Below are 112,342 nucleotides of genomic sequence, written 5' to 3'. Positions count from 1 at the left end.
CTGGCCCCATCCTCTAGACATCTGCCCTTTAGATATTTACAAGTATTTATCCCCTAATCACCTCTTAAACACACACTAGTTATTTCTATTAATGTCAGTCCCTTTGAATCATTGCTCAACCACATGGGAAAAAAACAAACATTCCCCTAAATCATCACTGATTCTGGTCCATCTGACTGGAAATCCATTTTCCTCTTCAAGCAGAGTCTCACATTTTGAAAATAACAGTCCTAGGAGGCTGGGTTCATTCCCTTGCTCCCTGAAACAGTACTTCGTTCATGCCCTCTATTAAGTTCTTTCCTGCGGTAGCTTTCCTGTGGGACATCTGTTCTAGAATTTCATACTTAGGAGGGACAACATAATCACACCTGCAAGTTCCTGTTTTGTAATAAATAGTTTTCATGACTTTCCATAATTTTCATGGCTTCCATTCATAACTGAAGAACTAAGCTATTTAGATTTGTTGCTTTTCCTTTTAACCTTTCCATTCTTTCCATATCTCTCTGCAAAATTAGGCATAGCAGGTAAAGCTGAATAGTTGGCATTTCTTTCTTCCCATATGTCTGCTCAGTTGTTTTCTGTGGAAATATCCTATTTCTTCTGTAGTTGCCATCAGGCGTAGCATGATGTTATCAGCAGTTTAGATTCCACTGAAGGTTCCTACGACTCATTTGATGGTGAAGTGTGTAACAAAGGAGTTCATGGGTATGTCTCCACAATGACATGGAGCATGGGACAGAGCCGTCACATTTAACTCCAATCACAAATGCAGATACTGACCTGACCAACCTCTGCACAAGCCAACTCATTCATTTGTGGACCCAGCTTCAGGTAAAAGGACTGAGACAATTAAATGGAGATAGTGGCATGTTCTAAGCCTTGTTCAAGATCAGTGGGATTTGGTCTCCTTTAATGATGTAGGCACTCTTGAAAGTGGTATGCTCTGTCAGTCCATTGTTGTTCCTCTGCATAGTATATCGACGGTGTCCACTGCCCTTTGCCACATACTGATGGACTGTGCAATCATCTAGAAACACTCACTGGTGTAGCATTATGTTACCTGATCTGATATATTTGTCCCAAGGCATCCACTTCCACTTCACAGTTCTTTCCTCTTTAATTAGGTGCGCTCTTTGTGGGGATCACATGGTTTATGCCAGCCATCGGTGTTCCATCTCTCTCTTAAACTGACCTTACATCGATCTTCAGAAACTTTATTATCACTACACATCTGAAGTTGAAGTTTGCGCAGAAGTTCCTGATAGTTGACTTTACTATGAAAAGATGTAAAATATATAACTATAATACACATAAATAAACTTTTTATTCTGTAAAAATGCATTGCTTGTGGTGTTTGCTACATTGGCTCAGCATATTGAAAAATCTGTCAGGAGGCATAGTTAGGGATAGTATTAAATTGATGGGCGGAAAGTAGGAGAAGCCCAGCCAATGTGACCCTCTTAAGTGACATGGCACCTCACCAGCAGAAGCAGGAGCAGGGCACCTCTCTCCTGAATCCCGGTTCAGCCTTTGATTCTGTGGAACATGCTGGCTTCTTGTTTAACTGGGATTAATGATCACACCTTTTGATGATACCAGGAAAAAAAAGCTCAGGCACAGATCCGGGGCTTAACAGTTCCTCTTTGAACTCAGAGGACAGTAGTAGAAGCAGCAGAGTCTCTGACATTCCCTTTTGTAAAATGAGAAATGGCATTTTGAAACATATTTGGTATAATAGTTAATCCTGGTGAGAGTGCAAACAACTATTCTTGTATTTCCTAGATCTACATATGCTTATTATTATTTGTTATACAGTTACCTATTTTTTCAAAAGAAAATACACCTTCCCTAAACACCTAAATATGTATATACTGGGAAAACCAGGCCTCAACCAAAATTCTACATCCAAACACTGTGAAATTTTTATGTGTAAATTGTCATTAATGACTATCAACATTTTTTTAACAGGTTCATTTTTTGATAACTGTACTTACTGATTTCACCACCCTGAAGGGGAGAGTCCAATGCAGAGAACTATATAGGTTACAAAGAAATCAGTAGGAAAAAGAAAATCAGAATTACATACAAGTAATTTTAAACTATACAGTCCTGCCTGCAGGACTCTGTGCAGGCCACAGAACTGATAGTCATTTCTCTGATTCGAGGGATGAGAAATTCAGACTGTGAGAGGATCATACTTCCTTTATTATTCACTTTTTACTTTATTACCTTGCTGCCAACAGAGAGCAGTTGAGGGCATGCAGGACTTAATATTATGATAAGGAAAAACTGTTCTGTGGGATATCAGAGTATTCCATCTGGGGCAATTCAGAGTACATTTATGCTTCTCTAATTCAGACCTCAGTTCTTGCCAAGGTGTCCTGAAAGAAAAGGCAATGTCCATACAGCAACATAGACAGCGTAAGGGATTAGGAGCATCTAGCTTTTTCAGTGAATAGGGCTTCCTATCTTGCGTCCTGTGTCGGACTGTGAGGTTGGCCAGCAATCATCTCTCATGTGGTCTTGTTTCTATCTTTATTTCTTGCCAGGTTAGTCTCCCAAATAAGTTTGATTCTTTTACAAACTTAGAAGCGTAAGCAGAAAGTTTCTGCATTTGACCATTAAAGTACAAGCTTATATATAATAGAATTGAAAATCTCTCTGCATATTCTAAAAGGATCTCATTCATTACAAGAAATAATATTCTGGTATTCCTGGAATAATATTATTTGCCTGTCCTTTTCTTTCTGCAGCTGAAGTAATGTGTTACAAAAAGGAAAAGGATGGTCAAGTAGTATAAATACTCCAAGATGAGAAGGTAAAGAGAGACCATTTTCAATAAAGGAACCATTTATAGCCAAAAGAAACCACTTCCAGTGAACAACTCTGTATGTTTGCCAGTCAGGTTTACATTGGCAAATGCTCTCCTGCAAACATTGCAAAATATGTCGGCTGGATCCCAATTTCCCCTTATATCCACACCAAAGGGTGGTTTCAGTGGCCTTGTGCGTTTTGTGGTCTGTCAGTGTAAATCTGTGCTTCTTGGCTTTGCCATCTAATAGGATAACAGGCTGGTCCTGCACACACTTCACACATTTCACTTTACAATATTCATAGTTTTGGGGGGAATTAAAAGATCAATATATTGATCTGAAAGTGTGTCCACAAGTTTTTCTACAGCACAGGTATAAAACTCTTACATGCAAAACTGCGTCTGCAAGAGTGCACAAGAGATGAAGGGAAAATGGGAACGGGACAATATTTCTAAACTAATAAGCATAATTGGCATGTATTCTCCCAGTGTTCAAATGTGTAAAACAGGACTTATGGCTGCCCATGACAATTCATCCATACAGCTAGAGGACACTAAAATTACGACAGGGTAGTTTTGAGTTCTTTAAAGAAAAGCCAAGGAATAGGAAGCCATTTCTGAGGACTAAAAATACCACAGTCAAAAGGGAAGCAAAGAAATAATAAAAAAATACAGTGTAATTAAGGACATACTAAAAAAAATCAGAGAATAATCTAGAGTAGTCTCCTGGAGCTTTTCTTTTCCCTACCAGGGTCAAGCCCTGGAAAAAATCTGTAATGAATTTTAAAAAGTGGCGAAGACAACAGGAACTGCTAATGAAGTAAAATAAGTACGAAAGTAAAGTGAAATCCTGCAGACAATAGAAGAGTAGAACGGAAGTTAGATTTTTTTTCCCCCTAGTAGGCTAAAAGGAAAAGAGAGATAAAGGATGAAATAAGATCTCTCTGAAACACAGAATGCAAATGATAATCAAGAGCCCTGACATGGCAAAACTCCTATGTAAATAGTTTTTTTATTTCTTTAGGAAGGAAGCAGAACTAAAGATACACTCAGACCCAAATTGAAGGAAGATGGGAAGCTCAGAGGAAAAATCTGCAATGAGGAGATGATAAATATTTATTTACCTAACTGTAATAATTTCAGATCTTTAACATTAGATGAGATTTCTGAAGGATTATGAGTTTTATCTAATACCTATTGAAATGAAGTGGCTCTTTGTCAGTGGAACTGATGTTAAATCCGCTGCTTGCAAATTAGATGTCTAAAAAGGAAGCACTGAATCAGGGAAAGACATCATGTCTTCTACTGTTTAAAATAAAAGGAGAGAATGAGCTAAATAATGAGCCTGAGCAGTTTTTCCCTAGAAGAGCACAAGCAGGTGTTGGCTTAAAGGTGTTGGCTTAAAGGTGTTGGCTTTTCATCTGGGAAGCTCGTGAGAAAGGGGAAGCACTGATCAGGATTAAGTGGCAAGGGAGTAACAACATATTTGAGTCTGTAAAATGATGGTAAAAGTAAAGTCAGTTCTTCATTCATTCTACTAAGTTTTTCTTATGAATGTGTAAACATCCATAGATCACAAAGTGCTCACGTGCCCCGTTCTGGTAAAGCTATGAAATCATACATTCAGAGTGCAATGTGGCTTCCTATATCACAAGCTATTACATTTCATGCAGTTACTCATGTATTCAGTTAATTATTTAGCTATCAATAAATAATAACTTGCGTTTTGCCACAGCATAGTTTCCAGAAATGCATGACCTGAAGTCTTCAAGAACTGAAGAACTCATTAGTTTGACAGTTTGTTCCAGTGGTTAATCCCCTTCAGTGCTAACTAATGGGTACCCCATTCTAATTTGAATTTATCTGACTTTTACTTCCAGCCACTGGTTCACGTGATGCTTGTTTGCCTTGACGGAAGAGCCTTTATTGCTTTGGTTTTTCTCTCAAATGTACTAACCCACTTTAGTCTGGTCGCCTCTGTGTGGTCTAAGCAAGAGGAGCTCATTAACACTTACTAGAGGGTTAAGACCAGGATATTTTGGTTTTAGCTTTTCTCTGCACATTTTCCCGTTTTCCACATTAAAAGTACAGACACCAGAATTCTCCTGTGTAGCTCCTGTTTTTACCTGTGTTCTCATTCATTTCTTTATTATGTGAAAAAATTGACCATTCATATTAGTCCTTTTTTTTTTTTTTTTTTTTCTGTTGCATCAGACATTGGAGCTCTTGTTCTACTGCTGTTTAGTGTAAACGTTAAATCTTCTTTCTGAGTCAGGGTACCCGGGAGCCAGTCTACAGAATGTGGAGATAGTCTACATTATCATTTTACATTTAGTTGACCTAAAATACCATTCATTTCAATGAGCTCTAGTGTTCATTTTTAATCAAAAGCTTGTACACTGGTAAATCATATGCCTCATAAAAATCTGTAATCTCATTATATGTTTGTTTGAAAAGACATACTTTCTGTAAAACTGTTGTCACTAGCATTAATTATATTCCTCTCCATCAAGCTTTTATGACTGTAATCCCATATCAATGTTTTTCATATTTTTCCTGGAACTGTCATCAGGCAAACCAGACAGTAATTACCTAGATTATCTCATTTCTGTCTTTTTTTTCTTTAATATTTACATAATGTTAAAATTCTTGAAGTCTTGTAACATTTTCCTAGATTTGTTACAAATTGACAGAAAAGACTAAAGATCTGTTCAGCCAATTCTTATAGAACTGTAGGGTGTGAGTACGTAGATTTAAATCAGATTTTAAAAATCTAAGTTTTATGATGTTGTATAATACCACTTAGCTATTAATAAATTGCAAAATTCTTTACCCACACATGATGTAAGAAGATCAGACTCCTTCTCTCCAAACATGGAACCCCCAAAATATTTATGAATATTTTACTTCTTTATCATCATTAACAATTCCGCAGTCTCAGCCAGTAATTGATTTTGGTTTTCTTTTCTTACTAATGCAGTCAGAAAATGGTTACTTGTTTGTGTGAACCCTAGCTATGGATTTTTCTCTGAAGTGTTCATCAATATTCGCATAGCCCACAATTTCTACTTCATATCAATATTTGTTTAATCCTTTTTCCACTCATTACAGCTTTTATTTCTAATTGCTTTTTCAATCACCACCGAATCAGCACCAGATTCTAAGTACAGCTGCTTTTTTTTTTCACTTGTGACACTTTGTCACATTTTATAGCAATTAAAGAACTCTGTTTTCATTCCATTTTGTCTACCTTTTCCCTCTCAAGTCATATCACTTGTAATCTTAGCTATAGAAAACAGACCATATGATTTCATATATACAGCAGGAAGCAAAAGATATGGAAAGTAGTTTGCAGTTTCAAAGTCCAGTGGTCAACGGCAGTTAATAATTATGAAGGAGCAAGTATTTAAAGGGAGACCAGGCAATAAATGGTAGAGGACAGTGTGAGATCACACTGTAATGCTGTTAGAAAGACTCTTAGCTCACTTCCTTGGTTCAACTGGAAACTAGGAACAGGGGATGTTTCCACTCAGATTTAGATTTTTCCATTTGTTAATCATTTTTCAATGTAGATAACTAGGAAGAAGCAACAGATTTTGTTCTAATTGAAATGTTTGGAGTAGGAACACTGAACACTGATTTCTTCAATTAGTATTCTTCCAGGGTGATGATATCATCAAAGATAACGTAGTAATACCTGCCTTAGATTAGATGTGTTGTAAAAAGAATCAGTAAAAGAATTTATCTTTGTATTCTTGTCTTGGTTTCAGCTGAGATAGAGTTAATTTTCTTTCTAGTAGCTGATATAATGCTGTGTTTCGGATTTAGAATGAGAATAATGTTGGTAACACACTGAAGTTTTTAATTGTTGCTAGGTAGTTGTAGTCCCTACACTAAGTCAAGGCCTTTTCAGCTTCTCATGCCCTGCCAGATGCACAAGAAGCTGGGAGAGCACAGCCAGGACAGCTGGCCCAGACTGGCCAAAGGGATATTCCCTGCCATGTAACATCATGCTCCGTATGGAACTGGGGAAGAGAGCCGGGAGGCAGATTTACTGCCTGGAAATAGACTGGACATCGGGTTGTTGTTGGGTTGGTTTTTTTCTTTCTGTTGAGGTGAGCAACTGCATTTGTGCCTCACTTCTTCTTATTATTATCTTCCTTTGTTATCCTATTAAATTGTGTTTATCCCAACCCACAAGGTTTTTTTCCATTCTCCTCCCCAACCCCTTGGGCAGGGAAGGATGAGCAAGTAGCCGCGTGGTGCTTAGCTGCCAGCTGGGGCAAAACCATGACAATCCTGAACCTCAGAAAACTGAGATCTTGCATGGATGGTTTATATTCAGAACTGCACAGGGACTACTAACTTTCAAGGCCACTAAACAACTTCAAACAGCTGCCATTAAAAAAAAAAAAAACACCACAAAAAAAAAACCACCTTTCACACACTGAATATGAAATCTTTGCCCAAAATGCCCCAGATTTCCATCCAGTAAGTTATCCAGTGGCTTTAATGTTTTATCCATGTCCTGCAATACATCCATATATAGCAGTTATAAAAAAGGGGGATCAAAGAGGCATGAGAAAAGACTTATTCGCTAAAAAGAAGAGTTTGATATAAGTATTTTTTATTTTTTCCTATAAGATTTTGTATTTCTCAGTCTCCACCCTCCTGTTTAAGAATCTGAAAACAGACATTTTCTGGTTTACAGTGAAACACAGGAGTCTTAAATACCTCTTCAGCTGCTTCCTAATGTTTGTTCCACAGGAAGGGAGTTAATTCGTAGCATAGCGTGCTTTGTCGTATCTGCATCGGCAAAGCTGATAAGCTCAGCCTCTCTTCATCTGGAAAAGGGGCAGAGGAAGAGCACCAGGAGACAGTGCAGTACTTAAGGATTATTTGAAGGTTTCAGGGAACAAGAAGACTGTCAGGTAAGCAGAAAAGGTCATCTGCTATTTACATTCCTGTGCTGCTTCCCAAACTGCTTAAATATGGGTAAGCACTTTCTCTGAAATAGCTTATTTTTGGCTCCCAGCTGTGGGTCAGTATTTCTCCTAGTGAACTGAAATTCTCCTAAATTCTATTATTACTCTTGCTTAGCACTTATAATCTCATTTTGGCACTGAAGAGCTCTGTCTTGGGTATGTTGTCATACATTCAAGCGTTGGGTATTCCCTTCATGCAGCTGATGGCCCATCTCCAGCAGTTCTACCTGACACACTTGGCCTGGTGTCATATTGAAGGAGCCGACAGGGCTTTTTGCTGAAAATCTGACACTCCATGAGATTTGGCTACCTATTAAACAACAGTTTGCTCCGGAGAGAGCTTATCACATGAGAGGGCAGGCTCCTCGTGAGTCGTCACGTGTTTTTGGCTTTGGCTGATCCCTCCTTGGAATTCAGGGAGTCGGAAAATACATTTCAGGTTGAAAGGCATCATTTATAGTTTCTTGGGACTTTTCCTAGACTGTCTACATTAGCAATAAGTAGAAGGCCTGCAGCAATAAGTCTGATGGCACTAAATCAAAGCATCTACAAAGCTTCTAAAAGTACGATTCTTCTGTCAGCTTCCCGTGAGTGCTTTCTCCTCTACCCTCGCACTTCTTTTAGCGTCTCTGCTCGAGGCTGAGCTTTTGGCACAGTCATCAACACACAGCTTTGTCAAGTTGCAAATTAGGAACTAAAAGTGTGGAAATACAAAATTAAAAGCTTGTTTATCACAGAGCTTCTTTGCTAGTGTAGGGCATTGAAGCAAGTTGTTCTGTGACAAGGAGGGCTAGTGCTTTTTCAGTGTCACGGGGAAAGTGAAATCTGTGCCAGGCAATGCAGTGCATCAAGCCCAGGAAACTGCAAGAGTTTACAAGAAAAACTTCTCCTTTCATAGTTAAAATCCCAGAGACTCTATAAAATCCCTGCGACGTGGTGTTTAAAACGAGGTACTGCAAGAGTGGCAAATAAAAGTGGGCATGCTCTGCTAATGAGGGCAAATTGTGCCAGCTCTTTACAAACAATAGCGTGTTTGCACCCACAGCAAAGCAGTTGTGCCGATAGATGTGGAAAGAGAGGGAAAAGAGGCTATGACAGTCTCTATTCCTTTCTACTCACCTCCGTCTGCATCTCATAGATACTATGGATCATATGGGATCTAATCTTGCCCTTATTGAAAAATGACAATTTTTTTGTGTGAGAGTTGGATTGCCTAGGGGGAAAATGGCAGTATTCAAATTCTCACCACGCACCCAAATGTAACATGCTCTCAGATTACATTGCCGTTCACTTTAACAACAATAATATGATTGGCAACAATAAGATTGTGGCCTTCATTAGGTTCAGGAGTTAAGACACTGTCATAAATGATATTTTACAGCTACTACTTCAGGGTATTTATATGCAGATTCAGACAGTGCTGCAATGTATGGAGAGCATCCAGTTGGAGGGCTCCAGTTTATAAGAAATTTTGTAGCTCTAATAGCATTCAACTAAAGCAGACATTTTTCCTACTATTAGGCCTTTTTTCTTAAGTACTTTCTCTGGTAATTTAATAAATCATTCCTCATATCCTCATGTTTCAATTATACTCCGATACAAACCACATCCATCAGAGTTGATGAGAGTGCAACAGTGCATGCTGTAACTTCCAAAGAGCTGGCATCTCATACCCTCATTAGCAGAAATGTATCTGGAAGTTATAAATGCTTTTCTAAAGATATGTACAACACATCTCCCTGTGACTTATTCCCTTCCTGCTTTTCTCCAAAAGCAGCTGAAAGAGGCACTCTGCGCCTCCTTTCTCTTTGCGCTGACATCTGTTTCTACATGAGAAAGGAGGCAATGAATGTTAAGCTGAAGGGACTTATTTTTTATTTATGATTGCAAAGATTCTTGGCTTGAAAAATCACTTCAGTTCCAGCGCTTTTCACCTTCCATGCTAAGCAGGGAGACAAAGAGAGTATTCATAGACGCAACACATGTGACATGGGGCAGTCTAATGGCATTAGAACAGTTCAGTGAGGCATTAATGAATTTACAGTGATGACAACAGAACAGTGCTAAGATCTAATCTACTCTGTGGCAAGTGGTTTTCTTAGGTAACCTCAAACACAAATAACCAGTCAGGATGCTAACTAAAATCTTTTGTTTTCCGACAAAACATAAACAACTATTTTTCTTTTGAAACCAGTAGCCATTCTCTTGTTTGCTACGTCGCTGGGGTTTCTCCAGTCTATGTCATATCTCAAACTGTTTTCACCAAGCTCAGGTAAGACTTCAGCTGTTACGAACATCTGATATTTCAAATACATTTTTGCCCATAATCTCCTGTGCTTCACGTCACTAGCCTCAGCAGCTGCTTGGAACTGAGATCCACAAAAAAGCCTGGCACAGAAAAAAATGTGGTATGATCTTGTCCATAATGACATGTTTTTATTCCAACTTTATAGTCACATCCTTTTCTTCACCATCATTCCTCCTTGCTGTCACATATCTGTGCTTACCCATGTATTTGGGTGAGGTGGACATATAAGTTGTTAAGTAAGAAGTCAGATATCAGCGAGGTTCTTGAGATGAGGAAAGATGTGAGCGTCGGCTGTTTACACAAGATCTTATCCTGCCTCACTGACATCAGAAAGGTTATTGCCATTGACCTAAATGAGCACGGTGACGGAGACAGCAATCTCTGCTAGACTGACTGCCCATTTCCAGAACCCTTGAGAGGAAGGTGTTGGGCTTCAGGAGGTAAATATGTGTGGGAGCTTCTCTTCACGTTCTGCCAAGAGTGGTGGTCACACATTAGTATCCACAAAATTATTCACAAGAGTAGTAATTTCATTGTAGATGTTCCCTCATAAGGAGAACTATGAGTTCTGCACTTGAAGCGGAGCAAAGCACAGTAAAATTAATTCCAGTATTTCTTAAATGTCTGTGTTCTTAAATATATCCCCTTTCTCTGAAGAAATAGGTGTTCTTCCAAATGCTGTAAAGATACATATTCTAAATCACAGTGTCCCTTCCCAATAAAAAGGGTAATGAAACTATACTGGAAACAGGCAAGGAGAACAAAGAGGAGAAAAAGTGCCCATTCTTCTAAGTTTTCAGGGATCTGCCAAATGGCACTGAAGATGGATTTCAGTTACTTAGATGAAAGCAGGCTGGAGTGGGAAAAGATGACAATAAGAAGTGGAGATATACACTGCGGTCTGCGGTGTTCCAACAGCATGGGTAAATACAAAGAAGCTTGCCTTACTTTAGTTTACTCCAGCACTAATACCAGTGAAACCAGGCAGTGTGGGGTGCAGTGCAGACCAGCTAATTGCAGACATACCCAAAAGTCTGGGAAGACTGGTGTAGCACAACAAAAGCCTTTGTGATCAGTACCTGCGTCAGCAAGATCAAAGGTAGCTTTCGTAGCAGCTGGAGTTTATTAGTACACCAGTAAGATCTATAACTGCGCTCTGGGTGCGCTATAGCAGTTTTCTTACTCAAAGACAATGTGGCTCTAAGGACATTGTCATGAGAGAGGGACTACAGAAGCAAGGCAGAACAGAAGCGCATCCACAGAGTTTTATTTACTCCCCAGACTCCTTGTCAATTGATTTCAGCGGGACTTCTCATGTCAGCAGGGATTGCTGGGAGAAGACAAATCTGTCTTTTTTCTATCATCAGAAATACTTTGAGAATCAGATTTACAAAAAAAGGTTATATATAGGATTGATTGCCTTCATTAGCCTCATTTCAGTAATATTATTAGCTATAAATCACAGAACAGTTTCATATGGAATTACATTCTTATTAATATCACAACATCCTTATCCCCCCACCAGTTATCAAGTTCATTCATCGTATGCTCGAAATCCTAATAAAATTATCTAACTGGAGACTAACAGCATGGCTATATCTTTCCCTCTTCCATACGTTCTGTTAGTTTGTTTTTATCTTTCTTTAATTTTTTTGTTGTCAAATTGTATTGCAGAGCACAGAATGCTTTTCAGGTCCTTACCATGTCTCATACATTAAAAATACATTAGGGAAGATATCAACCACCTCAATTTGCTTTAAAATGTTGTCTTTCCCTCATAGCCACTGAAAATAAGACTCATGAATGCATTAATCCTAAACAGAGTGAGTAGTGGTTCCTCATTTATTAAAATGCAGACCAAACCTTACTATTAAAAGGATGATGTAAAAACAAAAAAAAAAAAGTAGTTTGCTCCATGTGCTTGATGTTCAAAACAATTCATTGATGATAATAATCATAACAATAATAGGAAGCTGAAGAAAAAATAAAATGACCTTGTCTAATTCAAACCTGGGAAGAAAATGAGTTTGCCTGAACAACCAAAAAAACTGCTTTCAGAAGTGGTTTTATCTCTGTGGAATTGGTGCAAAAGTCATGCTGTTACATATTCCCTCTGTTCAGTACCTAAAAGGCTGGGGGAGATATTTTTTCATACATATTCCCAGCCCTGCTCTATTCCCTTTGTGCTTTGTGGGATCAGCACAAAAGGTCTAGAAAGTAGGCTGGAAAAATCAGCTCCGGGTTCTCCTTGAGAGAAGGGCTCCCCAGCTGCCGCAGTGCCAGCACAGCCAGCTGTCCCCCACCAGCAGCTCGCTCCTCCTCTCCAGCACACTGGATGCACCAAGGTCATGATCTTCGCTGTGCTCCTTACTTTGGGACGGGACAGTCCAGCCCCTAAGGGCTGCAGCTAGTGAGGTGCGGCAAAGCACGCCCCATCTACCCCAGAATCGGGTGCCAAAAGGTCCCTGCAGTCTCTCTGGTTGGATGTCAGCATCCTGCATGCAACTACGCCCCGCAGGTTTAGATGGGAATTCTTTCTAATAGAACACCAGAAAAGCATTCTTTCATCCATGCCTATAATATGGGGCTTAATATAGAGATAGCATTCTTTTTAATTATATAAGCAATGATTTCACAGAATGGCTGAGGTTGAAAAGCACCTCTAGAGATGATCTAGTCCAAACCCCCTGCTCAAAGCAGGGTCAGCTAAAGCAGATTGCTCAAGGCCATTTCCCACTGGGTTTTGAGTATCTCCAAAGATGGAGACACCACCACCTCTCTGGGCAACCTATGTCAGTGTTTAACCACTCCCAGAGTAAAAAAGGGGACTTTCTTATGTTTAAGTGGATTTTCCTGTATTTCAATTGCCCCGTTGCCTCTCGTCCTGTCACTGTTTCCATCCTCTTTACTCACCTCCATCAGGTATTTTTTCACATTGATGAGATCCTCCCTGAGACTTTTCATCTCCAGGCTAAACAGTCTCAGCTGTCTCAGCCTTTCCTCATGTGAGAGATGCTCCAGTCCCTTAATCATCTCTTGGCCCTGTGCTGGACTCTTTCTAGCAGCTCTACATCTCTCTTGTACTGGGGAGCCCAGAACTGGACACAGTACACCAGGTGTGGCCTCACCAGGGCAGAGTAGAGGGGCAGGATCACCTCCCTTGACATGCTGGCAACACTCTTCTTAGTGCAGCCCAGGAGGCTGTTGGCCTTCTTTGAGCATGGGTGCATTTCCGGCTCATGTTCAACTTGGTATCCACCAGGACTCCCAGGTCCTTTTTGTTAAAGCCGCTTTCCAGCTGGTTGGCCCACAGCTTGTACTGGTGCCTGGGGTTGTTCCTCTCCAGGGGCAGGACTTAACATTTCCCTTAGTTGAACTTCATGAGATTCCTGTCAGCCCATTTCTCCAGCCTATTGACGTCCCTGTGGATGGCAGCACAAACATTTGGTGAAGCAGCCAAGTTTTGTATCATCTGCAAAGCTGCTGAGGATGCACACTGTCCCACTGTCCAGGTAACTTACGAAGCTGTTAAACAGTGTTGGCCCCAGTATCAACCTCCAGTGTACACCTTTGGTAAGTGGCGTCCAGATGGACTTCGTGTTGCTAATCACAATCTTTGCAGCACAGTAGTGCAGCAATTTTCAGTCCAGCTCACTGTCCTCTTACCTAATTGTACTTCATCAGTTTGCCAGTGAAAATGTTATGGCAGACAGTGTCAGAAACCTTGGTGAACACAAGATAAACAACATCCACTGCTCTCCCCTCAGGCACCAGACTAGTCATTTTGTCATAGAAGGCTACCAGGTTGGTCAAGAATGATTTTCCCTTCCTAAACCCATGCTGACTACTCCTAATCACCTCTTGTACCTAATGTGTTTGCAAATGGCATTCAGGACTATTTGCTCCATCTCCTCCCCAAGACTGAGGTGAGATTGACTGGCCTGTAGTTCCTTTGTGAAGAAAGGAGTGACATTTGCTTCCCTCCAGTCCTCAGGAACCTCCCTTGATTGCCATGAGCTTTCAAAGATTATCAAGAGTGGCCGTGCAGTGACATTGGCCAGCTCTGTCAGCACTTGTGATTGCATCGCATCAAGTCCCATGGACTTGTGTGTGTCCAAGCTGTTTAAGTGTTCCTTAACTTGGTCCTCCTCCAACAACAGTAATTCTACCTTGGTCCAGAAGTTGCCATGGGTATCAGGGGCCTGGGATTCACGAAGTTCAGTCTTACCAGTACAGACCAATGAGAAAGGGCATTGAATACATTGGCCTTTTCTATGTCCTGTCAGCAGGTTCCCTGCCTCATTCTGCAGTGGGCACACATTTTCCTTAGTGCCCCTTTTGCTGCTGATGTACCCATAGAAACATCTCTTGTTGCCCTTCAGATCCCTCACCAGATCCAACTCCAGGTAGGCTTTGACTTTCCTAACCAGATCCTTGCATCTTTGGGCTGTGTCTCAATATTTCTCCTATATCACCTGACCGTACTTCCACCTCTTGAATGTTTCTTTTTTATCTTTGAGTTTTGTCAAGAGCTTCTTGCTCACCCATACAGGCCTCCTGCCACCTTTTCTCGACTTCATGCATATGGGGATGGATCACTTCCGAGTCTGGAGGAGATAGTCCTTGAAAATCAGCCAGCTCTCCTGAACTCCTCCTCTCTTCTTCAAGAGGTCTCACAGGATTCTTCCAAACAGGTCCCTGAAAAGGCCAGTGTTTGCTCTCCTAATGACCAGGGGTTTTAACCTGCTATTTGCCTTCTCTTAGGATCCTGAGCTCCACCATCCCATGGTCAAGGCAACCACAGCTGCTCCTGACCTTCACATTCCCAACTAGTTCTTCGTTTGCAAAAATCATGTTCTGCAGAGCATCTCTGCTCTTCATCTTCTCAACCACCTGTGTCAGGAAATTGTCGTCAATGCACTCCAGAAACCCCCTGGATTGCTTGTGCCCTGCTGTGTTGCTCCTCCAACAGATATCAGGGTTGTTAACAGCTTCTGTGAGGACCAGGGCCAGTGAACATGAGATTTCTTCAGGTTATCTGAAGGAGGTCTAATGTGCTGCTTCTACCTGATCAGGCAGTCTGTAGCAGACCCCCACACCAACGTTGCCCACGTTGGTCTGCCAGCCAGCCCAGATCCATCAGCTCTCAGCTGGCTCATAGCAGAGCTCCATGCATCCCTGCTTCTCTCTCAAATACAGGGCAACTGTCCCTCCTCTCCATCCCACCCTATCCTTCCCAAAGAGCCTGTATCCAGCCATTGCAGCTCGCCAGTTGTGTGAGTGTGATTTGCCCATTAATCAGAGATTTCTAAAAATGTAGGCTCCATCTACTGAAGAATTCAAAGGTGGGCATTATCCTTTTTTCATTTCTTTTCCAAACAATTGGCAACAAACAGAAAGTCCATTTCTCAGTACCATTGCAAAGTGCATCTGTTATGGTCAAATGCATCCTATGCTACTGTTAGTTTTGTAACAAAGAAATGTTTCTATCAAATGGTTCTTATCAACAAAATTAAATAGAAACGATAAATGGCTTGCTAATATTTTTCTGTGAGCCAGTTTTTAAATGGGTCACATTTTTTCTCTTTACTAGCAACCTAAAATAGAAGTTATTATATCAACAGTGGTTTGCACATAATATAATGTTATCTGAAATTGAGTTTGGTAATGTTTTCCTTGAAAATTAAGGCTATAGTAGTATAGTTATTGAAAATTATCATAGTTTACTTTTTATTTTTCTATTTAAAAGCAATATTCTTGATAGTAAAAATTGCAGTTGCAGTACTCACTAAAGAAAATGATCTCTTGGTACAGGCAATAAGCAAAATGAATGCTCATGTTGAGCGCATAGTATTATTGAGGCTTCTTTTGCCTTCATGGGCCAAATTCTTTGCCAGAATATTTGATGCAATTCCACATACCTCAGTGGGACTACACTAAATTGTGTTACAGAGAATACAGGACTTTTTTTTTTATTGGTTAAAATCGAACTAAGTTGTAAAAATAAGGATATAATTTAAGTAAATGACAGTATTTTCTTTCACAAATCTTGCATTTGAGAGGCTATTTAAGAAAATCATACTGTGGTCCATTTCTCCCCGGAGTATCTTGCAGATGTGTAGCTGCAGCTCTTCAACACCAAGGAAAATACGAGCTACCCACGGACACCAACATAAAGCCAGACACATGCAGCCCACCCAAGGCATGTGGGGCCATCCAAGGGTCACCGGCATCTCCAAGGGAAATTCAGATGTGCGCAGGGTGCAAGTTGAGAGATTTGTGCATTACTGCAGTGCTGGTGAGGACCGTGCTCAGGCAACGCCACGTGCAGCTGTAGAGAATTCCTTCTCGGATTTCCCCGCTATCGTGTAAGCAGCTTCTGCTCCCACTCAGCTCTCAGTTCAGGATTAAAGGGCATCTCAGGGCTCCACTTTGGTGGCTTAAGTTAAAGTAGGGCTAGAATGGTCAAAATCATTTGCAACCCTTAAAAAACATAATAAGGGAAAATAAAGAGGTCTTTCTACCACCTGCTGAGGAAAACAGAAGCGCAGGAGAGAACAGACTCGAGTACAAGGTCCTGACTACGCCTGGCACCGTGCGTTAGACTCTTTGGGGATTTCTTCAGACAGGTGAACTTCACTTGCACTGAGATCAATGAAAACCTGCGCATTGAATCTGTTTCTTGTAAAAAAATACCTCTGAGTCTCTCCAGTGTGCAAGTCAGAACTGTCTGAAAGTCACACGGAAATGAAGGGCTGAAAGGCTGAGAATTTCATGCTTCTTTTTCTTTTTATATACTCTTTATTCCTGTAGATCCTATGGGAAACATAGAACTTCAGCACAGGGACAGCCAGAAAGATTCAGGGCTGTTAAATTTGTAGCTTGTTTAAATCCCAAGGTAAGCTAGTTGTGCTAAATTAATCTACGAAACCTCACGTGAGATCTAGAGCCTCTGAGCAGTACAGATATTTTGAGATGATCTAATTGTGGTTGGAGAGAAGGGAGAGTATGGGCACGAGTAACACTATACTGTGTGCTGCAGCGGGGTTAGCACACAGCGCAGTGCAAAAAGCTGACACGAGCAACACTGCCAGAACACCAGGGATCAAAGATGGCTAGGCATTTCTAAAAATTAGTTGCTGGAATAATCATAGGATCCCAGATTTGAAATACTTGCCAGAAAACACAGGGAGATGTGTAAAGCAAAAAATGGGAGTTTCTGGAAGTGGCAGAGGGATTGGAAAGAGCAGGGAAGGCTACTGCTGCCAATTAATAGGTTAATAGATAGGAGCTGTCTCTCATGGGAGTTTTTCCAGCTCCCAAGCAGGAATCAGAGGCACCCCAGCTAGCTTTGTTTTAAAACGCAGGCAGGACCACTTAACAGTAATGTCTCTCTCCGGAGTGAATTAGAGGATGCAGGTACTGCCATCTTTAACATCCACTGGGAAACAAGGGACAGGTCTCGACAAAGTGAAGGCTGCACCATGGAGCCGAGCGAGAGCAGCAGTCGGGGTAACCCAAAAGCTCGTTCTGGACAATGCTCTTTTGTGAGTCCAGTGCTGGTGGACGCTGTGGGCTGGAAGCACTACATCCATCCCCACTCCACACCTAGCCTAACGTCAGCACTATGAAAGCACACACAAATTGTCATGGTATTGTCAATTTAATTGCTACAACCAAACAAGAAAGGAATCGAGAAGACTTCCAATATACCGCTGGTAAATGTGAGATTTGTAGTATATTGGTATATCCACCTTCATTGGGTGGATGACATTTATGCACTGAAATGGACTTTTTTTGTAAAATTCTTTAGATTACACTTTTGTTTTTACCCCTCTGCATGAAGGTGGAAAACATTTTTTTAAACATGCTGCAAACAGAAAATAAAATGAATCAGCATTATGTAGTTTGTGACTCCTTCAAGATGTGATTGATCATTGTCCCGTTGCCACAGGTCAACCTCTGCCATAGAAAACTCCAGATAATCTTCAGCTGCATTTCCTAAACCATTAATAGGATGGACAAGGCTAAGATAACAATGCACGATTTATTTTCCAAAAGCAGCTGACAGGAGGAAATGGATACCAAATGAATTGACTCATTAGAACAGTACGGCACATTTGGAAATTCAAAACAGACTGCCTGGAACGATTTAAATCTAGCACAAGGTTAATGTCAGTCCCTTGCTTAGGCGTGTCAGTGTTGTAATCTAGTGCTCCAGTTTTAGAAAGGTGGATGGGTGCATGCCCTGGGGCTTGCGTGTTAGGGTCATCCTGGACTTAATTAATTACATGACTATAATACCACCTACCACGGCCACACACAGGTTGTGCATTATGTGCAAGGGCTACATTCACATGCATGGACACACACACACACACACAACACACAGGCATACCATCACCTTCTAATATAAACAAAAATTTCTATTATTTGCTTGTTGAGAGGCATTATTAAAAATAGCAGGTATCTTGTGGGCTGTAAATACGTTCTGTCTTTAGGAAGCTGCATCTGTATCCTGGGCAAAAACTTGGCAGTCATCTCAAGGGAGAAAGGTTTCTCTCATGCCTGATTTATAACTAAAAGAGAATTTCTGAGAAATTGGGATTTACCATTTGTCAACCACAAGTAGTAAACCAAGCCTATTTTCTCCTGGTAAACTTCCACCTGTGTCTCTTTCAAAGTTACAGGAGTGTATTTTTAGAAAATCGTAGACCTGTATTCAGCATACCAGACTCCACTACAGCACTGCTAAAGTAATGTGTATATTTATAGCAGTCATTGTATATTTAAGAGCTTCAGTTGCTTTTTATCCTTCATGGGGTAATAAACCATAATTAAAGACGTCAAGGGGTGTATTACAGAAACATTTGCCACCACACCTGTAGCACGAAGATTACTTTGCAAAGAGACAACTGGCAACCAAAGCAGTTCAGGGTATTTCTTCGCATACACATGGCAAAGGCATGATAGCACTTTTCATTTAAAAAAAAAAAAAAATATCTAACAGAAGACCTTGTTAAATCATTGTATCTGAAAATGGCTCACACTTGATTAGTGTGTGCACAGAATGGGGACTAGGCAACACCATGAAAATGGTCCTGCTGATGGATATCTGAGGAGTCCACACACAAGCAGCTGTAAAAAGCTCTTTGCGCTCCTTTTGGTGCAGGAATCACTTGGAACAAAGGTCATCCCAAAACAAAAGCAATTCAAGCAGCCTATCTGAGAGGAAGATAAGGAAAGAAGAAGGAAAGCTTATTTCATCTTCTGCACTGCCAATCATTTTTACATCATCTCAGATTATGCAATATACCATAGCAGGGACTGTGAAGCATGAATACAGCAGGAAAGGGCAGTCTTCATTAGCACTGTCTGCTCCACAATGCATGCTCTCAGGTGTCTGAGGTGGAAAGGTCACAGCCACAGACTTCACAGCATCTCTATCCAGCTTCATTCTACACACACTCTTGATTATCCAGGGTTATGAGGAAGAGAGGTTAAATGCTTTCATGTGAAGTCTGTGTTTATCCAGGTGGCATATAAAGAAGAATCCAGTTAAAATCAAATTAATTAGCTCCATTCTTAAGAATGACATTGTTACTGTGCAGTACTGCTTAAAATATAATTATATGAATTAAGTATCTGATTTCAATTTGCAATGATGTTTTACAGTATAGTGGTAACCCTAAAGAGAGCACATGAGGATTTACAGTGTGTAATGATGTGTAATGTCTTTGGTGCTCAAACTCTTGTTCCTTTGTTTGCAGGTAAACCATAGGTATACAAACTGTCTTGGCATAATCATAGAACCATAGAATGGTTTGGGTTGGTTGGACCTCAAAGATCATCTAGTTCCAACCCCCCTGCTGTGGGCAGGGACACCCTCCACTAGACCAGGTTGCCCAAAGCCTCATCCAACCTGGTCTTCCAGGGATGGGGCATCCACAGCCTCTCTGGGCAACCTGTTCCAGTGCCTCACCACTGTCACAGTAAAGAATTTCTTTCTAACATCTAATCTAAATCTACCCTCCTTTAGCTTAAATCCATTACCCCTTGTCCTATCACAAGACTTTTTGTCATCTCAGAAAAAATCAGCTGTACTGGAGTGAGGTAAAATTACAAAGATAAGGGCAGAATTACTTTAGTTCAAGGGACTATGTCATATGGTCACAACCCTTCTTTTCCTTGAGTATCTGGGTTTATTGTGATATTCCAATAATCTTCAGAGAAGTGTTGAAAATCTCCTTTTTAAACTGTATTGGTCTCTTTCCTTTAATTGAATTGCCCACATACACACACACTCTTAACCTTTTTTGTTATGCACCAAAAGGCTTTTGTGGAGCCCCACGCCACAGCACTTCTGAAATCAAACATGTTGGTGTTTTATGGAAGCTATCCTGCAAATTCTTGCAGAACAGATGTGTGATCCCAATTCAAGGCAAGCTCCATGCAACCTGCCAGCTCTGTATACAAATTGAGAGTCCAAATCAGATACAATCCTCTTCCTTTATTTTGTTCTGGCTTAAAAAAGCTCTGTGAGATCAACCTCATTCATGCAAATGTCCCAAAGAGAAATGCTAGATTTAGCTGACAGATGCATAAAATCTCATGTTGTCACAGAATTCCCCAGTGTCTACTCAGCACCAGATGTCAAAGAATGCAGATCTGCAGCTGGATCTGGTGTTCATTTGTGCTCCAAATTCCCTCCTTCACAGCTGTTGTTTTCCACTTCCATGTACATAGAGCCAAATTTTCAGAAGCAGGAGATGATAGACTATGGCTCCCTATATTGATATGAATATACATGTTTCTTTATTTGCCTGGAAAATGCCCATTTTACTTGAATAATAGTGTATTTGTGAGGGCATATTTGAATACGCTCACCCACCAGTACTGACGACAACCTTGCTCATCTTTCAAACACAATCTCTTTTAAAGAGGTTCTCTGGAACCAGACTCATCTTTCCAAATATTTGTTTGGAGGTACAGAATAGGATTTTCATCCCTGCTTAGGCCTCCTGGGCACCATGGAAATAATAATCATAACCACAGGGATACAAAACAAAAGACATGTAATCATGAGGAACTGCACAGCAGTGTTTCTTCAGTTATCTGGGGGGGTCTTTGCTGGCCATCCTACGTGCCCCTCAGGAAAGGAAGCTCTAGCCTGGCACTATAATGACTGTTTTAAACTTTTGTACTCCCTTGTATAGATATTACCAGCCTGCACAACTTCTGAAGTATAGTCAGCAAGTGCCATTAAAATGATATGTTTGCAAGAGCTAAATTGATGTAATTTTTCCCTTTTTTTTTTAATCTAAATGGATGGAAAATTTGAAACAACAAGTAACGATGACTACAACAGTCCACATTTGTTTTCCCGAGCTTCCTTTAAATTAATTCAGATTTCCAATGTTCATCTCCAACAGCCTCAAGTGTAGTTTAGATTTCATTTTCTTAAATGAAGGTAAAATGCCTATGGAGATGTTTTCTTTCCCTTTACTGATGTAATGATCTTCAATTCACTGAGTTCTCAATTGTACAGGTAGTAATCATAATCTAACCAAATACTTGTTTTCTTACACCTTGATTTTCAGCCAGACTTGAGAAAGTTGGTTTCACCTAGGGCTGAGACGCATTGCTGTGTTTAAAGTCTTACATGATGGGAGAGGAAAGTACTCAAAACACAAGTTCAAATTTAAACAAAAAGTCCAAAGTGGACAATCGCATATAAATACCTGATTTTTAAGGGAAGCATATCATGCACTTTACCAGTGCAACATGCTTTACATCAGACTCCATTAGTTTCCCAGAATGTTTGTCTTTTCCCAAACTGTTTTTATTGGCTTCAGCTAGAATGGGATATTTTTGTCTTGGTTTTATGCCCCTGAATGTTTCAATGCCTGTGCCAAACGCAATTCACCTAAAACAGCACTGTCTCCCCAACTTCACTGAGACCTGAGGTGGTAAACCCGTGCTGTAAACGGTGTTGTACAGATTTCTCATCCAGTACCTGTAAACGGTATAGACCAGCCTCACTAGAGTTACTGCACACTTCAAGTCTCGACCTGGCCCACATGCACCTACCCCAGCTCTTTCTACAGCACCGCTACCCAATACTTCCAGCTCTGGCCCTAGGGCAAGCAGAGCCAGGTCAGGTACCTGCATCTGCCACATGAATACTCTTATATATCTTCACATTGCCAATAAGATTGAATCAGATAAACAAATCTGGCTACAAAATACTGAAAAGCTGACTCCTGAAGTTGCATAAACTAATGCCAGAGGCTTATTATTGTCATGAAATGTTTTAATGTAACTCAAATCACAGCTATGAAACATAGAAGTGGAAGAAATGTAGGGAGAGTTCCCAGCTATTTCTGTATTTATTAACTGTGACCATAAGACAGAGCAATGGGAATGAAAATGTTAAGTGTTAAAAGCACTTTTGGGCAGTCTAGCAGTGTTTATTACTGCTATTATTATATACATATCCACAATACCCATTTTGAAACGTAGACAATAGTCTCAGTTTAGGAAAACAGTGATTGAAGATAAAAGAAAAAGTGGTGTTTGCTGGTTTTACAGTAAGCAATAGCAGAGATATCCACTTATCAGATAAGAAAAAAGGAGGGAGAAGAGTTTAAAATACTTTGTTTGAAGTGATATGACCTGGAACAAATAGCCTGAGTGACATTTTAAGACCAAACAGTCCAAGCATCAAGTCCATGTACTTCAAATCATGAAGTTGTGACAAGTTCAGCCTGATCTGCTCAAGCAAAGGAGCTAGTGCCTGGGTGACAGAGACTTTTATTTAATTCTGAGTTTCTGAAGTTTATCCTGCATATTTTTACAAGTATCATCAGGTTGTACTTACTTATTTATTTGACTTTGAATATTTTCTAGTGATAATATCCCAATGAAGTTTTTTATACAGTAATTAAAAGTGCATCTACCAAGTTACATTTTTAGGTTAGTGACTGTTTTCCTGAAAGACGGGAAGGGAATTACTACCAAGGCAAAAGCAAATAGTTCTGAAATTGATAAAGAAATACATGTTCAGACATTTAAAAAGCAAAGCAAAACAAACCTATCCAGAGATGACATTTAAATATGATAGTTCATAAAAAGAACGTTAAAAATGTTTAATAAATACTACAGAAAGGTAGGGAAGTCAGGGAGATTTTCAAATGGTCTGCACCATCAAAAATACATTTAGATCTGAGACCCAAACTGTGAGGAGTCAGCAGGAAAACAAAGTGCTAATTGTGCCCAGAGTAAAGCACAAGAGGTGCACAAGGAGGGCGTTTAAAAACCTGCCTGCAGTTGTGTTTGGAAGATGTGGGGGAAGAATCATTCTGAGGCAAACGGGCAGGTGGGCAGCTGTTGCATAAAAAATAACTGTGGGGAAAAGCAATGTCACCTATAAAAATCACTGGAAAAGAGGGTTAGAAGTTTTTTCCGTTGCAAAGGCTTTCATTCATAGGAAACAAAGAAAGGACATTTGTGCAGTAAAAAGCAGTCTGTCAAAGCCTGCCCCCTACACAACAAACATCACTTCTGTTAGAAAGGAAATGTACGTTTTTCAGCCAGCATCGCTCTCGGGGACTCAATACGCTGCTGGAGATGGCTACTGCTGTGGAGCACGCTGAGCCCCGGCAGGACCCACGTGAGAAATTGGCTGTGGAGAATCAGGCCACAAGGAACAACCGTCGCTGCTCATTCAACGCTCACTGTATAAAAGCAGATACCTTTGGATTAATTATATTGTATGGCTCCTTTAGGTTCATTATCATAGAAATTTATCTCAGAAGCAATGCCTTCTGCCCAGAAAATAAATGTTTCTACTTTGCTTCATTGCCTAATAGCTGGAGGAGTCCATTATCTTGGGAAAACATTTTTTCCATTTACGCTGACTCTTAAATATTTTATGATCATTTTCCTTTCTAGCTTTCACAGTAAATAAAACAAATACATGAGAGACACAAGATGTTAAATAGTCACCAATGTATAGAATTTAGTGTATACATTGAATCCTCACCTATTTCAATCCTGACTTTCTATAAATTGTACTGTATACTATACTGCTTCCTTCAATTATTTTCATTTACTTTAGACTGTCAGTGCCTAGTCCGACTACCATTCAGTCTCTCTGTTATAAATACTTCATAGTGGGCTTCAGGAGGCACAGCTTTTAAATGATGTTGCTCCAGGACTTGGTGTTTGAAAGGCATTTAATTATTACTTCTCTGCAATGACATTTCAGTGCAATACCTCTGCCACTAACTCACTTTCACTTAGTTTAGAATCAAACATTATTTTCATCAGTCTGAAAAAGATGGTAGAAGAATTTTTTTAATAATCAAATGTAATACATTCTGTAGCTCTGCACGTACAGCCAAAATAGCTCATGTAATCCAGCTGCATTGGTTGAAAGCAGAGGGGGGGGGAGACTCAAAGGCATCTTAGGGATGCACTGGTTGAAAATATCCCTGAAAACTTATTTCTATGGCACTGCTTTGGTTTGCCTCCTCTCTGTTTTTGAGATTCCCGATGAAAGAATGGCAGTAAGATCACCTGCTTTCACTTGCATATATCAGCTGCATGGAAATGCCCACGTAGGTACAGGGAAAGGGAGCCAAGATCTCCCCAACACGGGAGCAGACTCTGCTTTCTATGCTGAACCGCTCCAGACCAGAGGTTGTAGGTAATAGGCAGTGTCCTTGTTGCATACGTAAAGCACAATGTGCAGGCGTGATGCCATACAAGTAAAGGGATGATCAGTATAATAATCACAAATGCTGTGCAGTCAATTAAATCAAACCAAGATTTTGTAACATTGTAGGAAAAATACATCTAGGCTTATGATGGTCTGTAAAATCTTGTAAAATCTGGCTTGGTTTTTTGAGTCTTAAGTTGAAAACACTTTGAGGAGACGTGCTTCTCACTTTCTGAAATGGAAAAAAATAGACATCTTTCATACATTGTATTTTGACTACCAAAGCCAAAAAATAATTAGTGGCTCTGGAAAACCTCATCCTTTTCCATAAAATCTCTCTCTTCGTTTTGCTGGTGCAAAATACACATTGATATTGAGCAAAATGTTTCAGGAACTCCTACAATCTTTGTGAAACTGTTACTTTTACTATGTGCAGGATATATATGACATCAATTTTCAAAGGTCGGGATATGAAATATTACATTATTACAACATATTAACTGCACCCACCAACTATCACCATCTGACTAGGTATCACAGCATTAGCATTTTTTTCTCTGAAAAAGAGAAAAATACAGGTCTTGAGAGTACAGTCTTTTCCCAAACTACCTTCTCTGAATCTTGCAAGCTTTAGAAATTTGGTCTGTTTCCAAGGAGTAGTTACAAAAGAGGTGAGATTTAAGATTGACTTCAGAGCTGGGCAAATAAGCTTTTGTGTAAAGTAAATGAACTATGGGGCACTGGAACTAAGGAACTTTGGATAAAATCAGCTAATAAATTCAGCCAGAAACAGGGACTGACTGGGACGAATAAAAAAGGTCACAATATTTCAGTTTCATATTTTCCTTTTTAATGAAATTCCTTATTTTGAAAGCACTAAGTATTTTGTTATGATAGCTTTTAAACAAAACATTTGACATCATGTTTTTAACCACTTTTAATTACTAATTTTTTTATTTTAATAAGGTAATCAAAAAGTCTTAGCCCAAAATCTTAAAACAGCCTTTTGATCTTTAAAAAAAAAGAAAAAAAAAGCTCCAAAATGGGCTTCCCAAACCTCTTAGAATTAGTTTCTCCTCTGAATAAAAACATTTGCTCTTCAGATGACTTTCTCATAGTGAAGCATAGGGTGTTGAATCTGCTAAGCTGTAGCTTGTGCTACAATTGGATTTACTTTTTAGAATGTTTCCTGAAATGTGCTTTATAGATATATTCATTTGACCTAAATTTTGCCTAAATCCCTGGGCCTGTTGTCTCTTATTGGCCAACTCTAAACCTTCAGTGGCACCTTGCTAATAGAGAGCACTACTGCTCAAAAATTTAACTGGTTAAGCTGTTTGAAGGTGGTCCTAGATTTATTGCATTTCCTTACATTGAACTTTCAAAAGCATACATATAATATCTAATACAATACTTGACATTTTTTTTGTTGACTGTTCATATGGTTCATTTCTGTCTTCATTGAATGAATAGGAATATTTACAGGAATGTTGTCTGAGACTGTTTATTAAACCGTCATACTGGGGAATTGTACATCATGAGCACACTTATTTCTTAAGTCATACCGAGAGGCATGACAGCAGTGCTATTATGAAGAGGAATAGAATGTATCCAAAATATATATTCAGTAAATACTACAGAGTGCTTGTTTTTTGCAAGCCTGGACAGAGAAGTCACTCTATTTATAATATTAGAACTTCATTCTCTTTCTGTCAAAGAGTGGCAGCTTGCCATAGTATATAGAAATCTGGAGCCCCTGAGTGCCAATTGTACCACTTCTCTTCCACATCACCCAGAGATAACATGACTTTATTACCACAGGCTGCCATGACTCATGTTTTAGTTGATGCACATTCTCTAGCTAACATATATCAAAGGTTCACACAATATAATGGACAAGCTCTATTTTGCTAAAGCAGAGAAAAGTGTATGGTTTCTGTGTAATGTTGGAAAGATCTGGGAAAAGACATTCTTTTTCCTGTTGAATTTCTACATTGAAAACATTTCCACACTGCAATTCAGGATGAAGCAGTAGCATTGGCCATAACTTCACTGAAACACTAGTCAAGGAAATATCCTCAAAGTAGTTTAATTTCCTTTCAAATATTTATTTCAGTGTATATCTTTTGTTCTTATTTATAGAAATTAATATGAACCCATTCTATCACTTTAGATATCCAAAGCAACATATTCCTTAACATTCCCTTCATCCCATCCCCAGTAATCATCACACAAAGACCATCCCGTAACTTCATTCTTGCTTTGCATTGCTTCCTTCAACTCCTGAAAAGGAGTAAAGGAGAAGAGAGGTTTTCCAGTCTGCCCTGAGGGAGAAAATAATCCAGGACTAAGGTCAGGAGCAATTTCTGAAGTTGAGGAGGGCACGTCAGAAATCATTTTCCTCCAGTCCCAGAAGTCACATAGGTATAGCTGCAATTTCAGTTCTTCCACAGGTGGGCACTGAGGTACAGAGCTCTGAGTGCTGAGTAGGAAAAACTGCTTATTTCTTCAGGCCAAATTTTTCTTTAGGAGTGGTGTTTGCTTAGATTGTCCAGGTCATCTGGACACCAGAGTAAGAAATATGCAAACTGTAAAGGAAGAGATATTATAAGCTTAATATTACTTACTTGCATTAATTATTTGTACCCTATTGCTGATGTTGTTTTTATAACTTCAGCTTCATGCAAAAAGTACTCTTCAGATAGTATCCATGCAAGAAAAATCCCTCTGACTCATCCAGGTTTTGCTTGAATAAAAGTAAAGGAACAAGTCTTTGTCCTCTTAACTTGAAGTGCTCCATCTTTCCTACATATCCTCATACCTATATGACAAACAGTGCTATTATAAACAGAAAAAACTACCTACTGATAGTAAAATGGATGCAAGCTTAAAGTATTGGATTTGTCACACTGGAACTTAGCCCAGCTGTATTTCATCTGCTCTCTGACAGAGGCCTCATCAAGATGTCTCTGCAGAAAGCAATATCATCACTCTCAGTGCCTACAAAAATTCTCCACAGTGCATCTGATCGGTGTTTATTCTCACAGAGTGCTTGGGATGGAGACACACGAATGACTCTAACCAGAAGCACGTGAACAAAAATATCATCAGCCAATTTTCCTTGCTCTTTATGTTGCTTTGTTTTCCCAAATCTCATAGCTAGAATCTGCTTAGTTAGATAGATACAATTGTTAGGGATTTACAGAAAATGTCTAAACACTGCATGGCATCGCTTAATCTATATCCATTCTCTCGACATGTTTCAAGAAGGGTAGGGCTTAGCTTTACCTCAGCACTAGAGATGGCCTTCTGCTTTTGCAAGCCCTGTTTGAGTGTCTGTCACACGTGAGTCCCCAGAGAGCACTTCCTCTTCTTTCATCCTCTGATTTCCAGCTGGTATTCACTGCAGTTTAGCTTCTAGGAATCCCATCTAAAAGAGTGAAATGACTACACTGAGAGTTTTAACTTGTTTTTCTACCTACATAACCCAGCGGACAAACCTCTGAGTTTTATGAAAACACAAATGCATGAAGCAAAGTCTGGGTGTTCAATGTTGACTTTGTTTATTTTCTGCGACTATGTTTCGCTGTAAATTTAGGATCTAAACCCTCAATTTGAATCCAGGCAGGCAGAGGCGTGCACTTATACTGTTTTTTATTACTACAAAAATAATTTTCCTACGCCTTGATCCACTTACTAATCTTACAAAGACTTTCTATGCAAAAGATATTTCTTTTTAAGCTAAATTTTATCCTTTTAACATATAATGATTTATTATAAACATTTATGGTAAATCTTACATAGCTTAATATAACCGGCAAACAAAAACATACTATCCTCCCTCTCAGAAATATAAAAATACATCAGCAATATATGTTGGCCTGTGTTAATATATGAGCACCTCCATCATTCCTCAGCGTCTAGTGCCTCTTGCTCGACAGGATCTTTTCCCTGCCTCTGCTGCCTTCCAGTGGCTCTCTTGCCTTTCAGCTGTAACCTACTCTTAACGGCATTCATTTGTTCTTCTAGGATCTTTGGTCCTTTGGCTATACTCATAACTCTTGTTTTACCCTCATTTGCCGTATTTATTTTATGATGAACATTGAGAGTGGAGGTTACACAAGCTTCTCCCAGCTTCCCCTTTCATTTCTTAATTAGAACTGTTTCTTTATAGAGGAAATTGGAAGGAGCTCAATTTGTAGAATACTTCCAAATGGTCGAACATCCCAAAAGTCTAGATATCTCAAATTCTTGATCTATCTGGTAGTCCTCACTGTTATTTCTTTGTCATTCTTCTCTTAAAAAAAAAAAAAAAAAAAATCTACCTCTGGCTACAAAGAGCCTCTTCTTTTTTAAGCATCTCACTCCAAGTATGGCATCATTCCTCATCTGACCTAATGGAAACATCACAGCATCATTTATCAAAATGTGAAGCATGGCTGGGAACTTCTTTCAATACCATTAGAGATCCCACAACTTTGTTCCACACTTCTATTTACTGCATCCATTTGGTAACAGCCACCTTAACAAGAAAACCCAACTCTCTGGAGTTGTCTCTTCTTGATGCTTGTGTGAATGACTGTCTTCTTCCAGACTGCAGATAAGATAAACTTCTTAGAGAACAAACAGGAAATTTTTTACTAAAACAGAAGTGTATGAACAGCGTAACTCTCCTGATGAAGCTCAGACAGGGTTCATTATGCAGACAATACAAGCTATTAAAGCAGAAAAACAAAATTAGCTCTTATATCATTCAACTGTGCCTGTGCCAAAACAAGAAGTAAATCACTGAAGCTGTGTATTATGCATGAAGTATACAACATTGTTGAAAATTGATTTTTTTTTTAAATTATAAAAGGGAATTTGCACAGGAGTGAGATGTGATTTTAAATTCTTAGCCTAATATCATTGCTAATTTTAATTGCTATTAGAAGAACCTTGTTTTCCTCTAAGGCATTATGTAAAGAATCATTCTAGCCCAAATATGCATGGGAAATGTTTAAGGGCCATTACAGAACAAACAATGAATATGAAAGCAACATCAGTAAACTAGCAAATATCCCTAGCTATGATGCCAGGACTTGGCTGTTTAGCCATCAAGCAGACGTTAACAGATGACACATAAGTAATTATTCAACAAAGTTGGATGGAAAACACTTAAATGCGTCCAAACAATAATGCAAAATAAAATCTAAAATTTGATGAATGGGAAAAATTACACATAACATAAGAACATAATTTCTGTGTAATATCCTTAATTATGAAATATTAACATTTCAGCATGCGAGGTTTTAGCAGCAGTTTGGAATCCCATTTATGAAACCGAGTCCTACACATTTACATATAACTGGATCCGTGCAAAAGTTTCCAGTCTGGGCTGAGAACAGACTTTGGCATGCAGTGCCTTGGAGGGGGAAACAGCACAAGGGCCATTGCATCCTCTATCTTGCCTAGACACTTTTCTGCTCAGAAGCTGAGCCGTCCTGTATAACAATAGCTACAGCCAGAAGCTCTTATCACCTTGCAGGAGGTGACCTTTGCAGGAAGGCAGAAAGGGTCTTTAAAGGCCCACCCTTTTCCTCTCCTGACCTCAGGAAAGCCCCGCTCTTTGCTGAAGGGAGAGAAATGACACTGGTGAAGGACAACTCATGGGATCCCAAGCATAGTGCCCACAAGAGATACCAGCACATAGATAAAATGGAGTGCTTTGCAATGGATGGGGATTTTAACACTTCTAACTAAAATATATGAAATTACAGAGAAAAAGGAAATCTTGCATTTTAAGTAGCACGTGAGTCAGTATGACTCAGTGATGAAAAAGCAAAACACCGCAAAACTAGAGAGGGATGAACAAACAACTAAAACCAGCGGAGGGATGCAACAAGAAAGATATTTATTAATGTTGTCAAAGAGTCAATAAGTCTTGTTGTCAATAAGTAGTTGTTGTCTTCACTGAGAAATAAAAAAGCAAATAACAAAGAGCAAAAATATTTTTAATCAAGTTTTCTAAGCAAGTGTAGCTTCTCATAAGGATGGGAATTGGAATAAACCAGTGCATATAACCAAATCCAGCATCAAAATCTTGATCATTGTGATGGCACAAACTCAAATGCCTGCTTCATAAGTATCTCCTGTAAAGCGTATTACTAAATGAGGGAATAAGGAAGCAGGAGGAAAAGAATACACAACACAGAGCCCAGCTCAATAGCCAAAGCATTCTCTAATAAAGGACCTAATTTGTGCTATTCTGCAATATAAACTCAGAGAACTATCCAAAGTAGACAGATTTTAGGGTAATTTGTAAACCAATTACTTACTTGTTAACACTGTTGTGAAGAACACTTTGGACATTGCACAAACATTTGCCCAAAACCACAACCAATTTGGGTTTAATAGCAGAGAAGTGCCTGTAGCCAAACAAACATGCAGGCCATATGTAGAACAATTTCACAAAACTAATAACTATACTGAGTCAATTTATAATCAGTTAATTTGAAGTAAAACTGTAGTTTAAAATATCCCATGAGACATGTAGGTGCTAGAACTTTTGCTGTATGCGCTGTGTTGTAACTGGCAGGAACAATTTGGTCAAAACAACTATATTTTAATTAGTAACAAAACAAGGAGGTAATGTAAAAGATATAATGACAAGTGAGAACAAATCCTGGTGCTATAGTCTGGAAAAGAACAAACAGAAAACAAAGTATTAGTCATAGTAGTCACAACCCTTCATTTGGAAATATTTAAGGGTGTGAGAACAAAACTGAATATTGGCATAAACATTTTTTCCTGATCAAGCAACATAAATCTTTTTGTGGGTGAAAGGATGGAAAAATGTTTAGACAGAGTCAAGTTAAACACAACATCATAAAAACATCTGAATTACTTTTTTTTGTCATAAAAATGTTATTTGTGTATAAATACAGACTGATTGGTAATGGCTGGAAAAGTCATCTCTATGCTAACTCATAAATTGCTTATCAAGTATTAACTTGGAATTGTAGTTAACTATTTCAGAATTTTTCTAGTGAAAGATTACTTATATTGTTCGACACGGATATGCATATCTTCTGCCATCCTTCGTTGCTCAGTGCTTTCCATATTTCATAGGAATATAAGATTGGAAGCCCCTCTCCTTTAGTTACTAAATACATTCCCTGCTGACAAAGACAACCATGTGAATAGTTTGCTATCATTCAGTTATTATTAGATACATTAGACAGCTTCCTTTTTCTTTTTTTAATAATATTGTCCAGGGAAGCTCTGTAAGTCTCATTATGTTAGGTTCACTGCCAATGCTCATGAACAAAGGGGAAAGAAGTACAATAAAAGCAAAACCAGTTATCTTTTAACCACATGTGAATTCCTGGCATGACTGAAGTCAGTGAGTGTCTTGCCATTTGTGTGGGATTTCACCCTGCCATTACAGAAAGGGGATGTTCTCACTCTTTTGGGCTTTTCCCATTTAGCAATCAGAAGCACAAGAGCAAGGATGGGAATATAAAGCTAGATTCATAAAAAGATTAGGGTCAAGGATTTACACACTGAATCTAAACCTCACCTACCTGAAGCCTTCACTCAGCAACTCCTCGCTCTGGAAATGCCTACATTTCCAGATACCTAAATTTTGCCAATAAAATATCTGGGGCACACCCAGAATTGCTTATGTCCTCAAAGGGAATTCCCAAATTATAGAAGTACCATTGCCTTCTCTCTTGTGAGGCCATATGTGACACATGTTCTTAAACACACACAAAAAAAAAAAACAAAACACCAAAACAAAACAAACAAACAAACAAAAAACCTCCCTGTTTCTTCTACAAAATTAAGAAAAAAGTACTGTATCTTTTGTCTTCACCTTTTAATGTCTTCGTCTTTTATTAAAAATTTAGAGGACAACTTGAACTACATCACCCACTTCCCTGGAGAATATATTATCACCATTTCTCAAAAATTCTTTCAATTAGTCCTCTTAAACTGACTCCACTTTGCATATAGCAATTTGAGAGGAGTTCATAGACTGGAGAGATCTGAACAGTCTAAGTCCATTCAACTACCTCATACAATATGCAAAAGTTTCATCAGAAGAAACTATAAAACCCACTCTTAGCTCTCCCTGCACTGCCATGACCAAAGAGGGAAAACCAAGTTTGAATATGGCAGAGGGTGTTTCACAACACTGAATAAATTGTATTGGATCTGCCTCTTGCCTGCTTTAGGGATTTCTGAGAAAGTACATCTCATTCAGGAGAGAGTTACTGAAGATGGAGAGCCTTAGCTTTTTTAAGGAGCAAGGCTTATGCTCACTTGGGATTTCTTGTTATCATTGCGTGCTGACAAGTGGCTTCCATAGACCCCACTCTTGCACACCTTACTCTCCATATATATAGTATAATTGCTTAACTACTGAGTTCTCCACATTGAGAAGATGGTCTCTAAAAATTCTTTAACTGATGGAAGATACAGGCATAGAGAATAAAAGAAAATAGAACTTCTTCCTGTCACTCTTTAGTTCTAAATTACTAATCTTACTGATCAAATGGGATATAATAACGCCAGTGTGAAACTGGACTGTTAAAATATTTTCCTGGGAAAGTAATACTTCTGGGACTTGAATAAATGTTCTTGTGTTCATGAAAACATGGAGTTGATTAAGTACGTTTGGACTGAAAATCAGTATTTCCCTTACACAGAATAAGTCATGCAGACTCTCTTAACCAGTTGCAAAATAAGCAAAAAGTGTCAGCTTGAAAATATGCTTGAACTGACAGGTTAAGGTAAAAGATGCTTGCATCTGCTGTTTTCAGAACACAAAATAAGGCTTTTACTTTCCAGCAGATAGTGATTTTTCTTACACATTTGTGTTGTGCAACGGTATTGTTGAGGTCACTTTTACACAGTTGCTTTGTGATAAGAGGAAGGAGTTCACAACCTTCCTCCTTGTGAATTTTCACTTGTTCTACAGATGTCACACTTTAAAACAAAAATCTCCGCCATTACACCTGAACTTTGTGTCCCATGATTTTATCTCTGTCTGTGGACATCTTGGCTCCTGATCTCTTCTTTCTACCTTAATTAAATGGAAAACAATTACTCAGAGTAGCCAGTTATCTGGAATGTTTCCATACAGAGAGATCTGAAAACAGGAGGTTTTTTCTCAGTTAGGCTCTCACTTCTGTTGCTTTGAAGCACAACCGAGATAAATTATTTTCTGTTCTCTGTCAATCATGTAATATTTGAAAGTATGTCAGCCTCCTCTAGCATTACCTGTACCGGCACACACAGGCGGTTACAATGGTTACAAGAGCTGGCAGAGCAAAACCTATGGTGAGGAAGACTCAAGAATACTCTTACACACGGAATATAGTGCTAGAAAATGGACCAAACAATTCTCAACATAGCAAAGACATTAATAAACCCTCCCTACCTGTGTCAAAATTAGAGGTTCTTTTACTTTGCTGATCAATTAATCCTTTTCAAAGCTGTACCATGCAAAAAAGAAAAAAAAAAAAGCACAATTGTTAGCTACTGTTTTTTTAAATGATAATATCTAGATAAACCATTCCTTCAAAAAGCAGATAATGAAGTAGAGATTATTTGTAAGATATAAATACAATAGCACTCCTTACGTCTACCATGTTAATTTGGTACTCTGACATGTGCCTCAGTTAAACACTTCTGAACACTTTTAAGCACTTATGAAAACAAACAGGAAATGTTTTCTCAGAAAGCAAAAAAGAAAAGCAGAAAGACTGTATTTCATTATCACCAAACCAGAAGGTCCAAAACTGGTACAATGCAGAAGTCAGAAGCGTTGCTGAGATCTAGGTTTCTCAGAAGCAATCTGCATTTACCAGATTTTGGGATGGGTTGAAATAGATTTTCCTGTAGTGATGACACCCACGCGCCCCCCCCCCCCCCCAAAAAAAAAAAAAAAAAACCACCAAAAAGACTTTTAAATTCAAAGAAGTCAGTTTTCCTTAGAAAACTGAATCCTTTGCTTTTTATACTCAGGAAAACCAAGGTGGTTTAACCAGACAAAATAAAAAGTTTTTAAAGTTCGTGAAAAACTCCTCATTTGCCTTCCATACCTTTGCAGATGGGCCTTCTTGTGTCCAGGCTTTGTGACAGCCAGATCAGTGGCCTTCTGGACCAGAAAGAAAGAAAGAAAGAAAGAAAACTGCACAGTCTCCTGTGGATCCCAGGAAATTTCTCTTTTCCTACCTACGGACGCTCTCTGCCCCTCTTGGAAGTCTCTTGCCCTGAATAGCAGTGCCCAGCTCATGCTGCAAATCTCTCTCTGCTCTTCTCCCACAGGCTCCAGTCAATGAAAGTTTTGCTCTCCAGCTGTGCCCAGATGTTCCCATGGGAAGAAGTCATCTTCTTCCTCCTTCAGGTAGTCCCTCTGACTCAGTCACCCTTTTACCTTTTTCCCAATGTACAAGCTAAGAACAAACAAACAAACCTAAGAGATTCTGTCCATAACAGTCCATTGCTCACTGTCACTATTCAACTTGTACAAGAAAAAGAGAGAAAAGAATAACTGGAAATAAGACAAGTCACTAAAGGTTGCTACAAGCTAAAAAGGGTATTAAATGGCTGGAGATATCCATTCATTTATCTGCCAAAGAACAGAGATGTCCACCCTCCCCAATTTTCACAGTATCTTTTATGCTGTAAGCATTGCAGGTCAAGTGAAGAAAAGGCTGTCATACCACAGTACAGAATATGCATTAAGGTCTACACTTCTACCAGTCCTGTTGATGTACATGATTTTGATGGTTTCTTGAAACAACAGTGAAGCCTTTGGTCAGCGGCCTTTGCTGTGCGTGCACCACCACTGTGGATCCACCAGTGGGAGACCTTAGACCACTAGGGCAATCAGACCAGACCGACTTTTTGTCCACCTTTCCTTATGTTTATTACCCTTTAGCGTTGTCTGGCTTGCATCTCCTTTCAACCAGATGTGCTGTCACTCAACCCATGAACATAATTCCTGTAGTTGGGTTTTTTCAGTTCAAAGTGTACAAATAATGAGATGTCCTTCTCACTGGCCACCAGTGTAATACCAGTGCTATGCAGTGTGTCTAGAGAACGATGCGATGGATTTTGGGACACGAGTGGGTGTTGGACACATGTCCTGGCAGACAAAGTCACATTCAGTGCAGCCCTCTGCTAAACTGTCTGGGAGATACCCTAAAGCAAATTATCAACTGGGCCTGGATTTACATTTGGGTGAAATGTAAATCGGGGCTGGAACTAGATGATCTTTAATGTCTGTTCCAACCCAACCCATTCTATGATTCTATGAAATAATTGCCAGCTTCCAAAGGGAGGTGGGCATGATGGCTCATCAAGAAAAATGAGGCCCAGAAATGGAAACAAGGAACAAACAAGATAATATGAGAATATCTTCACATTCCCCAACCCTAATGCAGGCCTTCATCATGCCCACGAGGCAAATTCATGCACTACAAGAAAATCTAAATCTCAGCTACCACTGTCACACGTCTTCTGTCTCACATTAGTTCTTGCAGTGCTTGTACAGGATGACACAATCCCAGGGCACTCCCAGGGTGGTGGGGCAAGTCTGGCAGCCTGTCCTATCCCACCACCCCAGCCAGGAGCAGCTGGGGGCTATCGAACCCTCACCCTGGCTCTGACTTTCATTCCTGGCAGGGATTCCCTTTCATTGGTGGGAAGAAAATAATGTTTTGCCCCCTAATGATCAATGCCCCCTTTCTGCCCCAGAGGGCCCTACAAAATGCCATAACAAACTTGGTTCTTCAAATATTGGGTTTCCAAATAACTCCAGCCCTAAATTCTATCTTAATTATGTTTAATTAGATATGGCCTCTAATTCCAGTAATATCTTTAAGAAATTGCCTTTCCCAAACATGGGTAGACCTTACATAAGAGCAGAATATACTGTACTTTTGACACTTTAGATTTCTAAGCTCTAAATTAACTTCCAATCCTGAATCTAAACTTAATTATTTGCAGGAGTCCCTTCTAGTGTTCTCCCCTATATTATTTAATAATTTTTGAAAGCTATTATTTTATAGTAATTATTAGTATAAATAAATATTAATTCTTTCTGGCTTTGTAAATCACACAAAGTGCAAATCCTAATGCAAAAGTTAATTATATGAATGAATTGAAGGAAGCCCAGAAGTAAATGAAAACATAAAGGATTGGCCCATCCAACCATTTTCTCTATTTGTACTGATCTAGACCCTCTAGAATGTAAACAATAGATAGGTTCCTTTAAGCATTAAGCCCAAAACTTTAACCCTAGCTCCAATCCTAATGCTAGCATCAACACCAGCAGTGAGCAGCAATGAAAGTGAAAGAAAAACATATTCCCATAGAGAAACACGTCATCTTTGTATTTCCCTAGTCCCAGGAGAATCCACCCATAAACGGGGAACAGTAAACTTTAGATTCCCAATTTCTAATACTAACCCTAGCCAGTACAGCTGTATAAATCTAGCCTCTACAAGAAAATGTACAACGATTCTTTCCAAAACGTGCCCATTTCCAACAATTTAGGAATAATAGGATGCAGCAAAGGTCTGGGCTCTTCGGAAGGAATGTGTCGGTAAGGGAGAATGCCTCTTAACCTGAAACCTAACCTCAGTCTTAAATTTAAAGCAAGTTAGCGCTTTAACCTAACACGTAGCCCACCACTAGCCCTAATCTTAGTTATAACCTGGGATGCATACAAACAATAAAATACACAGCATTTGCCTTTACCAGCACCTGTTAATCTTGTCTGCTGAACTCTCTGCAGGCCACAGAGAATATATTATAAACTGGAGTCTTGAAAATCCAGTTCCAAACCCTATGTCTGACCTTAATTATTCGCAGGGTTAAGAGCATAATAAAAGAGTACATCCAACCTTCTACCCTGTCATTACCTGCCCTCTTCCTAACTCTGTCAGGCCACCAGAATAGAGACATGAACAAATATCTTGAAGACTTGAATTCCCAAATCCCAGCTATAATAGTTGCATTAATTAAACACATAAATAGTAAAGAAGGATATCGAGCATTTACCCCTTTCTGTCATATTCCTTATTCCTCACTCCCCTGAGAAAACAAACTCCAATTCTCTCTTACACTCCCAAATGCCAACTCAAAACACACCTTGAAGCTTAATGTTGGCTAGCGCACCCAAACAAGCAATGGCCCTTTCTGAATTGTCCTCTTCTAAACATGTGGGTCCTAGAAGCTTTTCACTTTAACTCTTACATAAACCATATACCACTTTTTAATTATTTTCAGCAGACAAATGTGAAGATCGCAAATTCCCGGCAAATTTGTCTCCAGCAGATTAAGAAAAACTGGCTCCATTACTCTTTATTCTCCTCCCACCTGCATGGGACCTACAGAATACTGCAATGCACCTGGCTCCTGAATCTGCAGAAACTCCAAAGTTAACCCCAGTCCTAATTGTACTTAATGGTTGGTACCTATATCCAACACAAAAAGGCACATTAAAATATTCCCTTTTTTCAGCATTTGTGCTCTTCCTAGTTCTGAGGAACTTGATAACTTAATATTGGCCATGACAGAACCAGGGAAAATAATAAAATATAACATTGCCTTAGTTTATGATTAACTGGGATCCAGTTAAATAGGATTTTTTAAAAATAAAAGATTTTTCACTGTTTCTAACTCTAGATGGTCTGCATTGTCAGCACCTCATTAGAATGAGCTGGATGGTGAAGAAAAATGTTTTAAATTAGTACATTTCATAGAAAAGTTGATAACTACTGAAATCAACTTTTCCAGCTAATATATCAAGAAATATATGTTAATCCTTTTATTAATTTTTAAACATAAATTAATATAGGGTTCTACAACCTCACAGAATTTCTATGCTACAGATTTAAAAGTGCTCTTCAGCAGAAATGATAAAAGGAAAGTATGATACAAAACCTGTTCAGTCATTAGGAGTTTAATTTTTGCAGCAGTGGCTAGCATGTCAGTTAGTGCGCACATTTTTAGTTGCATACTTGATGCAAGTTCTCCACCTAGTGGAATAATTTTTAGTGCGTCAAAGGATCACAGTTCCTTGCATATCATCACTTTTATTTCTGATTCATTAAAGGAGTAATAGCAACAGTTTCCTTACATAACTTTTTATAAGTATTTAAGCTATACAATAAGTTTTTCCAAAATTAAAATTCATTCCACACAGTGGCTGAAATATTTATAATGGCTTCAGAAAATATAAAGGCCGAGAGAACTATAAAAGAAAACTTGGTCACAGCAATCAAACTGTATTCACAGACTTATTTCAACAAAACAACCTCAGATATTTTGTTCATCTAGGTTTTGGTAGCTGAGCAAATTTCTATTTTTAGAAAATCCTATACGCTTCACAAATATTAACAACAATCATATTTTAAATAAAATTTTAGAGCAGGCAACGTACCTGCTCATATAGCATCAACAAAACAAACCCATCCAGGTACCAGAGTGAAAAGTAGCAATTTCAGCAACTTCTCATGGCACACAGTAAATTCCATATCACCAAAAGTTCTTACTTTGAGGCTGGGTGGAACTGTAAAATACGTATTCTGGTCTGACTGCATATGTATGTGTGTACGTACATCATGCAGGAATTCTGGGGGAGAGTAGAAGGACCATTCCCATGCAGAAGGTCAAACCAGATGAACAATCATCCACCCTGCTTAAATGTATGAATCATGATAATATTCCTCCCCGTGCTTGTGAAGAACAGCCTCTTGGAAAAGAAATATAAAGGTAAGAAGTGCTCATACAAAATATAGTTTGCACCTCAGACCTATTAAAACTTAAGCTGGCCCCAGCTCCAGTACCTGTAATCACAACTGTAGCACACAGCACAGAGAAATAAATGTCCCTTCAGACAGGTTGGTCCTGAGCCACTTCAGGAGACAAAGGTCAAAACCAAGGATATGAATTTAAACCTCCCTTCTTGCCGACGATGAGTGCACTCCCAAAGCAATTGGTGTAATGCACTGTGCTCCTTGCATGACACATTACTTAATAATTGCATGGCTGCATTTCAAGTCACCTTCAGTTCACAGCAGTTTTTAGTTGTGACTTGACAGCAAGACTGGGTTACAGTTATCCTGCACTTGAGATAATGAAGGTATAGATTATAGTAGAGAGCCCACATCAGACAAAAGAGGTCACACGTCCCGACTCGATACAGATCAACATTATAAACTGGATCTCATATAACATGAGCATCAGAAAGGTGCCTTGACTCGTTCAGTGCACTTACCAGAACCCAATTTGCAAGTATAGGAGATCATATTCTCTTGAGCTGATGAGCTTCCAGTTTAATATTTCTTACTGTACCAGCTGACTCCGCCACGGCACCAAGTCTTGCAGGTGCAGGTAGACTTACTTGGGTAACCTAGCTGTCAGCCAGCGCACCATCTCACGTGCACACCACGTTGCTTGCACAGCAGCAGCAGGCAGGTGTACGTCCCCGCTGCACAGAAGGGGAAACTGAGACAGCAGGAGGCTAAGGCTTATCTGAACGGATTGCAAGCAAGCTACAGTGGAGGAAAGAGACTTAACTGAAATCTTTTCCTGTATGCTAATAATGCATAGCCTTCAAAAACAGTGCATTATCCTTCTATGCAGGAAGATAGTACTTAATCCAGCACAAAAGATTTCTTAACGCTATATTAGGCAGCATAAACACAGTATCCTGCAGGGTATGACACCAGGCAAGAAAGACAGGGAAGTTTCCTTGTGATCATGGGATCACATGTAATACTGTCTTGTACAGTGCCTGACTTTCAACTGTGGCACAAACCTTAGCACATGAATTTTATTGTATTTACTCTTAGAGAAAAACTAAAATATGAAGCTGTATAGCTAGTGGAGTCGTGCAACTTTTTTTTTTTTTTTTCACATTACTCATCTCTCTGAACTCTCACCAAATTTTGGCCATCCAGAAGCAACTTCAGTACACTTTTTACTGTGATTCTAGTTCATGATCCATCACCAAGACCAAATCCCTCTTTCTCATTTCTGGAGGTCAGAGTGCAGGCTTTAAAAGCCAAGTCAGTGGAAACAAAAGGATTAACTTGGAGAACTCTCCATCATCACCTCCCCAGTTGGAGCCTGCAAGGAATAAAAGTGTATGGCAAAGGTTAGGGGTGGAGCTAACAGGTCCCAAAAGACTGTGCTAAGAAAGGTCTTCACCTCCTCAGCTATCTTTGCTGTAAACTTTTCACTTTGTTTTCAATGTACACGGGGTAAATTTTGTGACCCCTCTTATTGCAGAGGGCTGCTTAGGGAGGTGGGGCTGCCTGATCGCACGCTCAGCCAGCATGTGTGCCCAAAGCCTACGTCCCAGCCCTTGGCGTGTTCCAGTTGTCATTTGCATGGTTGAAATCAAAGAACATTGCTTTACAAGGTCTGCCAAATACTAGGGTGCAAATACACCAAGCACAATGACAAGGAAAGATCAGACTTAGTAGCAACTAAATCAGACCATGTGAGCAATCTGGTTGAAGCAGGAGGGCAAAATTCATGACCCCTCTTCACTGTTCTCCTGTCTAGAAACATGCCTTCTGCTCTTCAGTTGTAGTTATGCTGGCCTTTTGCCAACATACTGCTTTTCAGTTTTTCTTCTTCAGTGCCAGTAGTCTACTGATTTCATCTGCTACTCCTGCTTATAAGTTCCCTTTATTTCTTCCTGAGAATCAATAAATATTACCGTCCTTCAGAGGCAGGAAGATAGACTGAGTAATGACGTTCCCTGCTTGCCAGGTTCCTTCCACCGAGATTGCAACACCAAGGTTTCTGGTAATGAGCTAGAAAACCTCTGCAATATTCTTCCATCCTGCTGCCCACAAAGAAGGGAGTTCATGTGCTATACATTTATATTCAATTAAGTCCTAAATTTTTGTAGTCTGACTGAAATTTGTTTGTTATTTGAATGAAAACTGACCTTAGGTTCCTTGCTAAAATGCTAATAACCAGAAGGAGAAAAAGACATCCTCAGACATTTGAAAAAATATCCTTAATTGAGGAGTATGCCTTGATTTTTATACTTGATCACACAAGTGTTGCTGAGAAATCTCTTGATACTGAGAAGCTAGTCATTTATAAGGATGTAGCTACAAGGCACCGCTTCAAGAGTAAGAACTAATGCAAGTGCACAGCACTGAGGGTTTTTTTTTTTTAAATTTCCTTATGGAATTGCATGACTTTTTCAGTACGCCAGCAAAGCAAACTGAATAAATCAAAATGAAGTTTGGGAGCACAATTCAGAGCTCCTACCCTGCCAAATTTCATCTTGCTTACCACCTACTGCTTTGGTTCTAGGATTGCAACAAATTTTAAAATAAATTATTATGAGAATAAATATTTTTTATTCAACATGATAAAAAAAAAAAGACTGAATTCTTCTGTGAAATTTGTGTGAAAAAAAAAAACCCCTATGAATCAGAAAATGTAACTGAGGCATTTAAGTTTCGAGAAGTCACGAACACATGGAAATATTGATGAACAGTGTTAGTCAGACTTGCAACTACTACGTTGGAGTATGCAAGCTTGCTATGTACTTTATTTTGGAGTAAGGTCACAACCATTTACAATTCACACTACTATCAATGCTGGTGCCCTTTTGCATTGGGGTGGTTTTTTCACTTATGTTAAATTAAGCTGGTATCTGGTGTAGACTTTGGGCTACTTGGTACTTTCTTAACAGCATGGCAGATTCTCCTTTCTTAGTTGCTGTTCATGAGAGGATGCATTAAAAATGTGTGCTATTACAAGAACACAGGTCACGGTTAGAAAACATATATACATATATCTACAGCTGAAGGCAATTTTCTGCAGATTACCACTGTGCAGATGAAAGAAGAGAGGGAATATTTCTTCATTACATTATCTTTATAATTAGGGTCACACTGGACACAGAATAAGTATCCCTTGGGACTGGACAGTGATTCCAAGTTTGTTTTTTTTTCCTAAAGATGATAAAAGCAAAACATTTTAAGTAGCTGTTGTTCCTTTTTTTTATCTAGAGTGGATAAAAATGGACAAAATCTGTCACATTGTTCTTTTATGAATTGACAATTTACTAAGTGCTTCAGAAATTCTAAAACACCTTTCACAGTCAGACCTTGTTTGTTGGCAAGGATTATATTCAGAGTTACGATTGTGGATATTGTGGGAGATACGTAGTCTGTTTATGTGTATATGACTTGGTTTTTCCCTCTCATTGGTACCACAATCCCTAACTGAAGATTTACAAGAGAAGTTCTAGAAAATCAAAACTTTCAGCTTTTATTGGGTTGTACCACTGATTCATCACTTGCTTGTTACCTGCTAAAATAAAGCCCAGAACACAAAGAAGATGATTTCCTACTGCCCAAGGTAAAAATCCTGGCTCCATATACAGTTCATGGAGCAAGACAAGTCAAACTACTATCTGAAGGAGCTTCTGAATTGCTTTCTGAAGATCTGTCTTTCTCCATTGACTAGAGAGGGAACTTAGCAGGGCTGATGGCTAAAAGTTAGATGTTTTGGGGAAGATTTCGATGTAAATTAGAATAGCCTCAAGGAAGTAACTATGTTAAGCTCCGAGTTTGTTATTGGGACAAGAACAGCTAAACATTTCTATTTGCAAGGCTGAGATCATCTTTCTTCTGAAAGCAGCAATGGAAGGCTTAGCTGGGCAAGGGGGTGGTTGCTATTGTCATGACATTAAGGTTGTGATATGCAGATTTTTTTGAATGTTCTTTCCATTCACAGTTGCAGTCTTACAGTTAAGCAAAATGGATTGCCATCCTGCCCTTTGAATTGGCCCTTCAAATCCTTGTGTTTTCCTGCCTCCCTAAGATAGGAAGAGATTAAGGGTGACTGACAGCAGAAAAAAATTATGCAGCCACATATATGTTAATCTTGCCATCTTTTCTGCAGGATTTGGAAGGAGAGGGATATTTATAACTGTTCCCTTTGTCTTGCTTTTGGACTAGCCACTGATTTCCCAGCACCCTAGAAAACATTTCTAAAGGTCTGGGACAGAAAAATAATTCTCTCAAGACAACTAATCTCTCCATTCATGTCATTCATATGAAAGTAATTCTACACCCTTAATATTGGCCAGAATATTTGGTCTTGAGTCTCAGGCCAGGAAAAGACTGGGAGACTCTGATAAACATTTCCTTTATCATAGTCTTAGCGAACCAAATTTAATGTAACATTTGAAATTAAATCACCGTACTTTTGCATGTTGGCAAACTTGGGACAGCAGCCTGTTTCTGGCCACAAGCTGCAAAGGTTTTTTTTGACCTCAAACACAACCAAGGTCTCATCTGAAGGCTTTCTTAATTGAGAAGGGCTCAAAATCTTGACTTGTATAATCTGGCTACATAACTGCTATTAATTCAAAGATGTTAACCTGGTTTATAGGAGTTAAGATCCAAGATTTTTTTAATAATAAGTTAAGGCTTATTCATTTCTCAAAACAAAAACAAAAAACCAACCAAAAAAACCCCTCCAAATCCCCTCTAACATTTGTTCTACTTCATGTATTTTCAGCATCGTTAGGTCCCACTTTTCCAGAGTTCAGCCTCAGAATATTGGTACCTTTGCATCTGAAACAGACCTTTGTCTTTGCCTGTTCAACCTCGCATTAAGTACCAAAGCAGAAAAGTAATCTGCTACATATCCCTAACCACCATCATTTGTTATTACTACTTTTTTTGAGATGGCCATATTGGATACCATGACAACATATTCTGGACGAGAATGACAAGACTTACAGGGAACATAAATGAATGCACTTTGTTCACTTGCGACTAAGTCTGATCACTTCCATTTTTCACTTTATTAATATTTTACATACATAAAGATCCTTTTGTCCTAATGGATTCCAAAGCAAACCATTAAAAAAGGAATAGGAGTGATTTAGATATTACTCCCCATAATTGGATTATATGTTCCTTGCTTCTGTGTTAAATTACTGTAGCAGTTCAGCCTACAGATGACCAAAGTCTCTGATTTCTCAGTTGAGAAACAGTCTTTTCTTTGAGCAACAGACTTGTAATTGTAGCACAGAATTTGTCAAAAGATCCATTCTATCCTCTGCTGAATTAAACTCATAAAAGATGCAAGAACACATTTGTGCTGCTGATAGTGACAGTACTAGCTCTGCAGATGTCACTGTTGCTGTCACTTTGCCCCACATAACTCAGGCAATCTTGGGTATCTTTCCAGAAACTAGCACAAAGCCTGATTCAGTCCTTCCCTTTTAAACGTGGCCTTTATAGTACATAGAATTACAGCAGGCAGGAAAAGGAGGATGCCGTGTGGAGAGTAATTTCTAATTAATTTATATTTTCAATCTCCGAACTACAGTTTCAGCAAGCTACTGGTTCTTAATTTGGCCCTTTGGGGTTAAGTCTCTCTAGATCTGTGGCTTTGGAACACGTTTCTAAGCCAGTGGGCTCACTGTGAAGTGCTGACTGATGCAGAACAAGGTTTTTTGAAAGATCAATATTCAATTATATTTTAGAATTTCTATGTTGTAAGTGGTTAGTGGGATAGCCACAGGACTTCTAAGGGGAAGCCAAACTATACTTACAAATGTTCTATTTCTTTCAGGATTGGAACTCAAAGAAAGAGGTAAAAGGGGTGGATAACAGGATTGTAGCAGTCATGTTTTGTTTGTTTTTTGGAAAATCGACCAGTACCCATGCAAGCTATGGCATGAGGGTTTTTACGTGCCTCAAGTCAATAGATCTCTAGTTTTAAAATTGCCCCTTTTAACATTTAACTAGCCAGGCAGGAGGAGCTGAAATGTTAAGAGTCTCATTTACCTAATGCAGATTGCTCTAGGAGAAGTGACTGTGGCAGATTTAGTTACTCACAGGTATAATCTAATGAATAGTTGAAAGATTTTTGCATTGGGATAGGAGGACTCCTACATCAGCTAAAGAACGAACATTTCAGAGAAGTCTTTGAGTATTATTTGAGGGGAAATGGCACAGAATTACAGCAAAAATCCATTCTCACAGAATCAAATATTAAATTACTTAAAGAAGATCTAGAAAAATGGAAATTAATTTCAACAAGGGGAAAAAAAAGAAGGGAGAATTCAGAAACACCATAATGAAAAACTAAAATTGACATACTGTTCCAAAAAAAGCATAAAGGAAACTATGTGCCAGCGGAAAATCTGTTAACCATCAAAAACCAAACCCAGAACAATTAAAAAAAAACAGTTTAAAAACATAGCTCCCTGTAAACGGACAGATAAGTCAGCTTTAACTGGTTTGGTTTATCATAATGGAAGTGGGATTTGACTAGAGTATCCTGGATAATTGAAAAAGCGGAGTGTTAATTCTGTGAAAGGTAGCATTTGGGACTGGGGGCTGAGATACAGGATTACAGAGTAGTATCATCCAAAATGCCATGCAGAAGAATAACAAGTGAACAAACACAAAGCAGAAAACACTGGCATCTAAAATACTGTGAATAAATTAGAGTTACTAATTTAGTTGGAAAGAGAAGAGTAAAAGATGTGTTTTTGTGGGACACTGGAGGCCACAGGCAAATGATTTTCTATGGATATGCCCTAGAAAGTTTGGAGAGTGAGGAAACAGTGTGCCTGACTGTCAGTGGACATAAATACATTAGAAAGTATAGAGGGAAATCTTACTTTAATTAAGCACAAAGGTTACAGAGTTAGTCATTAATTGTGCCCAACTGGACTGGGCACTTGATCAATAGCTACAATATTCCTTATATTATAAACATAGTGCAGTACAGTACAGTAATACGGCTGCAGTTCACTAGTGTGGTATCAAAATTGACCTTGCTAAGAGTGTGGAATATGTTCTTCATCAGGTTGACATTTGTGGGCATCATTACATTCCTATAATTTAGGCAAACTGAAAAGGAAAGGAAAGAAAATTGTTTCCCCAGAGAAAGTCCCTAATGTGGCATGTCGGACTCGTGGACCTGGTTATTGAAAATTTAACAGCAGTATTTTGGAGGAATGCTACTGCTCAGCAACTTGAGAAAATAAAACATACTAATCTAAGTATTTTAAAGAATTGTATTGGTGTTATTTTAAAAAGACAAGACTGTTGGTATATTTAGAGATATGAAATTGCAGTGGACAATCAGCATGCATAGGTGGAATCTATCTGGAAAAAGAAAGAATTTGTGTCTTGGATTAACCAACACAGATAATAGCTGCTTTGAATCAGCAGTAAGCCATTTATCGGAGATGTATAGGAAAATAGCTTATAAAACAGTAGAAGAAGAGCATTCAAATGTCTTTGAAGGATTAGACTGGATCCCTAGTCTGCATGTATTTATTAAGAAATATGACCAGTAACCCATAGAGAAGATGTACTAATGTCTTACCTAATATACCAAATGATCAAGGAAAACAAAAAGGCATGATAAAGTATACCGAACTCAGGGTCTGAGAAACTTGAGAAAAACATACTGGTACACAACAGATCTCTCAAGTCCAGGCCTTTCAGCAGGTAAAGCTAGCTAATCACTCTTAGAGCAAGAAAAAGCCTATCACTGAGGGTTAAAAGTTGAACAAAGTATAGTCTTCTGTAGGCACAAAAATCCCATTTGGTTGAGCAAGTATACATGAAGCTTGTAACAATGAATAAAAATATTGTGCATAACTTCAAGGTGAGATATGTATTCCACAGGTGGAATAGCCTTATTGTTGTCCTGTCGCCACTGAAGACTATGCAGTGAGTGTAAGAAAAATGTTGCAGGTATCGTAAGAACATCAAATACATCTGGAAGTTAGTAAGCCTTCAAAGAAACCTCTTTGCTTGATTAAAATGGGCTGAAATTCATCCTCCTGTAAGGGATTTAAGATTCATTGGCATAGTATTGGTGCAAGTTGTTAAACTTCCTCATCTGCTTTCAGATACACATTTGAAATTTTTTCAAGCACCAATACATACAAAAACACTAAAGGGAGGAAGGGAAGGAAAAGATATATACTAGCAAAATTGCATTACGGAAGTACACACTTTCTACTGAGTTATCTAGTTTCAGTTGACTACGTATCTAACATACTTGCATTGTCCCAATTACTGTGATATCTGAGATCTTCAGTCTTTCTTGATCCTGGTAATACTTGTGTAAGGCAAGAAAGTGCTAACCAGATTTTTACCGAGACAACAGCACATTTATGGTAAAACAGTAAATTCAAGTGACTAGCTGGTGTCCCAGTTCTTAAGCTAACTTTCCATGATATGGTGTAAGTAAATTTAAACCCTGCATCCTAAAATATCCTACTTCCACATTTAAGTGAAGTTTTGCAGCAAGAGAAGTGGCAGTAACAAGGTTCTTTGCTGTTTCTACATTATTTAACCAGGAAGATGTCACTGGGGGGATGGTAAAAGTGACCTTGAAACTTCTTTGTGTATAATAAAAGTAAATTTTGTAATGTAGGCCTCTCAATTAACATAGAATATTGCAAAAGAAACACTGACTTCAATAACCTATGCTAGCCTAAATTGTTTATTTTGACAGTCACTCAAGAAAGTGATGTTTCAGCCATGACTGCTGACCTTCCTCAAGGTTTCTTCCAAATGAGTCAAAGCAAAATCTCCAAATACCTAGAAGAAATGCAATGTCAAAACAGTGTACTTCAGAATAACTGTCAACATGTATGACTAAATTAAATTAACCTGAACTGAAGATTAAACGTTGTTGTTCTGAAATGCATATCAATCTTTGTATTTATTGAGGGAACTGCACCAAGATAACCTTGATAATTTCTGTGGATTTGGGGAGGAGGACACAATCATACAGCTCCTTAAAATCAGTGGTCAGCAGTCAGTGTTGGCCCATGGAAACAATGAAAAGTCAATTTTTTGTTAAATGAAACATCAATAATTTCAGTTGTAAGATTTAATATCTGAGGCATTGACAATGTTGGATACAATGGTTAACTGTAAATCATGGTTTGGGGAAAGAAGCTCTACGTTCTGAAGTGTCAAACCACCATAGTTATTTAACTGCAGTAGTGTTGTGGAGGTTTTTAATGGTTATCTCTAATTTCTTTCTGCAGTCAGTAAGAGCATCCAAAAACTGAAATAGTAGCCTGTAGGAAACAACTTGCAGTGCATTTAGCTTTTAAAAGCCAATCATGTCATTCAGATCACTTTCATTGGTAATAAAATAATTACAGTAAAGCAGGAATAAGCTCCACTGAAGACTAAACTACAGGGGTTACTATAGCTGCTATTTGCAGAAGCAAAACCTGGAGAGATTTTCTGTAGCTATTATTCATACATACAATCATCTCAAACATTTAGGCTTCCTCAAGCGAGTTGGATTTGCACTGCTTAGCCCTGCATTAATTACATACATCCAAATCGTCTATTTCTCATGTCTTTTAATTCAAATTCCTGGCCGTATAACTGTGAAAGTATATGTGTGCTTCTATACGCACAATTTTAAAAAATTAATTAACTGAAAATAGACAACATTGCAAATTGAAAAAAAACAACACCTAGAACAGGCTGTTAGTTGTGAGACGGACATCGCTGTTTAGTATCTGCAAAGTCAAGGCTGGGTTTTTTCCCCTTGATGTTCACAGATAAGTTTCCTATTTGAACTCTCAATAATTCCTCTTTTAAAGATCCACTATCACTTAACATGCCAGGAAAAGTACATGAGCCAAAGCGCATCTTTGGGGAGGTGCTATGCTGCTCTGAATGGTTGGCTGTTCCAACATTATAATCTATGGTTCTGTCATTAGATTATGGACGACATTTAAACCTTCGGGATCTGTGAGGTTTTGAGGGTAAATCAGTCCAGTAAAAAAAGAAGCTATTGGTAAATTTTAAGTGGTTTCTTTCCTTTGTTTCTCAATGGAGGCTGCTATCATGTAAACTACTCCACAGCCTATTCTTAACCTTATGGGAGTAACTGCAGCTCCAGGAAATGTCTGCATGCCACTGCAATCCATGCAGGTAAAGGAGCTAAATTATTCAGTGAAGCATCTTTCCCATACTTCAAATCTTGGCAAAGCCTGCTACTTAGAGAAAGACTCCACTAGAATGGACCATCACAGTAGCTTCTCCCTCCTGTGGTTACTAGCAACTCCCCAGAAAAAGACTTCTTAGGTTTGCAATTTCTCATGAACATAAATAATTCTTAAGGTCTCTTTCCTTTCTCATTCTGCACCTTTCAACCATAACTAACATACTGTACCAAACTTCCATTGCCCTTCCACAACTCTGCCTTGAGGAAAAAGGACTGAGAAACTCTTGCTGACCTTGTTCCACCATTGGAAGAGGGCTCTGGAGTGCTCATTTCCCCTTCTTCCCAACACTTCCACAAGGTAGCCTTCTCTGATGAGGGGTTATGTTTGCCCTTGTACTGCCTTCCTTTCAGCAATGGTTCCCTAGTCATTGTCAGATGCAAAGACCATTATTGTTTGACGAAGAATTTAAACTCTTTAACTCACGTCTAAAATCTGATCTTGTTTCTGTATCTGAGGAAATTTACCAGGGGCTTACCTCATTTACCTTAATAGATTCAGATTCTGACTCAGTAGTCTAAGTTCAAGGCATTCTAAATACACTCTGAACCCAGTTCATCAGCTGTAACTGAAATCTGAAGTCCTCAGGCTGATGGTCCTTGGCTACTTTTTAAGGCTTTTCATTCACAATGCGCTTCTTGTTTTCTGTAATGTATTCTCCATGATGTTAAGTTTCTCTTTATTGCATCACCTACTATTTCCTCCATGAAGAGGCAACAGTTTGTAAGAAGTATTAGTGTAATACTGAAAATGCTTGTTCTTAAATGGTGTTGAAAATCAGAGATAGGATACAAAGAAATATCAGACACAGTTAACTGGGTATTTTCAAAAGAGCAGGATAAGGAATGTATATTTTTTCTGACAGAAGAAAAGATTTTCTTATAAATAAAGAAGATAATACATGTGACAAAATTATGTCAGGGATCCTTTACTGCAGACAGCTGTATTTATTTCTTGGAAAGCATTGTTGCTCTTTTAACAAGGGGACCCTGTATCCTCCCCTCACCAGGCAGAAGGCAGCAGCCTCAAAGAGGGGAGCGAATGGAAGCAAGTCCACGTGCGGCAGGCAGTGAACCTTCTCCTCCTCACCCACCTCGCCATCCCACATACCCCTATGTAATAGGTACGAGGTTCTGGCTGTGGAAGACCACTCCAGCGAGGATATGGATGACAGTCAAGCTACTCCAGAGGTAGCACCTAGGCCCAAAAGGCCCATGCCTTGGGTCATGACCACCCCAACAAAGAAGAAAAGGAGAGTTATAGTCTTAGGGGACTCCCATCTGAAGGGTACAGAGGGCCTGATATGCAGGGCAGACCCTCCTTTCAGAGAAATCTGCTGCCTCCCCGGGGCCCGTGTCAAGGACATCGCTAGGAAACTCCCCAGCCTGGTACAGCTCTCTGACTATTACCCACTGCTGCTCCTCCATGTGGGTGGGGATGAGGCAGAGGCACGCACCACAAAAGCGATCAAAAGGGACTTCAGGCTCTTAGGGCAGTCAGTGAAGGATTCGGGGGCACAGGTAATATTCTCCTCCCTCCTTCCAGTTAAGGGCAGCAATGGTGGGTGGAACAGGCAGACGCAGTCCATAAATGCATGGCTCTGTGACTGGTGTCAACGCCACAACTTTGGGTTCTTTGACAATGGGGCAGCCTACACGGCACCGGGCCTGATGAACCCTGATGGGATTCATCTCTCTCAAAGGGGGAAGAGGATCTTTGCCCAGGAACTAGCGGGGCTCATCGACAGAGCTTTAAACTAGGCTTGAAGTGGTAAGGGGCTAACATTGAGCTTGCCAGCGACATGTTGTGGGACAATGTGCCCAGGTTGGAGGGACGGGGCGCTGGCGAGGGCCCTTGGCCTACTGCTCAGAGATGTGCTTGATGCACTACAGCACACTCGAAGCCCAGAGGAGACAAGCCGGGGGCTCCAGATGCAACTGGAACCAACGAGGTAACACTGGGAAGATACATCAAGAGAATCCCAGCCACCCCAGCCAATAAGTCAACCTCATCAGGGGCACAACTGAAATGCCTCTACGCGAACGCACGGAGCATGGGGAACAAACAAGGGGAGCTGGAGACATGCATGCACCTGGAAGGCTATGACATTATTGGAATTACAGAGACGTGGTGGGATAGCTCCTGTGACTGGAGTGTTGGGCTGGAAAGATACAGGGTCTTTAGGAAGGACAGGCAGGGCAGGCGAGGAGGGGGCATCGTCCTCTATGTCAATGACCAGCTGGAGTGCATGGAGCTCCACCTGGGGATGGATGAGGAGCCCTCCGAGAGCCTATCGGTCAGGATTAAAGGGAGGGCTGGGGCAGGGGGCATCATAGTGGTGGTCTGCTCAGGCCACCTGACTAGGGAGACCAAGCAGATGAAGCCCTCTATAGGCAGATAGGAGCAGCCTCACGCTCACAAGCCCTGGTCCTTATGGGGGACTTCAACCACCCTGACATCACTTGGAGGGACAATGCAGCTGAGCGCAAGCAATCCAGGAAGTTCCTGGAATGTGTCGATGACAACTTTTTCCTCCAAGTGATAGAGGAGCCCACGAGGAGAGGTGCCATGCTGAACCTTATTCTCACCAATAAGGAGGGCCTGGTAGGGTATGTCAAGCTCAAGGGCAGCCGTGGCTGCAGTGACCACGAAATGGTGGAATTCAGGATCCTCAGGGCAGCAAGGAGGGTGCGCAGCAACCTCACCACCGTGGACTTCAGGAGAGCAGACTTTGGCCTCTTCAGGGATCTGCTTGGTAGAATACCATGGGACAAAGCCCTGGAAGGAAGAGGGGCCCAAGACAGCTGGCTAATATTCAAGGGTCACCTCCTCCAAGCTCAGGAATGATGCATCCCAACAAAGAGGAAGTCAAGCAAATCCACCAAGAGGCCCCCATGGATGAGCAAGGAGCTCCTGGGCAAACTCAAACAAAAAAAAGAAGCCTACAAAGGGTGGAAGCAAGGGCAGGTAGCCTGGGAAGAATACAGAGAAACTGTCTGAGCAGCCAGGGAGCAGGTTAGGAAAGCCAAAGCCCTGATAGAAATTAGTCTGGCCAGGGATGTCAAGGACAACAAGAAAGGCTTCTATAGATATGTTAGCGAGAAAAGGAGGACAAGGGAAAATGTGGGTCCCCTCCGGAATGAAACGGGTGACCTGGTTACCCAGGAAATGGAGAAGGCTGAGGTACTCAATGACTTCTTTGCCTCCGTCTTCACTGGCAAATGCTTGAGCCACACTGCCCAGGTCACAGAAGGCAGGGACTGGGAGAATGCAGAACTGCCCACTGTAGGAGAAGATCAGGTTTGAGAATATCTAAGGAACCTGAAGGTGCACAAGTCCATGGGACCTGATGAGTTGCATCCGCGGGTCTTGAGGGAACTGGTGGATGAAGTGGCCAGGCCACTCTCCATCATATTTGAGAAGTCGTGGCAGTCTGGCAAAGTTCCTGCTGACTGGAAAAGGGGAAACATAACCCCCATTTTTAAGAAGGGTAAAAAGGAAGACCCAGGGAACTACAGGCTGGTCAGTCTCACCTCCGTGCCTGGCAAGATTATGGAACAGACCCTCCTGGAGTCTATGCTCAGGCACATGGAAAATAAGGAGGTGACTGGTGACAGCCAACACGGCTTCACTAAGGGCAAATTGTGCCTGACAAACTTGGTGGCCTTCTATGATGGGGTTACAGCGTCTGTGGATAAGGGAAGGGCAACTGACATCATCTACCTGGATGTGTGCAAGGCATTTGACGCCGTCCTGCACAACATCCTTGTCTCTAAATTGGAGAGACATGGATTCGATGGATGGACCACTTGGTGGATAAGGAATTGGCTGGATGGTCGCACTCAAAGAGTAGTGGTCAACGGCTCAATGTCCAAGTGGAGAACGGTGACAAGTGGTGTTCCTCAGGGGTCGGTACTGGGACCGGCACTGTTTAACATCTTTGTCAGAGACGTGGACAGTTGGATCGAGTGCACCCTCAGCAAGTTTGCTGACGATACCAAGCTGTGTGGTGTGGTCGACACGGTGGAGGGAAGGGATGCCATCCAGAGGGACCTTGACAGGCTTGAGAGGTGGGCCCATGTGAACCGCGTGAAGTTCAACAAGGCCAAGTGCAAGGTCCTGCACGTGGGTCGGCGCAATCCCAAGCACGACTATAGGCTGGGCGAGGAATGGATTGAAAGCAGCCCAAGGAGAAGGACTTGGGGGTATTGACTGATGAGAAGCTCAACATGAGCCGGCAGTGTGCGCTTGCAGCCCAGAAAGCCAACCGTGTCCTGGGCTGCATCAAGAGAGGCGTGACCAGCAGGTTGAGGGAGGTGATCCTGCCCCTCTACTGCACTCTTGTGAGACCCCACCTGGAGTACTGCATCCAGCTCTGGGGGCCCCAGTACAGGAGAGACATGGAGCTGTTGGAGCGAGTCCAGAGGAGGGCCACGAAGCTGATCAGAGGGCTGGAGCACCTCTCCTATGAGGACAGGCTGAGAGAGTTGGGGTTGTTCAGCCTGGAGAAAAGGTGGCTCTGGGGAGATCTAATTGCGGCTTACCAGTACCTGAAGGGGGCCTACAGGAAAGATGGTGAGGGACTGTTTATCAGGGAGTGTAGTGACAGGACAAGTGGTAATGGGTTCAAGCTGAAGGAGGGTCGATTTAGATCAGATGTCAGAAAGAAATTCTTTACTGTGAGGGTGGTGAGGCACTGGAACAGGTTGCCCAGAAAGGTTGTGGGTGCCCCATCCCTGGAAGTGTTTAAGACCAGATTGGATGAGGCAATGTGGTCTAGTGGAGGGTGTCCCTGCCTGCAGCAGGGGGGTTGGAACTAGATGATCTTTAAGGTGCCTTCCAACCCAAACCATTCTATGATTCTATGATTCTATGATCTAGTGATTCATGCATATAATTTGAAGTAGGTTTGAGGAATGATGAGTAAATCTCTCTTTGTGTCTATTTTAAAGATACTAAACTTCTGAAATAATGTTATTCTTCCCATCTATTTCCAACACACAACATGTACATTTCCAAAGTGTTTTAATGCCACAGAGCCACATCTTCTATGTCTTCCGGTCTGTGGCAATACTTTAATCAAAAGTGCTTTGAACCCTCTCCAGCACATCATTTTGTTTCACATTTACCTCAAATATAAACCAGCATATACATTGTGTCACAGCTTTCTTTGGACTTGTATAATTTCTGTTTATCAAATATGATACTAATCATATTAATTTGTTATAAATAAACATATAATAGGTAATGTATTTTCCCCTCACAGAACTGCACTCATGAGAGTTAAATTTGTAATTTCATTTTTTTCTGGTTCAATAGACAGGATTAACAGAACTTCAATTCTGATCAAGGTAATTACTTTAAAATAAGGCTCAGCATAGTACTATTTCTTACGGGTTGGTTTCTCAGTTCCAGTCTACTTTTCTCTAAAACTCAGCTAGATCACATGCATCAGTAAGCATCAGTTACACCTCTTGTCCTGATTTTAGCTGGGATAGAGTTAATTTTCTTCCTAGCACCTGGTATAGTGCTGTGGTTTGTATTTACTATGAGAATAATGTTGATAACACACTGATGTTTTAGTTGTTGCTAAGCAGTGTTTGCAATTAAGTCAAGGACTTTTCAGCTTCCCAGGCCCTGCCAGCGAGGAGGCACAAGCCTTCTGCAGGAGGTGCACAAGAAGCTGTGAGGGGACACAGCCAGGACAGCTGACCCAAACTAGCCAAAGGGATATTCCATACCATATCATGTCATGTTCAGTATATAAACTGGGGGAAGTTGGCTGGGGAGGTCTGCGGCTCAGGAACTAGCTGGGCATCAGTCAGCAGGTGGTGAGCGATTGTGCTGTGCATCACTTGTTTTGTATATTATTATTATTATCATCATCATCTTCTTCTTCCTTTTTTGTCCTATTAAACTGTTTTTATCTCAAACCACAAGTTTTACTTTTTTTCCATTCTCACCCCCATCCCACTGTGAGGGGGGGTTAGCAAGTGGCTGTGTGGTTGTTTTAGCTGCCTTCCGGCTTAAAACACAACAACTCTCTAATTCTCTGTGACAGAAAAGGCAGACCCTGATTTATATATACAAAAATGCATGGAATTTACTCATCTCAGAACATAAGGTCAAGCAGCCGCTTACTGCAAATATGGTATTTAAATCTATTTGATCTTTACCTGAGGTGTAGGATAAAATGTTTACATGTTTTAAGAGACACTCATAAACTTAGCGTTTGTAAAGCTGAACTATTCCAAACAATGGGACAATTCCATGTTCCAAATTGACTTATGTAAAACAAAATAAATATTCCTGTTGTCATTACAGCAAAATTTTCATGTAAGAACGTACAGTGAAATCTTCAGTAATTTTTTCATAATTTGAATGCAAATTACTGGCAGAAAATTCAACTTATTAAGAAGAAACCTGAAAGAATGAGCCACAGGGTGCATAGAATGTTCAGCAAATCCATCCAGCTCATGTCCCAAAAAGTCCCAATTACAATTCTTCTTTCCAGTAAAAGTGGAAAGAGAAGCAGGTTTAATTCAGACAAATTAAGGATTAATTTACTGGGAAATGTTAACAAGCCTATGAATCTCTGTATGGCCCCTTTGTTTTGGAAAACAGTCAATTTGTATAATTGATCTATACTTATCTCTTTGTTTTCTTTCTCTTCTCTTCTTCCTTTCAATGTCTACTGTAATCAAAATATTTTTTTCAAAAACAGTTGTTTTTATTTTATACATGATATTGTACAACTTAAACTGGATATTGCATTATTTCCTCCATTTTCATTGGACCTAAATATTGCAATTGTCATAAGGTTTTCTCTGTTTTCTCTTTGCTTCAACTGAGATTTTACTAGAGGAACTACATTTTCATTGGTTTCACTTGAGGGAACTGCTTTAATACCTTGATTTGAGTCATCAGGATACAAATATTTTGATCTCTATTATTTAGTCTAACTCACGTGAATTAGATGAGAGCTGTCATACCTTTCTGGGAAGGACAAGTTGCATTCCCAATACATGGCAGAAATTTATTGCATACCTTCAGCACAGTAAGTCTGATGCGCCATGGGAACACCGCATTTACTGAGTAGGTAAAGACTGATTGTGTTACACAGAGTATACGCAACAAAGAGGATGGCTATGGTCTGACAGCTAATGCAAAAAGAACTCATCTAGTATGTTCCTGGTCATGCTTTTTGTCAGGGACAGCTCTGCTTTTCCCCATCATTTGGCTAGGTTCATGTGCATGGCAACAACTATGGAAAATTTCCACATTACCGGTTGTTCATGTATGATTCTCCATTTTTTCTCCTACAGCACCAAGGAATTCTGCAGAAAGACTGGACATCTTACCTTTTGAAAACACGGGAATAAAATACCATAACTGAAATTGTTACCTAGAAGGGCATTTTGTCAATTTTCATTTATTTTTTGACCACATAAAATAAATGAAGGTCATTCTGCAGAAAATACAAATAGGATTGAGAAACAGAGCAGGAAAAAAGTGCTGAATAGGAACAGGGTTTGGAGAAGAGGACTGTCAACATACCACAGGGCAAGCCTTATAAAATGAATCATAGAACCATAGAATGGTTTGGGTTGGAAGGGACCTCAAAGATCATCTCGTTCCAATCCCTCGACACCCTCCACTAGATCACGTTGCCCAAAGCCTTATCCAACCTGATCTTAAACATTTCCAGGGATGGGGCCTCCACAACCTCTCTGGGTGTTGCCACATTACAATTAATTTTCTTGGGTTTTTTTGCCTTTCTAGGATGTACTGTTTACCTTTCACAGCCAGTGTATGAATGGCAGACAGATAACGATATAGGAACCTTAATGAAGAGAAAAAAATTAACACTTGTCCACCTTCAGATCTGTGGAATTAAAGACTCCCTAGCTTATGATGTAAGGCTGCAATGGCACAGCTTGTGTGGGCAATAACAGCTTTGGTGTAACCTTCATGGCCAGAAGGTAAGTGAGGGAAACTGTACTGAAATAACCTTAAAAAAGGCTGAAGTTCTGAAACAGACTCAATCAAATGAAGAAAAATACATGCAGAAGCACGTGCTGCCCACTACATCAACAATGGCTGAATACAAAAGGAACCTACATATGTATTTGTTAAAGTAAAACATCTTCTAATTTAAAATGGTTAAGATAAAGCCTATTCAGTGGAATGCGCACTGAACAAGTATTTAAAAGAGAAATAAACCTCTAGTTTCATGCTGTTTTGGTTTGTTAACATTTAAATAACTTCAATAAGAACGAAAAGCCTTTTTACGTCATTTCAGCTATGGTTTAGCTGCAAGCATTTTAGTTAGAATTACCAGACATTGCTCTTACACCTTCTAGGATCTTAGACAGTTCTTTACTTTCTACAGCCACCAAAAGACACCCATGGAGCTGTCTGAAAAAGAAAAAAATCATTACTATTGGAAGAGAAAAAGAAAACTTTTGTTTTTTAAAAAAAAAGCTTCTTTGTAACCCTTTCAGACCAAAATAATTTCAATTTGAAAAAAAAATGCGACCAGGCTTGCCTGCTCCTATTGTCTTTTAAGCAAATCAATTGCCTTACAGTTGTCTCACTTCTTGCTATAAGCAAACAGGAAGTTTTCATGATTTTAACTTCCTGTGAGCCTGTACAGTAACTTTTTATTTACCTTCCACTTTCTCTTTACTAAACCATTGTCAAATCAATTTTTAAGAGCAATCTAAAGAAAATTATGAAAAAATCTGTCTCTAAAGTAAAAAAAAAAAAACCTGAAAATTTGCCTTGATGCCAGTTTAAGTAGACTTCTATATTGTTCTCTGACATTGTCTGTGTAGCCCTAATACTCCATACTCTTGCGATTCTTGTGACATGAGCACACATTTTCTAATGTTTCAGAGAATAATTAAAAAATCAACATATCTTTTCAGTTGGTTTGTTAGCCATTCCAAGGTTATTTCAAGATCCTTTTGTTTTCCCAGTTTTTATGGGAAAAATGTGTTAAAATGTGCTTGTTTGTCAAACTGGTTATTTTTACATCAAGCTAGCGAAAAACAAGGTTATTTGCAAGGAAAAACAGGGTGCAATGATAACAGTGGCAAAGGCCATTAGTAAATAAACAGCGATAAAGCAGAGTTCATGTAAATATTTCCATGGGTGCACAAATCTAAACTATTAATACAGCTGGGAAACTGAAGAACTATACTTTTACTTTTTGTTGCAGTGGCTTGAAAATGTAGTCTCAAGATTGTACTTTGAAAACAAAAAATGCTATTAAGCCTGATTTTTTTTTATTCTCCAAAAATTATTTGTCAATATGTAGTTGATCTGTAATAAAACATTAAGTAACTATAATGATTGGAGAAATACAGTGTCTTGCAGAATGCATTACTTTTCTTTTTAGTGTTTAGCTAATAGCATTTAACTAAAGCTGTTAAAAACTACACTATTGTAAACAAAGGTTTTAAAAAAGAAACCACTTCCAAACTTTTTTCACCAGATCAAAAGCAACAATGAAACTTAGCTTAGGTCTTTTGAAAATATATTAACTGCTGTATTTCTGAAAGCAAAACAGAGGCTACAGAAATTATGGGGAAACAGCCTCTGCATATATGTTCCAGCTGTTAGCTGAAATCCTAGCCAAAGCTGCCTGGGCTAGGACCCTCAGAGCCCAAGTTGCCTGTCCCTCACAGGCACATATTTCTAGTAACTCTGCTCAGAAGCCTAGTCTCCAGTTTCCCACTTCTGCACTCCAAAATTTTAATTTCTCAACTCTTTGCCCCTAAATCCCCTGCAGGGTCTTCCAGTCTCTTCTCCAGCTTTTCACTGGAGGTATTTCTTCTCATACTGCCCCAAATCCTCTCTCATTCCAACCCCCAACTTCTCCCAGCACAAAGACCCCTACTCTTTCTATTCCCTGCACTCACTCTCCTCATACCTGAGTGGGAACATCTAAGCACTTTAATTTCTTTGCTCCAGACCATATGTCCCAGAGTCCAGCAGATGATACCTGCTGCACTGCCCCTCCTCGTCCTGTTGTTCTTTGCATATACAGCCTCTGCTGCTTTCCACACTCTGCGCCTAAATGGCATAAAACATAGTAGAGATTCTAATATGATTGCTATGTCATGAATTACATATCTAACAAACCAGTCAGAAAGTAAAGGTTTACATCATTCAAATGTTAAACCATACTCACATTCTTGACTGCAAAGATTAAAAAAGCAGTGGAAGACAAGCCCGTATTCCAGCTCCACAAGTGAGCATCCTATTATGAAGCCCAAGGGAAGGAGGACTGGGAATTAAAAGACTAATTTCCTTCATTCTTTCTGTGCAAACAAGAAATCCACATGAAATCGCCCATTCAAGATAGACAACAATCCATCAGATTGATCTGAAGAGAGGAACACAGATTTCTGTCTGCAGGAGGTAAAGAGATCAAATGCCCCTGAGCCTTTCCCGATGCTTCCAAAAGCCCCTGTTACAAAATTAAACCAAACACAAACAATAAATGAGAACCTTGCACTGCCAAAATCAAGTATCCCAAGCTGTGCAACTGGAGGGAAAAATGGAATTTCATCAGTGGACTCAGCTATAAAGTCCAGGGTGTAGGTTGGAACACTTCATATAAGTCCCAGTCAGAAACCAAAAGGGAATTTCAGAATTTCTTTCAGAAAGGTTGCACCAGCAAATTTTAAAGTTAAGGACAAAAAAAATACAACAAGCAATTTCAGCAGCTCTCTGGCTGCAAGTGAAAACTGTTCCCACATCTCAAGGACATACCTGAGCATACAAGATGCTTGCATTAACAGACCTAACAAATGACATGCCAATTTTGCAAGAGAACACTAAAAAAAGGAAAAAAAACAGTGTGCCATCTATCTCATATTAAAGATAAATTAAAAAAAAATATTAAAGAATCCATTGTGGGTTGTGGTTGTGGTAATCCACAATGAAAGTAAAATATCCGTAATTTCACCACAGACAACAGAAGAAGTCAGTAAATACCACTGCTTAATACTGCACATCAAAGACACTACATGGGCTTCTACCATTACTTCAGTCTACAAGTTTGGGACAAGTAAAAGTGTTACGAACCTAAAAACAAAGTACTAGACTCTTAAAATCCTAGATTGGAAGGAGGACGTACTGCACTGATTGGCTGACAGATCTTTCTATATGCCATTAATGTAATGATCATTTTATGATCATTTTATGATCATTTCAGAGGATTTATCAATAGGCCAGATTGTCCCTATAGTCACTAATCTTAATAAAATCTAAAAGAGATTCTACAATGGAATTTATAAGACCTCAAAATATCCTAGATCTTCTGTAACTGAAGGAAAACCTAGGAGGGCTAACAAGTTCACTTTTTATGCTAGAAATTCTCTTTCTAAAGGCAGAACTTCATGGAGATTTATATACATTTAGCTGTCTTCCTGCATGATCTGCTCTGCATATTTCCACATGAGGTGGGGTCCCATTCTCAACATTTATAACAAATAAAATGTTATATATTCCCTTGCTAAATACATAAAATTCACAGATAAGATAAATTGTAGCATATAATTAATGTTCAGAAAAAGCACAGACAGATTAAATGCCAGACGCTAGAAAATAACATTTCCTATTCAGCATCTGTATAAATAATTTAACAGCACAAAGGATGGATTTAAAAATGGTAAGCTAAACTGCAAAGCGGGTAGAGATTGACTTCTAACGGTTAAATGATAGTATAGTGCAAATTATAATTAAAGTGTGGTTGTATTCAAATGTTGTGCTGGGGTTCTGCTTTTGTGTTTTAGTTTCCATAAAAAAATTCCCATCTAATGCTTTGCTCTGCAGAGTAGCTAGAGCTTTGGATGCCTCCGTGGCTCTTTCCTAAATTGTACTGTTAGTGGTAAGGATCCTGCAAACCCTAAGGCTTTGCTAGAAACCCCAAGTGAGTTTGCATGCTGATAAATGACAGAAATTTAGGGAAAAACTGAGTTACACAAAAAAAGTACAAACTCTATTTTTCTCAAGTGTATCAAATTTGCCAGAATATAATCCCTATACTGTCATCTTAGTGAAATATTTCATATTTCTAAAGAGCATGTTATATAAAATCACTAACAGATAGCATCTATTATTCAAAAGAACATTAACAAAAAAACAAAAGCAAAGGTACCCTCTGCAAGCAATATGATTCAATATTGTATAACCACTGCTTCTTTTATATCTCCTGGCTAATAATTTTTGTTAGTAAGTGAGGCTGAGGCCATGGTAGCCTTCTATTAAAGTATTAATGCTTAACAAAAGAAGATACTAATTTGTCTGGAAAACAGAAATTTAGACAGGTGAGAGGTAAAAATTAAAAAAAAAAAAATACAATACCTATTTACTTACATGCCTCTTAAGAGCACTTAAACAAATATATGCGTGGTGGACTGACCCTGGCTGGAGGCCTGGTGCCCACCAATGCTGCTCTGTCACTCCCCTCCTCAACTGGACAGGGGAGAGAAAAATATAACAAAAGGCTCATGGGTCGAGATAAGGACAGGGAGATCACTCACCAGTTACCATCACAAACAAAACAGACTCAACTCAGGAAAATTAATCTAATTTATTGTCAAACAAATTGGAATAGGGTAATGAGGAATAAAACCAAATCTTAAAACACCTTCCCCCACCTCTCCCTTCTCCCTGGGCTCAACTTTACTCCCAGTTTTCTCTCCCTCCTTCTCCCCAGCAGCACAGGGGGACGGGAAAGGGGGTTACGGTCAGTTCATCACACATTGTCTCTGCTGCTCCTTCGTTCTCGGGGGCAGGACTCCTCACACCCTGCTCCAGTATGGGGTCCCTCCCACAGGAGACAGTCCTCCACCAACTTCTCCAACGTGAGTCCTTCCCACGGGCTGCAGCTCTTCACAAACTGCTCCAGCGTGGGTCTCTCCCATGGGGTGCAGACCTTCAGGAGCAGACTGCTCCAGCATGGGCTTCCCACGGGGTCACAGCCTCCTTCAGGTGCATCCACCTGCTCTGGCGTGGGGTTGTCCGTGGGCTGCAGGTGGAATTTCTGCTCCACCATCAACCTCCATAGGCTGCAGAGAACAGCCTGCCTCACCATGGTCTTCACAAGCTGCAGGGGAATCTCTGCTCCGGCACCTGGAGCACCTCCTCCCCCTCCTTCTGCACTGACCTTGGTATCTGCAGAGTTGTTCCTCTCATATATTCTCACTCCATTCTTTGGCTGCAAAATTGCTCCTGGTTTTTGTTTTGGTTTGTGTTTTTCTTTCTTTCTTAACTCTGTTATCACAGAGGCGCTACCACTATCACTGATTGGCTTGGCCTTGGCCAGCGGTGGGTCTGTCTTAGAGCCGGCTGGCATTGGCTCTGTCAGACACAGGAGAAGTTTCTAGCAGCTTCTCACAGAGCCACCCCTGTAGCCTCCCCCCTGCTACCAAAATCTTGCCACACAAACCCAATACAGTATGTTAAACATAACTTGGAGGAAAAGCAATTTGCATTAATCTCTAGTTGGAGGCATCTGAGATTTGGAGAATGGCTGATAACAATAACTCAAGGATATGACCTCTTATCCAGCAGCAAATTAGCTTGTATTTACCACAGGACAGCGTAAACAACTACTTCTTGCATGTTTTCCTTGCAAACCTCTACCAAACACTGATTCCGTAAATATCCCAACAGCAGCATCACAAGCAACTGAAATAATCCACAGTCGTGCACATCTCAATCTTGTCAAGCCCTGCTGGCTGCCTGGCAAAGCGGAAGAGGTCTGGCTACCTATTTCTTCACTGGGTAGCTGCTGACCCAAGCCAAGCAGCCACTGAGCCAGCCAGCAGGGCATAGCCCTGCCATGTGGGTCACCTGCAAGTTGGTTACCTCTCTGTCTTACCAGCTGCCAGAGGAGAAACAGGTAGAGCTGCCGTCCCTTTAAACTGTGAGTCACATCAGCAGGCTGTTAGACGGCTAAGCAGTGGTGTTAGAGATACCTCCTGTTTTGCTGGAGATTCTACAGTGTCTGTATTTTCTCCCCATCAGCAATCTGCACTTTTACAAACTGGAAAATCCCTTTTCGTTCAATCACGAGGCCAATTTTGCTTGTGTCAAACCTCAAGTCTAGAAGATCACATAATTTGGAAACTAGGAGACCAAATCCCATCAGCGAGGTAAGTTCCCTTGACACAGCGCTGGGATGTTGAGGACAGATTGCCAAGGCTTGGACAGGGTAATACCCTGTGGCTCAACTATGTAGGAATCACTGATAGTACCAATTGGAGACTTGGAGCATGTCACGAGTGAGGGCAAGGCTCTGGAGGAGACAGTGAAGCACACAGAAGCCCACACGGTTCTCTTTCATCCTGCCAGCCATGGTAGAGGTGTCTGAAGGAGAGGGCTCATCCTGAGAGTCAATACCTCTCTCCGTGACTGGTCCTACAGAACGGGCTTTAGCCTTCACAACCACAGGACCCTCTTTGAGGAGTGAGGACTGCTGGGCTGCGGTGGGATCCATCTGACAAGGCTGTCAAAAACATTATAGTTTGTTGGTGTGGCTGTGGGACCCAGAATGAATTTGCCTGAGAGCTAATACGGAAAAATTAAAGCATAGCCACTTCTGTTCCCCATTCAGCAGATGACTCTGACAGTGCCAGAACAAGGGAGGGTCCAAGAGCAGGTTAGTGGGGGCAGAGGTGCCCCATCTCTATTAGCAGCAACCTTTACTTATACTGGGTGACATTGTATCTGCTTACGGGTTTCCTGCAGTTTGTTTCCTGTGGTTGAGGTCACGTAAACCCACGTGAACAGTGTGAACGCCGCATGAAGGGCTTACCTGTAGAGGGAGCAATTAGGAAGCCGTGATTTAGTGTGACTTCATTAGGTGTAACAGCCGACCCGAACTGCCGCTTTTCCTTCGGCCAAGGCACTCTACTCCATCTAGGTCCCAGTTTTCATGATCGTCATTAGGATGGGGAACATACAGGCAGACCCCTACGCACATGGATATGTTAAAACAGAAGCCTAACTTTCATAGGAAACAAGGCAAACCCCTGTTTTTCTGAGAAAACTCATTCATAGGAATTGTTAATTAACAAAAATTTATATTGAAACTTCACTTCTTGTATGTAAAATAATGGGGAAGTGGCTTTCTTCCATGTGTAAAGGGTTTTTAAAGTAGGAGAAAATTTCACATGCTGCTTTCCAATGCTCTGTCCTGTCCAGGCAAGACCTATCCAATATTTTCATGAACAACTTGGGTAACGGAATGGCTGAGATGGAATAAAAAGAAAAAAATCAAATATGCTTGACAAACTGAGTGACCCTGACCAAAACTAGTGAAATTTAGCAAAGAGACAAACAGTGCTTAATAAGGAGATACCAAATGTATAGATACATTTGGGTAGTAACTGTCTAGAATAGGAATCTAAGATGAAAAATAAAGTTTAGATGCTACTGGGGAAAAATAAAAGAAAAAAAATCATGTTCAGAGAGGAGCAAGACTGGAGGTACTTGTATGACTGTTCTGAGGTGATGAGGCTGCTGTTACAGACACATGAGAACTGCTATTTTGGACTCCACACTTGACAAATAATGTTAGGAAACTGGGAGAAGTACAGAGGAGAAAAAAAAAAAAGAGAAAAATGACTGACAAGGGAACATGGAAAATGTGAATTTTTCAAGTGGAAAAGGTAGATATAATGTTTATAAAGGAGCTCCTGTCCCTTTATAGCAATCATTTTTTGCATGTCCACAGGAAAGAGGACAATAAAAAATAAGGTTAATTTCGTGTTTTAGGTCATGAAATATGGAAACAGGATTTGGCATGATCAGCTTTACTGAAGGCTTTTACGAGTAAGTTAGATGTGCATCTGTTAGAAGTGGTGTACGTCGATGTCGTCCAAGTTGTTGACCTGATGCACCACAAATAAAAACCTTTATAAAGTTAAAAGCTACTAGACTGTGAGTTCCTATGAGGAAAATGCCAATGGGTCTTCAACAGTCCCACCAATTCAGTCAACAAACAGTTGAGCTGAAGGGCACTCCAAAGCATCATCAGCCTTAGCACCTGACGGGAGCGTCCTACCACATTACCATCACCAGACATCTGATGTAGCCTTGGCATGGAACCAACCCATGAGCCAAGCTACCTTTAACTGCTCCAGGTCCAAAGGTCTGGGTACACGGGACACTTCACGAAGCAGCTTAGGCTAAGGAAGACCTTGAAGTTTTTTCCAACTCACCAGTCCCATGTGAACTCCAAGTAGAAAGTCCTGAACAGCAGCTGTGAACTCGGGCTGCCTTCCTGGCTCACTGCTTCCAGTTCGAGGAGGAAAGGCAGGAACGGAAAGGAAAAAGCCCTTTCCAAGCCAGAACTCAAGGTTGGTAAGTGATGATAATAAACTGGCACACACTCACTAGTGTTTATGCTTAAAGGCTTCTCTATCTCAGAGCTGGCTTCACAGCCTTAGATCAAGGTTTTCTCCCTGGATCCTCTTAGCCAGAAACACCCTAAATACTTCAACCAGCAGCACTGGGTTTTGCTGCATCCTCGTACTCCAGCACCCCCGACCCTGGTGCCAACCAGGAGCTCAGCAACGCCTAAGAAAGGCCCGATTGCCTCCACTCTCCTTTTCCCTGCCTCTCCCCGCAAGGCAACTTTGTCCCCCTCCCGTAGGGCCGGCTTACCGCAGGGGAGACGCCACCGCGCCCGCCGCCACGACACCCCCTCTGACAGAACCCCGGACTCCCGGGACGGGAGCACCTCGCCACTTATTGCTCCCACCAAAGCGAAGGAAAAATAGCGGCCCTAGGCCCCGACACCCGTTAGAGCAGACGAGAGAGGGAGACCGGGCCGCGCAACGCCCGCGACCGAAAGCCCCCACGGCCCCGCTGTGCCGCCTCCCCTCAGCTCCGCGGGGCGACGGGGCGGGGCCTGCGGCGGAGCCCCGCCCCCTACGCCGGCGGGAGGTGTCCGCGCGCGCCCGCCCGCGCCGGGCCAGCGGCTACCTCAGCACTTCCGGGTCGGGGGCGGGGCGGAGTGAGGAGGTGGGTGCGTGACGTTGCCGGAGGGGTCCGGGGCCGCTCGGTGCCTGTTATTGTTCTCGCCGCCCGCTCTTCCCGCCGCCGCGTCTGCCTTCCCCGGCGCCTCGGGGAGCGGCGGGAGGGCAGCAGCGACCGAGCGAGCCCGCAGGGGCGGAGGTAGGAGGGAGCGAGCGAGCGAGCGGTGCCCGCGGAGGCGCCTGGCGGGAGCGGGCCGCTGCCCGGTGGCCGTTAACCGTTTCCACCTCTCCGCAGCGCGAGCCCTGACAGCGGGGGCGGGGGGAGAGCGCGCGCGCGCGTCACGAAGGAGCGAGCGAGAGCCGGGGACCGGGCGGCCATGGCCTACGCGTATCTCTTCAAGTATATCATCATCGGGGACACAGGTAAGCGGCGGGGGCGGGGAGGAGAGGCCGCCCCGGGAGCGGGGGGCGGGAGCGGAGAGCAAGGCCCGGTTCCCCGCTCCCATTTCCGCAGTGCTGGCGTCGTTGACGTGGTGGCTCTGCGCGAAGAGGCGGCTCCCCCCGCCTCTGCGCCGGGCCCCGCCCGGGGCCTGGGCCTGCCTCTCGGCAGCTCCGCGCCCGGCGGCCTTGGGCCCCGCACCAGGCCTGGAAGCCTGACAGCCGCCTCCGAGCCTGGCTGACAGGCCGCGGGGCAGGTCGGGCTGTGTCACGCCACAGGCTGCGGCATCTGAGCGGGGGGGACGGGGAGGAAGAAGGCGCTGTCACTGCAAAACTTGTACCCGCGTAGTGCCCCTTATTTGTATCCCTAGAGCAGTGAGGCCAGGGAGGTGCCACATGCCATCCTGCAGTTTTGTGATGCGTCCAAGACTACTGCTGTGAGGTACCTTTAGCTCGGGCCACAAGGATGGCCTTTCCAGCCCCAGCTAGAGGTGCTGTAGCAAACTGTTAAAGCGTTGAGATATGCTGTCAAAATTAAAAGATCTGCATCTCCCCTTCTAGTTTATGGGGTTAGTTTTGTTTTATTTTTTTTTTTACTACTGCGTTGCCAGGTGCTTCAGGTTTCTTCTGTGGTCTCTTCACTTTCTCACCCATTTGCTTGTCGCTTTTTAAAAACCTGTTCCATTCCATATGTCACTGGCTGCTGTGCAACAAATAATAATTAATGCTTATGAGTGCTGCTGACATAACCATATGCTGATAGAAATTGCTGTTTGAAGCCCCTTTGCCAATGTATTTTATGCTTCCTCAGTATAGCGTGGATATAAGTAGCATACTTGCATCAAACTGTTGTCAGGACAAGGTAAAACATGGTTAACTATTGCGCCTGTGTATTGTGCATCTTTCTTGTTGTTTTCCTCATACCTGAATAAATTCCGCCTTTAATAAGATTGATGACACAGCTGACATTTTACAGGGGTACCTGCATAATTGTACTTCATACCTGTGAACCAAATTATCTGTTGCTAGAGTGTAATTATACACTAGAGTTGCATTACATGTGAGGTTGGATGCAACTACTATGTGATTTTATTGTTTTTTTAAACCTACCTTTAAACTCTGGAAGCTTTTTTACAGCTGCTACTGCAGTAGTCTAGTACAAATGAATCTTAAGAAATATATCGCAGCTATAATGACTGTGTTGGAAGCATTAGGCTGTAGATGATGAGTGAAAATTCTGATTTTTCTTGAGTATTTCAGTGAGGAACAGATCATTAAACCAGAGGATAGGAGATTACCTGAGCAGATTCAGGGGAAGTAAGAAGAGGTTTGTCTGCCCAGGGTGATGCAAAATGGTAGTGCAGAACTCAGAATGATAGTGCTTCAGAACAGGTGGCTAATTCTGGTGCATCTCTTGAAAACTGTAATTGTTAAAAGTGGTAGAGACAGCAGCAAACAATTGGTTTGGTACATTGATCGTATACTGATTAAATTTTTACTATGAAATATCTTCAGTGTAATGGTCTGTGCTGCACTTCTGCGTTTCAGTTGCTTGAAATGTGAAATACAGAATGGATGTGCGTCGCTTCTGAAGTTGTTTCAGCTGCGTAAGACCCAAATATGGGAAGAGTGAGATAGAGGAGAGGAAAGCATCTCACAAGTTTCTTTGGGGTTTTTTGTTTTGTTTTTTTTTAAATTCCTGGGGCTTTTATTCAGAGTTGCTACAGGAAGCTAATTAATACTACTGCAGCGATCATTCTTGAAGTAAATTAAATATGCCAGTAGTGGTAAGTTCATTTTGCTTTTATTTGGATCTTCTATGAGCCTTTTAAATATTCTAATATAGCTAGTACAGCTAGTAGTGAAGAGCCAATTTATGTAGTGCACAATTGTTTGTTGTCAAAATTACTGTGATGGTTCAACTGTTACTACTGTTCCTCAAACGAAAGCAGCTGAACTCACAGCTCTGCTGATGGAAGTTAAGAGAGGATCAGGACTGTCCTGTTCAGTTCCAGTAGTGGTCTGCCACTGCATTCCAACCAGTGAAGATATCCCAGTGGCCTTGCAGGCCATGTAATTTTCGTAGCGATCAAGAAATTTATTTCTGGGACTTGATTTAGATTCTTTGGAAATGAATCAGCTGCCTGGTGACTCAGCAATTAGTTGTAAACAAACTGTAGAAGAAGAAAAGTAAGACAGCATCAGCTAAGGACAGATGTTAACATTTAGTTCATCTTTCTTTTCAGCACTACAAAACAAAGTTGGTTATGCAAGCCACAAACAAACCAACAAAAAACCCCTGCAGTTATACAAGATACCTGCATGTGTCTTCTCTGAATTCTGACTCCACATGCTTTCATCTGCTTAAAGACAGGAATTCAGTATGATCTCAGTCTCTTAAAATGACAGCCACAGAAACTGACTGTGCAAGACTGCTTTTTGCTCAACAGCTCTTGTCCCCTTGCATCGCTTGCTTCATTGGTCATTGACATTCAGTGACTTTTTTCTTTAGCTTGTACTTCAGGCACAGTGGCTTTATGAACATAGAATTGATTCTATTCTGGTTGTTACATTTTCTTTTTTTTTTAAGTTTTTTCTATGTAGTTGGAGTTGTTTTAAGATCTAGTTAGTTTTCTGTTGTGGGAGAGACCTGAAATGGCATGGTTGTCTTTCAGGTATTCAAACAACATTGTCATAAATCTGCATGGGTTTTACACTGTATCAGTGGGACAGTACCTGTGAATTTCATGTAATAGTGACTGCTGAGTTAACCATGAAAAATCTGGATATTTCCAAAACATTATAGGAGTTTGCATATAGTTTTTGAAGCATAGATGGTGCATTCTGCTTAGGGCTTTGAGACCTTTGCCTTGGTGGTTGATAGTGTCTGTTTCAATTTGATTGGTGGTAGGAGTTGGCATGTTCATCCACTCTTCCCTACACATCTGCTTTTGGCCACCAGTTGAGATGGACTTTGATCTGATCCAGGATGAACACTCTTGGCACACAAGTGTTGCCTGTTTTTGCAGTCAGTGACTGAAAGTCTGTCTTTTTTTTTTTTTTCTTAGAAGTTTTTCTGTATGATGGTGAAATCTTTTCTGTTTAAATGTTTTTGTTACCAGCAGTCTACCACATGGGAATAAACTAGGAATGATACATGAGATTTCTGTGAAGACTAGAGCTGGAATTTTTTTCCTCAGAATATTTAAAATACTTTAAACAAGATTTTATTATATTAGGGTATCTTTACTAGATTTCACCAGAGAATGCTACTGAAATTTAGTATACCTGAAATACCAGTTTTGCAATGGTCAGATTTCTTGCCACCAACGTAACTGTCAGTTGTATCCCATCTAAATGTCTCTTTATGATCAGTGTTGCTGCCTCTTCCATGAGCAGATCTGTCTTCTGCTTTTCTTGAATGTGTTAGTTCAGCAACCCTCAGAGCTTCTTGCATAATAAAAGCCCACTTGCCTTTCAATTTCAGCATATAGTTGCTGGTTATAAACCAAAGATATCTCAAAGTTATTCTTTTTAGGGGAAGATGATGAGAGTATAATTGCTTGGTGATCTAATTCTCCTTAGTCTCTAGAGTAAGATGTCTAGTCAACCATTTCACTTGTCTAGGAGATTCCTAAATGTTGAAATTAAGCAATTGAATTGGCTTAATTTTTCAGTCCTCCTTGTGAAATGTTTCTAGTGTTAGTGCACTTTGTTCTGGAACAGCAGCTGTTATTAGCTAGCAGTGTGCATGACCAGAGCCTCTTGCCCTTATTTTCTGTGAGTATGTAACAATACTTCTAAACTGAACAGGTTTTCATCCCACTAGAGATAGTGTTAACACCCCATGATAGTTTGAAAACTTGTTCATGCTGAAAATCAGAGTACTGATCTGTGCTACTTACATCTTGCTTTGAGAGCCTTTTGATGATACTTTGATCCCTAAAAGAGCAGATATTAGGTGTTATACATCATCATAGCCTCTTAAAAGTTAACTAGAAATAATAAAGTGTAAGTAGATGCCTGTACAAATGGTTTCATGAGACTGTTACTGTGCACCTTTGTACTAATTCTAACCTTTAATTAACCTCTCCCTCCCCCCCCCCCAAAAAAAAACCCAAAATCACAACAAAAATACACACACACACACACCCCCCCTTGACTAAAACCATTTTCTTATGAATGGCTGGCAGTTTTCTAAGTCTTTTGTGATCATCCGGGACATGAAGAGGTTTTCTACAGTGTCATGTAGTTTAATTTTGTTTGGAAAGAATTTTTATTTATTTATTTTTAAAACTTGCAGAGTTAGCAATTGGGTAGTACCATACTAAATGAAATATGATAAAGCTGAACAGCTCCTTTCAGTTTATAGATCTGTAATTTTTATGTAGAAAGGAAAACTTAAATCTTTGTCTTCAGATATGCTGTTGTAAATAATTTGCAGCAATGCTTATTTAAGTATTGAAGCTGAATCACCTTTAAAACAGTTAAAAATCCATTTTTTTGACATTACTTTTCCCAAACTTATGTAGCCATGATGAAGGATTTTGGAGGTTGTTTTTCTTCACTTCTTGTCTGTGCTGTAATTGGTATGTTAAGCCCCTTTGCTCTATAACTGGCGATTTGGAATTTGATACTTTGTTCTTCCTATTAATTTAAATAATATTTTCCTGTTTGATGACAGAGTTTTGTCTAACAGATGACTGGCTGAAAAGAGATTAAGAAAAATCTTTGCTTTAGGTTAATGTCTCATTATGCTTAGGCCTGTGAAAGGGTAATATTGCACTTTGAGTTGCATAAAGATGCTGTGGTTGGAAAGGAAGGAGAGTGGAAATAAACTGTGGCCTGTGATAAGAAAAGGGCTTATAAAACATCTGGAAGCTGTGCAGACTACTAGAAAAAACTGGAAGTAGCTCGTAAGCCAGGTTAGAGGCATGCATCTTGTCACATTTGTACCATTTAATTACCCTTAAAAAAGGTAAAATCTATTTTAAAATCTCTGTTATTTGAGACTTGTCTGTTGTTTGAGACTGTCCTTAGTCTAAAGTTTTATTTTTGTTTGTTTTCTAAAGGGAGGTAAGAGAAGCAGGAAGCTTGTTTCAGCTCATTTGGTATCGGGGATTTGGTTTCATGGGCATCCAAACTGACATAGTTGATTACACACGAAAGGAGGAGGTCTTGCTCCCCTTAGGTTCTGGTGACTTTGATAGTCTACTATGAGTTAAATCAAACTGCTAATGCATTAGAAAGATACCAACTTTTGGGGTTAACTTTTTACTTGGTGGCTGAGTTGGCCTGGGGAAATGCTTTCCAAGGTCTGGAGTACTTTCAAGGGAAGTAATTGGACCAAAGAGGATTGGTGAGAGCAAGATATCAAAGGGGGACTACATCTTCATTTGTGTGGGTGCTGAGCTGATTTATCACCCTGCCTTGTGAAGCAACAACAATAAAAATGTAGTTGTGTGAGATGGCTGGGTTAATCCAATGTTTATCTGCTGCCAAAATGGGTGGACCTGGTTACCACTCCTTGTCTCAGCTATGAACTTCTGCTTCTCAGCTGTCAACATCAGTGCTTGTCTGATCCTTCAGAGAGCCAGTTCACCTCACCAAGATAATTTAAAAAACAAAACCAAACAAATAGCAAGTACGGTCAGAAAAGTATAAGAGCCGTTTTGAGTAAGGAGGTGGAACCATGTGGAAAGGAGTAAGTCTACCCATCAGATGCAGATTAACTAAAGGTTTTTGACTTCAGGCTTCAGTTTTGATACCCAGGTTGGGATGATTGCTACTGCAGTTCTTTTCCTCTGTCACCTTTCTTGACCTATAGTGATGCTTATGTGAAAAAGCCCCCTCTCCCTCCTTTCTTGAGGCATTTTTAGTTTTGAACCATATCAGCTTTCTAAGACACCCAAACATCATTGGAGGGAACAAGAGTGCAGCGGTTGGTTTAAATTGTTGTGGATCCTTTTCTTCTGGCTGTAATCTGACAGTGGATGAGTTTTGTCTAGTGATAAGAAAAGCCTGGAAGTTTTCCTCATGTTGACAGTAGCGCACCTCTGACTTTGCAACTGACAGCTGAACTTTCCATGCGGTGTGGTGGTTTAACCTTGGCTGGATGCCAGGTGCCCACCAAGCTGCTCCATCATTTCCCTCTTCAGCAGGACAGAGAGGAGAGAAAAATAAGATGGGAGGAAAAAAAAAAAACCCAAACAAACAAAAAACTCCTCATGGGTCAAGATAAGGGCAGTTTAATAAAGCAAAAGGAAAAGGCTGCACATGGAAGCAAAGGAAAAACAAGAGATTTATTCTCTGCTTCCTGTCAGTGGGCGATGTCCGGCCACTTCCTGGGAAGCAGGGCTTCAGTATGTGTAGTGGTTGCTCCGGAAGACAAATGTCAGAAATAACGAATGCCCCCCCCCGCCTTCCTCCTCCTTTATCTTGGCTTTTATTGCTGAGCAGATGTCATATAGTATGGAACATCCCTTTGGTCACTTGGGGTCAGCTGTCCTGCCTGTGTCCCCTCCCAAGATGTTGCCCAGGCCCAGCCTGCTGGTGTGGAGAGGGAAATGTTGGGAGAGACAGCCTTCATCCTGTGCCAGCAGTGTTCAGCAGTAGTCAAAACACTAGTGTGTTTTCAACACCTTGCTAGCTACCAGTACACAGCACAGCACTGTGAGGGCTGTAAAATTAACTCCATCTCAGCTGGACCGAATACACCCTATTCACAGGGAGTCACCAGAGCTGGAAGGGGAGAAGGAAGCAAGTCAGCTTTCTTAGCAAAAGCCATTTAACTGGCTCAGCTGTATCATCACCTGTGCTGTAGTTCCAGAGCTGCTTTTTTAATTGCCATGAGTGTAGCCTGCTACTGAAAAAAACAACCCTTCCCATTGCTATGTATTTTGTAGCCCTAGTCTCAGGCACATGCTAGTGTTTTGGGTGACTGTAGTTTTATGCTGGATTCATTTCTTGGTTTAGCTCACTGTGTAACCTCATGAGTGAGAAGGGAGAGGTTAGATAACCACTTCGCTGTTATGGCTTGCCGAGCAGTGAGATGAACACTAGTGCTGATATAAGGAAGGGGGGGTGTCAGAGGGTGCCTGGGCCAAGGTGGACAATAGCAAAGTTCTGGCAACCCTTTGCCTAGGGAAACTGACTGCAGAACAGCACCCAGATGAAGAGGAAGCTGTTAAGGGAGGCAGAGGAAGCTGGAGAACCAACTCAGCCTGATAGTTTGGAATTCAGAGCCAGACGGTACAACTACTGTAGCACAAGTTCCACTTCCCGTCACTGTTTGGGTACTAAGAAGTGATTAAGGGACCCTAGAATAGGCACTTGCAAAGAAGCACGCTGCTCCCCTCTGAGCATGTAATCCATTGTTTTAATTTGTTCCTAAGCAAGAGCTTTTGTTTACTGTGTGTGGTGATGAAGTTCCAAGCTTTGCTCACTTCTTGTTTCACGATACTAAGATTTTTCCTCTGGGGGTGGTTTTTTTGGAGTTATATTAAAGTAATTGTGGCAGTAAAATGGAGAATAAGTTAATAAATAACCGAATCTGTCCCTTTTGTGTTCTACAATTGACTATCATAAGACATTCAACTACTTTTCCCAGAGTGTCTGCCTCATTTCCAGTATAAGAAGTACAGTGCTAAGTGAACAAAATACATGGCAAACAGTCAATTTGCTTGTAGAGTTAACCAGTGTAGTTACTTTAAACCACTTGTATGCCATGGAATAGGCTGCCATGGAACTGTTAATTGATCTTTGCAGCATCTGTTTATGTCACAAAGTGGTAAACTGCTTGGGGGGTCATATACAGCTCCTGGTCCTGGTACAGGTTCCTGGCTGGCTATGTCTATGATAGATGGCACAGTCTGCTTAGGCTCTGAAAGAGAATGCACCACAAGCTTTTCTCATAAGAACCTTCCTGTTACAAACATGCAGTGTCTTAAAACTATAAAATTAAAACAAAATATTACTATTAAATGTAGGCAATAAAATATTTATAAGTACTACCTAAACCAGATTGTAAGCTAAACTTAACAAGCACTACAGCTTTATTTGCAACTTTTTGAACCTCTTTTTCAGTCAACATCAGTACAAAACTTAGGGACTTCCAGATGTTTTTTGCTGTAAGGTTCTGAAGTAGCAGGGATAGCTAGTTTTCTGTTTAGTGCTGTTTCTTCTGTTTCTGTGTGTGAACCCATCAGTCTGCTCCTGAAAGGCATGCTACATAGAAGTAACTAGAGGTGCAGTTGTCTTGTGCCGGTTTGAGACAGTGCTTGCATCAAAGGGGCTGTGCTTGTCTGTCATCTTTGTGCTGATGCTAGTATTTTTTATGTTCTCCTGAACCAACAAGTTGGTCGCCAGCCTTACAAGAAGAAGAAATATCAGATTGCCGTTTAAGAACTAGTGGTGGGACACCTAATCAAGTGTCACTGTTTGGTTTTTTTAATAAGATTTGTGCTTGAATATTGGATAGTTTTGAGGTTCTAGTTTATCCAATGATATTGAAATAACTTTGTAAGGTTAATGGCAAAAGCTATTCTACATTCTATTTCTGGTGTGATTTATAGGTTGTTTTTTGTAAGTGGGGTGGTGATTATGTTCTGTGATGGGGCAGCTGTATTTCATTGGTGGTATAAAAGTTACCTGTATATGCAAACAGTATTCTGTAAGTAGAAGAATTTTTAATATTTTAAGGTTCCTTAAAGACTTGTGTTTTTCTGCCCCTACAGCTCCAGTATTCCGGAGCTATTTGTCAGATAAGATCCGTACCTGCTTCCAAGCTGCTTGTGTTCTGACAGCTTGCTATCATAAGCCAGAGAGCTACAGAAAAGAGCTCTGTTAAGGTCGATGCTGCAAACTTTGCCTTGGGCTGTAGATTCATGCCACTCTAAGCTGTTGATCTGCTGGCTGCTGCGTTTCTTTTCCCTCATTTGAACTGTCTCTCATGCTTGTCTGACCCTACATTAAGCCATTTGCGTCTGCTTTGTCACTCTTCTTGTCAGGTTAGTGTGCTAACCCAGCAGACAACTGAAATGGCTTAGATGGGTTCTGAAGCAATATGGAAAAGGGGCCATGAATGTGTTGTAGGGAATAGAATACGGATAGCAGCACCAACACTTGCTTAGGCTGCTGGAACTGCTGCATCACTTGGGATATTAATCTCAGTGTGTCATCAATTTGTCACAACTCGTTTTGTGACAAAACTAAACGCAAGTCTCCTATTTCTGTGTGATTTGATTGAAACCGGCCACTGGTCTTAACTTTTTAAGACCAAAATGACAGGTGGGCAGTGATTACAATTGTATAGGCTTGGTTTCCTCATGAAACCATACTAAAAAACTTTGAGATGCTGAATTTAGCAGTAGAAGGATCAATGTCACTATATGTAAACTTCTGGTGTACATATCTTATGTCTTGCAGTATGGTTCTTTTCCTTATCCCTTTGTTTGCTGTCTTTCATTACCAGATATGTCACTTCTGATCAGCTGTTGCTGACCTCTAGTATGTGGCTAAAATAACCTTATCTTGCTGTACAGATAAAGCAAAGTACAGCAGGAACTTGGATGCTACAATATTTATTGTATGTTACGTGATACAGTTCAGATTTTAAATGTATGTAAACCAAATGTATGACTGTCAAATTTTAAAAAGCTGAAAATAAGAAATTTGAGCAGAACAGAAAGAATGACCCCTCCAAGTAAAACAACAAGAAAATTAACTGTAAAGAGTATATTTACACACCTGTGTACTTTGACTACTCCTGTTGACTTCATTAACTTTTCTGTGCTTTCACATACAGAAGAAATTGCCCATTTGCTGACCAGTGTCCAATTAATGTGATGTAGTTAACCGACTTGGGTCAGAAATCAGGATATCTGAGGGGGACAATGTTTGTGTTGTCAGTCTGGCTGTAATGTGAGCTCAGCTGTTGCCAGTTCTGTGTAGACTGTTTTTTTGGCCTAGTGGGAGCCAGTGGGCAGTAGCACATAGTGGTTGTAAGCAGCCATATATATATACTGCTGTTACCTCAGCTGATAAATTAGGAGATGGGGGGGTGAGGTGCTATTGAGCCTCTAGTTAGCTTGGAAGAAAGCTGAAAATACTGAAGGGGAAGCAGACATAGGGTTGTGAGGAGCAGCAAGACCTGTAGTTACTGTGGAGAGAAGATGTGAAACAATACTTTGAAGGTCTGTTAGGAAACTCTTTTCTACTTAATTTTAAAGGCAGAACTATTTTTTTCAAAAGAAGAATTAATTTTTGTTCAATTTTTGAAAATGACTGCTTTGACTTTAATGTTTCTGGAACTTTGAAAGCTGTTATGAAAAGGTTGCATACACTCAAAGTAGGTGAAATCTAATATCTCAAGTTCTAGTAATGAATTTTAAACAATATATATTATTCACTTTAATTTCTATTGGTTCTTAACAGACTTATTTGAGTTTGCTTAAAACTTCTTTCTTTTTTTTTTTTTTCCTAGGTGTTGGGAAATCATGTTTATTGTTACAGTTTACAGACAAGAGGTTTCAACCAGTCCACGATCTCACTATTGGTAGGTCTCTTTCATACCCTGCAATGCTAATAGTTAAGCAGCTAGGGTACCTCAGCATGCATTTATGAGTTTGTTGTGCTGCAATAACGTAGGATTTCTGCTGTATTAAGGTAGCAGTGAATCTTTAGCTGATGAATTGTTTTTAGTTAAAACCAAGTGGAGGCCTTTTTTTCTTACTGGGAAAGTACAATCTGAAACAATTTAAAAAATTCATAGCCATAATATCCCAACTGTCTCTTCAGAAAAGCTGAAAGCTGGACATGGAAACGGAATTGGCCAAGCTTGAAATGCATTGATGGTGATGCAAATGGCACATTTTGCACTGGGAAAATATTAGCCTAGCCACAGAATCTTGAAGGCAAGATACATATAAACTAAAGCAGAGTTAACCTTAAAGATGAATAAACAAATTTACTATTTGGGAAGACTAACTTCTGAATAGAGAAGGATTGATGTGTGAAGGTATTCACTGTTTGGAAGGGACAGGGGATTTTCTTCCTGACTCCTTAATTGGATATAGGCCATTTGTGTTAGGTACGATTTGGTATTGATACTAGGGGAAATGAATACATGTTGACAGAATGCATTGCATCTGATCTAACTACAGTAAATTATACAAACTTTTGTTTATCTTTCGACACAAAATATGAGGAATAGTGTGGGAATAAATTCTTCTGTAGGCAAGCTTATTCTTCAGATCAGTTTCAGTGTTAAGCATAACAGATACTAGCCTTTAAGGTTGCTGAACCTTCTTGATGTTGTTTCAAGAAACCTATCAGCTCTAATCATGATGAGCCTTGCACAAAATGTATCCCTGGTCTCTATTTTTAGTTTGTGCCCTGGAATAGGTTTGGGAGTACTGAAATAGATGCTTGAAATATAAATAAATATTTTTTTTCATGTCACAGAATGTATCAGCTTGGTTATGGCTTCCCTTTCTTTCTTGATGGTGTCGCTGTATAATTTAAATTCTTAGGCTAACATCAGTTTTCAAATATTTCTGAGGTCTTGGCAGCAGATAGGCTGGCTGAATAAAGAGCCTGAGTTCTTTAGGGAGGCATGAATTATTGTCATCTTTTCTTCTTTGGGCCTGCCAAATATTTGACACCTTATTTATCACTGATGCCTTTGGCAGCTCTGTCACATCAGCAAACTGATAGGCTGTGGGAAACAGCTTCACCTCAGCAGGGCGGTTGTAGTGCCAGTTCTTTGCCTGGCATATAGCTAGCTGAAATCTGGGGGCAGAACCTGAAGCTAATGGGATGAGGAGGTAAACCTAGATAGCAGCGTAATGAGGGATGTAGGAATGGAGCATGGGAAGCTGCTTGGAAAAGGAAGAAGGAGCATAAGCTGGAACTGGCCTCCTTTCTCTTAACTGATAGGGCTTGTGTGTGTTTTGACCAGGCGAATGCTTCTACCTGGTACTCAAACAGATTTAGAAAGAGAGAGATAAATAAAGAATGTGGGTTCAATGTCATAGGAGTGCCTGTGCAGGGTGAGATGGGGTGGGTTGATGTTACCTACTGCATTTCCAACTGATGATGTTAAAGCTCCTGAGAACCTGAGAATTTGAGTAATAAATTATTATTATTAAATAATTCCTGAGAATTTAATTGAATAAAAAGGTTTGCGTTACATAGGCAAACTTTTTTCAATATAATACAATGATTTTAGCCTGTGGAACTGCAGATTCTATTCCTGCTGTGAGCAACTCAGGAGAGAAGAAGGGAAAGTGAAATTGGACATGTAGAGAAAAAAGACATTTCATCTACAGTTGTGCAAAATTCAACCCCAAGTTTTAGTATAGCTAGCCTAAAATGTTATCTCTAATATTTAAGAAATTCTGAGAAATGTTACCTCTAATGAAATAAAAGATACGGGAGGAAAAGGGAGGAGTAAGAAAGATAGAATGCATAGAAACAGGTATTCTTCTGGTTTTTGACCTACATTCACAATTGTGTATAATTGTAATAGTGGACTCTAAAAGAACTTAAACTACAACACCTATCTCTGTTTTTCATTTGGAAACTGAAGTATCTGTTATTAACAGAAATGGAGTGAGGGAGAAGCTGCATGATGCAGTTGGGGAAAAAAACAAAACCAGAAAACCAAACAACAAAAACCAATCACACACACAAAAACCCAACCCCACAACATTTGTAGGTAGATACAGATAACAAAACCAACTGTAAACATTCTCTTTGGTTTGCCCACTGCCCTTGGGACATGCCCTTACTGTAAACCTGAACAGCTTCTATTCCTTCTTTAAGAGAACAAACTTACCATCAAACTCTGCATGTTGTTTCAAATTCAGAATTTTCTCTCAGTAGAAAATGAGAGTTCCATCTCTCATTTTGATGGAACAGGATAAATATATTCTATTTTTTTTCTATGGGGTTGTGTGTAGAAAGTAAACATTTAGGATGATGGCTGGATTTAAGTCAGCAGCTCTATATCTGCATTTTGAGATCAAGTAGTACCTGTGGTATTGACACTTGTAGTAGCCCAAGGATCTTCCCCTGGCTTTGCAATCAACTTCAGAGACCATTGTTATTCACCTGGTTCCTCCTTTCTGCTCCCTTCCCCTTCTTTTAAGTTGTTTCCATAGAGTTACTGCAAGTTATTTGGATGGTGAAGAGAGCACAATGTTCTTAGGCCCACAGCTTTTATTTGGCTTCGATATCCTGTGGGGGGGAGACTGGTTCCTCTTTGTCCCCTTCCCTGAAGGTCATTCTGCTGAAAGCAACACTGCCGCTTCCCCCCCCCAATATTCTAAACAAGCTTTTGAAGAGACATTTGGAATGCTTCGAATCACAGCTGCTTAATTGCAAGACTTCAGTCCAAATCTAGACAGTGACCAATTTTAGACAAAACTTAAGCTACCAGATCTTTTTTTTTCTCCTGAAATAATGGATATATGAAGCATAGATTAATGCAAACTTGATAGCCTTTAAATATGTCCGCTATCTTCTAGGCATTTGTCAGATTTTTATCTACTATAGTAATAGCCTCATTTTATGCTTAATTTACTGTTAATCATCTTAAAATTGCTTTAAAAGACAGTACAAAAGGCTGTATTTTTCCACTGAAGAAATTCCTTTTGTTTATTTGAAACACATTAATTTTTTCCCCTCCCTTATTACATTTGATCTTTAACTAGCTAGAATTTTGGAAGCACTTTTTTCATAAAGGCAGATGAGTTTTAATGGATACAGTAATAAAATTAATCTTGGTGACATTTGTATGCTCAGTAGAATATTGATAAAGAATTGTAGGTTTAATTTCTTCTAAACTGACTTCAGCAATCTATCGTTAGTAGAGTGTTAAAATAACTGTGACTCTTCAATTTCCTGATGCATTCATATGGACATGTTTTTCTCCCTCTGATCTAGAGCTACTAAATGGTTTGGAAAACTTTGTAGGAAATACCTCCTTGACACTTGATCTGATTAATGCATTTTTAAAGCACTTGGAAAGTGACAGTTTTCTTCCTTCTGGAAAACTTTCCAGCTCTTTCAAGCAGCTGGGAAATTAACTAAAAGCAGACTGTGAAAGAGATTATTTCCTACAAATACAATGTTGAGTTAACTTAAACTTACTTTCTTGCTTTTATAGCACTTGGCATTCTTCTTTCTGATACATGCTAATAATGTAATCTTCTGTAAAATCTATTCAGGTGTAGAATTTGGGGCTCGAATGATAACTATTGATGGAAAACAGATAAAGCTTCAGATATGGGATACGGTAAGTAATAAATCATAGACATTATTTAAACATATGGCTCCACTAGCTTTCCCTTTGTTCTGGTTAAGCTCTCTATCATCAGCACCCATGTGAGACTATATACTTTGTCTTGCAGCTTTCTTTGGTTTCTATGAAGATTAAAAGTTTGCTAAAATTTCCTCTTTTAGTGTGATGTATTCTTAGAAGTGCAAATTTCTGCTGTTTGCACTGTAGCTTTAATTCCTCAAGTAATGCTTTGTCAGATTTGTAAGACTGGAATTTGTGCTACCTCACTTTCTTGTGAAAATTTTCTGTATTATTGAGAACTTTTCTCTAGTCTTTCTCGGGGTGTTCATGCAAGGTCTGGTTAATACAACATCCTGTTGGGAACTTGTGATATGTCTAATAGTTTTAATCAAGAATTCTCTAGAGGAAATATTTACATTTCCATTGTAGAAGAAAAGATAGGGCTCACTGTTTTCATAGAAGAAGACTTAAGAACTCAAGTTCACTATAATCATGAATATAGTAAATACTTCCAGTCCTTCCTTGATTGTCTGTAAAAGCTTAAAGCTTCAAAAAGCCTGCCAAAAAACAGACTTTGACTTTTGAGGGGTTCAGGTTAAGAACATACATTAACAAAGTCAGCAGTTTTCTTCTTGTCTGTCACTTTACCATAGAGCAGTCAGCCTCAATGTCTGCACTTGTGATGCAACGGCTTTAAGATGCTCAATCTGATAGCTATGGCTTTCAAATGTGCTTAACTGTTCCCTAACGCAGGGGTGTCTGTTTCATTTTCCAAAAGCATTTTAGGACACCTTTAGAAACGGACAGGTACGCGAGCCATAGCCTCATGTATGTGCTCTTTTTGGTACAGCAAATCAATGAAGGGAAATACATTCATCTGTGCATGCCTACATACAGGCATGTGTATGTAAACTGTAAACAAAAGCAATATTTTAGCTAACTTTGTAGTTAGATCTAAAGTACCTTACTTATTTTACAAGTTCATCACTTGAAATGGCATCTAACACCTGTGCCTTGGAAAGTACATAGATATTCTCCTTGGAAAGGTATAGAAGAATATGGTCAGATTGTGCTTACTTTAGGCTTTTTCTGCCTTGGGCATTTTTACTATAGTAACTGTGGATTACTGATTACTAAGGTGGCTGATCATTTTTAAGTTTAGTAGGCAAGCAAATCTGTGTAAACAGTAGCTTCAGAAGTGTACTTTTAGTATGTACTGTGACTCCATGAGAACATACCTACGTTGGTCCTTGTTTCCTAAAATTGGGACAGATTCTCTGTAGACAAAATTACTAATTTTACTACCAATGCAGCCACTGTCTTTCATTGACTTTCAAATTGATTTTGTTAATGTGCCGTTACCTGCTCCCTGAGTACAAGTAAGTTTCAATGATTTTTGAGTAGATTGTGTTTTGATTAGTGCCTCTGACTCAGTGGCTCTTTGCAATCTGTTTGGTTTCTTGAATGCTTGCAGTGTCCGAAACCCAAAATTTCAACGGATTTGCTTTTGATTATAACTTATAAACTCTTTTTGGGCAGGGATTTTATCTGGCTAGCTTCTTAAGTATAACATACATAAATTAAAATTATTCATTAAAAGCTTTCATGTACTGAGTAGACTGTATGCTTGTGTTGTAGTTAATAATTTATAAGTTGTAAGCAATGAATGACTTAGTATATTTGCCATAGTTAAAATTTAAAAAATTAAATCTGATTTTTAAAACACAGGATATTTCTATTCTAATTCCATCTTGGCTTGTAAGTATATCTAAATTCCACTGTCTCAGTTCTGATCTTGGGTGTAAAGGTGTTGAAGGAATAGCAAGATAAGAAATATGATGAGGTAATTGTCAAGAGATGTTTTACTTATGAGTGTTAAGGTACACAAAGATAAGGTCACATAATGACCAAGGTTACTATGTCTGATTGTGTATCTGGGTTGAGCATTTCCTGTATTTCTCTTTCTGTTAGCATCGGTAACAAGTAGCAGTTTTTGCTGTCTCTGTATTTATTAAGCTGTAACAATTTCTGTTTGATAAGGGAAAGTTTGTTTTAGGCTTAGCATAAAGGAAACAGGTGAAACATAAATGTTTTCAGTTGGTGCTTACTGAGTCACAGCACTAGCACTTCTCAGTTTTGCTACTAGCCTTACATACCTGCTTTTAATCCATTACTGAACAGGAAGCATCTTAAGCAGAAGCATAATAAGTGGAGAACTGGATAAAATTTGTTTTGCCTTGTTAACAATGAATAAAGACTTGCTTTCTTAAGAGAATCAAACACTTTAATTCAAATATTTCTGGCCAGGTATTTCTGTGGAAGGGTGCTCAGTTTGTGTTGTCTTCAGCCGATCACTGCAGCTCCAAGGAAAGTTATATCTTAATGGGAATATATGGAAGCTGCAGCATACCTCACTGCAGGAATATGTCATAACTGACAGGGGAAGCTGAAGCTGACACTGTTGCATGCCTGTGAGATCCATTTGTGTGCTCTTCTTATGTCACAACTCAAGAAGATTTGACTTTTTCATTAGCATCTTAGTTTGGATCAGGAGTGTGTTACAGAAGGTAGATCTGCTTACTGCAGTCTGGTTTTCATGTGGGAGTATGCAAACTGAATTCCTTTTGGATGGTATGCTCAAGGAATGCATATATACCCATTAGAAATTGTAGTCCAGTATTTGGTCCTGTGAGCTGGTAGTCTAATAAAACTAGTCTGAAAAAAAACCAAACAAAAATAAAGCCAAAAACCCCCCAACGATTCCTTTCCCCCCCAAAAAAAAACCCCAACCCAAACACAACCCTAAACCACCAAAAACAAAAACCCCAAACCCCCCATTCCATGAAAAATATGCAGTGTGGCCCTTGCATATTTATTATTAGGTGTTGCGGTCTTGGCTCTACTGCTGATCATATGTCTACACCAGCAAATAGTGTGTCCTGTTGTTCTCTCCTAGCTGCAGGCTGCTCCTGATCTCACCACTGCTGGGCTCCGCAAGCTTGCTGCTATGTGTGCTGTGGCACGCCCAGGTTTTTAGGTCGTGAGTCCTTGGGTTTCACTTTGCCTTTCTGATGCATTTAGGTCAGTCAAGGGGAGTGCAGGTATTGGACCAAATTCTTCATTTGTCTTGTCTGTCTTTAATCTCTAGATTATTTCCTTTCCTCTGTCTTTAGTCTTAGTAGTGGTTTTCAATAGTTGGATAGACTGAGAAATATTTTTGTCAAAACTAGTTAATTGGTAATTGCCTACTATGAGAAGTTAGGCTACTCTTCTGTGGAAGTGTGGTATCTGAGCTAGTGTCAGTTGCAAAAATAACTTTTAGGGAACTAGAAGTGGTCTACAGAAGCTGGTAAGGATCAAAATGACCGTTGCGGCAGGTATCAAGCTTTGAGTTTAAACAAGCTGTGTAGGTGAGGTGGTTTGTCTTGTGACAATGTAATACTTGAAAAATACTAGAATTGCTTCTCCTCAGAAAAACCTCATTGTTAGAGATACTGGTCTTGTTACCAGGCTGAGTCAGTAGCCTTCATTTTGTTTTTGAGGGGGATGTTCTGTATTGTATTGACTTACTAACAAGACATTGTTGATGAGCAAAAATAAATTCCCTCTTTCAACTACTGCTTAAGTTCTCTCAGACACTGCAGGGGGAGAGATCATTGATGATACTAAGTAATACTACTTATGTTCTCTAAATTAAATTGATATGGATGAGATTTTTTTGTGTATATTAAATACAGTAATTTTTAATATCTATTTCTGCTTCAGTTAATGGAAATCTGGGATAAAAAGTTTATTTTCGTTATTATGTTTCTATAACACCATAGTCTTGCTTAGACTAAGACTAGTCTTGCTTAAACTAAGACTAAAGATCTGAAATAGTTTATTTTTTATAAGCTAATTGCAAATAATTTCTTGGTTTCAATACAAATGAGCATTCTAATTAAATTGACAGTGTTTTCTAGCAGTTAGAGCTTGCACAAAAAAGGCAGGTTTGTGCAAGACAGAAGGCATAACTGTTGAAGGCATGTCTCTTTTCCCTAAAACCATGGTGTGGCTTATCTGTCCACTTTCAGATATTCTGAATATACTAATCCTTCTTGGAAATTCAGTTATTTTTCATGTATTTACAAATGCTTTGGATCTGGTAGAACCAAATAAGGTTCCCTTAATTCTTTAAGTGAATATTCATTTCATCTTAATGATACTAAGAATTGCTAGGATGTAGCGTACACCCCCAAGAGTTCTTTACTAGTTGTCTACTTCATGATATTTTCTATTTGTTTTGGTAGTCAGAGCATATTTTTATATTCATGGGCAGTTGGTGAGTAGTTCTACTGAATTTTTATTATTTTAACTCTTTAACCATTGTACCTGCAAGAATGGGGCTATATCTTACAGCTCAAGTTGTGATGACTCAGTGCTCATGGCCCTCTGTTTTACTGCTGTGAAGTAACATCAAGAACTTGTAGAGGATCTATGTTGGTTCCTGAAACTAGTTTAATCATCAGTTCACAGACTGTGTTCGCCACTATGTGGGAGCATTAACTTATTTCTGGATTCATGGATTGGGCAGGAATTTGTCCATTTAATAGTTACTCCTATTGCACTTTGTGTAATAGGACCATCATCTGAACTTCAGTGCTGGTAGCTAATTATTGTTCACATCCGTGATAGCACTTTAGGAAGCTAAGGTAACTTGATACACCTAGATTAATGTTCACGAATCTTTGTTTATCATGTGTTTAAATGTATTTGGTTATTGAAATACTGTATTATTGGAATTTTATTCTTTTACTAGTTATAGATTTCTTGTCAGTTTATCTGAGGCTTTTTACTTATCCAAGCTTTTGCTTAGGATAAGACCTTAGATGAAAGGATGGCGAATCGCTTCCTTTTTGTCAGTAGTGGAACTCCCATTTTAGTGAGGGTAGCTAATTAAAACCTAAAGGTTTCAAATGTATTTATAAACTGAAATAAATCATAAGAGTACTTCTTATGATGGAGGGGTAAAGCTTTCTGTTTCTGTGATAGGTTAGGAGTTGCACACCTTCAACAACATCAGAAGAAAAGGCATGTGTGCAGATGATCTGTATTTAGACATATGTACAGTTTCACTCATTGGGATCTCTAGTCCCCTTGAAATTTCAAGTCTTACTAGGACCTTGGCAGGGTTATTCTGAAACAACATGTAACTTGGCTGAATCCTCCACATAAATTCTGACACTTTCTTAAATTGTTATGGAGTCTTCTTCATAAGCATCTTTAGTTCTGTTCTTGTTCAGGAAAGTCTTTGCTGGAAAGCAGCAGGGTTTTATTTTTATACTACTTTTGTGCCTATTCTCTGTACTATGTGCTAGTAAATCACCTTAAAATTCTTTTTGTTCTGGAGTAGAGACCTGATTGCAAGAAAGATTAATGCATTTGTATAAGCAAGTTACCATGTGACTAAAAGGTTGTTAATTTATGTATAACTTTCAAAACTATATTCAAAGGTATGTATTACTCTCTTTCTGGAACATTTTGTTCCAGGGATCAACTTTGTGGAGTAGTTCCCAACTGGCGGTTGTCATAGGTAGTGTGACACTTGTGTGAGTTGGTTGTTTCTTAGATGTTGTTTTCTGTACAGCTTATGAAAGTGTAAACAAGTTTAAATGAGTAATAATTCCCAATGCGAATGCAGCATTCTGTCATTGGGTTTGAACATAGCACACATGTATGCCCCTTTTTAAAAGTGAAGGGGTCTAGAGCTACTAGCTATGGTGCATTATAGTTTCTCATTTTTCATGTATACTAGAAATTTCCTCTTAATAAAAACTGTTGGTCAGCTTGGATGTTGAAGGCCTGCTGGAATGCGCACAGGTAACTTTGTCCTTGGAGAAACTTTCCAAATTCTTCAGTGTCAAGGATAGAGCAATCGCTAAAAGTAATGGACTGTTTTGTAGAGGCTTTCTTTTTTTTTTTTTTTTTTTTTTTCCTCCTTCCTTAGATTATAGATTCAAAAATATGCAGTTAAGGAGCTTGTAAGGAACCCTTTTTGACAGCAGAGACTTGCCTGCACATTTTGCACCTGACACCTACGTGACTACACCACACACTTGAAAATGACATGGAAATTTCCTATAGGGATGGTAACACTTGGAGCCTTTTCTCAAAGGTACCACAGGTACTGTGGCAATGGTAACACAGTTACATAGCTTAAATGTTTCGGAAAGCTTTAGTGCAGGCCCTAAATCTATGTGTATCCTAGTGACCTAAGATGATTGATAATACTTCATATTCTGCTTACGTCATTATTTTGAAATTGTGTTTTGGTCTCTACTGAGGTATAATTAGAGAAGCACATGGGATATATGTTCTACAGTTCAAACAGGAATGAAGATTTTTGTACTATTTTGAAGACTTGTAACTCCTAGAACTATTATGTTAAGTCTCTCATATATCAGAAACTTTTTTTTGTTAACCAATATGATATGAATTGTAAAAGCCTACAGTTCAGAAAATAGCCCAAAAGAATGTTACTTAGCACTTAAAATATCACTTATCAGAGGCCCACATTTTTTTCATGATTAATGAACTACTCATGTCAGAGCTAGCACCTTTTTCTCTGAAGAGAGAAGATGCATGTTCAGTATGCATTTATTGGAACCTTGTCTGAGTTAGAGTTTCTACGTGTGAAATGGCTGTCATGGTCTATCTGCTACCAAAAAGATCTTCCATCTTCCCACTTCCACTGCAGCGTAACTCTGAAAGTGGGTATAACCAGGGGTTGCCTCAGAGCAAAGGCTTGTGTTGCCTGTACCAGCTGTAATATGGCCTTGGGAAATACCCTGTTTAACATTCATTTAGTGGCTACTACCACTACTGGTCCTCCACTGAGCACTGGCACAGGTTGCCCAGGGAGGTTGTGGAGTCACCATCCTTGGAGATCTTCAAAAGTTTACTGGACACAGACCTGGGCCACCTGCTCTGGGTGGCCCTGCTTGAGCAGGAGGGTTGGAACAGGTGACCTCCAGAGGTCACTTCCCACCTCAACCATTCTGTGATTCTATGAAAAAAGTGGGTTTTCTTCCCCATATTAAAAAGAAGTGCTGGATTTTGGGGGAACATGGAAGGTAATGTGTTAATTCCACATAAGGTAAAGGGCTTTTCTCTGGTATCAAAGCTGTTTAATTTATACTGACCTTGCTTACTGCTGCTGCTTACCTGTTGCTCCTTATGGCAAGTAGCTAAACTTGGTTTGGTCCTACTTTGCAAGACTGATAGAGTACAATTATAACACACTTTTAAAAAAAAAAAAAATGGGTTTGTCTAATAGTGTATGCTTTTTTTTCCTTTTGTTGTCTTTGAAATAACTTGTCCCCCTTGGGCAGAAAAAAAAGGAGGGGCAGAGAGGAAATAGTCAGATGAAAAATGCTTCAAGTAATAATGATACTAAAAAAACCAAAGCTGTGGAGTATGTTCTACATGCCTAACCCTGCTATGTTGACCTTCTAGATCTCTCATTCAGAATAATACTGTTAAAATAGACAGTAAATTATATATATATAAGGTGTTATTTTATATATAAAAGATAGATATTATATGAACATAAATCTCATGGAGTTTATTTACAGAAACTCAATTTTCTTCTGTTTAGAATGAAAGGGAACTCGACTATCTTCTTTGATGAAGAAGGGGTAACGTTGTCCACCCTTTCCCCAGTCTTTCCTTCAGGAAGCAATGAGACACAATTAAAAATGTTATAGTATTTTCAGGATTTAGATAACAAACTTTTGTAAGTAAGTGATTCTTTTAAGAACTCACAGTTCTTACATTCTTGTAAGGTCTGCTAGAACCTCTGACAATCTTGGCTGACCATGATTAATTTACTCAGGGAAGCAAGCAATTTCATATGTCAGGGTGGAACTTATGACGGTGAAACAGGCAATCTTAATGTGGTAGGATAAGTTCACTTCGTGTATGATTTTAGGCAATACATGGAATACACTGGTAACAACTTGTTTGTTGTCCAGTCAGGAGGAAAATGTTTTACGCATCTAGCGTGCACTTGAGCTAGTCACCATACTAAGAAAAAGTTTTAGAACTTAACAGGGCTTCTGGGTTGGGAACCAAGTATTGCGCTAAAAACTTGGGGGTTTTACTATTCCTTGGTGCGTTCTAGCAGATTGTCTGTATTCTGTTACCTTAGTTTACATAAAGATGCACTTGGACTCTCAGCCAAGTGCGTATGCTAGTGTATTCTAGTTGTGTTGAAACTATTAAATATATTGTCTGTGGTAACTTTTGCCACTGGAATGGATAAGATAGTGTTTTCTTAAACTGCAGTAACTGATTATTCTGAAAGATAAGGATGCTTTCTGAAGGCTGAACATGTTGAAACTTGTGCCACTGATCTTGTTCAAAGACAGAATCTAGATCAAGTTCTTCTTGAATTCAAGAAGACCTTATGTTAAGAAAAGTACAGTAACTGTGAGAAAAGTTCTCTGTATGCTAATTTTGTAGGTAGGGCTAAAGGGTAGCTTGTATTTGATAAATATTTCATTATTTTCATGGTTTCAAATCAGAGTAATTTCCTATAGCTCTGCAGGTAACTAAATGTATAGAAGTTGGGGTTTTTTCAGCGTTAATATTAGTATTTCTTAATCATGTTCTGTGTTATCTTTTAATTATGCTAAAGCTTCTGTTATTACTAAGTATTACAAGTAAATGTTTGTTCTAAGAACTGTCAGGTGCTAGATAGTGCTTCTGAAAAACATGAGCATGCAGAGCTCAAGGTCTGCAACTATGAATATTTATTTTTCAGGACTGTGTTCTTTTGAGCATATTCCTTTAAGTGCTGAGATTTTTACAGAATACTTTTCTGTGGGAACTATCTAATTTATCTAGGATCTTTGAAGTTTTTCACTAGTGCATATGAAGATGACTGTTGCATCCTGTAGCTGTTTGACAAGCATTATTTATCAAGTACAGAGGAAATTGATTAACTGTGGAGCAGAATTGTGTAAAATTGAATTCAGAACCATTTTCTGTTTTTTCATCATAAAATGATTACTGAAAGAATTCCATCTGAAGACTGTTGAAAGCTGGCTGCAGTTTATGATATAACGGATAAAATCTGCATCCTTGGCCTTCCAACAACCTTTACACCAGCAGATGGTGGGCGTAAAGATGTCATTCATCATTTATTTACAATGGGCTTTATTTATTCTAGTGTCAACAGCTGCCCCAGGGAGCGGGTTATTGAATTCAAATGTGAAGCTCTGGGTTATTTGCTTCCTTTCAAATTTGTCTTCAGAGCTTAGTTGCTAGGAGTCCATTCTGTGCTCTAATAATGATTCATGTATTGTGAAGCCATTCAGTAAATTGGGTTGTCAGGGATTGCCAAAAAAGGTTTAGAGGTCTTGTTCCGATTTTTTTTTTTTTTTTTTAAACAGCACTGTGCTGTAGTTGGTGTCTTCTCCTTATATGCCTTGCTAGAGACTGTCTGATTTGTTCCCTCTCTGACTTCTCCTCCGTATTCTTTCTTGTCCCCATCCTCTCAAAAGTAGAATTCTATGATTCTGTGATTCTAAGTTTGTGCTTTTCGGTACCAAAAAATAAATTTGATATATGAAATACTGAAACTTTGTCTTCCTTCTACAGGCAGGGCAGGAGTCCTTCCGTTCCATTACAAGGTCATACTACAGAGGGGCAGCAGGAGCTTTACTAGTGTATGACATTACAAGGTGAGAATACCAAGGAGATATAACTGGATTAAAATAATATGTCTTTGTAGAATTATGCTATGGTAAAATGTGTTAAAAAGCAGTGTTAAAATGTCTGCTTTAGTTTGGCTTTTTGTATAGTTATTTGTAATCTAATGGTTTGCCAACTTTCCTTGAGTGCTCAAAATCAAGATATAGCCTACATAACCCATATGCTTCCAATTTTCTCTGTATAGTAGTTGAGAAAAAGTATATGTAAAGTCTCAGGAAGAATAAACCAAAATATTTTTATAAACTATTTGTCCATGAACATCTAGAATACCTTTATTGAGGAAGACCTTAAAAATATTTCATTAATTCATTTTTATTGTTTTTATTACCACACGCTATAATTTTTCTTTAATTATAGCAGACTTTTTACTGAAGTGCCATTCTGCAAAGGAGCAAAATAGTAAAACATCAAAGTTTTTGGTTACATAAAAATATCAGGAAACTTCTACCGTTGCTCTGTTGATGAGGTTGGAAAAATACAGGTCTTAGTGTGATTTTTGTAGCAGGTGTTCAGAAGCGAGTAAGGTTTTCCCGCTGTATTGAATAAAGTCTCTGTACAACTTCTTATCTGCAAAACTGTGGGTACTGTGGCTGGCTTATGAAAATGTTCAGGCTCCAAAATCCTATTAGGGTGTCTGGCGCTCTTTACGGATCTTGGATCTTGTTGCTGTATTAAACAACAACTTTCACTAGAGATTTCCTAGACATTTTTTCCTTTTGTTCCCCATTTATTTTTAAAGACCAGGAAGCAATGTATTCTTTCGATTGGATTTCCAGCAAATTAATCTTTGATTCAGAAATACATGGTTTTACTCTTGCAAAATCTTAAACACGTGATTTAACATGTGATTTAATATTCAGTGTATACATTCTGTAAAATCTGTAACATGCCATATTCTTATATCTTTATAAACTGAATAATGAATTTAGCAGCAAAGTCTTTTAAACTCACAGAAAATTATCAACCATTTTCTGCCTTCAGTAGAACAAATATTACTATAGACTGTGATTATTCATATTGTTGTTTGGTTGAGGCTGTTAGGGACTTACAAAATCTGCTGAATGGAATTTTAGATGTATGTAAAATTACAGATTCTTACAGCTATAAGAATACTCTTTACTCTTTGTATCAAACATGTTTTCAATTATATTTTAGGCAGAGTTCATTAATGCTCCTTGTTTACTGAATTCTTCTTTGCCTATTCTCCCTCTCACAAAGGGATTACTAGCTTTTATCCCTGGAGCATGTGTACTAATAAATGAGTCAGTTACTCAAGTAGAGAAGCTGACTAACAGAAAGGAAAGAGATTTCTTGAAATACTGCTTTTAATTTTCATTCTTTTCCATACTTAGGAGGGACACTTTCAACCACTTGACAACTTGGTTAGAAGATGCTCGTCAGCATTCCAATTCCAACATGGTTATAATGCTTATTGGAAATAAAAGGTAAAATTTAACCAGTTAGGATTTTCTAAGTGGTAAATATTTATGAGTTCTCTGCATTTCAGCTTTTGTGTTGTCTTATTTGTAGATGGTATGTTAACTTTAAATTACTTTTGGTCACTGGACATAGTTCTGTGGTGAATCTAAAATATTTCCTTTTCTAATTAGCCTAATTCCATGTGCAGCACGTGGATCAGCTACCTTATGTTCCGAGTACCATTTTTAGAAGTAATTTTATTTTAAAAGGATTGACTGTGAATGCATAAAGTCATGGATTATATGAATTATTTTTCTCGTTAGGTTTTTTACCTCTGGAATCATCATTTAGAAGCACCTAGGTCTTTCCCTTATAAAGAGAATATGACTCCTAATTATAGGTGTTTTAAAGTGCTTTAGTTTTTGATTGAGTCACAGCAGAGAAAATATTAAAAAAGCCCATACTACAGGATTCACTTCAAGAACTTTTCTCAAATGTAAAAAGTGCATACCTCAATAATTGTGTTTCCTATTCTGTATGTTTTAGCTGGGGTTGGGGGCAGAGGATGCTTTTTCACCATTTCCTGGTGAATTCAGGCTGCTCTTAGACACTGGCTGATGAAAATACAACTAAAAGTATTGGACAGGTTTTACCCAGTTTCTAAGCAAGTACTTACTTGATCTTCTCATCACCTAGACTGTCCAGAGTTCTAAAATGGTTTCCTGTTGATGCTGAGACTTTGATCTGTATTGAAGGTCTTTATAAAAACACATCAGTGAATACGTTAAGTTTATCTGTAATTTTTCTAGTTCTCGATCCAGTGAACTGTAGCATCATGTCTAGATTTTTTTGCTGGATGTAGTGTTTTTCCAGATATCAAAAGCATCATCTCAGAATTTAATAACCTATTAGTTATGGGCCTTTACCTAATTGACCTTAACTTATCTCCATGCCTCAGCAATTCTTGAAGGTAAAGATGCCAGTTGAAATAATGATGTGTATGCTTGTCCCTTAGAGTTTAATGGTCAGCCAGATCATTTCTTAGATACTACTGAGAAACAGCCTTGTGGTATAGTTCAGGTTTTGCTGCTCTGGCCTGTTCACCTCCTTCTTTTTTTTTTTTTTCCTCCTATTTTCTTCTCCTTGCCCCTCAACTTCTACCTCCCACTGAAAAACATGTTAAGCATCAAGTAATTGTGAAGCTTGTCCACGTTTTTATACATAATCTGGAAAGCTACTAATTACTTTTTTAATTGAGGAATGTGATAAGCATAGTCTTCACAAATTAATATAAAAATGTAATCTCTTTTATTAAATGAAGCTTTGGTAAGCCCGTGATGTCCCTGACCAACTGTCTATATGCTTATGTGAGTAAATATATGGTACTGAGAGAAACAGTAAAGTGTACTGTTTACTTGAGATAAGTATTACATAAGTCTGCATACTTAGTTGACATCTGTAACTATTCCTGATTATTCTTAGCTGTAAAACTAAATTTTTATGTCTTCCATTCTGCCGATGCAGACTATACCACATGATTGTATATTATAATACGCTACTTGCAGCTAGCTCAGTAATTCCCATTTACAACTAGGTTTTATTCAAATTATAAATATACTTAAATTGTGTATTTTAAGTTACAAATTAAAGTGCCACATGAAGTAAAAGTTCTTTAAGAAGCTTTTTAAAGGGGATTATTTTCAAGCCTCAAAGAGGAGGACAGGAAGAAAACTCCATCAATTATATTGCATTATCCTGAAAGTATGTTACAGGAGTTCTTATGGTAGGGCATACTACTAGAGGTGGATGGAAGGAAGAATGTGTGTACTAGCATAATATTTTTGAAGGAATAAATTTTGTTCTTATGAGTCCCAAAAATGCACTTGATATAAGTTTGTAGTACTGATTTATTGCTGGATTTGAAGAGTGAGAATTTAATCTGAAATATAATAGCTGGGTTTTTTTTAAAAAACATTACAAATACTAGTGTTAAAGCATGACAAATACTGTACTTAATCTTCTTTCCAGAACAAAACATAGCTATATTGATCTAGTAAGACCAAATGCTTCGAATTATTGGAATGGAGAGAGGAAGACAACTGTGGTTAGTAGAAGCAGTTAAAGATCTTTAAGAATATGTTTAGATATCAATAGTGAGTTTTGACTGGGTTATCACTGCAGTTTTCAATGCAGCTGCACTATTTCAAGTCAAAAGGGTTATTTCTGTTCTATCATGGAGATAACACTGTAGTGAATCAAGGTTTTAAAGAAGATATTTTTGAGGGTAGCAGCAAATAAAGACATTGCTCAAGTTCAAAAATATGTCAGATAGCTACTTCGGGGACATGACAATGGACACCTTGTTAAGATCTCGTAAGCCTGAGGCTGAAATACTGGGAATACTTACATATAATGAACATCAACTTTAAAATTGTTTTGCGAAGACATTTCTTGTATCCTTATCTTCAAATGCTCCATGTTTTAAATGATGTGCTGACTTGTCTTGACTGCATAACTCATCTAAGCTAGCATGTAGTTGTAAAAATAACAAAAAACTGCTTTGCTGCAAAATCGGTGCCACAGTGAGTATCATTTATTTTGAATATGTGTATAATTACAAGGATGGCAGAACTGAAGCCCAATATGATGCTTTTTACTGGTATTCTGGCTGCAAATTAAACCTCTGTGTTTGCATGCTGGTTAGTTTAAAAATGTGTATCTGAGAAGATATTTTTACATGCACAACTTAAATAATAACATATTTAAAGAGTTTCATTTATGTAGAAATGTAGCATTGTTATTGCTTAAGATGCAATGTACTTGCAAAGAAGGACAGAATCTGTGTGCTTCTTGCTCCTAAAGAAACTTTAAAAAGTAAGAGTGAAATACTTATGTGTCTGTATGACTTACAGAAGTGAACATTTCTAGTTGTCCAGTACCAAAGGGGTTTTTTTCTGTTCTTTTGCGTAATATTTAACTTTGATCTGAACTGCTTGGAAAGCAGGAAACAAGAAATGGCGTAACAGTCACTTCCAATTCTTCTGCTGTTAGAGGGCCAGGCCTGGAGTTTCAAAACCTAAATGCTAGCTTGTTGGGAGAAAACAGATAATGTAGTTCAAAATAACTTATTTTTGCTTTTAAGTCTTTTTATCAGAACAGACATTGACTGTAAGAAGTTTTGTTACTGAATAGAAAAAATTAACTTTATTTTTGAAATTAATATCAGTGAGAAATTGTTTATAAAACTCCATTATCAGCTCAGCTTTCTAGTGGATTGGTAGATAGCGTTATACTAGAAAAGAGTGATATTTACCTAAATGACAATGTCTAAACTTAGCATTGAAGGAATAGCTAGATAAATATACACACATCCCATTGAAAGCTGTTTCATGAAGTATCTATGTCAGCTAGCATTGATAGTTCAAGCAAGTGTGATGTCTGTGGCTACTCCATGTACTCTAAGTGCAGTATATGTAATTCTACTTACAGAAGTAATTCTGCTTTATGTAAGGGTTTGAATAGATATTCCTATGTACGTAAGTTCTAATGGGGGCTCTTGGCTTATAAGGATGTCTCTGAAGAATAGTATTTACACGGACAGGTTACACCGTGCAGCTAACTTTTTTTTTTTTTCCCCATCTTAGTGATTTAGAATCTAGACGAGAAGTCAAGAAAGAGGAAGGTGAAGCATTTGCACGAGAGCATGGACTTATCTTTATGGAGACATCTGCCAAAACTGCTTCCAATGTAGAGGAGGTAACTTTGCTGAACACTGATATTTTAGTAAAACAGTTGTTTTGAAATGTACTTTGTTATTTGTACAGATACTAAGGTTTTGGATTCCTTAATTTGAATTAACCACTCTTTATATTACGAGAGAGACAATGTCTACTTGTATCTGGATAGTACTAATTACATTGTTGAGACTCTAGTTATTAATATACTTGTTGTTTGAGGTTTTTTAAATATTTGGTCAGAGAAATGGGTATTTCTGTCTGCCCTGAAATCTAAAAAGTAAAACTAGAATAGATTTGCTAGTCCAAAGCAAGTCAAGCTATTGGTATCCTTGTCAGATGGTATCCTTGGCAGATGTCAGTTTAACCTGCTCTAAAGACGTCTTAATATTTCACAAATTCTTCATAGCAATCTGCTGCAGTGCTTTGCTATTTGTATTGTTGTCCTCTTTCCCCTCTGATACCTAGCAGGAATCTTCTTTGCTAGAATTTATTTTCCTGTCCTCTGCATAGCTGCTGAAGAGGTTATTATCTTGGTTGCTGTAGTCTGCTATATATTTGAATAAGTTTTACAGTGTTTGCTACTTTAACTTAAGTCTTTTGAAGTTTTGCTTGTATTTCATATTTCTGGACACATGTGTCCAGATAGATATTAGATATTTAGATATTGTGTTAGATATTTCACCTTGATTTACTACATGCCTTTCTTGAAGGGTGGCTCAGGTGGGCTGACCTCAGCCAGCAACTAATTGCCTGTCCAGTTGCTCACTCACTCCCCCTGTCTGGCGGGAGGGGGGAGAGAACCAGGAGAGCCAAAGCAAGAAAAACACAGGGGTTGAGATAAGGTTTAATAAATGAAGGAAAGAGGAGGGGAGACGAGTGATGGAAAGGCAGTCACTCACAACTTCCCACAGAAAAGATTGATTCCCAGCCAGTCGCTGAGCAACAGCTACTCTGGAAAGACTAGCCTTTGGCTTTTGTTGTTGAACATGTCATATAATATGAAATACCCCTTAGGCCAGTTCTGGTCAGCTGTCCTGGCTGTGTCTGCCCCCCAGCACCTCACCAGTTTTTGCCTACCCCAACCCTAATCACTGTGGGGTGTGGAGTAAGAAACAGAAGACCTTGACACTGTGTAAGCCAGTAGCAGTAGCTAAAACATTGGTGTATTATCAACACTGTTTTAGTCACAAATCCAAAATACAGCATTATACATGCTGCTGTAAAGAAAACTAACTCCATCCTAGCCAGACACAGTACAGTGGTGGACAGAGAGCTCCAGCTGAGATGTTAGTGCTATGGAAAGCAGAAAGATTGCTTCATATGTCTTTCAGGCCCATACTCAGTTCATACATCCCCACTTACTAACCCTCGTTTTAATAGCATAACATAGTTCATTTCTCATACTATGTAATCTGCCCTTATTCTTTTCTAAAATTGTCCCAAATGCAAAATGGTGGACAACTGATGAGGGAGTGAGGTATGCTTTTAGTGGTAAAGCTGCCTAGTTTTGAAATATTTAGTATTTTTTGAAAAATTACAGTAAGAGTAACAAACAGCTTTCACTGACTTCATTCTGGTTTGTTACTACCTGATTCTGACATTAGCATCTCTCTCCGTGTCAAAAAATACGTGCTAGTGAATGAGTTGTCCAGTACCTAATACATCTGTGATCAGAAGGAAAATGAGCATAAAGTTCTATGTCAAAAAATTTCAAATAGAATCCTCTTCTCCTGATCATGTGAGTGATTGCGTGTATGTACCAACTTTCTAGTTCTGGTGGAAAAACTTTAGGATGTAATCCTTCCTTAAATGTAATTCCTTAAATGGTATTCTCAGCCAACTCTGCAGAGGTGGCATGATCTAGAGTAGTTACAGCTGAAGAAGCAAAATCTTAATCTTTGAGCCAGTAAAAAGAAATGAGGAGAAATTGTAGGTGAAAGATACCACTTTGTGGACAAAAGACACCATTTTCATTTTCAGGCTAATTCTGGATTGTTCAGTGTCAAAAAAATAGAAAGGAATGAGGAAAGAAATCGTGTGGGAACAGGCAATGTTTAAGGAAAGAACAAGAAGTATGCAAAATGGAGGCAAATCTAGCAAGCCTTCAGTACTTGTCTTCTGGACTGGAAAGAAATGATAGTTTTGTGACTGCCTGAGGATGTAGAAACTAAACAGGAAGAACAACATTTGAGGTAATTCAGCTAAAATTAGATGAAATGTTAAGCACATGAAATTTTAAGCACATGAAATCTGTGGCCCTGTGTCCACAAACGTTATCTTATGTGGTAGCAATGAAGAACACTTTTACTGACTTGTTTGGGAGACTAAGGGCTGAGATGTAGATTCTAACTAGCTAGCAGCAAAGACTTAGGCAAACAAAAGTTTACATGAATACAGCTTCAGAAATATTTAAGAATTATGTGTAGCTATTAGGCCTCTGTTCTTTACTCTGTATTTAGCAAAGTCTTATAGAATGATAAAACTAATATGTAAGATTCATTTTTAATTGAGTTATCAGCCTTTTATCCTTCTTATCCATCAGTAGGAAATATTCCTCAAAAAGGATGTTTTGGAAAAAGACACTATTACTGTCAGGCACATTCACATGTACATATGGAAATGCGTAGTTACAACAGGCTAGAACATTCCCAGATAACAACTGCTGTCTTGTTTGCTCTTTCCCCTCCCAAAAGAGGGATTTTCCTGTACTGAGATCATGTAGTTGACTAATAAAGCCTTGGCCTGCTGCTGCCTGTTGTGTTGCTTAGTGGTTGCTATACAAAACAAAGTAGTAATGAAAGTGTGTTTCTAGGTATTGAAGGAAGTAATGTAAGCATGATAACCAGAAAAAGTGACAACAAAGAAGCTACACAGTATCCAGTAATAGGGCTTAAACTGTTCTTCCATCCATTTGAGAGAAATAGTTAGATCCAACTTTGAGGCATCTGTAGAATACCCATTTTTCCTGGTCAAACATGTTTTGTGGAGCAAATGTGTTTTTCTTATTACAGGGCTGGTTCTCAAACTTTGCTTTCTGAATCTGAGGCAAAAGCACTCATGACAAAAGAATCAAGACTGTTAAGGGTTTAGAAATAATCTTCTTGGGTTGTTCACAGAAGCCTTTCCTCAAATCACTTGAATACTGTAGTCCTCTGTAGCCTACCTCAGTATGTGGAAGCAGTCTATCTTGTTATAAATATAGATGACTGCTCGAGATATCCATCTCCAGAATTTTATTTATTTTAACAAAAATGCTTTAATGCATTTTTAGTAGAATAAAAAAGAGTTTTTAGAGTAGAAAATGGGGTAAACTCATCTTCTTTAGTTCTTCAGCATGGCTGCTTGTATCGATAATTTCTGAAATATTAAGGGAAACTTCTCAGGAAGTTCTAAAAACCTTCTAAGGTAATTCCTCATGGAAAAATTAATGAGCATTTCTATAGCATCTGGTTCAAGATCTGGCATGCATTTCTGAACATTATTGTCTCTAGTCTATGTCCAGACTAATACCTGGCCCTACAACAACAGGGCTAGTAACTGTGTGGCTCTTGTACGCTGAATACCAAGTTCTTATCACTGGGGAATTCAGAAGGGACAACGTGGCATGACAAACTGGTGGTGCCACAGAAGTTAACAGACAGATCTGCATCATAAAGCACAAGCAGATAGGCATAAAAGTCTCGTGGTCCTAGTCAATGCCGTTCAGTGTATTGACTACTTGCATTTCATGCGGTTGTAATACTGAAACACAGCAGCACACAGGTGTGTGTCTGCTGTGTTGTACCAGAAGCAGCTAAATGGCCAGAGGAGACTTTTCCTAATGGATTTTTTCATGTCTAGTTGAAAATACATGTTTCTCTGTCAAAAGCGACAAGACAAGCCTCTAGACTTTGTTTTGATCAGTTTGACATTGATTGTGACTCAACTTTAGCTTACTTCATGTCATAAACCCAGGTTGGATGAGGCTTTGGGCAACGTGGTCTGGTGGAGGGTGTCCCTGCCCGCAGCCCGGGGGTTGGAACTAGATGATCTTTAAAGTCCCTTCCAACCCAAACCATTCTATGATTCTATGATAAATGTCTGTTGTAGAAGTTTGCACGCTAATGGTGGAGTCTTTAGCAGTTTCTTTAAATGAACCAAGTGGTTTCTGATATAATGTTATTTAAGCTCTATCCCTTGCTCAAACCTGATTTCCACCACTGTGTAATGCCTTAGTCAGTCTCTAGCTGTAGCAGTACATTGACCTGTTCAGTGTTTGGATCTTAAGACAGTTTAAAAATGTTCATTGCGCTCTTCAGGATTACGTCTCATAACCTATGTCTTGGATAGAAATGTGAAGCAGTGGAGAATATCCTGTTAGCTGTTTATCTTGTGCAAGGCTGTTAGGGGATGTTTATACCCTGTTTGCACAATAGGTAATTGGTAGTTGGAGCAGGAAGTAGATGTAGGCTCTTCCTTCATAGTTTCTGTGGAGATTTCTAAGAATTCGGTGTGGCCACAGAGTTAAATCATGTTTAATATGGACTGGGACTGGGTGAGAAGAGTTTCTGAATCACTGGGAGGATAGAAAGATTATTGTGGTGGGGGAGGTTAAGCACAGGGTTATAATTTGACTGCAGTGCAAGGCAAATCGTACTAGTCTCTTCAGCAGTATATTTATTTGGATGGGGTTGTTTTTGTTGTTGTTGTTTTCCTTTTAGCCTCTGTATAAAGCTATCAATGTAGCCAGCTATCAAAACATAACTCAATTTTTCTGCTTTTTTCCTCAGTGATTTCTAAGCTATACCACTAGTGGCTATCTGTTCTGCTTTCTGGAATTGTGGATCTGGGGATGTGTGTTCTGAAGTACTGTTTGCAGAATTCAATGTTGCCTATGTTTTTTTTCCTAAGAAAATACTGTGATGCCTATCAGTGGGCTTTTCACTTGTATACATATAAGTCTGAGGTCCAAACCCCAGGCATGTTTGCACTTGTTTTAATCATAACATCAGCTACCTTCTCACCTTGCATTAAAACTACACATAATACTTAAGACTTTTTCTCTCATTTGCAAGAGACATTAACAACTTTATCACGTTTGGTTTTTCATTAGTAGTTCCACAATGGTATATGACTGTTAATAGTAGTCTTACCTGAAACGTGCAGTTCAAAGCTTGCTGAGTGGTTGCTGCTTCAGCAGTGTCTAACACTTGTAGAGGCAGAATAGAATCACCTGCATGAACTCAGGGTGACCATGCAGTCTCCTACAGCACATAGTACTTATCTTTGTGTCCCTGGAATATCATTTGTTTGAATCCATTTACATGCACTGATTCTCAAGAAGTAAGTGGTATTTGGGAATAACTTTGTGCATTCTTCTTGCACTCCAGACTGCTACTTTAATAATGATTAATGCGATCAACCTTAAGCAAAAGAGTTTTCTGGATACTGGTCAAACCAGTACTAGACACCGTCACTGTTCTGAAGCTGATCTCCCTTGACTTGTGCTAGTGTTTCACTGACTCTTGGTGTGGGAGTTGGTTTTAGTAAGTTGTTTCCTATATGGAGGGGATTATATAGCTCAATGCCAAGCTTTCATCTTAAGAGTATTGTCTTTGTTATTCCAAGTTGTCTTCACATAAATAGAATGCAATAATGGATTCTTTATTTAGGATTAAATCTGAATAGACTAACGATTTTGACTGAGCAGTGGACCACTTCTGCTACATATAGCTGGATAGTCATTCAATGGTTTTGATTCAGCTGTAACTTGATTTTCTCTTCAGGCAGCTTCTTTCATACTTTTGCTTAAATGGATAATGAATATTCAAAACCCCTGTAGCTTAAACAGGGATACTACTCAGTCACAGATAAGGGAAGGAAGATGGCCTTTGTAATATTCTGAAGGGTAAAAATTAAAATCTCGTGGAAAGGTGGGATTCTTAGCAGCTCCCAATTTAGAAGTGTGTTTTGTTTCCCCTCCACACCCTTCCTAAACTCAACTAATTGCTGGTAAACAAACAGTTGTTTGACCTGATAATATAGTTAGCAGGGATGCAGTTTATAAAACTTGAAAATCCGAAGATGTTAATAGCTTTCATAATAAGGTGAAGTGACACACAAAATGTAACTTGCCCAGAACTTGCAAAAGAGCTGGATTTCTAGAGCATGGGAGTCTTAAAAAAACCCAACAAAAACCAAAACAAAAACCCACCAAACAAAAAACACCAAAAAACCCCCAGCTGTTAGGTTTATCTTAACTTGTATCAAAACCAGTATTCTTTCAAGTTCCTCGAAATCAAAGTTCTGTGATGTCTCCGCTGTGTGAAGCTGGCACTTTAGCCACTTTCTCCCATGAGAAAAGAGAGAAGCAAAACTCATGTCGATTCAGCTGTGGGAGAGAGAAGGGGCAGGACACCTGGCTCCAAGGAAGAGTCACAGCTTTTACCTCCTTGTGGCAAACCCTTGGACTGTGCCCCAACTGCACAGTAAGGAACACTGGCTCTGCCATTGTTCTTGAGACTTCTGGGCATCCCAAGGTATAATCAGAGTAAGTCTCGGTTAATCGAGGGGTTTCAGGCTTTATAGAAAAGTACAAGAGGTATGATATGGCTGCCTGCCTGAGCTGTGGATTCTGCTGGAGAGATGGATTCTTAGTTCTGGGGGTTTTTTTAATCTTCTTTTTTCCTCGGGTCCTCTGTCCTTTGTTCAACAGCAGCTGCAGAATTTCTCAAGACACTTCAAGCTCTAGTAATGTGCATCTTCCCAATAAGTGTGTCACAAAGATTGAGCTTCAGTGGGTACATATAAACAAATTGCTATCGAGTTCTGTTTTGCCCCTGTACACCTTTACTTCAAAAGTAAGGCTACAAATGTGTTGAGGTGCTTTTTGGGTTGTAGGCTCATTATATAGCATCTTCCTACTGCTTGATAATTAACCCTTCTGTAGCCCTTTCAGTGTCCTAGGCTTCTTTCTGAAGGATCATTTAGTTGTAAAAAGTATTGTTTTACAATGCATAAAACAGCTGCTCAGAGCTTTGGGATCTCACTCTATTAAGTGACCATCCAGCACCACTTACACACGGGGATGGGGAAAGCTCTAGGGGTAAATCCATTTGTGGTCCATGTTGCTCTTTCAGATGCATTCTTTAATACTAGAGTAATCTATATAATTTTACTGCTTAAAGATAGGAAACTGGGAAGGAGGAGGAAATTCTAGGTGTTGGCTGACCACAGAGGTGAGGGTCATGCTTTAGAATTTGGAGATATTTAACCTTTAAGCATTCCTCATTAAATTGTAAGAAAGCAACCAGAAATAATGACCACCCAATTTGTATTTCAAAGCACTAAATTTAATATTGCCACCAGAGGGCAGCATGTTACGTGAACTGGCAGTGCAGAACCTGATACATTCCAATTCTAAGTACAGATGAACTTGTGAAATCTGAGTTTTGGAAAGTATCAGTAATTAGTTTACAAGTTGTTTTGTTTTGTTTTTTCTCTGTTGTGTTCAGCTTGTAGCTAAGTCCTTCAAACACTCATCATGGCATTGGCTTTCTGAGAAACAGAAGTGACATTATTGACATCTGCCAAATGAAAATTATATGTAGCTGTTCTGTAACTTGTGTTCTTGTGCTCTTAGCTTATTAATATTTCTGCATCCAACCTCCATAAGACAGAGGTATCAGGAACTTACTCCCTTACTTCTTTCATTGTTTTTACCAGTTACATAATTCATTCTTCCTGCTTTTGTCTCAAGGATACATTGAGTGTTTCAATGTACATTGCGTGTGTTACTTGGTGTGATGAAATGAATGTTGAAGTTGATTTAATTCTACGTTTGGTGTTTTTCGGATTAATTTGTCTTAAATACAGCATGTGTGCTGTTTGGTAGTTGGGTTTCTGTGTTTTGAGTTGTTTGGGCTTTTTTGGGTGGGGTGGCTTTTTTGTTGTGGGGTTTTTTTGGGGTTGGGGTTTTTTTGTTTGTTTTTTTGAGGTGAGCATTGTGAGACTTGAATTCTTGATACCCATGTAGCAATATGATCTAGGAAACTCCTTACACAAACCATCTAAAGTGATATTATACTGGTATATTGTGACTCAAAGCCCTCCTCTGTTAGTTTTGTGGTAGGTGCAGGTTGACACACCAGGCAGATCACATCTTATAAGACTCACTTTCCCACTTGTACAGTAATGTAACTTTTCTCGGCAGGGTATTACCATTATTTGAACCTAGTTAACATGTGAACGCAATTGAAAAAAATGTTATATTAAAATAAATCATTGAATAACTTGTATACAACCTTTTTTTAATGCTGTGGTACAGATACATTCAGTAGTCTCATGCATAAAAGCATCACTAATTTGTGATTTAGAAAAATTAAAACCAAGAGTTAAACATTGGATGTTGACATTTTCCTGAAGTTACATTGGTTTCTTTAATCTTCCTGAAATGTAGTCTAGAATTTTTATATTTGGAAGTCTAACACACTACTTTTTTTTTTTTTTTCCAAAAGTGTGTCTCTTCATTTTTTGAGTAATGGAGTTACTGCGTACTAGGACCTTGCCATCTTTCAGGTGACTGAATATAAATCCAGATTGAATCTGGTACTGTCTCTCCTGAGGTGGTGAAAATAAACCTGGACCTGAGCTGATTTGGGATGGTGATGGTGCTCAAGCATCTTTGTGTAGTGCTTTAGTAACAGCAGCATTACAGGAGTGTACAGTGCAACTGCAGTAGGCTTGGTAGGCAGCCAGCCGAGTCCATGTGGGCTTGCTGGTCGAGGTCTTGTGCTGTGTGGAAGTGGCTAAACTGTACCTGGATCCAAGTGGGCGTGTGAAGTGCTACAGCTGTGTTCTTGCAGCCCCCTGCACATGGTCTAATAAATCCAAACTGGATTTGAGGGGAAACCGCTCTGTCTCCCTGCATACATAGCTCAGTTAATCTGCAAATAGGATAAACTGCCCATAAATAATTGAGAGTTTATAGTATACTGCATGTTCCAGATAAGAGTTAGAACATGCAGTATTAAAAGAGATTTTTAGAAGTCGTTGATTATACTGGGTTCACCTTCTTGTCCTTGCTAATTGGGGCAGGAGCATGCAATGCCAAAATCTGATATAATATTCTTAAAGTGAGTAGACTGGTATTTTCAGTAAAGTTCTCAGGTGGTTATTTTGAGTCCGCTTATACTTTGAAGCGTAAGCTGACTTAATATACATGGATGCAAGAAACAAATGGAAGTCTCGAGGGATGCAAGTCTCTTTTCATGGCTGATTAGTAGTAATTTTTCAGAATCCATACCAACTGAGGAAAGCATGAGGTAGATTTATTATGTGCTATATTCTTGTGAAACCATTGTTTTCAAATAGGAATTATTTATATGTGACCCAGTGCAGCCTGGCATCTTGCCATGCAGAGTAACAGTACGTGCTCGTTTAACACTAATACGTGGTGCACCATAATCAGTGAGAGAAATGTGGTGATCAGATTATGTCTCTTCAAGGCAACTGAAATGATAGAACTGAGGTGAATGGAATACTTGAATTTTTCAGATCAACAGTTTCTTAGGCAGTAAGTTTATATTAAAAATAGACTGTAATGAACTTGGTATGCTTTTTTGCTTTGTACAGTACATGTGTAATAACTGGGGGGGGATGTGAGTGTTGTTAAATCACACCATTTTCAAGTGCATTTTATTATTTTTTTATGAGGATAGATGCATTCCTGCAGTGGTCTGTTCTTGAATGTAGCATCCAGAAAATTTTATACTTGGTTGTGTTAGTTTGGAGGTTGTGGTCTGTTAAAATTCTAGTTTTGTTGGTATAAAGTAATTTTTATAGATCTAATGTAATTCCCATTAAATTAATTCTAAGAGCCTAGGCATACTTAGCCAACATCTTCTAGAATTGTTAGAAGTGCCAATTGTTAAGTGCTTGTTTATGTGAAGTTATCATAACACATTTTTAAGACTTCAAGTTCTGTTTAATGTCCCACTGAAACAGAAGCAAGCAAGTATCCTCACAGATTCCAGCTGTGTGAATTTCCAAAGTTTTTGACTCAGGCCTTTCAGTGGGCCCATGTATGAGGCTATTACAATAATCAGTGTGTTATCAGAAACGAAGATAACTTTGATTTTTTTTTTCTTATGTTGAAAACTTCAATTTATGAGGAATTTGAATCAATTCATAGTTGGCCAAAAGCCAATTTTTCTCCTCAACTCTAACGCGTGTTTGAAAAACGAACTCACTTCCTAAGTGCCTTGTGAATCTGCAATGATTAATTCTTCTCATTATTTTGCTGCAAATTCTCATGACCCTCTGTGATGATTCGATCACCCACTTAGAGTTTATGCATATTCATATCTTTCCACTCCTGCTGCAGTCGTTCAAGTCTCCTTCACTGGCTGTGGTGTGTGCTTGGTGCAGTAATTGAGCTGCAGTAGATTGATTACTCTGGGGAGCTGTAAGGCCTTTAAAGGTGAAAACATATCAGTCCTGTTAATTAGGAAACAAAGCTCTGGTGGCAAGTTCAGCAGTCAAATGCTTCCAGTGTAGAAATGAGGAAAGGTATGATTTGTTCCTTTCCATGAACCCTGTTTACTTTTTTATATTTGAATTAGATCTGTGTTTGCTGTAATAGGCTTGTGCAGAAGATAGCATATCTTGTTTGATTGTGTGGTGTTGGTATCTTAAAACAAAAAGAACTATATGTTAGACATTGATTGTAATTATTAGCTGCTGTTAATCACCTCTTAAATTATAGATTATTTTAGGCATTACTTGACCTATAAAGTTAAATGAGAGATGAAAAATGGAATCACTGATTGTAAACTTCAGCCAAAAACATTGGTATTGTTCACTTTTTCAGACCTGAATGTCAAAGTCTTTTCTCTGAATTAAAACAATAGAATTTCAGAAACTGTAATAAAACCTGGGGTCCCTCCTTTCTACTATTAAGATGTCTATTGCCTATCTTGTGCAAGATTAATTAAGGAGACTACATTCTTAAAATTAGGTGAATATTAAATGATAGCATAAGGTTTCATCCAGCAGACAGCATCCTTACATCATCATTGTAAGTACCCTGTGGTTTTATGTTGCTAAGCACTCTAATCTAGAGTGGCCTATTACAAAGATATTAAGGGTAGGGGAAACCATCTGCCACACAATCTATCCATAAGGGTCAGAAATAAATAATTTACAAGTAATTTATATATCTTAAAAACCACTTTTTCCCTGTAATTACGGGACAACAGATTGTAGAATACAGATGCTGTGAAAATGCCACTGTTTTTGTAAACAGCGTGTGATCCATTGCTACTTCAGGGCAGGTTATAGGATGCTGTTGTCATACCTGTTCCTGCTGAGGTCAGGAAGAAAAGTCTTCCTGAAACAACTGCACATGAGATCAGACTCCAGTTACTGTGTCTTACACCAATGGATATGGATATCACATTCATTGTTTGTGTGGTGTTTTTTTTTTTGCTTCTGTTTTAGGCATTTATTAACACTGCAAAGGAGATCTACGAGAAAATCCAGGAAGGAGTTTTTGACATTAATAATGAGGTAACCTTTAGTACTCCGAATGCTTTTTGTTTGTTTTAATAAATGTACAAAATTCACCATCCCTGGAAGGCTGGACAGTAAAATATTTGTCTGTTCCATTTGGATATAGAATTTTCTGCCATTGTGATAAAAATGGATTAAAATAAGTGACCCTATCCATCCATGAAGCATCGCAAAATAATATAAATCCCCAAAAGAGAAGAAAATCCACTTTCATCCACTTCTCCATATGGTGTCATCTGTTTTCAAAGATAATTTTCCACTATGTAAATGGGGGACCATGTTGATATGCCAGATGTACTCCATGAGCTGTCCAGTGTAGGGGAGGGATTGCTTTGAGAGTTACATAAAAGACTTTTGAAATGTTCCTGGTTTAGGTGGCTGGGTTCTGTAGGGAATAAAAGATTAGCCATTTTGCCTATGCACATTACCGAAATTACAGATTATCGAGGCCTGACTCTTTGCTTGTTTGATGTGGGGGTGGGGAGGTGGAGCTAGGAGCACTTTTGTAATGCAGAAGCCTAGAAAGACCTATAATGTCTCTTGAATTGTGCTGTTGAAGCAGTTAGAGAGGTTCATGGCTACAGAAAAAGCAGATTCAAATTCAGTGGTAGTAAATAGAAATATTAGGATCATATAGAAATGTTAGTATTGTGTGAGTTCTCTGTTAACATTTACATAAAAAGTCACATCACAAAGTTTAAATTTGACAATGTGAAGTGGTCTGACCTTTTTGGTGCCCAGGGTTTTTTTTTTTATCCTGCATATCCCTAAATATCGTTGCTGAGGTGCTTAGTGAAGCCGCATGTGAAAATCTGCACCACCACTCCGTGTTCTGTATCTGCTCTGTGCAGAGGAGCATTCTCTGTCTGGGACTGTCAGTCTGACACTTCTCTTAAGCATTATAGTCCTTGCAGAATTGTTCAAAGAGTAGTGAGGGAATTGGCAGGACTCAATTAAATAGTTTCACCTCTTTCTGCTTAATATATTCCAACATGAGAAAATTTTGACTATTAAAAATATTGCTTTTATGAGTTTAGAGAGGAAACAATGAGAAACTTCAGTTGTATGCGAAGTATTTGCATTAGGAAACTTGTAGCTAAATAAGACCTGAATAGTAGTCCTTCACAGACATGAATTCTGACTGGAAAATGTGTGCGCACATGTATGGTGTTTTGGTGAAACACTTTTTAAATTCAGTTTAGTGATGAAAAACTTAACATTTTCTTTAACATTTTTCCTAAAGAAAATGCACTCAGTAGTGCAATATAAATTGGACAGTAATCAGAGTGAATGAAAAAGCATGCTCGTTGTATCTGTCGAGTTTCATACAGTAGCTGACTGCTTTACTGTGCCTTATGGAGCTTTGATTGCAATATGCTGTCAAGAGCCAACAGTCCGTGCTATTTATTTGGCTTTATGCCAAGTCTGGCTCCTTGATTCCTCAAGAAGTTGCTATCAGCCCAGAGGGGGCAAAACCAATGAGCCATAGGGCATGCTTTTTATTAAAGAGGAGTCAAAGAGCGAAAAGAAACCACATCAGCTGCTGTCAATACTGAGCTAGTGCCAGAAACCCCAAGGCTACTACTGTTGCAGAACAACTGCCAAGCACTATAAATCTGAGATTTACTGTGACGCAAAGTTTCCTTAAGAGCTTAATTTCTGAAGCTACTGTATTACTTTTCTCAAAGTGCTGTATTTTTAGGTAAAATCCACTTGAGGGAGTGAGGGTTAAGATATAAGTGTGATTTTGATGAATGAAAGAGTTACGCGGTGTGTGGGTTCTTGGCAAGTAGCCATGTCTTTCGGGATCATAGAAATTATTGATGACACAGAACACTCGTATGCCCTTAGCCTCTACAGCTGATTCAACACAGAAAGAAATGCTGTCTAGAGAGGAAAAGTTTTATATTAAACTATTAAACTAATGGAGATTTTGGTGAGAGGGGAGAGGTTATATGTTCCTAGCCAATGCTATGTATTTTTAAAGCCTTACGCCAAGTAGTAATTCAAATACAGTTCTTGCTCTGTGTTTTTGTGTTAGGAGTTTAAGGTACAGAGTTTAACATAGCGATAAAATTTAAATGCGAAGGAAAGCATCTTGCTTTGAATGATATTTAATTGCCAAGGCCATATTGCTAAAAAAATATATAAACTTTGCTGTATTTCTTGCATACCTCAGGAGAACTTGCTTATATGATCTTCTAAAAAAAAAACAAACAACAAAACAAAAAACTTTTCAAGTATATTAGTGTTCTAGAATACTTACACTGTGTATTAAACTTCATTTCAGGCAAACGGCATAAAAATTGGGCCTCAACATGCTGCCACTAATGCAACACTTGCAGGCAATCAGGGAGGACAACAAGCTGGAGGAGGCTGCTGTTGAGCCTGTTTTTACTTTCTAGCTGCCTGGATGGGGCCTACTAACTTGTTTGTTCACCCTTCCCTCCCTCCCCCCCCGCCCCGCTCGCCTCCACTTCAATTCAACTGAGACATGAAACTTGTAAGTTGGTTTCCTGTTGCAGAAGAAGACTTTATCCTTCAAATTCTTGTATAACTTTGAATAAATGGTTAATGTTCACTTAAAGACAGATTTTGGAGATTGTATTCATATCTATTTACATTTGATTTCTAGGTCAATTGATGTGATTATTTTTGTTAAATGTTGTCTTGTGCCCTTGACTACGAACTGAATTGTATTAAACACTACAAAGTCATCTGAGTATTTTAATCAGTTTGTGTAGTTAGGTTTCCCAGCTCCTGCGGTTACCTAATGTTTAATATTGTAGAGCTGTCCTCAAGTTTTTTGTCAATTTTCAAGGCTATAAAGAGCAGCAGAAGGACTCTTTTAATTCTGTATTTATCACTTTCTGTATATATAGTTTAATAACCTGCTTGGGTGTACTTGCCAAGCTAGAACTCTTTAATGCATTTGCATAAATTCTATACTACTTAGAGCTTGAAAACTACAGAAGCATTAATAGAAGTTGCTTGGACGCTAAATTTTAAGCCTTTTTGACATTGTTAGCATGTTCATCCTCCCCTGTCATTATCCTGAAGTCCAAGAGAAATGCTTAATGTATATTACTAGAGGCTACATACGTGCTATCTATTTTAATGCCAAATGTTTGCTGTTTGTCCACAATTTCCACAGCACCTCTTCAGAAATGGATTAGCTGTTTGCCTTAATGAATACTATTGGTAAAAACAGAATATGAATGAAAAGTAGAGGAGGAGTGAAAAATTTAAAATGGCACATTATAAAAACGTTGATCTTTTCTAAATGTCTTTTTTTTTCTTGTTTACCACTTGATTTCTAGGTATATTTTTCTTGCAAGGACAGTTTTTTCAACCTAAATGTACAGTGGTTGTGTAAAGTTTTCTTTTAGTGACAACTTGTAATCCTAAATATATGGTAAGCATCTTGTCTATTGTGAAGAGGGTGTGAAAATAAAATCTGCCAGTTTGGAAATCTTGATGAAAATCAAAACTAGAAATGCTTTGGTACTTATTACGGTGGTGGTTGGGGGGGGGGCTGTTTTGCCTAAGGTGAAGGGGTTGCAACAGTGCAAAACAAAATCCTGTGTTTAAGTGTTCATTTGTTAAAGTACAGAATATTCATGTCACTTTTCCTACAAATGAGGAAACAATTGCGTTTCCATCTCCATCCTATTTATATAAATTGCCAGATAAAAGGGTGACGCTAATGCTAGGCCATGCTTCATGTATCTAAAAAAATAAAGGGAGGGGAATGACTGCAAAATTTTTGTCTTACTGGACCAATACTGACTGCAACACAGCACTGGGGGACATAGATCCTCATGTCATCCGTTCTTGTTGTCAGAACTTTAACATCGGAAGTAAATAAAGTTCAGCCTGACAGGTGTAACATAGCAGTGGTTCTGAAATTAAATAAAGTTTGAAAAATGTGTGGAACCTTTTGTTTGTATCTGGGGGAAGGGAAGACTGATAAGGATTTACGTAAGTTGCTGACTTCAAATCTGTCTTACACCTTCAGAAGCATTATGAACAATGCAATATAATTATTTTCAACAATTTAAATTCATAAGAGGGTACTTCATTTACATACTTTCAATTACTAACTGTTTATTGCATAATATTTATATTTATAAACCACAAACACTTATTGCTTCAGTTGAAGCTTGAAAATTGTGCTGCATGACAGTGAAACCATGGGACTGAATTGCGTTGATGCTGGGGGAAAAACTGGCTTCTTGTAATGC

The 112,342-nt window shown here is 39.3% G+C and overlaps 1 protein-coding gene and 1 long non-coding RNA gene across 2 annotated transcripts; one reads left to right on the top strand and one right to left on the bottom strand.

The window, feature by feature from the left end:
* Positions 1 to 27,959: 27,959 nt before the first annotated feature.
* LOC142600362 (uncharacterized) lies at positions 27,960 to 66,845 on the bottom strand. Its single transcript, XR_012833810.1, has 6 exons — positions 66,135 to 66,845; positions 64,647 to 64,726; positions 58,247 to 58,308; positions 34,919 to 35,272; positions 34,255 to 34,309; positions 27,960 to 29,542 (listed from the first exon to the last, which is right to left on the bottom strand). It is a non-coding gene; the product is annotated as an uncharacterized LOC142600362 (long non-coding RNA).
* Positions 66,846 to 66,911: 66 nt separating this feature from the next.
* Positions 66,912 to 112,029, top strand: RAB2A (RAB2A, member RAS oncogene family). The gene is made up of 9 exons (XM_075744030.1): positions 66,912 to 67,092; positions 67,189 to 67,316; positions 77,815 to 77,886; positions 81,563 to 81,630; positions 91,279 to 91,361; positions 92,745 to 92,837; positions 96,456 to 96,567; positions 108,027 to 108,095; positions 110,389 to 112,029. Exons 2-9 carry the CDS (start codon positions 67,271 to 67,273, stop codon positions 110,482 to 110,484), a joined length of 639 nt encoding a protein of 212 aa, XP_075600145.1. The 5' UTR covers positions 66,912 to 67,092; positions 67,189 to 67,270; the 3' UTR covers positions 110,485 to 112,029.
* The last annotated feature ends 313 nt before the right edge of the window (positions 112,030 to 112,342 follow it).

This window comes from Balearica regulorum, chromosome 2 (assembly GCF_011004875.1).
Source record: "Balearica regulorum gibbericeps isolate bBalReg1 chromosome 2, bBalReg1.pri, whole genome shotgun sequence".
NCBI classification, from domain to species: Eukaryota; Metazoa; Chordata; class Aves; order Gruiformes; family Gruidae; genus Balearica; species Balearica regulorum.
Note: the sequence above shows the minus strand (reverse complement) of the source record. Positions and strands in the feature narration are given on the sequence as shown.

Coding starts and splice junctions, on each gene's coding strand:
- RAB2A (XM_075744030.1), top strand. CDS start 67,271: ATGGCCTACGCGTATCTCTTCAAGTATATCATCATCGGGGACACAG. Junction 67,317..77,814: donor TATCATCATCGGGGACACAG/GTAAGCGGCGGG, acceptor TTTTTTTCCTAG/GTGTTGGGAAATCATGTTTA. Junction 91,362..92,744: donor CTAGTGTATGACATTACAAG/GTGAGAATACCA, acceptor TTCCATACTTAG/GAGGGACACTTTCAACCACT.